At 37.0% G+C, this 112175-nt stretch overlaps 4 protein-coding genes across 7 annotated transcripts; 2 read left to right on the forward strand and 2 right to left on the reverse strand.

Annotated features, from left to right (window-relative positions):
* Positions 1-7413: 7413 nt before the first annotated feature.
* Positions 7414-30191, reverse strand: LOC121387877 (cleavage and polyadenylation specificity factor subunit 6-like). Of its 4 annotated transcripts, XR_005959897.1 has the most exons (9): positions 30078-30191; positions 25556-25780; positions 24300-24447; positions 21986-22128; positions 19551-19589; positions 13393-13611; positions 12117-12257; positions 10234-10391; positions 7414-9550 (listed from the first exon to the last, which is right to left on the reverse strand). XR_005959897.1 is itself a non-coding variant. In XM_041519110.1 (8 exons), exons 1-8 carry the CDS (start codon positions 30130-30132, stop codon positions 10333-10335), a joined length of 1023 nt encoding a protein of 340 aa, XP_041375044.1. In that variant the 5' UTR covers positions 30133-30191; the 3' UTR covers positions 7414-10332. The 4 variants fall into 4 exon arrangements, 3 of the variants coding, with proteins under 3 accessions (XP_041375044.1, XP_041375043.1, XP_041375045.1); XM_041519110.1 differs by having other exon boundaries at positions 7414-10391; positions 21986-22122; XM_041519109.1 differs by having other exon boundaries at positions 7414-10391.
* A 6558-nt stretch (positions 30192-36749) lies between these two features.
* On the forward strand, positions 36750-45713 carry LOC121387458 (NADH dehydrogenase [ubiquinone] 1 beta subcomplex subunit 3-like). Its single transcript, XM_041518576.1, has 2 exons — positions 36750-36947; positions 45285-45713. Exons 1-2 carry the CDS (start codon positions 36826-36828, stop codon positions 45457-45459), a joined length of 297 nt encoding a protein of 98 aa, XP_041374510.1. The 5' UTR covers positions 36750-36825; the 3' UTR covers positions 45460-45713.
* A 6371-nt stretch (positions 45714-52084) lies between these two features.
* LOC121387413 (calcium-dependent protein kinase 22-like) lies at positions 52085-61277 on the reverse strand. Its single transcript, XM_041518521.1, has 3 exons — positions 60759-61277; positions 55117-55211; positions 52085-53203 (listed from the first exon to the last, which is right to left on the reverse strand). The coding sequence occupies exons 1-3, from the start codon at positions 61215-61217 to the stop codon at positions 52771-52773; spliced, it is 987 nt and encodes a 328-aa protein (XP_041374455.1). The 5' UTR covers positions 61218-61277; the 3' UTR covers positions 52085-52770.
* Positions 61278-63860: 2583 nt separating this feature from the next.
* LOC121387468 (MAGUK p55 subfamily member 6-like) lies at positions 63861-94821 on the forward strand. The gene is made up of 16 exons (XM_041518593.1): positions 63861-63921; positions 66218-66280; positions 67758-67876; positions 68795-68944; positions 71615-71773; positions 73954-74032; positions 77887-78026; positions 79149-79226; positions 80602-80733; positions 81629-81740; positions 83141-83200; positions 84462-84623; positions 86182-86384; positions 86737-86865; positions 89261-89296; positions 93903-94821. The coding sequence occupies exons 2-16, from the start codon at positions 66244-66246 to the stop codon at positions 94077-94079; spliced, it is 1773 nt and encodes a 590-aa protein (XP_041374527.1). The 5' UTR covers positions 63861-63921; positions 66218-66243; the 3' UTR covers positions 94080-94821.
* Positions 94822-112175: the final 17354 nt, after the last annotated feature.

Consider the following 112175-nt stretch of genomic DNA (forward strand, 5'->3'; position numbering starts at 1 on the left):
TTCAATTTTAAATGCACTGACACTACTATGTCGTTAAAACAAACATTCCTTTCCTCTAATCTGGGACACAACACAATCACTACAGGTACAAACTTCAGCACTCATTCATAAACTTCAGCACTCATCACAAAGGGCGGGACGTAACCCAGTGGTAAAGCGCGCTTGGTGTTCGGTTGATCTAGGATCGATCGCCGTCGGTTGAGCTATTTTCATTCCAGCCAGTGCATCACAACTGATATATTAAAGGCCGTGGTATGTGCTATCCTCTCTGTGGGATACCTCTGATTGTTCAGTAAAACACACAAACAACAAACAGCCATAGTTTTAAATGCACTGGCACTACTACTGTTTTGTTAAACAAATAGCCCGTTCCTTTATTCTGGGACACAATACAAACTTCAGCACTGATTCACAACGGGCGGATGGTTACCCAGTTGTAAAGCGGCCGCTTGGTGCGCGGTCGGTCTAGGATACAACACTGTACAAACTTCAGCACTGATTCACAACGGGCGGATGGTTACCCAGTTGTAAAGCGGCCGCTTGGTGCGCGGTCGGTCTAGGATACAACACTGTACAAACTTCAGCACTGATTCACAACGGGCGGATGGTTACCCAGTTGTAAAGCGGCCGCTTGGTGCGCGGTCGGTCTAGGATACAACACTGTACAAACTTCAGCACTGATTCACAACGGGCGGATCGTTACCCAGTGGTAAAGCGGCCGCTTGGTGCGCGATCGGTCTAGGATACAACACTGTACAAACTTCAGCACTGATTCACAAAGAGATTTATTCATAAAAAATACACGGCAATAAAATGACGACAGCATAAACATACGTGAAGATGCAACAGTAACAAGTAGTATATTGAGTAGACAGATTTATCAAATACAACTACACGAGTATCCAATGTTATGGATTAACATGGGATCATGCAGATATAGAAGGCCACTGGAGTACATTTGTTACATTTTTGTTCAGTGGGATTTTCACGGAAAATTCTGCATATTCCCCTTCAGTTGTAAACATATTTACAGAAACATATACCGAAAGGCATAAATAAAATTTGACACCACATTGATTTATTAATCATCGGCTATTGGATGTCAAACATTTGGTAATTTTTACATACTAGTAGTCTTAAAAAGGAAACCGGCCACATTTTGTTCATTAGTGGCAAGTGATCTATTATATACATCATCCCCCAGACAGGATAACACATACCACGGCTTTTGACATACCAGTCGTGGTGCACTGGCTGGAACGAGAAATAGCCCAATGGTCCCACCGACAGGGGTCGATTCTAGACCGACCGCGCATCAAGTAAGTACTTTACCTCTGGGCTACGTCCCGACCAAGTATAAATAACGCCATGGCTCTTTTACTGAATATTTTCTTACAGATATCCCATATTTGTCCGCATGTATATTATGTACCGTATGATAGGACATTTCTATATGAAAATATCATTGAAATACCCATTGCGTTATTTATGCCTCTCAGTGTATATAAAAATTAATGTATTATCAACATTTTTGTCCCAGTTTGACAGTCTTATTTTTCGAATTGATTTTATCAGTAAATATAACTAGAGATTATTATACGAGCTGGTGTGTAGTACTGATTTTACGAAACGAGTGTCAGGATTATTGTATTACACGAGCGAGAGAGAGGGTAATACATGAATTCTGACACGAGTTTCGTAAAATTAGTACTATTCACACGCGAGTGTAATAATTTCTTTATTATCCACATTATCTAAACTATTATTTTCATGAATACTAAGCTGGGACTATGTCAAAACGTTTAAAACGTAACTAAAATGACGTCTCTTTCTAGTTACATTTGAAACGTAACTAAAATGACGTCTCTTTCTAGTTACATTTGAAACGTAACTAAAATGACGTCTCTTTCTAGTTACGTTTGAAACGTAACTCAAATGACGTCTCTTTCTAGTTACATTTAAAACGTAACTAAAATGACGTCTCTTTCTAGTTACATTTAAAACGTAACTGAAATGACGTCTCTTTCTAGTTACATTTGAAACGCTTTGACATAGTCTTAGCGTTTTAGTCACAAAAATAATATTTTGGATCATGTGGATAAAAAAGAAAGTATTACACTCGCGTGTGAACAGTCGGAGCCGGTTTATCCTTGTAGCACGTGCTACGGGCCTCTCGCTTCAGGGGGCCCCGTGGTGATGTGTACATTTATTTTTCCCAGGTCATTTTCCACCTCTCCCCGAGGGGGTTGCAAACTATATATCCTGGGAAGGGTTATTTGTGCTACAGGTCCCGCGGATCCTTAAACCGGCTCTGTGAGTCATACTAATTTTACGAAACTTGTGTCAGGATTCATGTAATACAATAATCCTGACACTCGTTTCGTAAAATCAGGCCCCTATAATAATATCTATATATTCGTGTTTCTATTGTGGTCCAGTTTATGTTTTTCGTGTTGTATTGACAGTTCTGTGCAATATAGTAATAGTAATTAAAGATAGGCAGACAGACAGATATGGAGTCAAACACCATCATCTCAATGTTGAATGGTCAATTTACGCCAACAATACAATAATATATACTTTCTATCACAAAAAGTAAAAGCAACTAAGAATATAAAAACAACACAAAATTGCTGGAAAATATTAGCAAACAACAAACATTTTCTAAATATAAACACTCCAAAAACCAACTAGTACATTGTGCAACAAATTTAACAGAAACAAAACTAAAACTATTCAATTTGTTAAATGTGTCATAAATACAAAATGACTGCCAGGTTTTAAAAACATGTACACCAATATGATATAAATAAACATGTTAACTATTTATTAATAATAAACATAGCTTTCATAACAATAATTCAAAAGTCATAATATTAAACTTAATATAACATTACCCATGCACTGTACACAACAAATATATAGTGTAAAATACAATAAATGCAAATAAAAAACTAAAGTACTACAAAAATAAAATGTAAAAATTAAGTTGGTAATATATTGTTGAAGGTACATGGTTTTGTTTTTATTACGTACCTTCAAATTATTTTCTGGCACAAAGTCTGGCTGTCTACAACACATGAGAAACTACACCAGTTAAACCTTGGTAAAGCAGCCACTCATAAGAACAGACTGGCCTCTTAAAGGGGAAGTCATGAATTACAGTACAAATACTGTAGAACCATTGTGTATTGCATCATGAAGGTGTTGTGATATGCCAACACATGCCCAAACTATGTCTGTGTGTGTGTGTGTGTGTATGGGTGAACAGTGAAGTAGTCACAAGTTTAGTCTGTAAAACTGGTGGCTTTCCAATAATACCATTCGGTTCACGGAAATGTGCTTTTCTGCATTTGCGTTTTTGCAAGCGGATTACTATATACAAAATTTGACATTGCTGAAGGGTAGTTATAAGATGAAAGTAAATACATTATGTTACAGCAATACTTTACGTTATGGAGTCACCACACGCACCTGAGTTTATGATCTGAAAACAGTACGGTGGTCTCGTAAAACAAGTGGCTGGTCATTACCCATCAGTCTGTACTATATTAAGATTATTTGAGATAAGAGTAAAGTGGCCTGTAAAGACAGGTGGCTGGTTATTACAGGTCAGTTTGTACTATATTAAGATTATTTGAGAAAAGAGTAAAGTGGCCTTTTAAGACAGGTGGCTGCTTATTACAGGTCAGTTTGTACTATATTAGATTATTTGAGATAAGAGTAAAGTGGCCTATTAAGACAGGTAGATGGTTATTACAGGTCAGTTCGTACTATATTTGATTATTTTGAGATAAGAGTAAAATGTCCTTTTAAGACAGGTGGCTGCTTAACACAAGGTTTTTAACTAGTTTAATGAACAACATGAAACCTTCGTTAAATATAATGTAACAAATGTATAAAAGCAAACAACAAATTTTAAAATAATTATGAATCAAAATATCAACAATTAAGTTACCAACAATGCAAATTAGGTAACTGCATGTGACAAGGTACAAGTTGATTTACATAAATGTAAACAATCATATCAGATGTAAAATTAACATTTTCCAATGAACTCATGATTTACCTTACAACCAGCAGACAAAGTAGCCAATGGGTACAAAATTTAATGTTCAGTTTTGCTTCAACATACTTTGCAAAAATTTGCATGGTTTTTCTAAGTAACACATGCACTAAAACCTTCTGGAAATTCGCTAAAACAAAATGAACCAAGAAACAGTTTGTCCACTTTAGCTACCACAAGCCTTAAACTATCTAATATTTTAAACAGCATGCAATAGGAAAAGATTAATTAAGTTTGTTTTGTTTTTCTTCTGAAAAATGGCTGCATACATATAAATGTAGCTAATGGAAACAGGCTTTTAAAAATAAACAACTTTTAAGTATGTTACAAAGAAAATATTGAAAATATATGCAAATTGATTTTTTAAAAACACTTGTTAATGTTTTAAAGTATAGAATTTTGTAATTTTAATAAAATTTACTTTTAAAAAGATGTTACTAGTACTTTAAAATATTTCAAAAGAAAATACAAAGACTATTAGGCTAATTGGCTTTTAAATGGAAGCCATTTTGTCAATATTTAAATTTTAAAATTTTAAATGCATTAGCAGAAAATTAATTTAGTTAGTTCTTTTTTTTTCTTCTAAAATATGACTGCATATGAAAATAAGCTTTCAAAAATAAGCAACTATTCAGTAGTTTAAAAAACCCATTCAAAATGTAAGCAAATTGATTTTTAAAAAAACCCTATTTGCCAATATTTTAAAATATAGTACTATACACCTTTAGTAAAATTAGGTTTTTAAAATATGTTACTTTTAAATATTTCAAAAAGATGACACTAAAAATATTATGAAAATTGGCTTTTAAAAGAAAGCAATTTTTGTCAATATTTAAAAAAAATTAAAAATACACACAAAATGTATTATTATTGGCTTTAAAGAAAATTTACTTCTGTAAAAAATTTTATATAATAATAAACAATCTGTTTGATTGTCGATTTTCACTGATTGTACAACTATTTGATAATGTTGTAAAAAGCATGCATATCGGAATGTAGACTATTTGGAAGGTTCAGAAACATGAATACACTGCATTAATGAACTAAGGAACTAAAATAAATTACCATAAGACAACACAGGGTGAGTGGAGGGTTTGGGACAGGTGTGTGCAAAATTATGACCACCAAGATGTATTTTAGAGCATTATAAATTTAAAATATAAAAGAATCAGGAACTCAGCCTTGGCTAAATACAAGATGAGATGATCGTACATACATTTTATCTTGAAAAATGTACTGCAATTTTTTTGCAATTTTAGCAGGTGAATTTTAATTTCACCTCTTACATGTAGGCCTGTGTTAAAAAAATTGACTTCTTTTCGCAGACTGCTATTTCGAGCCCTGATATAATATAAGGTTTGTTAATGTTTGGAATTGTTACACCTCAGAAGCTTTAATTATTACATTTTATAGAAGCTACTATTGTCACACTTTTTATACCCTCAACTGCTACACTCAAAAAAACCCACAAAACCCCCACAAACAACCTGAAATTTTAACAGCTTTTGAAATGCAACATTTGTATTTCAATAGTTATCAAAATGTAATATTCAAATTTTAAGGCTTACTCTAAATTTCAAAACTTGTAAATATTGCACTAAAAAGGTACTTTTAATATGTACATATATATCAAAAGCTGTAAACATTTGTATTTCGATAGATATTAAACATTTTAAGGTTTACTCTAAATTTCAAAAGCTGTAAACATTGCACTAGAAAACTAATTTTAATATATCAAAAGCTATCACACTGTAAGTTAATTTCAACACGTCAAAAGCAATAAATCTTACACTTAACAAGTTGAAAAAATTGTTCCTATGAAGTATAAAATGTAATTGGTAGTAAACAAGTTGAAGAAAGAATAAGCTGCACCACATGTTAATTATACAAATGTAATTTCAGATATCACAATCAACACATTTAACAGTGCTGTACCTAGCAAGTGGGGGAGGGGAGGGATGGGGCAGCTGTCCTCCCACCCCCACCCCAAAAGAATCCTTTTAGTTTAAAAGTGCATTTTTTGTCTAGCTGTAGTAGACCCTATATTACGGGAACCGATTCTTGTTTTGTTGCCCCTCCCTACGCACACCAACCCTTATTTGTGACTAGGTACTGCTCTGCTTAAAGCAATGTAGTTTTAAAGCTGCCATCTCATGTATATTTCAACCAGTTTTTTGCACGGTCGGTCTGGGATCGATCCCCGTCGGTGGGTCCAATGGGCTATTTCTCACTCCAGCCAGTTCACCACAACGGGCATATCAAAGGCCGTGGTATGTATTATCCTGTCTGTGGGATGTTGCATATAAAAGATCCCTTGCTGTTAATCGAAAAGAGTAGCCTATGAAGTGGCGACAGCAGATTTCCTCTCTCAATATCTGTGTGGTCCTTAATCATATGTCTGATGCCATATAACCGTAAATAAAATGTGTTGAGTGCATCGTTAAATAAAACATTTCCTTCCTTCCTTCAATTATGTCAGTTGTAATAAATTAATTTAACAGTGTTCAGTGGTCTGAAAAATATATTCCAAGTATGATTTAATTGTGCTATTTTTCCTTAGTATATCCCATCAGATGTGGGACCATGGCAACAAAATACTGTGCCTTTATTTTGTCTAGCTGTAGTAGACCCTAGTAGATATAGGGTCTCCATGTTGAATAGAACTGTAGTTTGTGTTTTTATTTTTCATTAGCAAAGAAAGAAAGAAATGTTTTATTTAACCACACACTCAACACATTTTATGTACGGTTATATGGCGTCAAACATATGGTTAAGGACCACGCAGATATTGAGAGAGGAAACCCACTGTCGCCACTTCATGGGCTACTCTTTACGATTAGCAGCAAGGGTTCTTTTATATGTACCATCCCACAGACAGGATAGTACATACCACAGCCTTTGTTACACCAGTTGTGGAGGACTGGCTGGAGCGAGAAATAGCCGAATGGGTCCACTGACGGGTATCGATCCCACTGGGCTAGGTCCCGCCCCCTTTTCATTAGCAAAACATGTAATAAGATGACAGCTTTAAAGGGACATTCCTGAGTTTGCTGCACTTTTAAAGATGTTATTGATTAACAGACTTTTTAACGATTGTAATTACATATCAAGTATAGTTTTCTGCATAAAATATCAGTGGCTGTATATAGAACATGTTTCTGATCGTTCTAATGTTTGTACTAGGTTAAATTTCATCTTATTTCCTAAAATATTGTTTTTTCGTACGTATGAAATTATTTGAAGGCCAAACCCAGTTTGGGCTTCTTACAAATATTAAGATGACCAGAAATACAATGATATACAGACACTGGTATTCTAAACAAGAAAATATATTTAATATGCAGGTTTAATTGTAGAAATATTTTATTAGTTTGAAACATCTTACAATGTAGCAAAGTCAGGAATGTCCCTTTAAACTGTGTGGCATGGCATCAAAATAACAACACATTGTTAATACATTATATATACCCAATTTGAATACTACAGTGACATAATGATTTCAGTTCAGAACACTTTATATTCACAGATCGAAACTCAAAAAAAAATATGGTGGCCCAAAATATAATAATGGATGTTTGCAAATTATGATAAGCGAACCATGAACCACGAGCAAGATTTTAATGTGGAATAAATATATGCAATACAAACATTGACAGTGGCTCATATGTTATAGCTTTAAAGAAGATCGCCCAAATAATAATATTTGGGCGACTAATGCCATTATGTTTTAATATTTAAGTTGTCCAAACGGAACATTGGTCACATTTGGTGACCTGGCCACAGGCCATTTCGAGCCCTGTTTTATATTCAGCCCTCTAAAATTGCACATCATATTACATAAACTTCTTCTTTTGTTTTGTTTTGTCTAATTTAGGACATCATTTACATGGATGTACATGTAACAGGTTATGCAAAAATGAAATGGGTTACCTGAATTTAATTTTGTGTAACAGTGACCCTATTTTCAATACAAAGCCTAACATTACAGTCATTGGCAATATTAATGGTCAGGGGCAGCGCAGACGGTATGGCCAGTACTGCCATGGCCATACCACTTTTCAAAGAGGTACGGCATGGCTGTACCACTTCTTTTTGTGTATGTGTGTTATATTTGATGTATCTGTAAAAATATCCTTCACAGGTGAATTTGAAAGGAGAGTCTGGCAACCTCGAGATGTACCACTATTTGTTACGCACTGCCACCCCTGATGGTGTTTATGTTTTGTACATTGAGTAAGTTGTTAACCTTTTCGTGTTACGACATATGCATTATATTTGACCATGTCTGCCAAAAAAAGAATACAGATGTGTGTATATATTATTCACAGGAAACATCATTTACAAGCATTCTGAGAGTACTGCTAAAGCAATACATGACCCTCACTGGGTCCAACAAATCTCCTAAGTTCAAGGGCCATAACCCTGTCAAACATTGACAAATTTAAAAAACCCAAACTTGCTCAGTAGCTCTATAAGATAATATTATACGTAGATAACACAAACATTTTGTTGAATATCTTGAGGAACTGGGAATAAAAAGTCCAGAAAACTGTAAAAAAGACGGCTGGACCGACAGAAAGAAGATTGTTTTGTTTAACGATACCATTAGAGTACACTGTCAATTATTAATAAATCAATGTGCTCTAGTTGTGTCATTAAGGAAAACATACAAACATAATTCGCAAAACATGACTTGCTACTTATTGTCATAGAGTTATGGGTATGCACAAAACAAAACAGCTGCAACAGACCCACCAGTTATAGACATACAATAAGAGTAACATATAGATCACTGCAGGGTTTTTAATTCTCGGCAGCACTTTTTTGCTGTAAACTATGCTCAATTTTATACCCCGCTGTTTTGCCATGGACATTTTCTTAATTGCAGGGGTGGGAGATTTTGAAGACTGCCCCTGAGAATCATTGTACTGAGAATCAAAACTACCAAACTTAAATTCTATGAGATGAAAAGACTTTAAAAAAAAATCAATGTTAAATTCTATAATTTAAATGTTTAAAAATTCAATAAAAATTCAAAACTTCCAAAATATCTTACTATTACTTTGTGGAGACTACCACAAAGAATCATAGTACCAAGTTTTAGAATTATCCAATGAAAATGTACTTTAAAAATTTGAATTAAATATTTTTAAACATTTTAATAAGAATTGTAAAATGTTTTAAAAATTGAGTAAGAATTTTTAAATTTAATACAAATTCAAAAATTCATGTATGTGTGTTATATAAAAGACCAAAGACTAGATATTACATGGCCAACCATCTTCACAATCGTTTATCAAGTGTTAAGGGCTGGTCTACAAACAATCACCGGGGAGTGGGTGGTGGTGGTGGTGGTGGGGGGAACACATGACATAATAATCAGAGTGCTATATATTCATTAAAGTCACTAACCCTAATTCTTTAAGTATCCTGGAGTAATGAATAGTCGTACACATAAGGACAACCAGTATTTGAAGTAATCACCTGCAACCGAAAAGCAACAAACTAAATATTATTTGGTCCACTGTTGTATATAACACACTACGTGTTATTAATATCTACTACCGAATTCATCTGCCAAAGTTAAGTTTTTAAATAGAACCCACTTTTGGTGTACTACGTAAAACGTAACGAATAATCTGCACTCCATTCTTGTTACATGTTAGGCAATTTCCATCTCTGGACCCTTGTATTTCATTTTGTATTGAAACAAATTATGTATAAATTAAATCCCATATCTCGTTTCACAAGTCACAAGTTTTGCCTTATTTAAGCATGTTCAGGGAACATTTTGTGATATTTCTAGAAATTTCTAAAAACTGAAAATTGATTTTTTAGCAATTACTGTTAGATCTTTTGAAATTGTGCAGTGATCTCTGAAACTTGTGTTGCGAATCCTTGGATGTTTTGAAATTGTGCATTGATCTCTGAAACTTGTGTTGCGAATCCTTGGATGTTTAACAATGCTAAACATTTTTGTCTTACTATATTTTTACAATGCTTAAATATGTGCACTTAAGAAAAACAAGCTTCATATTTTCAGTCCACAAGGTTTTGTGAAGTTGCCTCCAGGCTGGGTTTTTGTCATGTGGCTACCACATACATGTAAAAAACATTTTACACATTTTCCATAATTTTAATTTTTCCGTGTGAGTGGTGGACATTACCCTCGTGTGAAAATGTCTAAAACAGCACAGAACACTTGAAGTACACTTTCTCCTCTGACTGCCAGCACTTTCTCTGACTGCCAGCACTTTCTCTTCACCTTACTGCGGGTAAGGCGGGGCCGGGTGGGAAGGGTATGGCTGCGATGGATATGGCTGCCCTGGAATAAAAAAAAATATATATATATATAGTTGAATGCTGTTGGCTCGAACCCCGGTGGTGCTCGAGAAAGTGTTCGACCATTTGGTCACCAGTGTGTAAGTGGAACTTGGGACTTTGTTTTTGGTTGGAGTGTTGTAGTGTATTTGACCCTTCCGAGTTCAACACAACGAGATTCTACTGTATATACACACAAAAAAATAGAATGCTGTGAATCATCATCGTTAAAACAAAATAATTAAATTTCTGTTACATTCAATACATCTTAACATCACCCCATTTGTCCACTCGTAGCAATGCAAGTTTGTTAATTTGTTTATGAACATAAAAATTAACTTTGTCAGGGAACTTTTGTATCTGATGACGTCACTTTATATTCAATTTGGTACTTTGTGCTACTAAGCGTTATTGTTATACATTTTGTCTAATGGTAAAATCCAGTTTGAGTTACTGAAAAAAAAGAGGTTTGTTTTCTTTAACAACATCACTAGAGCACATTCATTATTTGGATTACTACTATATTAGGTCAAGAAACACATTGAATATACACACTCTGATATTCTAAACAAAAAAACATATTTAACATGCAATTTTAGTAATTAAAACTTGAGAAAATGTGAAATGTTTTCTCTTTTATGGATACATTACCTGTCCTCAAACAAGTGCTAGTAGTCTGGTCCGAACATCCTAACAGCCAATGGGATGGCCTAAATTCTTCTACTGCATACTCCTCTGTAGTACCGGTCATGTGACTGTAACTTTCTTCTTTTTCTCTTCGCTGTGTGGTTCGGATGTCTTTTATTTGGCTGTTATTCAGTAATTTTTTCGGTTTTTCTTTTCTTTCTCAGATTGTTGTATACTACACTAGCCATAGGGGTGGAGGGAGAAGTGCACTTGTTTGAGGACAGGTAATGTTGAAAAGAAAGGCTTTATTAGTTGGGAACCATTCACAATGGCAAGTAACTCAGGACAATCTTTTTAATAATGTGCCAACATTTGGTTTTAGACCAGGGCCCAATTTCTCAAAACATCGAAAGTCTAGTTTTACACAAAAACAAAAATCTATCCTCTAAGCCACAATTCTTATTATTAAACATTCAATAAATATGGTTTGAAGTACACATAATATTACATTTTCTTTTGTTCTTAAAATGCTCCATCATTCATAATGATGTAATTTCATGAAATAAATGCCAAACACATGTGAACGTAGGACCACAGACAAACCACAGCTACCTCTGGCACTCACCAAATTCACCAACTGCGAATTTCAAAAACAACTGGCAAATTTTATTTTAATTTGGTGAATTAATTTCAAGTAATAATGGATATTCTGTCAGAAAATAAAGTTCTGTGTTTCTGAAATTGTTTAAGTTTAGTAGATAATTTGGTGCAATTTTCTGCTGACCTGGAGCCAGCCCTGCAAACGTACAGGGCCGAGTTTACAAAGCCTGTTTATGTCTTACACGCGTGTAACTACGCACATTTAAAATGCTTAAACACCTGTTTATGTCTTACACATGTGTAACTACGCACATTTAAAATGCTTAAACACCTGTTTATGTCTTACACATGTGTAACTACATACATTTACAATGTTTAAAACATCTGCATTTAAGAAAAACAGGCTTCGTAAATTCGGCCCGTAAAGTTTTGTGTTGTGTTTTGTGCTCTGGTATTCCATAATCTTTTATTTTTAAAAAACTGATGTCATATTTCTACTTACCGGTTGGTGGACCATATCCATAACCATCAGGGGGTGGTGGCTGTCTGTTTGGATCTGCAGGGTAGGGCATCACCCCTGGGTCACTTGGATAAGGGTAGCCGCCAGTGTTGACTTCTCCAGGAGGCAACTGGGGTTTTTCATCTGAAATTATAGAAAGTTTCTAATATCTGGGGTTTTTCATCTGAAATTATAGAAAGTTTCTAATATCTGGGGTTTTCAATGATGCCAAAAAAGCAACCCCCAAGTTAAGGAGTTAAAAACCTCTAGATCTTTAGAAATAAAACATTTGTATTAACTACCTGTACCTCTGTGTATGAGTTAACGTTTGTTTTGTGTAATGACACCAATAGAGCACACTGATTTACTACTCACTGGCTATTGGATGTCAAATGTTTGGTAATTCTGACATACAGTCTTAGAGACAAAATCATTTCAATTTTCCATTAGTAACAAAGATTCTTTTACATGCATCCACATACCATGGCCTTTGATATACCAGTCGTAGAGCACTAGTTTTGATGGGGGGAACCCAATCTGAAAATGGGTCCACTGAGGTGATTTGATCCTTAAACCCATGCACTTAGATGAGTGTTCTACCAACTGGGCTACATGTAGATAATGCCCCACCCCCTAAAATAATAGAAATTTACCGGGGACCACTAGGGCCTTCGCGAGTCCAAAATAATGGACTCGAGTACTCGAGGGTCAAACTCAACCCGGACCCGAGTACCCGACACTTACACTAGATGATAATAAGACAATAAAGTAAAATAACATGATGCATCTTAATTCCAGCACTTAACATGGATGCCAAATCATGATCCAGCCAATGCACCACGACTGGTGTATCAAAGGACGTGGTATGTGCTATCCTGTTTGTGGGATGGTGCATATAAAAGATCTCTTGCTGCTAATCGAAAAGAGTAATGGTGACAGCGAGTTTCCTCTCTCAATATATGTGTGGCCCTTAACCAAATATCCGACGACATATAACCGTAAATAAAATGTGTTGAGTGCGTCATTAAATAAACCATTTCCTTCCTTCCAAATCATGATAATTGTATTGCATTCCACACATTCTCATAGTCGTATATTGTAACCAGCGGCAAGCATATAGCTAAATGACGTAAACAAATATAATTAAATGAGAGTGCTCTTCCTTGTACAAGTACCAAGTCCTGTGAACAGATTCGAGTCTCGCTAGACTCGGCCCGTGTCCGAGTACTCGTGGAGACCCCACAGATCATTGCAGTAGCTTTAATACAAACTAACTTACTAGTTGGTGGATACGGTGCTGGTGCATTAGGGTCATAGCCGGCAGTGTATGCCGGAGGGGGGTACTCTCCAGGTGATGGCTGTGGGTAACTCCCAGGGGGAGGGGGTTGGTTTCCCGGTGGCATGTAGGCTCCCGGTGGCCCAGGTTGTTGGTTTGAAGGGGGTGCATAGGCTCCTGCAGGAGGTCCCGGCTGTTCTGTAGTCATCATCATCACAGGAGCTGTTAAAACAAGAAAATAAAACAAATAATAAATGTTTAAAGATATTTTGTTTTACTAACCGACTGAGAACTCAATTTTGTAGCACAGATATAACAAATAGAGATGGGGAGGTTCAGATGGGGTTTTTTCCGATTCAATTTTATTCACAATACTTTCCACAAGTACTTGAAGTACCGTAGTAAAAGTAGGCTAGCTACATGTATGCCCACTATCATACATACATTTTAATAAACTATTTTAAGAGCAAGACACTTTATTTTTAATGGTTATTTGCCAAATAATTGAAAAAACAAAATTATATGTTGACTAAAAAAAGCACAAAAAAAAGCATTTTGACCATGCCGTAAATTTGTGGGTTCAGTGCAGGATCTGAACGGGACCTATGGTGTCACCATCGCCCATGCAAACATGTCAGGTGTAAGGGAATCGAGCACTGTGATTGGCCGAAATACTTTACGAGTCATTGGGATTACCAGCAAGGTGCTGAAATGTTTATTCAGGTATCATTTAAAAAATAATAATAAAAAAAAAAAAATTAAAATTAAAATCTGAAATAAACTGTAGCGCACTGAACTGTTGATCTAAAATCGCAGTTTTTGTGAACCGCAATTAATTGTCCTAACCCTAATAACAAATAAATTAAGGTGCCATATAGACACAGTGACACTCTATTTGCAGATAGAGCGAGCCCAACACCAATCCAGTGAGTACCATGCATTTGTATTATCTTGTGTTCACTGTCATTTCAAAAAGTGAGGGACACTACAAAATATCTATAATTTGTATTAAAACATTTGGGGGGGGGGGGGGGGGGCATGATTCTAAGGGAATCATAAAATGATTTATCCTATAACTTACGCATAATATCCTTGCCATAAACCCATTTGATACAATGTATTTACCATCATTAACTCAGTTAATGATGTTTTGCTGTCAATGGGTCATTTGTTGACAGGCAACAAGACTTGTGACACCTGAGCGTAACGTTTTAATGAGATTTAGTTAAAATGCATGACATCAAACTACATTTGTGCTAATTGCGATGATGTCATATAAGCAAATTCAGAACTTTGATTTACAAAATATTCAATTAAAATACTATTTTAGAAGTGTTATAGGATAAACAGAATTCGCTACTCATGTTTTTTAATATGTAAAATATCAACCTTGTCTAGTTAATCAGTTCTTATCTCAGTAGAGCGTCGACAAATACCGATTAACATAGACTGAGTCTCTGTTGATATTTTCCATATTAAAAAACACTTGTGATGAATTCTCTATGTAATACAGTTATTTTGTGGTTACATCTCATAATCTTACGCTTTCAACCCAAAATCTGTAATTTGTGGGAGCTTGAACAGAATCCTGCTAAATTTGCAGCCTAATATACATGTACCATTCACTGTAAATCAGAAAATGTTAGAGAGCATAAAAGTTTAGCAAATTTAGCGAAGCCATACAACATGCTAAATTAATATTTCATGACGCCATATTTAAAGAGACTTACAATGTACATGCTATTGTTTACACCAAAATTATTCCAGTTAGTTAGCATGCACATCACTACAATGTTCTACTATATTTATATTGTTACTAAGCTGCATAATATCAAAATTGATCATCAAAAGTATTACTTCAGCTGGCTATCCTGGTGTTTTTATAACCAAGAAATGTATTTTTCTTATTTTAAAAAATGCATACCAGTATACTGCATCATGGTTATGGAGACTAACTCATCTACAGTTTAATGGTTTTATCCTCATTTCAACGTCACAGGGAACATCTTTATTAGCAATATTTCTAGTCAACAGACCTCTTTTGCATTCCACTGTGCATGTGCACGTAGCGGGGAAACTTGTGGACGCTAACCGTGAACTCGTGTAAAAACAGACCTGTTACAAATTGGGGAGCATTGAAAATTGATTAGGATCTACTGTTTAATGCAGGTGCGTGTGTGTGTGTGTGTGTGTGGGGGGGGGGGGGGGGGGGGGGGGGGGTTAAATGACAAATATTTAAGAGTGCTGATGGCACTCCATGTATTACAAGCAGGGTCTAAAACCCTGCTCAGGACACACTCGACACCCCCTCTCGATCCGTGCCTGTAATGTTTTAAAATTGTGCAGCGGTCTTTGAAACTTGAGTAGTGAATCATGATATGATACTTAACAAAATGTTCCCTGCATCACAGACTTATCACCAGCACTATAATCTGTGATATCTCCTGCATATTCACCGTATAGGAGATATCGCTTCTTTTGTTACATCACTGTGTACATTTCAGCGCTAAACCTATCATTAGTGACGTCATGCCACTGTTGTTCTACTAGTTAACGAGTCTACCACTGCCAAATAAAGTGACATTCAACCCACATTACTGACATTGTTTCCAATTGTCACAAAGAATAATAATGGATGATCAAAAGAATACCCCCTTTGTGTCTTGTGATATCATAATTTATCAGCACTCATTCATAAAAGTTTAAAAATCACAGGCTAAAACATTAAATGCAGTTCACCTGCTCCATACAACATAGAACTTGCATGTCTGCTGCCACAAAACAGGGGAATAACGTCCCACAAATGTGATAAAATGGAGACAAATACATTTTTGTCATGCTGATTAGTAACTCCATGAGGATGGATTAACTCAAAACAATTAAATAAAACAAGACTTCTGTGGAATTAAACATCTTGTCTACCATAAAAAAATATTGGTGCACTGTGATGAACATCCATAGGTGCAACTATAAACCAAGTTTCAGCTCACTGTGATGAACGTCCACAGGTGCAACTATAAACCAAGTTTCAGCTCACTGTGATGAACATCCACAGGTGCAACTATAAACCAAGTTTCAGCTCACTGTGATGAACGTCAATAGGTGCAACTATAAACCAAGTTTCAGCTCACTGTGATGAACGTCAATAGGTGCAACTATAAACCAAGTTTCAGCTCACTGTGATGAACGTCAACAGGTGCAACTATAAACCAAGTTTCACTGACCTAAGACTTATAGTTGGTGAGAAACTGATGAAAAGGCGAAACTTCAATGTTAAACTTTAACGCAAATGTCAACGCTGTCGCTGCCTGCATCGGATAAGTGATATGTATATCTCACCTGCATTACTTCAAACAAGTACGAGACAACAAGGTTAGGTAACCATTTCAGATTGGAAATTTGTTAAGGATCTCGAGTAATGTGTTTTTTCTCAACAAGAATTACACGGAATTAAATGTCTCGCCTACCAGAAATGTTTTTGGTGCACCGTGACGAACGTCAATAGGTGCAACTATAAACCAAGTTTCAACTCACCGTGATGAATGTCAATAGGTGCAACTATAAACCAAGTTTCAGCTCACCGTGATGAACGTCAACAGGTGCAACTATAAACCAAGTTTCAGCTCACTGTGACGAACGTCAACAGGTGCAACTATAAACCAAGTTTCAGCTCACTGTGACGAACGTCAACAGGTGCAACTATAAACCAAGTTTCAGCTCACTGTGACGAACGTCAACAGGTGCAACTATAAACCAAGTTTCAGCTCACTGTGACGAACGTCAACAGGTGCAACTATAAACCAAGTTTCAGCTCACTGTGACGAACGTCAACAGGTGCAACTATAAACCAAGTTTCAGCTCACTGTGACGAACGTCAATAGGTGCAACTATAAACCAAGTTTCACTGACCTAAGACTTATAGTTGGTGAGAAACTGATGAAAAGGCGAAACTTCAATGTTAAACTTTAACGCAAATGTCAACGCTGTCGCTGCCTGCGTCGGATAAGTGATATGTATATCTCACCTGCATTACTTCAAACAAGTACGAGACAACAAGGTTAGGTAACCATTTCAGATTGGAAATTTGTTAAGGATCTCGAGTAATGTGTTTTTTCTCAACAAGAATTACACAGAATTAAATGTCTCGCCTACCAGAAATGTTTTTGGTGCACCGTGACGAACGTCAATAGGTGCAACTATAAACCAAGTTTCAGCTCACCGTGATGAATGTCAATAGGTGCAACTATAAACCAAGTTTCAGCTCACCGTGATGAACGTCAACAGGTGCAACTATAAACCAAGTTTCAGCTCACTGTGACGAACGTCAACAGGTGCAACTATAAACCAAGTTTCAGCTCACTGTGACACAATAGGTGCAACTATAAACCAAGTTTCGAACGTCAATAGGTGCAACTATAAACCAAGTTTCTGCTCAGCTCACCTGCATTACTTCAAACAAGTACGAGACAACAAGGAGGTAACCATTTCAGATTCGAGTAATGTGTTTTTTCTCTGTGATGGTGCAACGAACGTCAATAGGTGCAACTATAAACCAAGTTTCAGCTCACCGTGACGAACGTTCAGGATCTCGAGTAATGTGCAACAAGAAACACGGAATTAAATGTCTCGCCTACCAGAAATGTTTTTGGTGCACCGTGACGAACGTCAATAGGTGCAACTATAAACCAAGTTTCAGCTCACCGTGACGAACGTCAATAGGTGCAACTATAAACCAAGTTTCAGCTCACCGTGACGAACGTCAATAGGTGCAACTATAAACCAAGTTTCAGCTCACTGTGATGAACGTCAATAGGTGCAACTATAAACCAAGTTTCAGCTCACCGTGACGAACGTCAATAGGTGCAACTATAAACCAAGTTTCAGCTCACCGTGACGAACGTCAATAGGTGCAACTATAAACCAAGTTTCACTGACCTAAGACTTATAGTTGGTGAGAAACTGATGAAAAGGCGAAACTTCAATGCAAAAGTTAATGCCAATGCCACCAGACAACAATAGAGGCAAAACCAAAATACTCAGTTACAATTTAATGCACTATACTTGTAACATGTTAATCAGCATTTTAGCTGGGCAAAAAAATATATTGTTAGCAGTTTAATGAATAGGTGTAGTGTATAAAAATGTTTAACCAAAGTCAATTTGTGTTAGCCAAACAAAATAAATGTTTGTTAAATATGTTATTTCTGAATTGACAAAAAAAAAAAAACCCTAAAAACCTAAAGAATATGTAACCTGACTTCTCACCAATTGAATGCAGCCATTTGATTGGCTCTTATGATGTTTTTGATCAGCCCAGAGGGTATGGTGGGTAAAATTACATACCCTAAAATATTGGAAATTAATGGATACATTTTTAAAATAATTTTTAGAACCATTATATTAAGAGAACTGCTGTTTAGAATTTGTCGAAGTATACGAAATGTAGAGTCCAGTTTCAAAAGATTTCAAACCCATAACCACCTAGTAGGGACACTTATGTTCTGCTGACTATTTTCTGGCAGAAAGCCATGAGTAGAAAATAAAATGTACTTGGTAATAAGTCAGGTATTAAAAGAAATAGCTTTTGATGATTTTGCAAATCAAACTTCAAACTATGGTATAATAAAAATATATATATTTGGAAACTGGCAGCTTTAAAAGATAGAAAAAAAAGAGACATACAGTGCTCAAACCAACAATAAAGTCAACTAAATATAAGTGGGCAGCTTGGTAATTGTCAATCTGTTTCACGGTTTGTAGGTTTGGATGATGTGACTAGGGTAAAACTATCAATGTTAGACAAACTATTGGCTGGTTTGGTATTACACTGTTTCATGTAACTTGCTTATATCTCGACAGTTTAAATACACTTACTGTGGGCACAGTTTTTGCCTTATAAATTTAACAGAAATAGATACCATAGTCAAACCAGGGATCTTAACTCCAGTGTGATCACAGGGAAGTAATAACCAACTTTAAGAAACCAACTACGGGTGGTTGTTGACTTTACTGTAATTCCAGTGTGTGGGAAGTTGATTGACTTTATTTTAACTCCAGTGTGTTCACCTGGAGGTAATTATAAAACTTAAGAAACCAACTACAGGTGGTTGGTTGACTTTATTGTTGGATTGCACACTGTATTTGAATCACAGCATGCATACCTTCCTGATTCAGCGGAACTGCCTGTTCTTTGTGCAGCCCTTAAACAACAACATAACAAAACATGCACAAACAACATACACATGTACAAAAAAAAAGGGAACAAACAAATAAAAACAAGAAAAAAACTCTAAACAAGCAGAACCTTCCTAAAAAATTAAAGCTACATTTTCTAATGGATCTAAATAAGTGCAGTATTTAAAGTCATTCCCACAGGGTTCATACACTTGAAAAAACATAAAATTCAATGACATTTCCAGGACAGTTTTTAATTTTCATAAAACATGAAATGTTCAATCAATTAGTGTCTTTTATAACAAATTGTTGTCTGATTTACGCAGGTTATGAGGACAACAAAAGTAAATATGTGGGAGAAAAAAAAAACCCACAATATATTTTGCCTAAATTTCCAGGACACAATAAAACTGTAATGGGTTTTTTTTTCAGGACATTCCAGACCTGGATTTTAACAGCACAAAATTCAAGGACATTCCAGGATTTTGAGAATACATAAAAACCCTGATTTACTAGAAGTTATTTATTTCTGAGCCAATTGTTTTCTAAACTGCCAACAAAAATAGTGTTGTTTTTTTGTTATTTCCAAAGCACTTTTACTTTTCTTCTTACGTCAAATCAAACTGCAATTATTTACCAAAAAAAAACAGCGTTCTTGGAGGCTGGGAAGGACTATAGAAGGCTGTTGCCTGCCAAGAACAATGCACGCTATTCTATAACTTTTCACAGGTACATGTAATTGTATCAAAATCGTACTGTAATGATATGGGTTGTACAAAATCTCCTCCAATCAATATGTTACCAAGGTGTAATTTTCATTTACAGATTAACCTATAGAAGTTGGATGTAGCTCAGTGGTAGAGCACTCACTTGAGGTGAGTTAAAGTTTGTTTTGTTTAACGACACCACTAGAGCACATTGATTTATTAATCATCGGCTATTGGATGTCAAATATACAGGGAATGGCCATTTTGATACAGAGAGGAAACCTGCTACATTTTTTTCATTAGTAGCAAGGGATCTTTTATATGTACAGGTTGTGCACTTTACGGTCGGCTGATCACCCATGGAGAGTCAAAATAGCGTCAGGCAAGTCAAAACCTTATCACATGCGAAAATTTCAACATATTGTATTATGTATCAAAACGCTAATAACTTATGTTTGTAAGAGATCAGAATGTTATTTTGTATTTGTTTTCAACTGGTTTCCTATTAGTATCTGCGCAACCAAACCCATATAGGACATACAAGCGACCACTTCCCCTGTCTATCAAACAGTCTAAAACCATTCGGAATGCATAGGCCGGTTTTGGTTATGTCTTCGGAAAAGCTTGACCACGTAAATGTATTTGTAGGTTCAATCGGAACACCTCGGCCATGACCATCTATACTTTCCATTTAGTTACAGTCAGAACAATTCGTCATATTCCACTACGCTATGTTTCACAGAAGATTTTGTTTACGAGTCTAAGGTTTTTCAAAGTTACATTGTGTTGGAATGTTTTCGTTTTTTACAGAATATACTGAATCTACTATACAAACACCCAATCGTCACTGCGAATGATGTCAACATAGATTGCTGTCAGCTTAGTATTTTTTTAATTCCTCGTCATATGGACATAACAGCACCTTATTCATTCCAAGACCGAGCCTTGGTAAAACATTCCAGATGTTTGATTGTGTGGGTCCCGTGACAACATAATAAAGATAATTTAATTACAACAGTTTGTAATAAAACTAAACAAGTTCTGTTTCCTTCTTTTGTGTTGTTCTTATTGTTTGTATGATATAACATGTTTTTAAAGCGCAATTTAAACAAGTTATCTTTTTTTTAATGAAATTTGGTCGGGGGCCATTCAAAAGTTGTACGGGTGAGTCAAAGTGTTGCTGTGAGTGGCCCGATTGGCCAGTCAAAAAACATCCCAAGTGCATACCCTGCAAGTGCCATCCCACAGACAGGATAACACATACCACAGCCTTTGATATACCAGTCATGGTGCACTGGCTGGAATGAAAAATACCCCAATGGGCCGCACCGACTGTGCATCAAGCGAGTGCTTTACCACTGGGCTACGTCCCACCTTTGCCTGAGGTGAGATAGATCCCAGAATAGATCACCCTTGAAAGACTTGTGGTTTCTTCCAGTCCCAGCCAAACTGGAAAATCAAACTTGAAAAGTTGTTGTAGGTACTCACCTGTCTACAGGAAATACATGTATCAGGGCTTGAAATATAGCAGCCTGCGAAAAGTGTCATTAAATAAAACATTTCCTTCCTTCCTTCCTCCAAGGGCTGATTAACTACACACATAACCAGGCCACATTTTACAAAGTGATCATAGTTACCGTATGCACTTAAGGTGATCGTAGTGCTAAGATTGCTTCGTAAAATGTGACTCATCACAATATACATATAGTACATACGGTTGCTGCTTATCCCTGGCACCTTTCCAAACACATGACCCGCTTTCCCCGACTTCTTAACGCAGCAATAGACGGTGACTCCAACGATGACAACGAGTAACAAGACGCCAATAACAATTCCAACCGTCTGTCCAGTGCTGTTACTAGTGATAAAACAAAAACAGGTAGACAAAGAGTAAAACACAGATAACAATTCCAACCATCCGTCCAGTGCTGGAACTAAAACAGGTAGACAAAGAATAAAAACGTAACAATTCCAACCGTCGGTGTGCAATTTTGAGAAGAGTCTGGGAGCCTATGGCTCACAAAAATTACATAGGACTCTTTAGCTTGGCTAGCATACGAACCCGAATGGCATTGTACAAATTACATTGATTCTTCGAAATGACACAGTCAACCTATATCTTCTTGAATAGTGATCTGTTCCATGGTTTCATGCAAAACATTTAGTGTATGTTCTGGAGACGCACGGCAGGGCTCGCTGGGTTGGTGACTCACTTTAAAGATTTGCAAACAGGGAGTCCTTATGACATTTAAAAATTTTAACCAAAATCGCACACTGGCCATATATGTATCGTTCATAATTAAAGCTAAAACAATAGTGCCAAAATGATCAGTTGTAAACAGGTTCAACAAATCCACTAGCCCTCGGTCCTGGCTAGTCAATTTTTGTTCTGGGCTAGTGGAAATTATTAACTGTATTACTGTAATTGTACATTTAAAGGGACAGACCCTAGTTTCAACCCGTGAAAATTAACTCTAAGTTTATTTAATCTACAAACCTGTAACACATTTGGATAAAGTTACAATTGAGTGAAACACCAGTCTGTGACTTTGAAATGGTGAAATATACCCTCTAAAAATAGACTAAAACTCGACTCCATAATTGTTACTTCTCAGACGCATGTGCGTTTTTAAATATATGATAAATACATTTTGTGATATTAAAAACACCAGGAAGACCAAAAACACTTTGAATGCACGAAAATTGATTATCTAAACCATAAAATCTAAATAAAGTATGATTTCAGTTATCAAAAACGGCTATAATAGTCAAAAATATGCCTTAGTCAGTTAGTGTTTAAAAAACTAGGGTATGTCCCTTTAAGCTTCAGTGAGGACTAGTGACTTTCTCAAACATTTGGTGAACAATGATTAAAACTTTGTTTAGTGACATCACAAGAGCACACTGATCTATTTATCATCGGCTACTGGACATGTCAATGTAATTAAAATTAGCTCCACTATTACATGTGGATCTAACAGCAGCCAGTTGGAGCTCATCTATTTATCATCGGCTACTGGACATGTCAATGTAATTAAAATTAGCTCCACTATTACATGTGGATCTAACAGCAGCCAGTTGGAGCTCATGTCCACCAATCAAAACCGTACTTGCAGAATCATGCCAGTGATTTGAAAATAATTTGAAAATATTCGAATTATCCTGAGGGTATACGATATGTTTCATGTGAATTATGAATGCCTTATTTAGACCAGTAGAACTAATTTTAATCAGATTGCTAACAACACTGCGTAGTCTCCAATGTCCAGGTAACATTTCGTCTGTAAATAATAATTTAAATATTGACCAATCACACTTCGCCTTTTATAACATTATTTGGGAGCATACAAATTCTAAAAATATCGGGCAAGTCTATTTTAGTGGCCGCAGTACAGCGAACCATACCAATAAGTACGGGATGGGTTATCAGTCTTCAATTTTACATTAAAAATTATTTATTTATTTATAAAAACAAAACTAAATCAGTCTTCAGTTTTACATTGCAAATTATTTATTTTATAAAATAAAACATGTTTAAAGGCATTCGTAATTCACACGAAACATGTAGTATACCCTCAGGATAATTCGGAATATTTTCTAATTATTTTTAAATCACTGGCATGATTCTGCAAATAAGGTTTTGATTGGTGGACATGAGCTACAACTGGCTGCTGTAGATCCACATGTAATAGTGGAGCTAATTTTAATTAGATTGCTGGACATGTCAAACATTTGGCAATTCTGACATACAGTCCCAGAGAGGAAACCTACTATATTTTTTCTTTAGTAGCAAGGGATCTTTTATATGTGCCATCCCACATACAAGACAGCACATACCATGCACTTTGATGTACCAGTTGTGGTGTACTGGCTTGAACAAAAAATAACCCAATGGCTCCAGATGGGGACTGATCCTAGATCGACAGTGCTTTAAGTGAGGGCTTTACCACGGGCCTACGTTCCGTCCCGATACATTAAAAATTATGGAATATATTTAGCACATTGGTATACTGATAAAAACCGACTTACTTATTATAGTACCGACAGCAGTACTCCCGTCGACTTCTACCACAACAGCGGTCAAAGTCCATCGGCTCCCCATTGCGAGGACACACAAAGTAACCGTACATTGTACCGTTCTGGTCCGTATCGTAGTAGTTAGTGCAGATGTAGGGCACTAAAAATATAAAATATTAATCCTAATAACAGAAAAATAACACCACACTAAACCATTATGTATTACACTGAAAATACAAAATATTGAAACTAATAACAGAAAAATAACGACACACTAAACCATTATGTATTACACTGAAAATACAAAATATTAATCCTAATAACAGAAAAATAACGACACACTGAACCATTATGTATTACACTGAAAATACAAAATATTGAAACTAATAACAGAAAAATAACAGCACACTGAACCATTATGTATTACACTGAAAATACAAAATATTAATCCTAATAACAGAAAAATAACGACACACTGAACCATTATGTATTACACTGAAAATACAAAATATTGAAACTAATAACAGAAATATAACAGCACAATGAACCATTATGTATTACACGGTAAATGCAAAATATTAATAGTAAGAACAGAAAAATAACAGCACACTGAACCATTATGTATTACACGGTAAATGCAAAATATTAATACTAAGAACAGAAAAATAACAGCACACTGAACGATTATGTATTACACGGTAAATGCAAAATATTAAAACTAATAACAGAAAAATAATGGAACACCGCACCATTAGGCCTATGTATAACATTGAAAATACAAAATATTAAAAATAATAACAGAAAAATAACGGAACACTCAACCATTACGTATTAAACTTGGAGATTGAATTAGACGACGGCACTAGCAATTGCCGTCATGCCTCCTACATTTGCCAAAAAGCCCTCCCAATTTCACCCCTACCAACGGCAATGTATTGCCGTGCTCTTCATCCCCTCTTGCCGTCAGTGTCACTCAATAAATCAGACTGAAGTTGGTCTTGAATGTTATTAGAAAAAGTACTCTAATTTCACTGTGAAAATAATAAAATACATCAAAGTTATACTTTCTACTGTGTAATACTGATTAAACAGATTACGAAAATGTAGAACAGTACATTTATAGTATTAGTCTTTTCGATTCTAACAAGGCTTACTTGTTAAATGAAGCTGAAAATTCCCAAAATTTTGTAAAACAACATTAAAATTCCCAAAGTCAAAGCCATGGGTGTCAAGTCAAATTTTAGAAATAAAACCCTGGCCACACATACTTCTGTCTCTGTAACGGTGATAATATGGACTCCTCATGTATCTTGATCCTCCGTAGATCGACCCGGCTAGAAACGCCACCTGCCATGTGGAACGTGTAAACGGACTGGAGCCGTGACGAAGGTACGATATCCTGCTGCCATAGCGGACGCGCTGGCGGATCCGGGTTCTCACGCGGGTTCGAACACTCCCATAACGAGAGCGCCTCGTTTCTACAATGTCAAGAACTGAAAGAAAAAAAAAAATCGTCATTATGAGAGAACTTAATATAGGTATAGCCTTTTGGTCAATCCCAAACATTGATTAATATAAATGTTAATAAATTTTGTTTTGTATGTTTTATATCTCATATGCCTCATTTCAACAATGTCAAGGACTGAAAAAATAAAATAATTGCCATTATGAGATACCTTAATATAGAGGCATAGCCTGATGGTCAGTCCACAACGTTAATTAATTATATCTAGTATGCCTCGTTTTGAACAACAATGTCAAGAACTGAAAAAAAAAAAAAAATAGCCATTATCAGGGCTAGCTCGATCTGGCACTTGCCAAATTCGCCAATTCCGAAATTTATTTTAATTTTGTGAAAAAAATGTGTGTAATACTTAATATTTTGTTGGAAAATTGCTATAGATTTGGTATTTTTAAGATGATTTGGCAAAATTGTCTAATTACCCAGAGCTGGCCCTGCATTATGCAGTCATAATCTAAGGAGAGACCTCAATATATGTATAGCCTGTATAGCCAATGTTAATACATGTACAAAGGTTAATAAATATTGTTTTAAACAGATAATAATATATATGTAATCTTGTATGCCTCATTTCAACAATGTCAACAACTAAAAACAAAATTGCCATTATGCATTCATAATCTAAGGAAAGACCTTGATTTAGGTATTGCCTGTTGGTCAATCCCCAACGATAATAGTAATACACATGTCAATAATATTGTTTAAAAATAATAATAATGCATATATGTAAGCTAAACCACACAAATTTCATGGTTCCAATTAAAATAACAGTCCTTAGTTTTAAAACATTACTGTATATTTTTCACTATTAGAGCCGTTTCTAATAACTGAATCGGAGATTACTTAGATTTTAATGTTTAGATTACCTATTTTCGTACTTTTTATTCAAAGTGTTTCAAATCATGCTGTTGTTTCAAAATACCATAAAATAAAAATAAAAAATATTTTCACTGGTCAAAATGAGGATCTGCCACTTTAAATGTCTATATATATAGATCATACAGCCAAGTGTTATTATCTCTACTTCTGTCATCACCAGGGTTTGAATTTTACCAGGGTCTGACTATTTACCCTAAGGTACCCCAAGACACCATAAATATTGCTTATTCTTCTCACAAATGAATTAAATGTACTATTTTATAAAATATTTAGTGGAAATTGATGTAAAAATTTATTTTATGCCTACATATGTTAATGACAGCCGATTGCTAAGGGAGATAATCCAAAGAGTTAGAGAAACGCAGAAGTACAGCATCTCAATTCCAATGAAATTTCCCCTGCATTTATCGCTATGTTTTCCAGTATTTATCCTTTAAAATATTATACTGGATTAAAGATCAACTCTTCTTCAATATGAATTATGATGTTTGTTGTGTGTTTATTGTTCAAGTTTATATATATGTTGTTGTTTTTTGTTTGACAAAACACTCATTTCAAAAGAAATTAACACTGTGGAACATGCCTCCAGCAGCAATCTGTGCAGACACAAAATGTAAAATCCAAATACAGTAATACTTGTCACTGTGCTTGGAAAATTGGACCTTGTTGATGGCAAAACAAATTTAAATGTTGTTGTTGCTATTTTTGTAAATAGGATTACATCAAAGTAAAGAATAGACTTCACAATTTTAATTATATGAATTTAATATATAACAAGCAAAGAATAAATAATGAATGGACATCAGTCAACATACAAGTACTGCCCCTTAAAGGGACATACCCTAGTTTTTAAACACTGAGGCATATTTTTTACTATTGGACCCGTTTTTGGTAACTGAAATCATACTTTACTTAGATTTTATTGTTTAGAATATCCATTTTATACATTCGAAGTGTTTTTGGCAGACATGTCAACCCTCCCAGATTCCGCGGGAGTCTCCCGGTATTTGATCAAATCTCTTTCGCCTGTGCGGGAGACAGTTTCTCCTGTTAAATGACATTTTTGTAAGCATAAAAAAACAAAATCGATCCTCTTTTGTCAAAATAACAGAAGGGAAGTAACTCTGCCTTTCGGTTTCCTAGAATGTAACAGGCCGAATTGTCCCGGCTGTTTAACCTTTGCCGAAGTGAGAATTGTGGGATAGCCTATTTAGATTGTTAAAAAAGCACATGGAGTTTATAAAATGACGTGTTAATATAATATTTGTTGTCATCGTAATGGCTACAAAGCGTGTTGCCGCTAATTCAACAGGCTGTGTATTGACATTTAGTGTTGCCATATAAAAAAAAAAAACTATCCAATTTAGTTCTAATAACACCTCTGAATTGTAAAATGTCTTCCCACTGGAATACATAATGCAACTATGACGAATCTGAACTGCCAGATCCCGAGTTGACAGTGATACACATGCATGTTAAAATCACATGTCACAGCAAGACAACGAAAAGACCAATTAGCTGTATAAACATACTTGTGTCAGTTAATTTTGTATGTTTGTGCGGTAAAATGTTGGTTATAAGGGTACACTTCAAGAAATTATTTTTGTACAATTAAAAAATGTTGTGTTTGACATTGACATAAAGTTACTCACGGAAATGGGTATAATTCCAGTATATTTCACACGATGTCCATAATGAGGTTTTACTTATGATTAATGAAAATACAATGTTTATTGCATCATTATAATGATTTTAAATAAGTACCACGCCACCGTTCCTCATTATAGTAAAAACTTAATATCAATTTATAAGATTTATATAAATTTGTCTTTGGTACTTAGGTACACTAACCACAAATGATAATGTAACGCAACCTGTAAGGCTGTAAGTGTAATACCGTAAATGTACTAATTAAATTTTTTATTTCTTGTTCATGTTCTTAACATTTTTGGATAAAATATTTTTTTTTTTTTTAAATATGTATTAAATCATATTTAAACTTAAAAAAACAACAAAAAAAACATTAATATTTTTTTTTTTTTTAATGCCAAGATCTAAGGTTAAGAAGTATATATGACATCATAAAGTATTCATATAACTTATTGTAATAATGTTTTTTTTAAATCTTGCGATTTTGGGTTAAATTGTGTGAATTTAAAAAATCTCCTGCTTTTTGACAAAATCTCCTGCTTTTTCAACACACACCTCCTGCTTTCTCTTGACTAAAGGTTGACAGGTCTGGTTTTTGATCATCCTGGTGTTTTTAATATCACAAAATGCATTTCTCATATTTTTAAAAACGCACGTGCGTCTGAGAAGTAAGAGTTATGGAGTCAAGTTTTAGTCTATTTTAAGAGGGTATTTCACCATTTCAAAGTCACAGACTCATGTTTCACTCAATTGTAACTTCATTATATGTTACAGGTTTGTAGATTAACTAAACTTAAAGTCCGAACCAAATTGTTAACAACTACGATAAATTACTCTCCTACCTTTAATTTCCGTTACATTTCCCCCAAATTTGTCTAGACACAAGTTGTGAAAAAATCATCACGGTAACACAGATTGCACATACGAGACTGTAATGATGTCGCCAGTATCGACTTCACTGAGATAGTATAGGGCAAAATACATGCAGTTTTCTGCTGTCTGCCATTTTGCTTTTTTTCTATGGAATACTCTTCAAGAGGTGTGAAAGCCTCCAAAGTATGTGACATAATTAATATAAAATCAATGATCTCTAATGGTATCTTTAAACAAATAAATAATAATAATAAAAAAATTAATATGATGTCATCACATTTGATTTTATATCATAACATGTTATGACATTGTTAGATTAAGTCATATCCTTTCACCCCTCTTGGAGAATATTCCATAAAAAGTCAAAATGGCAGCCAGCACAAAATTACATGTTTTTTGCCCTATGCGATCTCAGCGAAGTCGATATAGGTGACATGATTATCATCTAGTAGCCTATGTGGAATCTGTGTCACTGTAATGGGTTTTTTCATGATTTCTGTCTGGACAAAACGTGAGTAAAATCTAACAAAAAATAAAGGCAGGAGAGCAATTTATCGTTGTTGTTAACATTTTGGTTTTGACTTGTTTTAATTTTCATGGGTTGAAACTATAGTATAGGGTCTGTCCCTTTAACTTCAAATAATAATTTTAGTCAATCAACTCTAACCTTTCACTAAACAGTTAACATACGAGGACAAATAACAGTGGCTTTCAAACAACATTTACGATCCGTATCTCAAAAATGATTGATAATGGATTATCATTTTATTAATTATTTACATATTTTGTTAAACAGCCCCACCCCTCCCGATCAGTCTCCTTCGATTTCCCCGTCTTTAGTATTCCATTTCATGATTAATACGTACTCAATAATGATACGATTAGAAAACAGCAAACACTTTTAAAGATCCAACCAGCCATAATAAACGAAAAACAAAATTTGTTTATGATGTCAGTGTCAGAACTTGGAATTTCCTCAATCTTTATATTAACTGGACTCTGCGTCGTCAGCTCCGCCTTCCTAGTATAGCAGTTGTAAGCAAAATTATTTGTTGCGTGAATATCAGTCGAAGTTCTATTTTACTGGTGTTCAATCTTTATTACGATAAATGCTGCTAGACAACCAGTCAAATATATTCCCATTCCATAACATTATTTCATAAGTTATGTAGAGCGTTCGTTTGGCAAAATAACCCGTGAACACAACTTGTGAACTTGGGTACGATGTTCTGCCTCATTCTTCACAACTCGTAAAAAAAATGTCAGAACAAACACAAATCATTCGTGTAATTATGAGTTGGTGGTGTGCAATGTTGACCTATAAATCGCCTGAACGCTCTCCACTTGGTGAAATGTTCACAATTTGGAACTTGTGAGAAAGTTTGTTTTGTTTAACGACACCACTAGAGAACATTGATTTATAAATCATCGGCTATTGGATGTCAAACATTTGGAAATGTAACAGAAAAATCGACCTCTACTTTGGGGATTCGAACCACGTGCAGACTCAGTACGAAAGTCCAGTGCTCAACCAACTCAACTGAGCTAATAGGGAAATTCCCACTAGCTACTGCCAGTAGGAGCAATTTATACCAACACTATGTCAAGCATTTAGTAATTCTGACATATTATACTCTTAGAGACGAAGAAGTTTGTTTTGTTTAACGATACCACTAGAGCATATTGATTTATTAATCATCGGCTATTGGATGTCAAACATATGGTCATAGAGGAAACCCGTTACATTTTTTACATTAGTAGCAAGGGATATTTTATATGCACCATCCCACAGACAAGATAGCACATACCATGGCCTTTGATATACCAGTCGTGGTGCACTGACTGGAACGAGATATAGCCCAAACCAACCACGCATTAAGCGAGCGCTTTACCACTGGGCTACGTCCCGCCCCGTCTTAGAGAGAAAACCCGCTACATTTTTCCATTTGTAGCAAGGGATATTTTAATACTAGTATATGAACCATCCCACAGACAAGATAACACATGTATTCCACGGCCTGTGGTATACCAGTAGTGATGCACTGGCAGGAACGAGACATAGCCTAATGGGCCTACTGACGGGAATCGATCCTAGACCGATCGCGCATCAGGCAAACGCTTTACCACTGGAATACGCAAAACCAAAATAAAGTTCCGTGTAAAGTTGCACCAGATAGCTGAGGTGTGTGTCCAAGACAGCGTACTTGAACCATAATTGGATATAAAAATAAGCTGAAACGAATTAATTTATCGGCAATAGGAACTGATTTGTATATTGGAACTATACGGGGCATATAAAGTACACACTTACTGATGCAGTGTAGACAAAATGCCATGTATGAACATGTATCTTAAAGTTGTAGATTTGGACACTTAAATTTAGTTATCTACAAACCTTTAACACATCTGGATAAAGTTACAATGACATGAAACGAGAATCTGTCGACTTGGAAACGAGGAAATACCCTCTAAAACTATAATCCGACCTACAGTGATCGCTCTCTTTTTTTTCTTTCTTTTCTTTTTTAAAATTTTATTGCCAGCCCCTTGTTTACAATTAGAACATCTAATGCCAAGGGTAAACCATGGATTGTGTACATAAAACATAATAAAACAACATAATATAATACTTTAGTTGTACTGGCTTCCAAACACCACCCCACCCCACCCCAACCCCTCTCCATCCCCGCCTCTTCTCTCTCTCTCTCTCTCTCTCTCTCTCTCTCTCTCTCTCTCTCTCTCTCTCTCTCTCTCTCTCTCTCTCTCTCTGTCTGTCTGTCTGCTGTCTCTCTGTCTCTGTCTCTCTCTGTCTCTCTCTCTCTGTCTCTCTCTCTCTCTCTCTCTCTCTCTCTCTCTATTTCTCTCTCTCTCTAATCAATGTAGCTATCCATTTATCTCTCTCACGCAAAAAACACAACACACACTTTCATCCTTTTCCATTCTATGAACGACGTACATAAATATTTAAAATACGCGCATGATATATATGTATATATATATATATATATATATGTGTGTGTATATATATACTGAACAAAAAAAAGAAACTTCCGATTTGTACATATAGTATTTGTTGTGTTAAAGAATTCATTGTGTAATGAAATTATATAGGTAGTATTAGCCTTGAGCTGTATTATCAGGATTTATGAATTATATCGATTATTTTTGCACTGTTAATCGTCGACAACGTGAAATTCAATTTGCACATGCATGCATGGTTCGACATGTCCCGTGTAGTATTCGGTCAATTTTTTTTTACTTGTTTTACTGACATTGTTGTCAAGTGAACGAAAACGCTTCAAAATTTGTAAAAACAATTAACGTTTTTTACATTGTAGCATTTTTAGTATGCCAAGAATACCGTATAATTTACGCGAACGGGCGATTGGCATGCTTGGTGCTGGCATGTCGACAGAAGACATTGCAAGGCATGTTGGGAGTTCTAGTCGAGCGATACGAAATCTTCACGTAAGATTTCGAACGACAGGAAGCACCAACGACTTGCCACCTCGTGGACGTCCGCGTGTTACAACACGTGGTCAAGACCGCTATATCATGAACACGCATTTGCGCAATCGATTCCAAACTGCCACTGCTACTGCTGCTAACACACCTGGACTTCACAATAACCGAATCAGTGGGCAAACTGTTCGTAATCGTCTGCGGGAGAACGGTTTACACGCACGACGTCCTTACGTCGGATGCGTTTTAACGCAACGTCATCGTCTAAATCGTCTTAATTGGGCACGTGTACACACTCGTTGGATACGGCAACGCTGGAATACCGTTCTTTTTTCGGATGAATCCCGATTTTCTTTACAACGTGGTGATGGCAGGGTGCGCGTCTACCTTTGGAGAAATGAACGCTATGCTGACTTGTGTTCTTGAACGAGATCGTTTCGGGGATGGGGGGTTCTGTCATGGTCTGGGCAGCCATTGCCCATGGTTATCGTTCACCACTAGTCGTCATTGATGGCAATTTAAGTGCTCAACGTTACCGCGATGACATTCTCGCTCATCACGTCATTCGTCTGTTCCATAACAACGCCAACATCTCGATTTTTCAGCATGATAATGCCACCTCTCATACAGCTAGAGACACTGTAAATTTTCTTAGGACAAATAACATTGATTTCATTGATGACTGGCCCACTAAAAGTCCTGATCTCAACTCCATCGAGCATGCCTGGGATAGTCTGGACAGACGATTGAGGCGTCGTCCCAACCCACCCGCAAACGTCAACGAACTTCGTCAAGCGCTCAATCAGGAATGGAACAATATTCCACAGGCAGAAATCAACACTTTAGTCAATTCTATGCACCTGCGATGCACTGCAGTGGTCAATTCAAGAGGTGGTCATACCAGTTATTAAGTGGGTGTTTTTATTTTTAACCCCTACCACACTTGGTCAAAATTTCTCCCAGTTTCTGTTAACCTATGGCCATGATTTTGCACCAAACGATGCATCATGGAACACTCTTTAAACGCATATATAACAATTATTCCCCCGGTTTGCACACACACACACACACACACATATATATATATATATATATATATATATATATATATATATATATATATATAGATAGATAGATAGATAGATAGACATACACATACACATACACATACACATACACATACACATATATACATATATACATATATACATATATACATATATATATATATATATATATATATTATTATTATTATTAATGCGATGCACAAGGAAAGTTACAAAAATTAGGTCTGTTCACAGAGAGAACAATACACTGACCACTTGGTGAAGAATTTATTAAGATTCTTCTTACTCCGATAAAAACATTTTTCTACTTTATATCTTTGTTTAGCTTCGTTTTAGAAATGTATAATATTTAATGGACCCTTTGCACTTTACATTTATATATAAAATATTTAGCTAATAATAGTAGCAGGTCAAAAACATTATCTGTTTTAATATTATCTTTACATCTAAATATCACTGGCTCAAGAGAAAGCTTTAAATTACATATATGCTTACATGAGTTTGATAACCAATTTAAATATCACTAGCTGAAGAGAAAGCTTTAAATTACATATATGCTTACATGAGTTTGATAACCAATTTAAATAATCATTCCAAAAGCTCTGAACAATTTTACATTCACAAAATAAATGCACTATAGATTCTTTTCCGTCATGACAAAACGTACACGTTTCACTGTCAATTAATTTTAATTTATATGCGAAACTATTAGTAGTTAATATTCTATGAAGTATTCTATATTGGAACCATCTAAGTTTTATTTCTTGCGTGGTTACAAATGGTTTTAAATAAATAGTGTGCCAATCTAGTTAAAATTAGCTCCACTATTACATGTGGATCTAACACCAGCCAGTTGGAGGTCATGTCCACCAATCAAAACCTTACTTGCAGAATCCTGCCAGTGATTTAAAAATAATTTGAAAACATTCCGAATTATCCTGAGGGTATACGACACGCTAATTATGTAATTTTCTCTAGCTGCAAACGCTAGTATATAATAATACAAGTTTGTAAGTTATAAGGAATCACGACGGGCAACTTTCGAAAAAATCTAGGCGTCACGAGAACGGTATACATATATACTTATATAGATATCTTTAAAAATGTTTCAAGTGGAAACACCCCTGCAGCACCATCTGCAAGAGGAGGACCCCCGCCCACACCCACCGTCTCCTCCGCACCAATGTCAAATTCCTTCCGACGCCCTTGATAACCGTTACTTCTCAAAGGTGCACGCGTTTTTAGAATTATACTTTAAAAAAAATGCATTTCGTGGTATTACAAACGCCAGGGTGGCTAGAAATACTTCGGATGTACGAAAATAGATAATCTAAACAATAAGATACAATTAATGTGGCATTTTAATTATCATTTCATTTCAGCTTATTTTCGTGCTTATATCCAATTAAGGTTCAAGCACGCTGTCCTGGGCACACAGCTATCTGGGCTGTCTGTCCAGGACGGTGGGTTAGTTGTTAGTTCATTTCATTTCAACTTATTTTGGTGCTTTCATCCAATTAAGGTTAAAGCACGTTGTCCTGGGCACACACGTCAGCTATCTGGGCTGTCTGTCCAGGACAGTGGGTTAGTTATTAGTTGTCAGTGGTTAGTGAGAGAAAAAAGAAGGTGTAGTGGTCTTACACCTACCCACTGATTCGTTAAAACTTACTCTGGGTGGGAGCCAGTACCGGGCTGCGAACCCTGTACATACCAGCCTTAAAACCGATGGCTTAACCACGACATCACCGAGGTGAATGATCAAACCGATTCGAATAGGCCTACTGAAAAACACGTCATATAGTGTTTAAAAACTATAGGGTCTTACTTTACACCCTTCCTTTGTCTTAGTATTGTACATCATCTTGCTTCCCACTTTCTGCCATCGGACTACAGGCTGGCAGGTACAGGGTTCGCAGCCCGGTACCGGCTCCAACCCAGAGCGAGTTCTCAAGGGCTCAATGGGTAGGTGTAAGGCCACTACAACCTCTTCTTTCGTACTAACAAACTAACAACTAACCCACTGTCCTGGATAGACAGCCCAGATAGCTGAGGTGTGTGCCCAGGGTAGCGTGCATAAACCGTAACTGGATATAAGCACGAAAATAAGTTGAAATCAAATCAATCCCACCTTCTGACCCTCTTTCAGTTTAATTTCATTTATTCCAAACTTTAACTTAATTTGACAATAGTATGTCATTTAACTATTTAACTATAAATATATATAGGTACAACTGCATTTTAACAGGGCGTTGGTATACACCTTCACTTAGAGTAATCATTGTGTACATTTACAAACTTCATTACCTTATTTTTATATAAAGTACTAAAGGTAAAGTTTATTTGGTGTAACGACACCACTACAGGGCCGTAGCTACGATTTTTTGTCGGGGGGGGGGGGGGGGGGGCAACTGAGTAGTTAATAGTTTAAAACTTAAACAGTTAAGAAGAGAATTTTCTTTAAGTTTCTATAATGCTTTCCGGATCCCCCCCCCCCTCCCCCCTGCTAGCTATAGCCCTGCACTAGAGCACATTGATTTATTAATCATCGGCTATTAGATGTCAAGCATTTTATCATTGTTGTTATGTCGTGTTATAAACGCGCTACATTGTTTTTCCATTAGTAGCAAGGGATCTTTTATATGCCATGGCCTTTAATACATATGCAGTCATGGTGCACTGGCGGAAACTAAAATAGCCCAATGGGCCCACCGATGGGGATGGATCCTTACATATCAATAGTACACTAATTGTTAACATCAGTACGTGTTTATTTTTAATTTGCTTAATGGTCTTTAAAGTATGTAAATTAACACACTTTTATTGGTTACTCGACCTCAACCACACGTATTCTTAAGAATACGAGACGGGAATGTGTGTGTGTGTGTGTGTGTGTGTGTGTGTGTGTGTGTGTGTGTGTGTGTGTGTGCGTGTGTGAGTGTGGGTAGTCACATGCGCATCGCATTGGTAGAAATTACAGTTTGTTGGTACATCCGGTAGATAACATCCTCAAATAACTTCCGGTTTGTGTGAAGGTTGGAAAAGGTGAATTTTGTTTTTGTATAAGTTCCAATTACTTTGTGACATCATGGGGCATGGCAACAATATTGTCATTCCTGACTGGCGGGAGTATAAAATTGATGGAATAAAGGAGCTGGAGAATTTACAGAAAGCGTTACAATCGCAAGGTTTAAAGGATCCATGGATCAGGTAGGCAAGCTAGCCCGAGTACTCTGACTGTAAGACAGCTAGACGGACATTTGGACATAAACACGCTCTCATTACAGTCAGAGACCAACCTATGTCTTTTTTTGGCAATTCCTGACTACCAAACGGTAGGCAACGAGTCCCGCTCTAATACCACAACAATCCTATGTTTGACGTCAAATACCTGTGATACAAAAAAATCCACATATTAATCACTAATACACTTACTACAGAAAGAAACCCGACAGCACCCACATTCAGCTACGCTTCGTGTACCCCCAAACAGAAAGCCCTAATACAAATACTATAGGACAACGGGACCAGTATTTGACCACTTAAGAAAGAAAGGATTATTATAACATGTTCATTTTATTGGCATTTGCTATTATTTGGTTTTCTTCATAAATACTTACTGGCAATGCTATAAAGTATACATTGAATAGACCCAAGTTTTGTTCATGCTGTATATGCCGACTAGAGTAGGTTTGAGGTGCCACAAGGAACAGTATGCAGTATTCGACCAGCTGACCCAGTATTCGACCAGCTGACCCAGTATTCGACCACTTTCTAATTAACTAATAAAACTAAACTTTGAAGTTTATTTTATAGTAAATACAGCATGAGCATTAGCATATATATATTAAACAACTAAATCCAAAAAGTGTTAATTTTAACAACTGTGTAACACATATTCATACATTTACGCACGCACATGCTTATATACACATTCACACCAGGGGTGGAAAATTATTTTATAAATGTACTTGTCCTAGGGCAAGTAAAAACTATATACAATACTTGCCCAGATTGTTTATGTGATGAATGTTGAATTTTTAAGTGAATAACAAGAAACTTTTCTGATTTTTATTTGTTTACTTTAATCCACTGGTTTTGTTGAAGTTTCTGGTCCACCTTCAGCCGTATCAGATTCTAAAGATAGGATATGGCATGTACCCTGGGCACTTTGAATCCGAATAGGCCATTCCCGTATAGCAACTCTAGGGCAGAAATCTCTCAGTGTCTTGGGTCCATGTGTCATTACTGTCAGAGTGTTTTCAAGTGTCTCTTGGTTTAAAAAAGTCCTGTGGTTTGTCTTGACTAAGTTCATATTGGAGAACGTTCTCTCGCATATAGCCGTGCACAGACTCATTACGAACATCAGCTCAACTAATTTGCAGATTTTTTGCATTAATGCTCGGGAATTTACAGCATACAGAACATGTCATGACATTAGCTTCGCGATCGTAAATGACCCACGGAAACTGTTCCTTCCAACTCGGTACGAATTTAAGTTTCCGATTTTTGTCATAATTTTTTTTATTCTTTGCTAATATCGTCTCATTTACCAAGGTCCCTTTTCCTTTTACAATCGATTTGGGTTTCTGCGTCATGATAAAAATAAATGTTTACAAGGGAGACTACTCTAACACTATTGATAGGCGGTTGCACATAACTAATTAAAACATGTTATCGATCGTTCGTTGTTTTGTTGAGTAAGTTATTCACTTTACTAGTTAACAGTATTTTAAGACATAAATATAGGTGAGCCACAGAACTTGTCTTAGCTTAAGGTAAGTACATGTATTTATAAAATAAAAAAACAAATAAAAACAACAACAATTCCTTACTTGCCCACGGGCAAGCTGGCGTACCAATATTTGTTGCCCGACCATGAAATATTATTGTACACGGGAGTCGGGCAATGGTATTTTTCCACCACTGTACACACGCACAATTACTTTCTGATGACAGTCTTTTTGGTTCTATCTCAATTTACAAATAATGATATTAGACTGAAAATAAAAGAACACATAATTGTGTAAGTCCTGACAAACAGCACTGAAAGACAAAAGACGTAAATTTGTGGTTCTTGGGAGTTTATTTTGGGAATGTATCTGTGTGGTCCGTAACCATATGTCTGATGCCATATAACTGTAAATAAAATGTGTTGAGTCCGTTGTTAAATAAAACATTTCTTTCTTTGATGTAAAATTAATTTAATTTTCATAAATTAAACCAATGAATTGTACTTACCGGTACCATCTAAAATTAAGTAGAGTTTGAGTTAAAGTTTGTTTTTTATCCTGATGGATGCGTAGCGTACTATAGAAATGGAGGGTGCGTAACTCTTTCAGCATTATTCTTGTGTATTTCACACCTTCCTCACGAGCACAAACGTAAGTTTATTTCAATAACAATAATATTTATTGAAATAACTTAAAATGTTAACTTGCATGTTTGTCCCAGACGTTTCTGCCCCTGTCAATTTCGGACACGAAATGAGCATTTGTACAATTTGCATTTATTAGCATTCGTTCATGATGATGAGGAAAATACACGAAAATAATGAAAAAGAGTTGTCGGCCTTGTGAAAACAAAAAAAATAATTTCATACACATTGCATCTAGGAATTGTAATCAACTTTAAACTTATGTTGAACAAATACATGTAAGTTTATTATTTACGATTTCAGTATTGTATAACTTTTCGTTGTTAAATATGTTATAATTTATTTTTGGAGAAGATTTAAAAAATCTGTTCAGTTGGAAGTGTCCTACCTTTACTCTTTATGATATAACGTTAAAGTCAATGGTTGCAAAGCAAGGCGTTGCATGCAACGTTTACTACCCTCATTTCCGACGTCTATTTTCGCCACAGTTGCTCAGACTCCAGTTCATATATTCTTGGTTCTTGTCTGAATGTATAGCTCGGCTTCTATGGGTTAATTTCTTCAGGAAAACTTTGAGTTTCCCACGAATACAGCGTCCATTACTGCTCATTGCCTTTGTTTTTAAAATATATTTTGTTTTGATTCATGAGCACAGTAGACCCAGTGATTTTCTGCGATCGTGAAAAACGGACGGAATTCCCATTGTGAAAAGGAATTTACATTTGGAAACGGAATTATGATTTTCCACAAAGTTAAAAAAATTAATACTATTTTACTATTACCACACTTTGTAAACTGACAATTGACCCGTGCACAGTACTATTGGAAAACGCTAGACTGGATTATGCACTTCACGGTAAACCAAATGGTGACATTGGGAACCAATCAAATACTTCACAAACGTTAGCGAAACATTTGCTGGCTGAACTTGGGGCTGGTTTACTGCTTAGTCTGTTGCACCTGCGCAGATGGGACTGGGTTTTTTCCAGGAGTAAGTTTAGCCAGCGGTTTGTTGCGAACGCTTGTCTTGGAAGACAGCTTTTTACGCTACACATTAAACCGAATGACCATTTCTGGAACCACCCGTCAAAATGTGTTTGCAAACGTTTAGCAAAAAACGGCTGGCTGAACGTTGCAGTGTTACTTTATTTCCGATGTGTCATGTGCATACTTCAATTTGCAGACGACGTTAGACTGTCACAGAGATGAAAAAATAAATGTTTACGTTTTGTGAACCCTAACTGCAGTGCACTTAATTGTTAGACAGTACATGTAGTTATTATAATTGTAGCCTTTGCTTTGATTTTTCGCTACTAATATGTAGGGTTACTTTGATTTAATGACAAATAGCGACATCATATTAATTTTATTATTATTATTATTATTTTTAATGATACCACTAGAGACCATTGATTTTATATTAGTTATGACACATACTTTGGAGGCTTTCACCCCTCTTGAAGAGTATTCCATAAAGAAACAAAATGGCAGACGGCAGAAAACTGCATGCATTTTGCCCTATGCTATCTCAGCGAAGTCGACACTGGCAACATCGTTACAGTCTCATATGTGGAATCTGTGTCACTGTAATTGTTTTTTCACAACTTGTGTCTAAACAAAATTTGGGGGAAATGTATCGGAAATTAAAGGTAGGAGAGTAATTTATTGTAGTTGTTAACAATTTGGTTCAGACTTTAATTTGTCACAACTTGTGTTAGTTCAACTGTTAATTGCATATTGTAGTCTGAAATGGAAATGAAACAGAATTTACAAAAACATGAAATGGAAAATAGCTTGTTTTTAAAACGGAAAACCACTCAGTCATACTTGTTCTATTCTTGGGCCAACAATTTCACCAACTATATGCATTACAAGTGGACTACATTGCACACTTCTGTAGTAACAGACTCCAGCCCATATAAACACACCCCCCCCCCCCCCCCCCCCCCCCCTTCGTGTACCCCCATTACTGAGTGTCTGTAGCTCTCGATAAACCCCCAACTCCTACTCTGTCAGTTTCAACGCCTACTAGTACTTCGTTTTGCAACCGCTGTAAAGTACTATAACATAATCTAACTTTATTGTTTGGGGATACCTGGGAGTCAGACTGACAGTTTGACCCCCTCCTATTTTGACCAGTTCACTCCCAGCAAATTGTCAGTCTGCCCCAACTGTTTGCCAGTTCGCCCCCTGTTTGTTAGTTATGTATGTTTTAAAATTATTATTAACATATCGTCTGTAGCTCGATTGACCTCCAGCCCTACCCCTTATTGATATTGATATGTGGGGTAAGACTAGAGGAAAGGCTATCATATGTAAGCTAATGCTTCAAATGCAATTGTTGACAACCAAATGGTTGCAAGCTACTGTGTCAGAAAGTTCCACCTGTACCTCTCTATATCAAAGACTCTAAAGACTAACCCTAACCCTATGTACCTAAAACTACCCTAACCATTGGTACGGGTCGAACTCATGCCACTGTGTCTAACATACTAATTTTTCCTGAATCTGATGCCACAGAGCTTTAGTTTGAGTATTCTCGAGTCCAGTCATGACATTAATGATTAAACTTAACATGTTGTTAACCTGTCTGGATGCTACATGAAGAAACCTGATGCATGCTCCTATGCAAACGAACCTGTGCTGTACTTTCTTGTGGTGACATATAGCATAGTTCACCCATGATATTATTTTTTTGTTGTTGTTGTTGTTAATGAACTAATGTGTGTTTGTATGTATTTATAAGGTATAATGTGTATTTATAAGTTATTAACATGTATTTAGCAGACCAGTGTCTTTATCCTTAGTGTTCAAACACGCTTACTCGGAAGTTAATGTGGACACAACCTCTAATCAGGAAGTGTTTTTATACTAAAAGGGGAAGAGGGAAATAGGTGTGTTTATTGTTTGTATGGTGGGTATAAAAATCAGTTCAATGCTTTGATGATAAAAATTTTAATACTGATAATATGTGGCACAAAGCCTAATTCAGGGCTTGTAGAATTTTTATAAAATCCACTAGCCATGGGATCAGTGATTTTTACTATTTACTAGCCATGATTAAAAATTCACTGGCCCTACTTAAGTTAATAACATTGGGGAGTTGTGGTGGGGACAGGGTATTCATATTTACAAAACAGACTTAACTGCAACATTGACTAAAAATGATTCACTAGCTGTCGGGCATGGCAATAGTAGTTATTTACTAGCCCAACACTGATTATCACTAGCCCAACACTGATTATCACTAGTCATGGGAGTGGGGCTACCATAATTTAGAAGCCCTGCTGATTGCAGTCATAATGCAGGTTTGTGTGTCTTGCCTATGATGTGGAATTTTAAAACTCCTTGATGGCGTACATGTACTATTAATGCTGCAGTACTCAGTTTCGAAGAAAAATCCATAAAAAGACATCTCCAACTACATGTGTATTTACAATACACATGGTCCTGCTTGATTCATGTCCTTTCATATCATTTAGATTTTGTTTTCAAGGTTTTAACTAACATGTTATTACTATAGTAGAAGTGGATAACCACTTTGGTGTCTGTAGTGGAGCCAAGACTACAATTTACATGTAATCTGAGTTATCTGTCTACCCGAGAGAATGTAATTTAAAATTAACCATGCAGGGCTTCTAGATTATGGTAGCCCCACTCCCATGGCTAGTGATATTCAATGTTGGGCTAGGAAATATACTAAAACGCAAAAGAAACGCAGGTTCTCATTAAATTGGATATAAAATATTAAAAAAACAAAACGAAATGAAGATTTCAACATTTATTTTGGAGCTACACCAATTCGGCACACATTGGTGTTGGAAATTTTTGATTGAATTCCTTTTTGGCTATTGTTTCATGTCATAAAGTAGGGTGGGGGTCCATGTTAAAAATGTGAAAGAGACGACCTGTAGCATTGTCAAAGTCAGTATCGCGTGTGACCACCCTGGGCATTCAAACAGGCAGTGCAACGTCTCCTCATTGAGTTGACAAGCCGTTGAAAGAATGCCTGAGGGAGTGAGTTCCATTCATGGACCAATGCTGCCTCCAGCGCCTGCATATTCTGAGGTTGTCCGCGAGCCTGAAGGCGACGTCCGATTTCATCCCAGACGTGTTCGATAGGCGCCATGTCCGATAGGCGCCATGTCCGGTGATAAGGCTGGCCACGGCAACGTTGGGATGTTGTGCTGAGCCAGCAACGCCTGTGTTGCCCTGGCAGTGTGCGGCCTGGCATTGTCTTGCTGCAGCAAGCGCACACGTGGGTGAGCGGCAAAGAAGGGAACGACGTGATTGTTGATGACGTCATTTTGGTACACGGCGGCATTAACGCGTTGTCTGAACACATGAAGTTGTGTTCTGTGGTTGAATGAGAACCCACCCCACACCATCACACTACCCCCGCCCCATCGGTCGGCCTGCAGAACGCAGCAGTCGGAGTAACGTTCATGTCGACGTCGCCATACTCGGATTCGGCCATCAGCGTTGGAAAGATTGTAACGGCTCTCATCAGTAAACAGAACTTGTTGCCACTGGCCACGTCGCCATCTTTGATGTTGTTGCGCCCACTGTTGACGTTGTTGGCGGTGCCGAGGGGTCAATATTGGTCCCACATAAGGACGGCGGTTACGGAGTCCTGCTGCCCTCAGACGGCGTCGGACGGTATCGGCGGACACTGGACCACGTGGACCACGCACCTGGTGAGCGGTGTTAGCTGCTGGCAGCATCCGATTCCTAAGGTGGGTCACCCGGATGTACCGGTCTAGGGCTGCGGTTGTCACCCTCGGGCGGCCGGTGCGTGGTCGATCGTTCACAGATCCAGTGATTTGGTGACGTTGAGAAAGGCGTGCGATTGTCGAAACATGACATCCCAATTGTCTGGCTACAGCAGTACGGGTCTGTCCGGCTTGCAACATCCCGATGGCCATCCCTCGCTGGAGTTGCGTCAGTCGCGGCATTTTTAAAATGTGATTCTGTTGTCTGTCACTACTCAAATTGAATTTATGCGATTAAATCCAGGTGTGTAGGCTTTATACGCATTTCAATGAGTGTGTTTGCACTGGATTCATGATACGGATGATCCAGCACGTGCAAACAACGTGTTTTGAGAATTCGTGACGTCACACAGGTAATGAAATTGACACGCAGGTGGGACTGCGGTGTGGGTGTGTGCCATGTCCTTTAACACAGTTGGAGGTTCAATTCCACCAAAGATACTGCTTTACAAAGTGCAATTCTTTCGCATTTTCAGAACCTGCGTTTCTTTTGCGTTTTAGTATAACTACTATTGCCATGCCTGACGGCTAGTGAAAAAAACAATTGTCAAATGTTGCAGTTAAGTCTATTTTGTAAATATGAATATCCAGACCCCACCTCAACCCCTGATGTTAGTATTTTTAAGACCTATTGCCCTCTTTAGGTGACATATCTGATTATTACTATTATTTAGTAAAATTGTATTAACTTAAAGTAAAGTAGGGCTAGTGAATGTTTAATTGTGGCTAGTAAATTGTTTAAATCACTGATCCCATGGCTAGTGGATTTTTTTTCTTTTTTCTAGAAGCCCTGATTAACCCTGTTACCCAGACCGGCCTCGGTGGCGTCATGGTTAGGCCATCGGTCTACAGGCTGGTAGGTACTGGGTTCGGATCCCAGTTGAAGCATGGGATTTTTAATTCAGATACCGACTCCAAACCCTGAGTGAGTGCTCCGCAAGGCTCAATGGGTAGGTGTAAACCACTTCCACCGACCAGTGATCCATAACTGGTTCAACAAAGGCAATTATTTGTGCTATCCTGCCTGTGGGAAGCACAAATAAAAGATCCATTGCTGCTAATCGGAAAGAGTAGCCCATGTAGTGGCGACAGCAGGTTTCCTCTCAAAATCTGTGTGGTCCTTAACCATATGTCTGACGCCATATAACCGTTAATAAAATGTGTTGAGTACGTCGTTAAATAAAAATTTTTTTTTTTTTTTTTCCCCTGTTACCCAGATAAAAAAAAGGATTTAATCTAGATATATACAATTCAGTTATGGACTCGAAATAACCCAGGTTAATTTTAAGCTCTGCAATTTATCTCCACCTTTTTCTGCATGTAGGCTCTTAACCCAGGTTAAAAAAACCTTGTGTACCTATAAACATGCCTATAGATAATATTTCATTATATTTTTAGGAATGAAGTTTGGCGCTACCATCCACAGACGTACATCGGTCCAGGCCGAGCCGGACTTTACAGCATCTTCAAAGGCTTCAAGTGGGCAGTCGCAGCCATGGTGTTGACAGTTGGGGCAGAGAAACTTCTATTTAACAAACAGTCGGACACTCACCATACAACTGAGGAGGAATGATAAGAAATTTGTGACATTATTACGTACTCATAGGCTGTTGTTTTTCTTTAGAAGGATTCCGTGAAACCTGTCGATTCGTGTCATTTTGAAACATTCTGATGATCAATGTGTGTGGAAAGAGTTTTTACTGTAATGTTTACTTCAAGAAGAGCTCGTGTCCTTCGACTGAATATTTCATCGGGACGAAAACATCTTAATGTCAAATGACACGATTAATGTTTGTAACTTTGAAAAAGTAATTTACGTGACTTGCATATTATGAGTTCTGTTGTTTGTTTTATACAGTTGGCAACACAAAATAAAGCCAGTGTCGGTTCCAGAAAATCCATTTAAGGGGGCCTCCAGTGACATGACGTGGAATGCCAAGGGAACTTTGGGTGAGGTTAAGATGGGGATCGTAAAAAATCCAAAATTAATATATAATAAAATTGTGACTATCGCAAAATTTAGGTGGGGGGCACTGGGTCCCCCCCCCCCCCCCCCCCCCCCCCCCCCCCCAGATCGGCCTCTGAAAGCCAACTAGCTTATTTCTTACTGTCGTAAATTTAAAGTGTGTTTTGTTAAACAACATCACTAGAGCACATTGATTTATTAGTCTCCTACTGGTCCAACTGGAGGGGACATTACATGTAGGTTTTGTATCTGTCTGTCCCACATACAGTTTTCCAGACATTTTTTTTCTCAATGCCTCAAGATATTAGCTGAAATTTTGTGTATACATCAGGGCTTCCAAATTATGGTAGCCCCACTTCCATGGCTAGTGACATTCAGTGTTGAGCTAGTAAATAACTACTATTGCCATGCCTGATGGCTAGTGAAAACCAAAAAAGTGTCAAATGTTGCAGTTAAGTCTATTTTGTAAATATGAATATTCTGTCCCCACCCCAACCTCCAATGTTAGTGTTTTTAAGCTCTATTTTCCTCTTTAGGTGACATATCTGATTACAGGGCTTGAACTTGACAATGGCATCGATGGCAATTGCTGTCATTGAGATCACCGACAACATTTTTGTGCCATTGGTAAAGCTACTGAACAATGGCAAAATGTATACACCTGGTGTACATTACTTGCCAATATTTAATGTTTGAAATGTTTACATATAACAAAATAACCCTTCAGTCATGTTTATTTGCTGCAAATGTCACTATAAAAAAATAATGCCATAGGCAGGCTCAAAATTGCCGTCGGTAGGCCGTTTCACCCAAGGCAATTGTTTAAAAAATTGCTGTGTGACAAATTATTAAATTCGAGCCCTGTGATTATTACTATTATTTAGTAAAATTGTATTAACTTAAAGTACGGCTAGTGAATTTTTAATTGTGGCTAGTAAAAGTATTTTAATTACTGATCCCATGGCTAGTGGATTTTTATGAAAATTCTAGAAGCACTGATACATTGTAGCTTTGTTATGTACTCGGTACTGTTACAGATTAAGTTTAACTTTCATGTGGATGTACCCACTTTTGACAGAGTTATGGCCCTTAAACTTTGGAGACATGAACATTGTTTTCTATAATTATTTTTGCAGTGCCTTGAGATTTTGTGTATAGCTTTATTATGTACTGTTTCAGATCTTCTCTGACTTTCATGGCAATTTACCCATCTTTCTCATAATTATATGTATGGCCCTTGAATGTAGAAGATGCGAACATATTTTTTGTTGGGCTCGGTAGGGGACATGTATTGCTTCACCAGTACTGAGTAACTGAATGCTTGTTAAACATTAGCTACTGGAAAGGAAAGGAAATGTTTTATTTAACTATGCACTCGACACATTTTATTTACGGTTATATGGCGTCAGACCTATGATGAAGGACCACACAGATATTGAGAGGAAACCCACTGTCACCACTACATGGGCTACTCTTTCCGATTAACAGCAAGGGATCTTTTATTTGCGCTTCTCACAGGCAGGATAACAAACCATCACCTTTGTTGAACCAGTTATGGATCACTGGTTGGTGCAAGTGGTTTACACCTACCCATTGAGCCATGCGGAGCACTCACTCAGGGTTTGGAGTCCGTATCTGGATTAAAAATCCCATGCCTCGACTGGGATCCGAACCCAGTACCTACCAGCCTGTAAACCGATGGTCTAACCGCGACGCCACCGAGGCCGGTTTTTGCAAAGGTTAAGGACCACACAGATTTTGAGAGGAAACCGCTGTCGCCACTTCATGGGCTACTCTTTTTCGATTAGCAGCAAGGGATCTGTTATATGCACCATCCCACAGACAGATAGCACATACCACAGCCTTTGATATACCAGTTGTGGTGCACTGGCTGGAACGAGAAATAGCCCAATGGGTCCACCGACGGGGATTGATCCCAGACTAGCTGCGTAGCAAGCGAGCACTGTACCACTGAGCTACGTCCCACCCACTAGCTACTGGATGTCAGGCATTTGATAATTCTGACACTTGGAGAAAACCTGCTACATTTTCCCATGTTATTTCAGTCCCTAAAAATAAGTAACATTTATTGATACATTTTTCAACTGCTAATAACTTAACGACTTGAAGAAGCTTAAGTTTGCAAGCTAGATTAGGATCTGTGAATCTTTTATATACACACTTCACCATAGACAGGACAGCAAGAGCACCATTTAACAGACCTGTATGTTGTTCTTTTTTGTCCTGCTCCATAATAATAATAATAATAATAATAAATCTGGGTTGTGTCCCCCCACTAGATACTGTATATGTATCTCCCCATTGGAGATTTATTTCCAAATTCCAATGGGCTTGTTGGGCCATAAAATATATATTGCTGGTCTCTGGTCCGTGTGCACGCCAATATTTTTTTCTTCAAATTTTCCCATCATAGTTACAACCATAAGCGTACAAGACGAGGGCAGGGTAACTGCCGCCCCCCCCCCCCCCCCCCCCAGTGCTGGAGCAAAACCTCAAATCCTGGCGAAAATGATAGATACTCGGGGGGGGGGGGGGGGGGGGAAATGGGCTAGGGGGGGGGGAAATGGGCTAACCTGATACCTTTTAACCATGCATTCCCATCATTTTAAACCTCAGAATTAGTTGTAATCCATGTAAAAGGGCGTAGTGATAGGGGGAGGGGTTAATATGAAAAAATATACTTTTTATAGCCTGTACCATCTCAAAATATGGGGTTACCTTTTATAATTGTGAAACAACTTAAAATTATCCATATTTTATATGCTAACCCCCCTGTACATGGGGTCCAAAGATATCAAGTGGCTCCTGGTGTCCAAAGATTCAGAATTTGCTAAACGTTAATATTATCAGCCTGTTTCAAAGATAATTTCATGTTGATTTATTCTGTATTAAGAAATGTAGGATAAAAGCCTTTTTTAAAAACCATAATTGGAGATAGGTGTTTATGGAAATACAATCCCACCCCCCACCACCACCACCACCAAATTAAACTATTCAAAGTAGAATCGATTGTTATAATATATTTAGCATAATAAACCTTTATTATGATGGTAGCTTTTTTTATTTTTAAAGCAGTTTTATTTTATTGAATATATTTTTAAAGGCTGCAATATCCTTGGGTTTTGGTTAATGACAATCAACATTGATTGACTGTGTACATTGCATGTTTTGACACAAGTCACAACAATACAGCCAGACAGTTGTTTATATCATATGCACCGCAAACCAATCGGACAATTCTTTTAAACATAGTGTTACTTCTACTAAAAATAAAAATATTAGGGTTTTTTTCTGTCAAACTCTTAAAGGAAACAGTTGGCACTGAATTAAACATTTTTATAAATGGCTTCAAAAAGGTTGACTTCAAGTAGTGGCCCCAGCCCAAACAGAGATATGAGATCAAAGTCACGGAAGATTGTTGATGAAGAAATATATATTGAAAAAGCTTCATTGCCGGTGGGGAAACTTCCTGTTCAAAAAACAATCATCGAAGCCATGATGTATCTGCTAAGGGCAGAAAGAGCAGGTCAAGCTCAGCGATCAGTCACTGATGCTGCAAGAATTTTAGCTTACATATTAATAGAGTACTGGATGTTTTGCAATATTTATACTCAAACAGTGAAGGCTGTTACTCAAAGTATTGAAAAACTGTATAAAGAATTCATCAGAAATGTACAAACTAGAGTTGAGCGTCGGAATGAGCAATGGAAGGATAAAATGAAGATATACAATCAACGGGTAAAGGTTACCTTGTTTGACATTTTTACTAAGGATGAAAGAAGAAGAAAGATCTTAGAAAGGGAAACTGGTATCAAAATGCTTGAAATAGAAGAAAAGTTTTTGAATGATCAAAGAGGGCCAAGAATTGGCTATAGTGATGATTTTGTAGACAGACAGTGGTCAAAAACAATGAAAAGAAAGAAATTTGAAATGAAAAGCCAGGATCGACTGAAACAAAGATAAATGTGACCAAGAAACGGTTCAGAAAAGAATAAATAAAAGGATAAATTAGTCGAACAAAACTGTTCAGCAAAAGAGTGTGAAAACCTCAAAATCGATATAAGACGAAACGTGGATTTAGAAAAGCTGAAATCCCTTGGGGGACCTTTCACCTATTCCAGTGATGTTAAAACTTACATTGCGGACAGATCAATATCACATGATGACCAAGTCAGGAGACTCTATCTTGAAGTTCGATACTGTCGTGATAGCTGCTTGTCTCTGCCAAAGACAAGTGATCTGTTTCGACTGAAGAAAAACTACAAGACATTGTCCATACAAAACTATGTATCAAATCTGTGTGTCTATCTTAATACGGTGCAAGCAAATGCAAGTGCTAGAATGGAAGATTTTCATATTGCCCTCGACATGTTAGCTTCTGGGATTACAGCAAACAAATGATAAAACCTGCCAAAACAAATATTCAGCAATTTCTGATTGTGTAATGATTTAAACTATTTTAGTGCAGAAGTGACCATACCGTAAAACCTCAAAATAAAAATTAAAAAGGAACCACTGTTCAACTCTCTATAGGGGTTTCAAATGATAAAATTACAACTAGAGATGATGAAAGTGTTTTTCTTTTTATTGGTGAGTGAATTGTAACTTTCAAAATAAAGACGAAAAATAGAGCTTTATTTTGAAACTTTATGGTATTAAATAGAAATAATTAAAAACAGACTATTGTTTTAATATATTCTTCCTATATAATTAATCATCTTAATAATATCTTCATAATGAAGTATTTAGTAAAAAAAAAAATGTACAGGGGGGTTATACTTACCAAAATCATCAAAATAGGCATGCATTATGTTTATAATATATAACCTCACATTTCTAAAAGGTACAGGCATATAAAGTTACATAACACCGCCCCCTAGATGTAGGGTTACAAATGAATCACTACTAGTGATTCATTTGTAACTCTATATTCGCTTGCACTGTATACGTCATAGTAGTCAAATTTCATTAGTGTCCATTTCACTAGTCTGTGTGTCTTCGTTGTTTAGCCATGGAGTAGCCAATCGGATATCTTTAAGAACATATAATATATCAAGGTGTTACACAAAACATGTAACAATGCTTTCGCTAGTTATATGTATTTTGGGATCTATTGGTTGTAGCCCGAGTACTCCGACTGTTGCGGGCTAGACGGACATTTGGACAGATATATTCAGCCCTACAACAGGGCTGAATATCTGTCCAAATGTCCGTCTAGCTCTCTACAGTCACAGTACTCTGGCTATATTGGTTGTACCTCATGTAATCTTATATCTGTCTTGATAGCTAGGGTAGTTCAAAAGTAGTCCAGGGGTCACTAGGATACCAATTATGCAAATGAGATCACCGACACATTCCCCGCTATTGGTCCTGTGACCTCATTTGCATAATTAATACCTATGACCTCGCTATCATTTTCAAAAATGAAATCTTCGAATCTTAAGACCCAGTCACAGATTTTGTTTTTATCCCAAGTAATGTAGAATCAAAGGTATAAAATTTGTTTTGTTTAACGACACCACTAGAGCACATTGATTAATTAATCATCGGATATTGGATGTCAAACATTTAATAACTGACACGTATCCAACAGGAAACTCTACATTTGTCCTAATGCAGCAACGGATCTTTTATATGCACTTTTCCACATACAGAAAAGTACATACCACGGCCTTTGACCAGTTTTGGTGTACTGGTTGGAACGAGAAGAAACAGTCAGTTGAATGGATCCACTGAGGTGGTGCGATGCAAGCACTTCCAGCAAGCACTCATCCGACTGAGCTACCTCCCACCCCCATCCATGATATTTTTATTGTTCAAGGGTACAAAGTTTGCACCACAGTTTGAATTCTCAGTATGCTTTGAGGATGCAAAAATATCGCACATGACACGCACACATACATACACCCTGGCGTAGCCGGGGTGGGGGTATAACCTTTTATATTTGACTGTTGTCCCATAACACGTGTACAGACAGTGTGTGTGTGCTCATCCAATATAAGATATCGGCTTCGCCTAGATGCACGCACACAAACACACTAAAATGTGTGTGTACAGACAGAAATGCAAGCTTTTGATCCCTACGTCTCTAGGAAAACGACAGATGATATTGAAATCTGGTAATATAAAACTGGTGTACAAATGTATTAGAAGACGTATGCGATTAAAAAAACAAAACAAAAAATAACAACAAACAATTGAACACAAAAAATAAAAAACCAGCAGTTTATTTCTGTATAGATTTTGTCAACAGGCCTAATTAATCGGCGCTCTTCAGATTAAAGGTACCAGGCCTATTGGTGTGTAATGCTTACGGAAATTATGAAGCTGATATTGCTATTTGGAATTGCATATCCAAGTTTATATCTCTACAGAGGTGGCATGTATTTATCCTAAAAAGAATAACGCTAATTCATGCAAGTAAACCGTCGACTTGGGTTACATTCGTGGTTGGATTTGGAAGAAATAACATAGTTCAGGAACGTACGTGTGTGTGTGTTGGGAACCCTGAGCAAGAGACTACTTCTAGTAGTGGTTACAAAATAACAATAAATTACCATAAATAATGACGTCAATTTCCCATCAACCAATAAGAATGTGTTTTAATAGGTCATCATAATCTGCCAATAGAAAAAGTGGTTACAAGATAAATTACTTTAAATGACGTCAATTTCGAATCGACCAATACAAATTTATTTTAATCGGTGATTATAATCTGCCAATAGAAACCGTGGTTACAAGATAAATTACTTTAAATAATGACATCGATTTCCGATCAACCAGTAAAAATCGGTCGTCATAATCTGCCAATGGAAACAGTGCTTAGAAGATAAATTCCTTTAAATAATAACGTCAGTTTCCAATCCACCATAACAAAAACATTAATTATCACAGTGTTTACTTCTTCTTGGGTTTCTGCGCCATCCAGACCTTGACGAACTCTTTGTATGTGATCTTCTTGTCGTCATCTTTACACCACGCGTTCAACAGAGCGGAGATCTTTTCCGCTTGGATGCCCAGCTCCTCGTCTGCTCTGACGGCGTTGATGAGTTCCTCCTTGGTGAGAAACCCGCTTCCGTCCGTGTCGATCAGCTTGAAGGCCACCTCCATGGCGTGGCCCACCTGCTGGATGCCAAACACGGCCAAGAACTCTTCGTAGTCCAACTTCTGATTATCGTCCTTGGCTAGAGCGGCGAGAAGGTCGGAGATTTTCTCGGCCTTCATGTCAAGGCCGCAGTCTTTCGACGTCGCCCCGGCGATCTCCGCGCGAGTCAAGGTGCCACTTTTGTCCTTGTCCAACATATTGAATGCTCTTCGTAGCGCCATCTCTCTGTAAATGATAAACAGAAAACCCCCCACTTAAATAGTACATTTATTGACCTGTTGCACGTATTTTATTAATATCAGTAGGCCCATGGATTTTTTGTATGCACCTTTGCCTGCCTGAGGGCAAATATACCCTGAAAAGGACAACCCCTATCAATAAACATTGAAAATAGATGTTCTGAAATGCAATTTCCTGCCTTCTACAAGTAAACCTCATCATGACAAATGCGGGTAATTGCAAAATTTTTATGATGCACAATTTCTGTATATATGTAGGCCTATACATACTGAATATATAACCACCACACTAAATGTGACTTGTAGGAGGGGGCCGGGGGGGGGGGGGGGTGTGCACCTGCCTCTCTGAGAATCTCACCTCTTTTTTTTTCACTCCAGAAAATGGCATACACATCTCAGGGTTTAATTTGTATAGTGTTTCATTTGTTTATAAAAAGTAGTGCCCCCCCCCCCTCCCCCCAGGATGTTGACCAGGGTATGGTCCTGTAGGCCTATACAATCGAGAACCTTGAAAAGTAGGGGCCGAATGTACAAAGCCTGTTTATGTCTTACACGTGTTTAACTACATACATTTACAATGCTTAAAGACCCGCGTTTAAGAAAAGACATTTCAGGGGCGTGCGCAGTAAATTTTGCAGGTGGGGGGGGGGGGGGGGGGGGTCGAGGTGTCTGGCGTCAGGATATGACAATGTTTTTCGCCTTGAACAGGGTGTGTGTTCGACCTCCCCCCCCCCCCCCCCCCCCTGCGCACGTGCCTGCATTTGCAATGCTGGTTACGAGCTTGGACATTGTAAAAAATGTTTTATTATGACGAGTGAGATTATAAACATTCTAAGTTGTTTTATAAATACAATCGTGTGTGTGTGTGTGTCTATATTTTATACTTTATATATACTACTCAAAACAAGTTAAAGGTGAGTAACTGTATTTTTATATGGTACATTTGAAATTGTATCATCATACTATTATACTGAATGCAACATAATTTTCACTATTGTGACGTTCATGTCTAATATTAGTAATAACCGAATGCAAAAAACATAATTAAAGTTAACAAAAAAGTTTGTTTTGTTTAACAACACGACTATAGCACGTTGATTTATTAATCATCGGCTATTGGATGTCAAACATTTGGTAATTTTGAAATATAGTCTTAAAGAGGAAACCCGCTACATCTTTTCCCATTAGTAGCAATGGATCTTTTATATGCACCATATAAAGTAGCAGGTTTTCTTTGTAAGACGATGTTAATATTATCAAATGTTTGACATTCAATAGCCGATAATTAATAAATCAATGTGCGCTAGTGGTTTCGTTATACAAAACAAAGTTCAACTTTCTTGTGATAAGAACACATCAAGTCCCTACGTCGCCTTAAATAGTGTAAAATAAAACCCCAAACAACAACAACAACAAAAAAACAAAAAACAGAAAAAACGGATTCGAACCACGGACTCTCTACATGATATGTGTGAGAAACCAGTGCTCTACCAACTGAGCTATTAGGAAAATTCTCAAAAGCTACTGGGTCAAGTCAGGTCAGGTCACAGGGCTTAACGTGCACATTCAGAGCAAGCTCTTGTAGTGCACGCCTGTCATGGGCGCAGGTTTCGACTTACACCGACTCCTTGTGCCGGGACAGAAAAGTGTTTGGGTGAGGGCAAAAGCTGCTGCCAGTAGGAGTACTTTATACCAACACCAATATTAGGCGTTTGTGTAGGAGGGTTTTGGGGGTTAATCACCTCTGCTCGGTGTTTAGGTTTTTTTCAAGCTATTTTCCAGGAGAGCATGACTCGACCCTCACCCCCTCCTGCTTTTACTTCAGTCATACAGTCTACCCACAATCCTCACCCTGCTACAATGTCTGCACATATCGTTTAACTAGCAATGCAAACGTACTTCATCGCTACTTTGGGGATTTTCTTAACAGCAGCAACATATTCCACTTTTGTGACTTTCCCGTCTTTTGTCATGTCCAAACCAGCGAAAATTTTCTGAAAAAGATAAATAATTAAATCTTTTTTATAGGTTCTGCATTTATATGTTATCGCTATTACTAAAACTGTTCACATACACAAACATACAGCAGGTGCGTGTGCAGGAAATTATGCAAGGGTGTGTGTGTGTGTGTGTGTGTGTCAAGACTGACGGCGAGCGATGTTTCTAACGGGTGTCGAATCATGCTTCCCTGGCAAATACATTAATTAATTCGCTTTGAACAAGCGGGGTCGATCCAGACACACACCCCCCCCCCCCCACACACACACACACACCCCGTTCCCCTGTACAGGCGTGTGTAAATATATACATGTAACGTGCACCTCGACAATCTCTGAGGGGAGGGGGGAGAGGGGGGTCCCAACCAGTGCACCACGACTGGTATATCAAAGACAGTAGTATTTGCTGTCATGTTTGTGGGAAAGTGAATATAAAAGATTCCATGCTATTAATATAAAACATGTAACGGGTTTCCTCTCTAACATTATATGTCGGAATTACCAAATGTTTGACATCCAATATTCGATTATTAATAAATCAATGCGTTCTAGTGGAGTCATTAAACAAAACAAAGTTTAACTTTTGTACTGTAGTATTCCATATTTATTGTATGTAGTATATTATGTATCAGAAACCGCGTGCATTTGGGAATACTAGGAGCGGGTCGTAGGTCAGTGGTAAAGCGCTCGCTTGCTGAGCGGTCGGTCTGAGATCGATCCCCGTCGGTTGGCCATTGTGCTATTTTTCGTTCCAAGCCAGTACCCCACCACTGATATATCAAATACCGTGGTATGTGCTATCCTTTCTGTAGGATGGTGCATATAAAATATCCCTATCTACTAATGGAAAAATGTAGCGGGTGCCCTCTCTAAGACGAAAGACTAAATGTTTGACATCCGATAGCCGATGATTAATAAATCAATGTGCTGTAGTGTTGTCTTTAAACAAAACAAACTGTACTGGAAATACCAGGGGCGTAGGATGGGGCCGGGGAATTCATTCATTTCAACCTATTTTCACGCTTTTGTCAAGGTTTTATTAAGGTTCAAGGACGCTATCCTGGGCACATACCTCAGCTATCTGGGCTGTCTGTCCATTACAGTGGGTTAGTGGTTAGTGAGAAAGAAGCGTTAAAACCTACCCATTGAGTAGTTAAAACTCAACCGGTATCGGGCTGCGATCCCAGTACCTACCAGCCTTATATCCGATGACTTAACCACGACACCACGGGGGCCGGTCGGGGAATTCAGGCTAAAACACTACTTTACAGTGCAATATTAGGCTATTGTTATAGGTGTCCTGTAAAAAGCTGAACAAAAGCGTCCGCTTGGTTCATATTCGAGTTCCCCTATCCCCAGGTTCAGACTACGCCACGCTTGTAATGTTTGTTTATCGAAACAGCCTGAAGATCAAACCAATTGCAAAACAAGGCTACTCATTAAATCCATGATTTTCCTGCTAAAGTAAATTTGAATGTAAGGACATCGATCTGTTGTTTTCCTTACTGATCATATGTAACAAGAAGAAGTTTGTTTTGTTTAATGACACCACTAGAGCACACTAACATTTGGTATTTTTTACTCGTAGTCAACAGAGGAAACCCGCTACATTTTCCAAATGCAGTAAGTAATCTTTTATATTCACTTTCACACAGACAGGAAAACACATACCACAGCCTTTGACCAGTTGTGGTGCACTGGTTGGAACAAGAAAAAACTCAATCAGTTGAACAGATTCACTGAGGCATAGGCAGAGTTGTCTAAGTTTGGAGGTATGGATGGAGAGAGAGAGAGAGAGAGAGAGAGAGAGAGAGAGAGAGAGAGAGAGAGAGAGAGAGAGAGAGAGAGTGTAAGACAGACATACAGACAGAGAGACAGACATATAGAGAAAGAGACAAACAGACAGACAGAGAAAAAGACAGAAAGACAGACAGACAGAGAAAAAGACAGAAAGACAGACAGACAGACAGACAGACAGACACACACACACACACACAGAGAGAGAGAGAGAGAGAGAGAGAGAGAGAGAGAGAGAGAGAGAGTGGACGAGAATTGGGTGGGAGATAAAAATGGCAGTAAGAGTGAGAGAAAATTTATTGGCATTAGGTCGGGGTGCATTTATTCGGGCATGAGTAGCAATCTGACTGAAATCTGCTCCACTGGTCTATAACTTCTGATTTCAATATGAGTAGCTGCCTGTTACACAAATTAGTTCGACACGGGCCAGTTCATTACAACGGTACTATACCCAACGTTGGAGAGGTTCATTACAACGGTACTATACCAAAGTTTGAAGAGGTTCATTATAACGGTATACTATACCAAACGTTGGAGAGAAATTTGATATTCGCGTGTTGTAGTACACGTGTGTTTTCTAGGAAGCTAATAAAACCTAAGCAATTCCTGCTAACTCGTCGACAACCAACGAAGCGTGCGTATATCGGAATCTGGCTAGCTTTCTCTTAACGGTCTATAAAGCGCGTGCATCTTCATACGCGCGCTTCCTACTATTCAAGGACAAACGACTCCAGATGCGCATCGAAGAAACTGATTTTTTTGTTTTAAAGAAACTGGCGCGGATCCAAGAGGGGTGTTGGTAGTGGTGATGGTAGTGGTGATGGTGGTGGTGGCTCTAGAGGTACGTGATATCCTCTCCCCGCTACGAATTTCAAAGCGACAAGAAAAAGCCAGTGTTTAGCACATGGATATAATTCATTTATTAAAAAAATGAAGTTTTAGTGGGATAAATGTAATATCTTGGTCAGTTTCAGGGCCCACGGAATAGTATTCGAAAGTAGGGGACCACTGTCAATGCGATGGGCCGGGGAAAGAAACTTTGAGGATCTGGAAGGCCTGGACCTGTTACGAAGGGTTCGAGGAGCATACTTCCCCCGAGAAAAAACACTACTAGAGCACATTAATGTATTAGTAAACACCGGCTATTTGTTGTCAAATATTTTAATAATTTTGACATACAGTCAAACGCTAAATTTTGTCATTAGTAGCAATGAATCTTTTATATGCACCATTACATAGGCAGGGTAGCACATACTAGGGAATTTTATATACCAGTCGTGATGCACTAGCTGGAACGAGAAATAGCGCAATGGGCCGAGCGACAGGAATCGATCCTAGACCGACCACACGTCAAGCGAGCACTTTACCACTGGACTACGTCCCGCCCTTCTGGGAAAAATTACCATAATATATTCATGTGCATAATGCATGTTAGGGTAGACCTACGTTTCAACGCTATATGTGTCCGTTTTTAAATGCTGCATCCCCTCCCTAAATCAATTCTCCATCAGCCCCTGCCGGAGTATCTTACATAATTCACGGAAAAGCAACGCATAGCACCTGGTTAAAGATGCAGAAAACAACAACAAAAAACCCCGTTAAGACCTAGTTTGTTTTGATGTAAGGACATCCAAAATGACGTCATTCGAGTTTGCCGTCATTTCCATTCAAAAATACACCGCGCCACATATTCTTACGTCATTTGAATATCTAGTAATGGCGGACTGGAATTAAAGCTGCGTGTACAGTTTACAAAAACACGTTGTATTAAGCTTGAGATTATATGATAAGGAGATTATTACCCTCGTGTATTTCGGTATCGTCAATAATACAATTTTTATTCCTAATATATGATATTGACGATACCGAAAAACACTGGTAATAACCTCTCTGTATTTTTAATCAATCTATATTTAAAGCAATCTAATTAAAATTAGCTCCACTATTACATGTGGATCTAACAGCAGCCAGTTGTAGCTCATGTCCACCAATCAAAACCTTACTTGCAGAATCATGCCAGTGATTTGAAAATAATTTGAAAATATTCCGACTTATTCTGAGGGTATACGATATGTTTCATGTGAATTACGAAAACCTTATTTAGACCAGTAGAACTAATTTTAATCAGACTGCTAGCAACACTGCGTAGTCTCCAATCTAATTAAAATTAGCTCCACTATTACATGTGGATCTAAAGACAGCCAGTTGGAGCTTATGTCCACCAATCAAAACCTTACTTGCAGAATCCTGCCAGTGATTTAAAACTAACACTGCGTAGTCCCCAATGTCCAGGTAACATTTCGTCTGTAAATAATAAATAAAATATTGACCAATCACACTTCGCCTTTTATAACGTTATTTGGGAGCATACAAATTATAAAAATATCGGGCGAGTCTATTATAGTGGCCGCAGTACAGCGAACCATACCAATACGTACGGGGTGGGTTATCAGTCTTCAATTTTAAATTAAAAATTATTTATTTATTTATATAAAAAAACAACAACACCTAAATCAGTCTTCAGTTTTACATTACAAATTATTTATTTTATAAAATAAAACATGTTTTAAGGCATTCGTAATTCATACGAAACATGTCGTATACCCTCAGGATAATTCGGAATGTTTTCAAATTATTTTTAAATCACTGGCAGGATTCTGCAAGTAAGGTTTTGATTGGTGGACATGAGCTCCAACTGGCTGTCTTTATATCCACATGTAATAGTGGAGCTAATTTTAATTAGATTGCGTAGTCTCCAATGTCCAGGTAACATTTCGTCTGTAAATAATAATTTAAATATTGACCAATCACACTTCGCCTTTTATAACGTTATTTGGGAGCATACAAATTATAAAAATATCGGGCGAGTCTATTTTAGTGGCCGCAGTACAGCGAACCATACTGATATGTACGGGATGGGTTATCAGTCTTCAATTTTACATTAAAAATTATTTATTTATTTATTTAAAAAAAACCCAACTAAATCAGTCGCAGTTTTACATTACAAATTATTTATTTTATAAAATAAAACATGTTTTAAGGCATTCGTAATTCACACGAAATACGTCGTATACCCTCAGGATAATTCGGAATGTTTTCAAATTATTTTTCAATCACTGGCATGATTCTGCAAGTAAGGTTTTGATTGGTGGACATGAGCTACAACTGGCTGCTGTTAGATCCACATGCATTTAAAGATATGTATTCTATTGAATGAAATGAATGAATGAATGTTTAACGACACCCCAGCACGAAAAATACATCGGCCATTGGGTGTCAAACTATGGTAATGCAAACAAATAAGGTGAAGATCAACATCAATATAAAAATTCAAGATTTAAATAAAAACAGTGTAAAGAACTGTGCAAAAATACAAATATCACAGATAGATTATATACTGACTTTCACGGATTTTACTTCAAAATAACCATATAATTATGTTAGACACCCAATATCTGTGGCATCATTAAACAAGCATAATTTTATTTTCCTTTTAGTAGTTTAATTTTTTTTATTTTTTAAATAAAAATCCAGTATAGACTACAATAACAATATATAACTGTATTTTTAATCAATCCATATTTAAAGATACGTATTCTATTGATTTTACTTCGAAAGATGATGTTCATTTCCGATGTGTCAGACAGTGTACACCTTTGGCAACGTACCAACAACGGTACCGCTCTGTGAGCGAGAAAGAAATGTACAACACCTGCATGCAAAATGCATTCAATCTACGTGAAATACCTTTGCCTCATCTTCGGTTCCTTTCCACCCACGCTTCTCCAAGATCGCTTTCACTTCTGAATACGATAAATTTCCACTTTTATCAGTGTCAGCCTCATCAAAGTCGAAAGAAAACTTCTCGAACTGACTTTGAGCCCACGCTTCGGTCATCTTCGTCGGTACTGCTAACTTCGGCTTCGTCGGAACTGCGGCTGGAGTTTTCGCGGGCTTGGAAACTGCGACGGGCACGGCAGACGACTTCGCAATACTGGTAACTTTCACTGGCACCGGGGCTCTCTCAATCGGTTTCTCGGTAGCGGCGGCGGCGGCGGATGTGGCTGTGATGGGTTTTGCTGCCACTGGTGGCGGAGGACTCTTGGACGGTTTGGCGGCTGTCGGCGCTGCATCATCACGGCTTAGTTGCAGGTATGGCTGTAACAATTTACCGACGAAGAAAGTGGCGGACAGCAAACCTAGCATGTTGAAGGAAGCCTCGATTCCGCTGGAAAGTCACTCACGTTTTAGATGATGCCTCCGACGTGTAGAAGATCTATACACGTGTTCATATGATACCTCTGTACTTTGCCAATCGGTCAGGATAATAATAGATTTCTGATCTTAAACAGGCGGTATTTCTGCACCCAAAACGTGATAGATGCTACGAAATTCACTTCAGGCGATGCGGAAAGGATATTTATATTCCCGTCCTGTCCGTGGGATGGTGCATATAAAAGATTCTTTGGGATGGGAAAATGTAGCGGCTTTCCTCTCTAAGACTATATTTCAGAAGTACCAAATGTTTGATATTCAATTTAGCCGATTATTAATAAATCAATGTGCTCTAGTTGTGTCGTGAAACAAAACAAACTTTTACTTTATATGCACGTGTCATATTGGAAAAGAAAGGAATATTTTACTGACTTCATCCCACAACTAGTACACCAAAGGCCGTGGTATGTACTGTCCTGTGTATAGGAAAGTGCATATCAAATATTCCTTGCTGTTTTGTTGATAAAAGCTATATATGGAGGTAGCGGGTATCCTCTCTTTTCTATAACCTAAATGTCGAAATAACCACATTAGACAACAAAATGTAATAATATTATATCTTCGTAATTTGTCTTTGAGTTAAAAGTTAAAATTTGTTTTGTTTAATGACACCACTAGAGCACACTGATTTATTAGCCATCAGCTATTGGATGTCAAGCATTTAGTAATTTTCACAATTAGTGTTAGAGAAATACCGCTACATTTTTCTATTAGTAACAATTATGGATCTTTTATATACACCATCCCACAGATAGGATAACACATGCCACAACCTTTGATATACCAGTTGTGATGCCTTGGCTAAAACGACAAATAGCCCAATGGGTACACTGACGGGGATCGATCCCAGACCGATCTCGCATCAGGGGAGCGCTTTACCACTGGACTACGTTCCGCCGATAATTAAAAAAGAAGAAGAAGCAGAATGCTACCATCACATTGGCTAATCTATTATACTTACCATGGGCGTCATTTGCAAGGAAAAAGTGGGGGGGGGGGGGGACAATTGGGTTCTAACAATATTTTGTGCGACTAATCGCGAGCGCCCTAGACGTGAAGCGACTTTTTGGGGGGGGTTTAAGGGCATGCCCCCCCCCCCCGAAAATTTTGAAAAATGAAGGTCATTGTGACTGTGAGAACATTATTTAGAGTAAAGTGGGGGGGGGGGGGACATCAGATATTCTGTCTCTCCCACTGCTAAAAGTGGGGGGGGGGACATATCCCCCCTGTCCCCCACCAAATGACGCCCATGATACTTACTGACATTAAATGTCAAAACATTATGGTCACGTTGGATCCAATGAAATAATTAATTACAACGACCAGCTGTACGATCCAATCAAATAATTCCATACAAATACAGTCGCATATACATGTATTATCTATATTAATAATAATATTTATATTTTTAAAGTAGGTGTTCTGAAATGCAATGTCCTGCATTCTGTAAGTAAAATTCACCACTAGAGCACATTGATGTATTTATCATCGGCTACTGTATTTCAAACATTCTGGTAAACCCACCGACAAGAATTGATCCAAGACCGACCGCGTATCAGGCGAACGGCTTACCACTCAGGCTACACCCTGCTCCTCGCAATCACAAATGCAGCTATATGCATTAAACGAATCGCTATCATCTTCATCACCGACCCCCACCCCACCCCACCCCAACACACTCACCCAGTGTGTCTTGGTGTATTGGTATCATTCTGACTGAAATCTATCGTATGGTCTGGAGTCCAGGTCTGTCGTTCTAATTGTATTACGTCTTATCTGCGTCTCTGTCTGTCTGTCTCTCTGTGTCTCTGTCTCTCTCTCTCTCTCTCTCTCTCTCTCTCTCTCTCTCTCTCTCTCTCTCTCTCTGCATCTCTCTCTATCTCTGTCTGTCTCTCCCCCCCCCTCCCTCTCTCTCTCTCTCGTAACATTTGAGAGCTTGAAGGGCCTGAATATACATATATATGTTATGGGGCGTTTGGGGCGTATGCTCAGCCGAGAAAATTGTGAATTTCAGGTGTTCAAATAAATTTTATTTCCAGCCTTCTGAGCACAGTGACCCCCGCTTCCTCTCTCTCCCTCCCCCTACCCCCTCTCTGCCTGTCTCTAACTCTGTCTCAGATATAACACACTCACAGGCGCTGATCCAGGATTTTCTGCTCGGGGTTTAAATACTACTTAAATTATGTACAGGGGAGTTCAGGGGTTGAAACCCCTCTGTGCTCGAGGAATCCTTCTTTTTTTTAAGTTTTGAAAACAAAAAATTTACTCAAGTAGAAGGGGTTCGACTGTCGAAACCCTCCCCCTGCACACGCACCTGTAAACAAGTTCATCTGAACTTATAATGCTGCTTTACTCCATTTTGTATTATTCATATATAAAATAAATGATTTTGAATTTTCAACTAATCCAGTCATGAATACAATGAATTATTGACAATTCGCAAGCAGATGATAATTAATCTCACACATTCACACCTCTGGGTCACAAATGCTGATATCGACATCACCCTGACCTCTGTTGGAAAAAAAGCATACGTCAACTAACCAATCAGCATGTCCGTTACAAAAATGGGTCATATGTCTTCAGGTAAATGCTTAGCGTGTTGTGGTGAAAAGTTTTGATTGAATTTACACAGGTAAGCAATGATCATTCGAATTTGGTGACTGTCGTTTAAACATAATTATGTTAAATAGCCGATGTACGTTTCTTTCCATTACTTTACTATGTGCATCTATTTATTTGTTTATTCTTAGTCTTATAAACATGGAAAGAAATTAAAAGTTTAGCGTCGGCTTAGGACACGGCCTTGGACCAAAGCCAAAATGGCTACCAAGAAGCAATACATCGTAAATGGGCTGTAGATTTTCCGTAAACGTATCTATACATTTTAGCATTTGAAATAAAATTCTATTAAAAATCAATTTCGTTAACAATACACAGTAATGATTTGTAAAGATCGGCGAATGACAATAGAATAAAACTCGACAAACAAGTGAAAATATCTGTGCTACCCCGGAAGTACAGTTACGTTCCAAAAATTGTGGAATGTTGATAAGTTTTAGTGTCCTTGGTGATGTGAATGTTAAAACAGTTTGTAAGATGGAATGAGTACAATAACCTGCTCTCATTAACCTGACCTGTCCTTTCTTATTGTTAATAAACTAGTAAAGGTTGGGAGGTGGGTGGGGTGAAGGGGACCTCCTTCTGAAGTCCTTGATCTTTGGACCAGGCAGGCATTCTCAGAGTGTGTGTTTACAGGTGTTTACCTGCCCCAACTAATGCTCTACAACTGGTTTATCAAAATGTGATAAACCAGTAGTGGATTATTGGTTGGGACAGGTAAAAACAAGGCTGGTAGGTGCTTGGTTTTAAGGATTGAACCTCTGTTACCCCCCCCCCCCCCCTTTTGTGTGTGTCCACAACTGATATTGGTATACCAATTATGTGGTATGAGGTGCCCTGCCCGTGGGAAGTGCATACAAAATATCTGCTGCTATTAGATAAATGTAGTGTGTTTCCTTGCTGAGACTATATGTCAGAATTACAAAATGTATGACATCCAATATCCGATGATTAAATAAGTCCAGTGCTCTAGTGGTGTCATTAAACAAAACAAACTTTATCTTTAGCTGTTTATCACCCCTTAATATAAAATAGCTCTTGCTTTGACTTTACATTTAACTTTTAACTAGTAAATGTATGAAAATAGAAAATAGTTTTTCAATATTTTGCCTGTTAATCTGCAGGGGTGAAAAAGTCGTTGGTTATACTATGTATGCTTCTCTCTATCTTTTATAAGAAAGTATGAGTAAATATATATTTTTTAAATCAAGAACCCCCCCCCCCCCAAAAAAAAAAAACCCCCACCCCAACCAAAATACACACACACCCTTGTATATAAAAAAATAAACCCAGAACCCCCAAAACACATGTAAGTTACCCGGTATCATGAATTTGTGATCATCATATTTGATGTAGGCCTACAACAGGGTTTCTACCAGAGGGTGCCAGAGGCCAGGGCTTCTAGAATTTTATAAATATCCACTAGTCATGGGATCAGTGATTTTAAACATTTACTAGTCATGATTAAAAATTCACTAACCCTACTTTAAATAAATACAATTTTACTAATAGTAGTAATCAGATAGGTCACCTAAAAAGGGAGATAGAGCTTAAAACCTCTTAGATTGGGGGTGGCAAGAGGGGACAGGATATTCATATTTACAAAATAAGACTTAAATGCAGCATTTAACAAGGTTTTTTTTCCACTAGCCATCGGGCTAGTTATAGTAGTTATTTACTAGCCCAACACTGAATATCACTAGCCATGGGAATGGGGCTACCATAATCTAGAAGCCCTGCAGAGGCAGATCTAAGGGGGGGGGGCTAAATTTTGCGACAGTTATAATTTTATTACATATCACCCCCTCCAAACCTCCCCCAAAGTTCCATTGGCATTCCGCCTCATGTCATTGGGGCCCCCTTAAATGGCTTTTCTGGATTTGCCACTGGGTATGAAGGGTACAGTTACATACCCTAAAATATGGATATATTTTATAACCACCTATAGAGGAACATTTTGTTCAGTTACCACATTGCGATTCGCTACAGAAGTTTCAGAGATCGCTACACAATTTTAAAACATTAAACAGTAATTGCTGATAAATTTTTCAATTGACTAGAAAATATCGCTAATCAATTTTCAATTGCTTTTAATTGTTTATTAGCATTGAGCTATACAGCTCATCTCTTATGAACGTTACAAATACATGTGCAGAAGAAACAAAGCACAAACAAACAATCTTTCAATAAATATTTCAAAATAAAATGTTCCCTTTTCAAAGAGGGGAGGTGATGCATGTGAAAATGTTGATAATCATGAATGGTCCATAAAAATGTTGATAATCATGTTCACTATTTTCCTGTTCCAGTTGTTGCTGCTGTCCTGCATGTAGAGATGCCTGCAGCCACGACAGACTTCAAGTCAGCACTAGGTGAGGGCGCTTGTTACTAGCAGACAAGTCAATTTCAGGTTATCTTGCAGGGCTAGCTCTGGGTCAGGAAAAAGGTTCACCAAATTATCTGTTAAACTTTCAAAAATTGCAAAAACCCAGTTATTTTGTTTCAAAATATCAATTATTACATAAAATTATTTCGCCTAATTAAAATAAAATTCACCAATTGTTTTTGAAATTTGCAATTGGCGAATTTGGAGAGTGCCAGGGCTAGCCCTGTCTTGTACGTCACAGAGTGATCGATTCAACTGTTCTTTTTTTTTTTTCATTGGGTGGTATGGCATTGGTGACCTGGTCATCACCTAGGAGCAGCCAGTCGTATGTGTTTAAAATGTTAATGCACCAACATGTATGTGTTAACAAGTACATGTATGTGAACATTATAAAAAATAATGAGCAATGTTCTAATCAACGGGTGTGTAAGAAATTCATGCTATTATGTAGAAATTGACTATTAAACACTGCTGGAAGCTATTTTTTCTACTGGTCTGAATCTGGCATCCCTAACGACCTGAGCGAATAAATTAGCCAACATGTAGCTCTCAGTCTGTGGGCAGATATTTAATGACACACCCATCAGCTTCATTGTAATTCGGAATAAAAACTTATAGATATTTATTAAACCTAAAACTGACCAAATGATAGTGTCAAATATTTTTAATGTCTTTCTTTTCTTTTTGGCATGAACATTAAAAGGGCTACGCAAAACATGACTTGCGCGAATGATGTGTGAGCAAAATGATCGCCCGTGCCATTTTCAGAGGACTGTTATTAAAATCCTATTCAATCTTATTATACTGTGTCTAGTGATAAATGTATCTTGTATCACACACAGTACTGTGGAACAAGGAAGGATACACATACACAAACTGGAATGTATGGGAAGGACACAGTGGCAAACCATGTATGGCACCATAGCATGTTTTTTGTCGTCCATGCTGTAAAAAATTTGGGGCGGGACGTAGCCCAGTTGTAAAGCATTCGCTTGATGCACGGTCAGTCTAAGATCGATCCCCATCAGTGGACCAATTGGGCTAGTTCTCGTTCTAGCCAGTGCTCCACAATTGGTGTAACAAAGGCCATGGTATGTACTATCCTGTTTGTGGGATGGTGCATATAAAGGATCCCTTGCTGCTAATTGAAAAGAGTAGCCCATGAAGTGGTGACGACAAGTTTCCTCTTTCAATATATGTGTGGTTCTTAACCATATGTCTGATGCCATATAACCGTAAATAAAATGTGTTGAGTGCATCGTTAAATAAAACATTTCCTTCATTTAAAATATTTGGGGCATAATGGCAAGTAAAGAGTCACCTACGGCAACCAAATCCGTCGCAATATAGAGGTCTGTGCCATCTAGACGCAATTATCATTGGTTCATGTATTTGATACTTATTCACAATTTAATAATTTTCTGTGTTGTTGAGAAAAATATTGTTATCTCCTTTTTTTGAAGATGCATTTAAGTATTTGGGCGACAATGTGGACGGTTTGGGAGAGGTCGGCGCCCGTGAAGAGGAAATAGATTTCCTCAGAGATGTCCTTAATGATTTCAAGTTGATTTCGCTAGTCAAGGTGAGGTTTTCACGTCAGTTTAATATCCAGATTAGCCAGTTAATAATGTTTATACAGAATTTTTTAATTGCCTATCGGGGAACATTTTGTTTTCAAAATCTTGATTAAGTTCACAACATATTGTAAGCTTTCAGCCAATGAAATCACATTAAAGTTCAACTGTTCAGTTTTGTCACCTCTGTTTTTTTTGGTTTGCTTATAAACATGCCAAATTAATGTCTGGATTTCATAGGTTGATAAAACCAATTATTATCCAGATGTGGTAAATAATTGTTTTGTTACATAATACAATCAGTAAATTGTCTACATTCATGTTTTCTTTATTTCGGTGGAACTTTGTATGCACTTACATTTTTCGCAAAACTGACAAGTTTTGTTTGGCATCATGGAATTTTATGACATAACGTCTGCCAACACACACGAATTGCATGCAACAAGTTGGTTTGACAAAATCGCATAAAGAGAATGCTGCTTTACTGATATTTCTAGTCAGTTTAAAATTGATTAGCAATTACTGTTTAATGTTTAAAAGGACATTCCTGAGTTTGCTGCAATTTTTAAGATGTTATCGACTAATAAAACGTTTCTATGATTAAACTTAAATATTAAATATATTTTCTTGTTTAGAATATTAGTGGCGATATAGTAAACGTGTTTCTGATCGTTCTAATATTTGTACTAGGTAAATTTTCATTTTATTTCCTAAAACAAAATAGTTGCGATATGAATTGCCATCAGTCATGGGATTGACCGATGTAAATTTTTTGTCGATGGATAAATATTATTGTCGCCAGTTAAAAGGAATTGTCTCTTGATTTACATTTGTTGCCAAAGTTACTGGGTTAAACTTGCCGTAGCTGACCTAAAAATTCCTAAGTTGGAGCCCTGTGACATGCTTTTATATGGAAATCTTTGCAGGCACATGAAGCAATAGATACCGGACACCGGCCGGGTGAACTGTCGGCAGTTCTCGTCACCCAGGACGTGCTGGATTCCGTGGCCGATGACGCCCACACAAACACCCATGTCGCCGAACTCCAGGACATCTTCGATAATCCACACGTTCAGGTATAATATGATAATCCACACATTCAGGTATCACATGATAATCCATGTGTTCACTTATCACACAATAATCCACACAATCAGGTAACACACGATAATCCACACATTCAAGTATCACATGATAATCCACGTGTTCAGTTATCACATAATAATCCAAACAATCAGGTATCACACCATAATCGACATGTTCAGATATCACATGATAATCCACATGTTCAGTTATTACTCAATAATCCACATGTTCAGGTATCACACGATAATCCACATTTGGGTATCACATAATAATCCACTTGTTCAGGTATCACACGATAATCCATGTTTTCAGGTATCGCACGATAACAGGTTCAGGTATCACATAATAATATACATGTTGAGGTATCACACGATAATCCACATGTTGAGGTATGAACACAATAATCCACATGTTCAGGTATCACGGTAATCCACATGTTCAGGTATCACACTATAATCCACTTGTTCAGGTATCACACAATAATCAACATGTTCAGGTATCACACTATAATCCACATGTTCAGGTATCACACTATAATCCACATGTTCAGGTATTACACTATAATCCACACATTCAGGTATCACACTATAATCCACATGTTCAGGTATCACACTATAATCCACATGTTCAGGTATCACACTATAATGCACACATTCAGGTATCACACTATAATCCACATGTTCAGGTATCACACAATAATCAACAGGTTCAGGTATCATGATAATCCACATGTTCAGGTATCACACTATAATCCACATGTTCAGGTATCACACTATAATCCACATGTTCAGGTATCACACTATAATCCACATGTTCAGGTATCACACTATAATCCACATGTTCAGGTATCACACTATAATCCACATGTTCAGGTATCACACTATAATCCACACATTCAGGTATCACACTATAATCCACATGTTCAGGTATCACACAATAATCAACAGGTTCAGGTATCACATGATAATCAACAGGTTCATTAATTCACACGAAATTAATTCATTAATGCTTATTTTCATGCTTATATCCAAATAAGGTTCAAGCAAGCTCTCCTGGTCACACACCTCAGCTATCTGGGTTGTCTGTCCAGGACAATGGGTTAGTGTTTAGTTCTTACTGGTTAGTGAGAGAGAAATCGGTGTAGTGGTCTTACACCTACACATCGAGTCATTAAACTCACTCTGGATGGGAGCCGGTACGGGGATATGCGAACCCTGTATCTACCAGACTTATGTCCAATTGCCTAACCATTATTCCACCGAGGGGTGAGCCGTAGCCCAGTGGTAAAATGCTCGCTCGAAGTGTGGTCGGTTTGGGATCGATCCCTGTCAGTGGGCCCATTGGGCTATTTCTCATTCCAGCCAGTGCACCACGACTGGTATATCAAAGGCCGTGGTATGTACTATCCAGTCTGTGGGATGGTGCATATAAAAGATCCCTTGCCACTAATCGAAAAGAGTAGCCCATGAAGTGGCGACAGCGGGTTTCCTCTTTCAATATCTGTGTGGTCCTTAACCATATGTCTGACGCAAGATAACCGTAAATAAAATGTGTTGAGTGTGTCGTTAAATAAAACATTTCTTTCTTTCTTTTTATTACTCCACCGAGGCTGTTTCTTTGTATAACTTCATGTTACTTATTTTGGGCACACTCTTCATCAGCTTTAGTGCAGTCGAAAACCCTGGCACCAGCCTCAGTGGTATCGTGGTTAGGCCATCGTTCTACAGGCTGGTAGGTACTGGGTTCGGATCCCAGTCGAGGCATGGGATTTTTAATCCAGACACCGACTCCAAAGCCTGAGTAAGTGCTCCGCAAGGCTCAATGGGTAGGTGTAAACCATTTGCACCGACCAGTGATCCATAACTGGTTCAACAAAGACCATGGTTTGTGTTATCCTGCCTGTGGGAAGCGCAAATAAAAGATCCCTTGCTGCCTGTCGTAAAAGAGTAGCCTATGTGGCGACAGCGGGTTTCCTCTAAAAAACAGTGTCAGAATGACCATATGTTTGACGTCCAATAACCAATGATAAGATAAAAAAATCAATGTGCTCTAGTGGCGTCGTTAAATAAAACAAACTTTACTTTCTAAAGCCCTGGCAAGGGATGTTTGAAACTGTCTTAGCACTAGAAAATCATGAAACCATCATAGGCTGTGACGTCGCTATAGCACAAGCCTTAGTGATGTTATAGCCCACAATGGTTTTACTATTTCGTAGCGCTAAGTAGGCTCTCCACAAATCCAAAATATTTTATTAAGAGTACTCAAGGGTCAGACTCGTCCCAGTCCCAAGTACCCGACACTTACACTAGGTGATAATGAAACTAAGGAATGAAGTAAACTAGTATTATGTATCTTCATTTGAGCTCTGAACATGGATGCCAACTCATGCCATTGTATTGCATTCCACACATTCAACTTTTGTTTTACCTCCATATTTCATAGCTCTATAATGTAACTGCCGACAAGCATATATGGCAAAATGACATTAAAAAATATAATTAAATGAGAGTGCTCTTCCTTGCATGGGTACTAGAGCCCTGTGAACAGACTCGAGTCTTGCTACACTCAGCCCATACCTGCGTACTCGTGGAGACCCTAGCACTAAAATAGCTTCAAAAATAATGGGCCAGTAAATATACTTTCCTTTGTGTTTGCGACAGGCGCTGCTGGTTTCCCATGACGATATCAAGGACAAGAAGTACCTGGAGGAGGATGAAGTGTTCAACCAGCAGATCGACGAGCCGCCCGCCCAGGACTTCAACATCGTCAAGGAGCAGAACCGCTTCGTGAGGATCCGCAAGTCTCACACGGAGCCACTGGTGAGCACAGTTACAGAGTTTGCAATTGCCTAAGATAGGGTGTTGGTGTTAATTCTCGATCACCTACAATAGAGAGTTAGTGTTAATTCTCAATTGTCTATGATAGGGAGTTAGTGTTAATTCTCGATCCACCTACAATAGGGAGTTAGTGTTAATTCTCAATTGCCTACGATGGGGAGTTAGTGTTAATTCTCAATTGCCTATGATAGGGAGTTAGTGTTAATTCTCGATCCACCTACAATAGGGAGTTAGTGTTAATTCTCAATTGCCTACGATAGGGAGTTAGTGTTAATTCTCGATCCACCTACACTAGGGAGTTAGTGTTAATTCTCAGTTACCTACGATAGGGAGTTAGTGTTAATTCTCAATTGCCTACGATAGGGAGTTAGTGTTAATTCTTAATTGCCTACAATGTGGAGTTAGTGTTAATTCTCAATTGCCTACGATAGGGAGTTAGTGTTAATTCTCAATTGCCTACGATGGGGAGTTAGTGTTAATTCTCAATTGCCTACGATAGGGAGTTAGTGTTAATTCTCGATCCACCTACAATAGGGAGTTAGTGTTAATTCTCAATCACCTACAATAGGGTGCTGGTGTTAATTCTCGATCACCTACAATAGGGTGTTGGTGTTAATTCTCGATCATCTATGATAGGGTGTTAGTGTTACTTCTCGATCACCTACAATAGGGTGTTAGTGTTAATTCTCGATGACCTACGATAGTGTGTTGGTGTTAATTCTCAATGACCTACGATAGGGTGTCGGTGTTAATTCTCTGACCTACGATAGGGTGTCAGTGTTAATTCTCGATGACCTACGATAGGGAGTCCGTGTTAATTCTCGATGACCTACGATAGGGGGTCGGTGTTAATTTCAATGACCTACGATAGGGAGTTGGTGTTAATTCTCGATGACCTACGATAGGGAGTCGGTGTTAATTCTCGATGACCTACGATACGGTGTCGGTGTTAATTCTCGATGACCTACGATAGGGTGTCGGTGTTAATTCTCTGACCTACGATAGGGTGTCAGTGTTAATTCTCGATGACCTACGATAGGGAGTCGATGTTAATTCTCGATGACCTACGATAGGGTGTCAGTGTTAATTCTCGATGACCTACGATAGGGTGTCGGTGTTAATTCTCGATGACCTACGATAGGGTGTCGGTGTTAATTCTCGATGACCTACGATACGGTGTCGGTGTTAATTCTCGATGACCTACGATAGGGTGTCGATGTTAATTCTCGATGACCTACGCTAGGAAGTCGGTGTTAATTCTCGATCACCTACGATAGGGTGTTGGTTTTAATTCTCGATCACCTACGATAGGGAGTTAGTGTTAATTCTCGATCACCTATGATAGGGCCTGGTGTTAGAGGTGTTCTCAATCACCTATGATAGGGTCTGGTGTTAGAGGTGTTCTCGATCACCTATGATAGGGCCTGGTGTTAGTGGTGTTCTCAATCACCTACGATAGGGCCTGGTCTTAGTGCTAATTCTTGATCACCTATGATAGGGCCTGGTGTTATAGGTGTTCTCAATCACCTATGATAGGGCCTAGTGTTAATTCTCGATCACCTATGATAGGGCCTGGTGTTAGAGGTGTTCTCAATCACCTATGATAAGGCCTAGTGTTAATTCTCGATCACCTATGATAGGGCCTGGTGTTAGAGGTGTTCTCGATCACCTATGATAGGGCCTGGTGTTAGAGGTGTTCTCAATCACCTATGATAGGGTCTGGTGTTAGTGGTGTTCTCAATCACCTATGCTAGGGCCTAGTGTTAATTCTCGATCACCTATGATAGGGCCTAGTGTTAATTCTCAATCACCTATGATAGGGCCTAGTGTTAATTCTTGATCACCTATGATACGGCCTAGTGTTAATTCTTGATCACCTATGATACGGCCTGGTGTTAGAGGTGTTCCTGATCACCTGCGATAGGGCCTAGTGTTAATTCTCAATCACCTATGATAGGGCCTGGTGTTAGAGGTGTTCCCGATCACCTGCGATAGGGTCTGCTATTAGTGGTGTTCTCAATCACCTACAATAGTGTTAACTCTAATAAGGAGCAGAATCATTTTGTAAGGATAGGCAAGTCTCACAATGATCCGAGTACTTAAAGAATTCTCGATATGTATTGTAACCTATATTTGAATTATGATAAATTGGATGTTTACAGGGAATCACCGTGAAGCTGGATGAAGCTGGAGATTTAGTTGTGGCTCGAATACTTGCCGGAAGTCTTATTGACAAACAAGGTACGATATAGTTCCAGCTGATACTTCGAATACATTGTAAATGGAGATTACCATATTAGATCATTGTACAGCCCTAACCTTGGGCTAATCTCAGTACCAGACCATCAGTATTAAAGGGATATACCCTAGTTTTTAAACACTAAGGCATATTTTTTACTATTAGAGCCGTTTTTGATAACTGAAATCATACTTTACTTAGATTTTATTGTTTAGATTATCCATTCCTGTACATTCGAAGTGTTTTTGTTCATCCTGGTGTTTTTAATATCTCCAAATGCATTTCTCATATTTAAAAAAATTAAGTTAAGGAGTCGAGTTTTAGTCTATTTTTAGAGGGTATTTCACCATTTCAAAGTCACAGACTCATGTTTCACTCAATTGTAACTTTATCCAAATGTATGTACCGGCCTCGGTGGCGTCGTGATAGGCCATCGGTCTACAGGCTGGTAGGTACTGGGTTCGGATCCCATTCGAGGCATGGGATTTTTAATCCAGATACCGACTCCAAACCCTGAGTGAGTGCTCCGCAAGGCTCAATGGGTAGGTGTAAACCACTTGCACCGACCAGTGATCCATAACTGGTTCAACAAAGGCTATGGTTTGTGCTATCCTGCCTGTGGGAAGCGCAAATAAAAGATCCCTTGCTGCTAATCGGAAGAGTAGCCCATGTAGTGGCGACAGTGGGTTTCCTCTCAAAATCTGTGTGGTCCTTAACCATATGTCTGATGCCATATAACCGTAAATAAAATGTGTTGAGTGCATCGTTAAATAAAACATTTCTTTCTTTTATCCAAATGTATTACAGGTTTATAGATGAACTAAACTTAGTGTGCATTTTCATGGGCTGAAACTAGGGTCTGTCTCTTTAAAATTTCAAGATTTATTCTTTTTTTGCAACCTGCATTCAAGGCCACTTGTTATACTTCCTTTTGGTGATGCATAACACAGGTTTGACAAGATATAACCAGGGCTTGAACTTAATATTGGTACTGATGGCAATTGCTGTAGCAAGATATAATTTACTGTAAGCCAGGATCATTACCGATGGCTGTTCTTTGCTGCTGGATAAACATCATTGCTGTCCGTTGAAGAGATAATTTTAGTTTTTTTAATTTTGTGTGTATTTGTTATAAAAGTTATTGGTTTGAAATTACTGTGAGCGTTTTTCATATGGCAAAAAATCGTACTCGGCTGAAGTATTCTGAATAGGAAAGATTCCAGTGCATTCGATTGGAACATAGCTGACGTGTCACCAAATGACAATGTGCTGTGTTTTATCAGACTCCATTTTGGATTCATCCACCTCTTATCTCTACTTTTTTTAAATTTGCATTTGGACTTAAAAAAACAAAAGAACTGAAGTGTGTATCAATTTTGTTTTGAATTTTATTCTGGTCTTTATCATTCCCAAAAAATTTGGCGTTTCCAAATTTAAAATTTCTAATACAAAACCTTTTAAAATATTAAAAAATGATATATTTTATTGTCAGACAGTACATATTACATTTTACAGTGACAACATATTAATTCCAAACCCGTTGATTGCTGTTTTATTGAAATATAAATATAACTCTATTTTCAAAACATGGATGAAATCAGGGCAACCAAATATTTGGAGGGGCAACTTCAATGTGAACCCATACTTGCCCACCGAGCAAGCAACCAAAATCCTTTAAATTGAGTTCTGGTCTTGGTATATGTTGTCATGTGTAGAAAGAGTGCTTATAAGGAATCCATTGCAGGTTTTTTTTTTGTCCAGCCCAGTGGTGGTGGGTTCTCAATCAGTAACTCGCTCATTCACTGACTATTTGAATTAATAGTATTTCAGTATTTGCGATTTTGAGGAGAGTCTGGGAGCCTGAGGCTCGCAAAAATCATATAGGACTCTCTAGCTTGGCTAGCATACAAGCCCACATTGATTCTTTACAATGACACGGTCAACATACAGGGGTCGAATTTTACGCTATTCCGCAAATAGTAAATTTCGAAACGGAATAGTAAAACAATTCTTCCAATATTCCGTCATGAAAGTGTAAATAAAGCACGGAATACCGAAAATCACCTGCGACTATTCTGCTTACACTTTTTCTTCAGCTACATTTGTCTGCAGAACAAATCCTCGCGCTACTAAGACCTTTCTCATGCACTTACCGGTACAAAATAAATGTCTTTTTGATCGAGACTAACGTTTGGAGTGAGTTTGTTTGTAATTCCAGCTAGTATGCAGTAATGCATTGACTGGTATATAAACAATTGTTCGTTATACAATGTTGTACACGGTGATGTAGCATAGTCAGGAAACTAGTGGTACATTAATAATTGAAGGGATAGTACATTTTTAGATGGAATAGTGGTTTTTTTAATTCACTATTCCTTTGGGATAGTGGTAAACAAATTAAATTTCAACCCCTGACATATATCTCAAAATCATGTGAAACAAGTCTTGAATAGCTATCTTTTCCATGGTTTCATACAAAACATTTAGTGTATCTTCTGTTCTACTGGAGGCGCACACAGCAGGGCTCTCTGGGTTAATGGCGGGCTCTAAAGATTTGCAAACATGGAGTCCTTATTGACACTCAAATGTTTTAAACCAAAATCGCACACTGCACCCACCAACCCACCCATTCACTCAAGAAATTAAACAAATATTGCTTTTTGTATTATGTTGCCTTGCCTATATATACATGTAGAATACTAAATGAGATTGCCTGTCATACCATTTTTATGAAATGACTGAACAGGTTTGGTATGTGACGAGCAAAAGCGAGTCAGATACCAACACTGTTCACAAGTTTCATAAAAATGGTAGGAGAGGCAAGCTAGTTTAGTATTTTATTTATTACAAACCAACTGAAAACAAGCCGCAACACAGAAGTAAGCAGATGTCGGGACCTACTACACGTTATTTTTCTACGAATTGGGTCAGCAAGTGATCTACGTCACGCTCACGTCACGCCAATATTACACTAGTTACGTGTAGATATTGAGTGATTGTTATGACATGAGCAATATCTTACACGGGTGTGTAATAAAGACAAGTATTATATTACATGATACACATTGATTTAGGGTTCGTTGTGTTGTATATTGGGTTGTGTATTTAGGGTTCGTTGTGTTGTATATTGGGTTGTGTATTTCTATCAGTTGAGAGAGTGCTCACTTGAGGGACGTAGGTCATAGGAACAAACTCATTGATGACCCTTAGGAAATCAGTGTGGCGTTTTTCGTCTTCTGTTAAATATTTCTTCCTTCTCGTTTTTTTCTCCTTCCCAGTTCCTTCCTAATCAAAAGAATACTTTTCAGCTTCTTTTGCTATCCACGTTCACATCCCAGTCCTTGTCCTCCCAGGCATGATGGACGAGATGTAGCTTTGTGATAAAGCGATCGCTTGATTTACAGTCTGTTTAGGATCGATCCCCATCGGTGAGCCCATTGAGCTATTTCTCGCTCAGCCAATGCACCACGACTGGTACATTGAAGGCTGTGGTATGTGCTATCCTGTCTATGGGATGGTGCATATAAAAGATACCTTGCAGCTAGTCGAAAAGAGTAGCCCATGAAGTGGCAACAGCAGGTTTCCTCTCTCAGTATCTGTGTGGTCCTTAGCCATATGTCTGATGCAATATAACCGTAAATAAAATGTGTTGAGTGTGTCATTAAATGAAACATTTTCTTCCTTCCTGTCTTTCAACTTGTTTGCTATCCACATTCACATCCCAGTCCTTGTCTTCCCAGGCATGACGGGTTCAGTCATGCATCTGATGTACATGTATTTACTCTGACAATAAATAATGTTTTACTACATTATTTTTTCTGTATTATTATAACATATTTTCTTTGGTTTGATTTAGGCTTACTTCGAATTAACGACATAATTCGAGAAGTGAACGGCATTTCTGTCATGACCCCCGAAGAGCTGATGATAAGAATAGATCAGTCGGATCCTGAAATCACTCTTAAGATAGTTCCGTCACACACAGATTTTAGAAGTGTGAGTGTGAACAGTTTTCAATATCTCTTAAAGGGATATTCCTGAGTTTGCTGCAATTTTTAAGATGTTATCGACTAACAGAGAATTTTTAACGATTGTAGTTTCTGCATAAAATATAAGTGGCTGTATATTAAATGTGTTTCTGGTCGTTCTTATATTTGTACTAGGTTAAATTTCATTTTATTTCCTAAAATTAGTTTTTTTTCGTACGTACATAATTATTTGAAGACAAAATCCAGTTTGGACTTCTTACAAATATTAAGACGACCAGAAACACATTGAATATACAGCCTCTGATATTCTAAACAAGAAACTATATTTAATATGTAAGTTTAATCGTACAAATATTTTATTAGTCGGAAACATCTTATAATGCAGCAAACTCAGGAATGTCCCTTTAATTTACAGTATTTAAAAATTGTGTAACTAAAATATTTTGTTGTTGTCTACTCTTGACAAGATATATGGTCTGGGCTAATGGACATTATCAGCATTACTAAATATTACAGGTGGGAGGGGGTATGAAAAAGCCTAATTATACAATCATTACTTAATTGTTGAACGGCTCCCAATGTTAAATGTTCTTGTTTAGTTCCATTCTCACAAAGTATGAGTCCTAGATCAATAAAACTTGGTTTAGAGTTGCATCTGTGAATGTTCAAGGAGCGGGACATTTGCTTAATGTGTGGGTTTTCACTCCAGCCAGTGCATCACGACTCATATATCAAAGGCCATGGTATGTGCTATCCTATCTAGGATAGTGCATATAAAAGATGCCTTGCTATTAATGAAAAATGTAGCAGGTTTCCTCTCTAAAGACAATATGTCAAAGTTACCAAATGTTTGACGCCCAATAGCCGATGATTAATAAAATCAATGCGCTCTAGTGGCACTGTTAACAAAACCTGAATGTTCATCTTGTTGCTTGTAAAAAAATAAATCCAAAACAAATCATTAAATTATTTTATTTCATAAAATTTTATTTAATATTTTGGTGTTTTTTTAATAATGTTCTAAATTAATCATGAATGTTAGATGACAAATTATTTCTTTATTCACCAAATCAGTTTATGATAGGTGGGACTTTTTATTTCCGTAAAATTTGTGTTTTTTTTATTTCAGACTGGTGCATTTTGTGAATGTGCCTACCCCCACGATCCTTCCCAGCCCTGCACACCATCGACCATGCAAAAAGAAAAGGTACAGAAAGGAAATGTTTTCTTTCTTAATCCATGGCTGTCGAATTTCTAACATTCATAATAAACTGTGGGATGTTTTACTCAAAGAGTATTTTATTTACTAGATGTAGCCCTTTCTAACATTCATAATAAACTTACACTGGTCTGCCCCCATCCCTCCAAAAAAAACTCCCAACACCAACAAAAATATCACCACCATGAGGGCTAGCTCTGGGCAAGCAAAACCATTCACAAAATTATCTTTAAATGTGCAAAATCCACCATTATTTTGCAACAAAATATCTCATTATTACAGGAAATGTTTTCGCCAAATAAAAATAAAATTCGCCAATTGTTCCTGAAATTCGCAATTGGCAAATTTGGCGAGTGACAGAGCTAGCACTGACCGTGTAGATAGCTTGCCCTCATTAGCTGAGGAAAGTTTTTTTTATATTAAGATAATGAAAATGGTAGGCAGAGGTTGATGGATGAGAAAGATGAATGAATGACTGCTGGTATGTTTATAGTCACGTCTATGTTAAGTGACAAAGGTGGCAACATCCATTGTGGTTGTATTTCTAGAATTCATCATTGTATGGTAGTCAACTGTATCCGAGTGCAAACAGATCCTTGCAAAGCGACATACAGTCAGGGTTTCTAGATTATGGTAGCCCCACTCCCATGGTTAGTGATATTCAATGTTGGGCTAGTTAATAACTACTATTACCATGCCCGACGGCTACTGATTGTTTTTGGTCAAATGTTGCTGTTAAGTCTATATGTGAATATCCTGCCCCTGCCCCAACCTCTAGTGTTAGTGTTTTTAAGCTCTGTCTCATATTAGGTGACATATCCGATTATTACTATTAGTTAGTAAAATTGTATAAACTGGTTGGAATGAAAAGTAGGGCTAGTGAATTTTTAATAGTGGCTAGTAAATTTTTTAAATCACTGATCCATGTCTAGTGGATTTTATAAGAATTCTAGAGCCCTGTGTATAGTGTAAGTACAAAGCAGTGGTTGACAGTGCAGATCAAAAGAGAACTAGTAATTGGAACGATCAGAAACTTGTTGAAACAGCCTTGCATATTATATTATAGATGTATGTATTCTTAACCTAGTCTATTAAATAGTTTTTCTCATTGCAACCAGTGAACACAACTGGACAAAGGCCGTGGTGTGTGCTTTCCTGTCTGGGAGAGTGCATATAAAAGATCTCTTGCTGCATTAGAAATGTTTGTGTGGATTTCTTCTGATGACTGCATGTCAGAATTACCAAATGTTTGACATCCAATAGCCTATAATTAATGAATCAACATGCTCTAGTGGTGTCATTAAACATAACTATTAAATAGTATTTTTTTGTGCTGCTTTTCCTATTGTCCAAATATTTTCAGTTGTATATGAAAGCTCATTTCAACTACGACCCAATGAAAGACCGAATCATTCCCTGCAAAGACGCGGGTCTTCCATTCCAAGATGGCGACATTCTGGAAATCATTTCAACAAAAGATCCCAGTTTCTGGCAGGTGAGTACAAAAATTAGGAATAACCTTCCTGGGTCCTTTTCATTTGGTGATGTATGCCAGTTGTCTCGACTGTTTCAGAAACCAAGTTAGCTGAACAGAAGGATTTGTAAGCACTGCATCAATGTGCTCTAGTGGTGTTGTTAAACAAAACACACTTTTTTTTATATGAACGTCAATTTCATATCATGTTTATGTCCCGAGTGAAATAATTTTCAACTGTCAAGAGCTTTAGTTGAAAAACATAAACCTGATAAGAAATGTTAGCGACGTTATTCTATTTAATACCTGTAATCGATTTTAATTTTTATCACTGAAGTCGTTTGACTGACCTTTCTGGTAATGATGTTGTGCACCAATCATGTGATGTCATCATAATCATATGACATCGGGGGCAGGACGTAGCCCAGTGGTAAAGGTTTCGCTTGATGCTCGGTCGGTCTAGGATCGATCCCTGTAGGTGGACCCATTGGGCTATTTCTCATTCCAGCCAGTGCTCCACAACTAGTGTAACCAAGGCTTTGGTATGTATTATCCTGTCTGTGGGATGGTACATATAAAAGATCCCTTGCTGCTAATCGAAAAGAGTAGCCCATGAAGTGGCAACAGCGGGTTTCCTCTCTTAGTATCTGTGTGGTCCATAACCATATGTCTGATGCCATATAACCATAAATAAAATATGTTGGGTGCGTCGTTAAATGATATGAACCAAGATATTTTTAACCCCCCAAAAAGAAGAAGATATTTTTAACCATATGGATAATAATATAGCGTTATCTCAACTTGTTTTTACAAATATTTAATTCTAAAAGATCTGCATTATGATACTAATTACCATACTAAAAATAATGCTGTACAATCTTAACAAAAGTGTTTAAATGTGTGTCTTATATTTTAGGCCAGGCATGCTGATACTAACGGCCCGACAGGCCTCGTTCCATCCAAGGCACTGGAGGAGAAACGACGATCCTTTGTCCAGCCAGACTGTGACTACTCTAAAGGAAGTTTGTGTAAGTCGGTAGCTCATACATGTAGCTAGGAATAGGCCATGATAAAATACAACAACTTGATCATAAAATTAAAGTTGAAAATGTACGTCAAGTGTAAGAATTGTGCCATCATTAAGGAGCTGTATGATGCTCCTGACCTATTAATTAATATCTCAATGATGGAAATTGCCGTCGGTGCTGTTGTTAAGTTCGAATCGTGAAAAAAATATAACAACGACCATAAAATTAAAAGTTGAAAATGTGTACCAAGTCTAAACATTTTGCCATCATTAAGGAGCTGTATGATGCTCCCGACCTACAGCAATTAATATCTCAACGATGGCAATTGCCATTGGTGCTGTCGTTAAGTTCGAATCCTGAAAAAAATATAACAACTTGATCATACAGTTTTAAAGTTGAAAATGTACACTAAGTGTAAACATTTTGCCATCATTAAGAAGCTGTACCGATGGCACAAAAGTACTGTTGGTGATGCTCCCGACCTATGGCAATGAATATCTCGACAGCATTTGCCGTTTGTGCTATCGTTAAGTTCGAATCCTGTAAAAAATATAACAGCTCGATCATAAAATTGAAGTTGAAAATGTTAATTTGTTAAAATATTTTTAAAGCAATAATTCAGCATGAGGTGGCAACTTGGTGAATAAGTACTTAAACAGAATTCTGAAAAACATGAGTTATGACGTCAGGCACATTTAGAAATTGTCTATCACTTGAATCAGACACATTTTTCTTGCCCACTGGACTGAATTAGCTGGTTTTTACACAGTGTTAGATAATTGTCTTGCCCACCGGTGCCAGATGATTTATAAATATGCCTGATGTCATAACTCATATTTTACTACGATTACAATTATAACTACTCAAGAATTCTACTGAATTAGGTATTCCACAGGTTGCCATTTCACATTGGATCATTGTTTTAAAAACATTTAAACAAATCAGTATTTTCAACTTCATATTTATTGCTAAGTTGTTACATTTTTAAGTCGTTGCATAATGTGGACTATACTTTTTTCACGTATAATTAAATGAGTTTGTAGGTGCAATCTTTATGAATTATTTTAGAATAAACAAACCATACATGTAGCTTAAAAAAGTAATGTTTTGTTTCTGTAATTAAATGAACAAGAAAAAGAATCAATCAATGTTGTGAGATGTAGATACGGCAATTTTAACTCTCAGGACATGATGTTTTTGTAAGGGCCTGAGTGAACCTCAACCTCCGCCCTCACAAAAACATTTTGTCCTGAGGGTGGGCATTGCCTTATCTATACCTTACAACGGTAATAGATTCTTTTATTCTAGTACTGTGTAAAAAGTTGTCTAATTCAGTCCATTGGGAAAGAAATCCTTCCCTTTCATAACATATGTCGATTGGTTTTTATCTTTATTTCCAGTTTGTGGCTTGAAGAGGAGGAAGAAGAAGAAGATTAAATACAGTAGTAATGAGAGTCAAGGTTTGTAGCACAAGAGTTGTCTCCACTTGAGAGTAAACTTTTGTTTGTTTATTCAAAACTCTGGTGCAGGGGGCAGGATTTAGCTCAATCAGTTGAGTATTTGACAACTATTTTACACAGAAAATTACATCATTACAAAAGATGGATGTTTTTTAAGGAAAAAAAGAAAATGAAATATATGTACTTCAAACTATAATAGTTGTACTGTTAGAAATAATAAGAATTGTGAAATTTGGTGCATGTCTGTACTACATTGATGTTCCAAATGTATTTTTAACAAACCAATTCTGCAATGAGATAATAATTGTCAATTTGTGCTGCACATCAAGAGTCCACAAATCAGTCAAGAACATGTTTTTAATACATTGTAACCTTGATTTAACACACCACAACTGGTATATCAAAGGCCGTGATATGTGTTATCCTGTCTGTGGGATGGTGCATATAAAAGATCCCTTGCTACTAATGTAAAAAATTTGCGGGTTTCCTCTCGAAGACTATATGTCAAAATTACCAAATGTTTGATATCCAATAGCTGATTAATAAATCAATGTGCTCTAGAGGTGTCGTTAAACAAAACAAACTTTAACTTTGATTTAACACACCTCCCACCCCCCACCCTCAGATTTAATTATTTTTTTCTCTGAGCAATACACCTTGGCGATGTGTAAATTTCACGAACATCTGTTAGTATCTGCATTTGACGATGTGTACATACAACACAAAATTTATGCATACATTTTAACAGTTTACTTTAAACCGAAATGACAATTTTACAGATTTTGCTGAAATTCTGGTTTTCCTAACGACTATTCATGACTTTGTTCTATGTTAAAAACTTCACAGGAAGTCCATGCTTTTGAAGATCCATCAGTATTTGTCTGTATTTATTTCATACTAAATCAATATAATTTTCAGGACTAGCTCTGAGTGATAAAATATATTTTGCCAAATTATCTCTTAAAACGTTAAAAAATAAATTGTGTTGAAACCCAGTTATTTTCCAACAGAATATCAGTCATTACCTGAAATTGTTCCATATAATTAAAATCAAATTTGCAATATATTTATAAAAGTATGCAATTGTGCTAGAACTAGCCCTGATTTTCATCTCTGAATTAAAATTTAATGAACATTTTTCAATTTTGTAATTGTGCCAGAGCTAGCCTTCATTTTCACCTCTATGTTTATAATTTAATGAAAAATGAAATACAATTTTCTATTTTCCAAGTTGTACCAATGTTGTTGCTTTTAAATACAGATTTTGACAACTGTGACATCATGGTGTACGAGGAGGTGAAGAGAATGATTCCGTTTCCGAGGAAAATCCTGGTACTGGTCGGTGCCCAGGGGGTTGGCCGACGCTCGCTCAAGGAAAAGCTGATACGTGACGAGCCAACCAAATATGCTGCAGCCATGCCACGTATGTATTAGTCGTCTTAGGTGGTGATTTTATCGGCCGTGACTGATGTTACAGATATAATAATGTTCAGTCGCAGGAGGTATCTATGGTGTGGGATGCATCTTCCAATTTTTTTTATTTAACTCTTGAATTTTTATATTGATGTTGCTCATCACTTCATTTGTTTGCATTTACCATAGTTTGACACCCAGTAGCCGATGTATTTTTCATGCTGGGGTGTCGTTAAACATTCATTCATTCATTCTTCCAAAAAGCGCACCTACTGTATTCCAAAGTACACTCACATGCATTACATAGAAGATTTCCATGATACTTTAAAGTTCGAGGTAGGTGGTGCACACATCCCCTCCCCCGCCCCACAGTCTCCTCCTGAATTCATACCTGTTACGATATCTAGGTGTAAGTTTCAAGTAAGTAACAAAATTGTGCACAGTTCAGTCGAGGTGGGAAGAAGGAAATGTTATTTTTAACGACGCACTCAACACATTTTATTTACGGTTATAAGGCATCAGAAATATGGTTAAGGACCACACAGATATTGAGAGAGGAAACCTGCTGTCGCCACTTCATGGGCTACTCTTTTCGATTGGCAGCAAAGAATCTTTGATATGCACCATCCCACAGACAGGATAGCACATACCATGGCCTTTGATATACCAGTCACGTTGAGGTGGGATGTACATTTGTAAAGTGCTTGATTGATGCATGGACAGTCTGGGATCTATCCCTGTGGGTGGGCCCTTTGGGCTATTTCTCGTTCCAGCTAGTGCACCATAACTGGTATATCAAAGGCTGTGGTATGTGCTATCCTGTCTGGGATAGTGCATATAAAAGATTTCTTGCTACTAATAGGAAACTAGCAGGTTTCCTCTCTAAGACTATATATCAGATTACCAAATGTTTGACATCCAATAGGCGATGATTAATTAATCAGTGTGCTCCAGTGGTCTTGTTCAGTGGTAAAGAGCTCGTTTGATGCATGGTCGGTCTGGGATCGATCCCCGTCGGTGGGCCCATTGGGTTATTTCTCGCTCCAACCAGTGTACCACGACTGGTATATCAAAGGCAGTGGTATGTGTTATCCTGTCTGTGGGATGGTGCATATAAAAGATCCTTGCTGCTAATCTAAAAGAATAGCCCATGATGTGGTGACAGCGGGTTTTCTCTCTCGATATCTGTGTGGTCCTTAACCATATTTCCGACGCCATATATAACCGTAAATAAAATGTGTTGAGTGTGTCATTAAATAAAACATTTCCTTCCTTCCAGTGGTCTTGTTAAACAAAACAAACTTCTCTAGTTAATTGCCAGGGTGTGTTTATATATACTTCTCAAACACCAAGTTTAGGGTGTGTTTATATATACTTCTCAAACACCAAGTTTAGGGTGTGTTTATATATACTTCTCAAACACCAAGTTTAGGGTGTGTTTATATATACTTCTCAAACACCAAGTTTAGAGTGTGTTTATATATACTTCTCAAACACCAAGTTTAGGGTGTGTTTATATATACTTCTCAAACACCAAGTTTATGAAATCTTAATCGTTTTGTTTCTAGATACTTCACGACCACCGAGAGAAGGGGAAAGGGACGGACAGGGATACTACTTCGTTGACAGAGAGACTATGGAACACGATCAGGAGTTGAACAAATTTATCGAGTTTGGCGAGTTTAACGGCAATTTGTACGGCACCAAGATAGACACAGTTTACGAGGTCGTTAAGTCAGGCAAGATGTGTGTGCTTGACGTTAACCCTACAGTAAGTCTTGTTTATTACTTAGACACGGTTTATGAGGTTGTTACAGTTTATGAGGTTGTTACATTAGTCAAGATGTGTTTGCTTGATGTTAACCCTATAATAAGTCTTGTTTATTATTTAGACATGGTTTATGAGGCTGTAAATTTAGGCAAGGTGTTAACTCTACAATACCATGCTCCAGGTTTAAGTGTTTTTTATCAATAGTTTCAGTTTTGACATGACATTTAAAAAAAAGAAAAAAGATTTTTCTCCTATTTTGGACTTAGTTTTTATTAAAATGCTCTTGAATTAAAAATATTAAAGAATATATTCATATTATGGTGATGTGTAATCCTTTTATTTTGTTTTCTAGTCTCTAAAACTGTTGAAAACGACCGAGTTTATGCCCTATATCGTGTTCATCGCTGCCCCAAGTGTTGAAGCGCTCAAGGTCATGTATGAAGAAGGGAAAAAGGCCAGAATGATGGGCCGCGGAAACAGGGTACGTTTTAATCAAACTATTATACTGCTTTGTGTAACGATGTAGGAAACATTCGTTTAATTTTACTTTTTCATTTTTAAATTATTATTGTTTTATTTGGCAGGATGTATATAATTCTTATGTAGTTATAGTCCATCCCATGCTTCTACAAAAATGTTTTTTTGGAAAATAATTTCATTTTGGTTTGATGTAAGAAGAAAAGTGTGTTTTGGAAATAACAAAAAAACCCTAAAATTTGTTTGTGCAATTGGATATAAGCATGGAAATAAGTTGAAATGGAATGAATGAAAGTGTGCAATTTAGAAAACGATTGGCACAGAAATAAATAACGTGTAGTAATTTCCATAGTATGAAAAAAAAGGAGTTCCGTGTAGGAAGAAAATATTTTATTCAGGGCTTCTAGAATTTTATATAAATCCACTAGCTATGGGATCAGTGATTTTTTAAATTTAACAGCCATAATTAAAAATACAATTTTGCTAATAGTAATAATCAGATATGTCACCTAAAGAGGGAGATAGAGCTTAAAACCCCTTAGATTGGGGTGGGAAGAGGGGACAGGATATTCATATTTACAAAATAAGACTTAAATGCAGCATTTGACCACTTTGTTTTTCACTAGCCGTCGGGCTAGTTATGGTAGGTATTTACTAGCCCAACACTGAATATCACTAGCCATGGGAGTGGGGCTACCATAATCTAGAAGCCCTGTCAGACATGTTGATAGTAGTTATTTACTAGCCCAACACTGAATATCCCTAGCCATAATCTAGAAGCCCTGTTTTATTTAACGATGCACTCAAGACATTTTATTTACGTCAGACGTATGGTTAAGAACCACACATATATTGAGAGAGAAAACCCGCTGTGGGCCCTTCATGGGCTACTCTTTTTTTGATTAGCAGCAAGGGATCTTTTATATGCACTATTCCACAGACAGGATAGTACATACCACAGCCTTTGTTACACCAATTGGTGTAGCACTGGCTGGAACGAGAAATAGCAAAGTGCGGCCACCAGTAGGAATCGATCAGGATCAATCACACATCAAGCGAGTGCTCTACCACTGAGCCACGTCCAGCCCTTCCATGTGGGAAGTACTATAGTTGAATAAAATACTTTTCAGATAAAACAAATTAAGCAATATTTTGTTGTGTTATATGTGCCGAACAAGAAAAGTAACGTGAATACTAAGTTAGTTTTCTTTAAGATATTTTAAATTGTTCAGTTTGAGTCTCATTAGTTTTTGTGTCTGTTAAAAGTGTCAATGTGTTATGAACATTTTAGGACCAATTTCACAATCCATTTACCAAATTAATTTTCTCCTGAAAAACATTATCTTACATACCTATTTAATCTTACTATAGTGATAAAGACATTTTGAAACTGTGTGATAAATTTATCTTATATCGCACATATGTGCGATCTGGACCTTAACTTTTAAATGGGGAATTCCTTTTTTATTTTTACCGCAGTTAGCGCTGTTTATTTACTGATGTCATATATGATTTACAAATGACATCACATCATATTTAAAACATAACACAAGTCTGCCACAAAGTAAGGTTATTTACGTTCATGAAAAGAGTTTTGATCATAGATTTAACAAAGTGTTGTTATGGCATTAAATTAAAAACCGTTTTTGTCAAACATAAAAGAAGGTATGTAATAAATACAGAACTTCACATATGTTATTTTCGCTCCCTATTTATTGCACTTGTTTGAATTGCAAAAGAACATACCATTCAACCACTATGCGGTCTCATGGTATATATTCTCGCTCAAACTAAACTCATGCAATAAATAGGAAAAGAAAGAAATGTTTTATTTAACGACGCACTCAACACATTTTATTTACGATTATATGGCGTCAGACATATGGTTAAGGACCACACAGATTTTTGAGAGGAAACCCACTGTTGCCACTACATGGGCTACTCTTTTATTTGCGCTTCCCACAGGCAGGATAGCACAAACCATGGCCTTTGTTAAACCAGTTATGGATCACTGGTCGGTGCAAGTGGTTTACACCTACCCATTGAGCCTTGTGGAGCACTCACTCAGGGTTTGGAGTCGGTATCTGGATTAAAAATGCCATGTCTCGACTGGGATCCGAACCCAGTACCTACCAGCCTGTAGACCGATGGCCTAAACACGATGCCACCGAGGCCGGTAAAATAAATAGGAAGCCAAAACAACGTCTGTGAAGTTTGTATATATAAAATATTTGTGTTTTGTTTGTTAAGTATACATGTATATGCTGTGTGACAATGCCTTTAAAGAAACTTCGAAATCAAAGTTGTTGTTGTTATTATTATTATTATTGTTTTAGCCTTATTCGTTCTATATTGCACTGTATAACAAGTCTTTAATTTTGATTTGTTTTTATTTCTAGGAGCGGCTTGGTGTTAATGCAATTGAAGAGAAATGCGTAAGTAGCCAGGATCCTTCTAGTGCTGTAGTAGTTCTCTTCAACCAAACAGTTATGGGTTGCTCACCAGCATTCAGTTTTGCGTGCATGTTATGAAGCAGAATACTTCTGTGAAAAATACATGTAGCCTACCACACGTCAGATCCAGGGGCAGGGAGGGTACCATAGCCGCTTGTTTTTTTTCTTTTTGTAGCTTAACCTTCAGACTACTGATTTAATTTTTGACAAAAAACACATTGAGTGGGCACGTGTTTATAACTTTTACACACACATATATTCAAGTAAATTTGTTTTATAAATGGATAAAATAAAGTTCATATTTGAATCGGTAAGTACATTATTTTTGTGGGGTTTTTTCTAATTTATATATTTTAGATCAATTAATGTTGATTAAAATGAGGTAAAAAATCTAATAAGTTGCATTTAGTTATGGGCATTTGTGGCCAATATTTATGTCCATTATTCCCAATAAGTGTGTTTTTCTGACCAGAATTTTAAAAAAACCCCCAAAAACAACTACGATTCATATCCCAATATTTGGTGATTTTTGTTGTTGGTAAAATGATCAAATGTATTATCAAATTATCTGTGACAATCAGCTATCAATTCCTCAAAATGCCCACAAGGCGCTGCTATTGTTGCCAAGTGAAAATATTTTCCGAAAACCACTTTTTCAACTCAAAATTCCTATGTATTTTCCATTGAAAAACAAAAAACTAAAGCTGTTGTACTGTCAAGTAATCTGTTTCCTGTACTGTATTATTATTTCCGGTTAGTGTCATGTGCAAATCGGCAGAAAATATGAAGTGTGGAGTGCACTGTGTACAGTATGTCGACTTGTGTGATGTTGGGCGAGATATCTCACCTGCAGTAGTCAGAAGGTTAAAAAGAAAAATCCATTAGGTTGTGCATTTTAAGTTTAAACACATGCCCTTTTTTCCTTAGTCCTCCTCCTCCCATATATTTCCTGGAACCACAACTGCTATTTTAAAGAACCACATAACTGCAATTTGTATGTTGACTATCGTCATTAACTGGTGCAAAAATATCAGTATAGCTTGACCTAAAAATTGGGAGTTATCTACCCTTAAACCAGAGCACCACTTAATTTTGCTATTACCACATGCACAGATAACATAACAAGTAACTTCAAACCACTGGATTATTTAAAAGCTAAAGGTCAAACTACTTGTAATTATCAAAGAAAGATTTGAAAAGGTGTGAAATGTATTTTCTGTTATTTTTGTATTATTAATCTTTTTGTTAATATAAAATATCCCTTGCTACTAACGGAAAAATGTAGCAGGTTTCATCTCAAAGACTATATGTCAAAATTATCAGATGTCAATGTGCTCAAGTGGTGTCATTAAACAAAACCGACTTTAACTTTAAGTTTTAACAGTTAGTTTCATCAGTTTATATTGATATTAATCTCATCGCATGTAATTTTTTTAATTATTAAATTAAAAACAAAACAATAATGGTCTCTTCGTGTGTCGGTTATGCAAAATTAAATTTACGCAAATCAGTTTCGTCGTGACCTGTAGATATTCAGAAATTAAAACTTGCAAACTTAATGATTACAGGAAGTTTATTATACAGTTTAATATTGTAATTTCGAGACTAACATTTGTCTAGTATTCTGACAAATGTTTTAGACTGATTTTTAAATACTTAATGCACAGCAAACCAGTAGACAATGTTATATTGCAACAGTTGTAACTTGTGACCAGTCTAAAACTAAATGCTCAGTATAGAGTTGAGCCAAAAGTTTTAAAGAAATGTGCACGAACCACTGGGGGTGGCTAAATTATCTACCGTATGTGCAAAAATTTTCGCGAATAAAATATACCGCGAAAATCGTGAACACGTTGACAGCACCCGCTAATTTAAGTACGCGCAAAGTTATTTCCGATTTGATATAATTTTGATGGATACAAAAAAAACAAGAAATCAGAGGTACCTGTTAAATTTATACCGAATTTCGTATGCACTTTGTCTTTATCACCAAATTAACCACACGGTCATGTGGTTCTGTAAACCTGCATGGTCACGTGGATTTGATCGAAGTGACACACAGTTGGGTGTAAGTCTGTTGTTACGTAATCTCAGTTTTGTTTGTTTTCTTTGTAACCTTGAATGGAAGTTTGTGGGTACCATCAATAATTAAAAGTTATTTCTTCTGATATTTATGTTTTTCAATTTTCTGTCTACATACATACAACCAGGGGTGGGGAAAAATAAAATTGTCAATCGGTCCCGCTTGATGTCTTTATTAACGGGGAGGGGGGGGGGAGGTGGTGAGAGGGGGAAAAAGAAAGGAATAAAAAAAATAACATTTTTTTTATCACATCAGTGGGAAAAAAACACCCCACAAATTGTATATATTTTACATAATGGAATAAATAATATAAAAAAGGAATAAAAGTTATGAATTTAAATCCCATATATGTATAAAAAGTACGAGTATTCAGTACTGTGTCCTGAAAATTCATAAAAGATAGCACCGTTGAAGCGTTTGACAGCCTGAGCTAGCACATGTTTAGACAAAGAGATTAATAACGTCATCACTGATTGGATGAAATCTGACCTCTACTGGCTCTTGAGATAACCAGTACATGTAGCTGTTCTGCTTACACCCACTTGTTAACAAGAAAGTGGAAACCTTTTGTTAATTTTAAAATCCTTTATAATTATTGGATAGACTACATTGAACAGTCAACAATAAATACATTTATAGATTATTTCAGTATATTTTATGCTATTTCAAGCAGTTTGTATTGCACAAAAGTCTCTTGCTTCCGACAGGGACACTCGACCCGACAAAGCTCCGTACATAGGTGTTGACAGGTGTTGATTGTAACCAGTTGCAAACTCTGGGTCCTTTGTTTTAATTGGAGTGTAATACCTTGATGGCTCTCTCACCAAGAATGATGTTATTGTTAACGTCTGTTTTATCTCTTGACTGGCTCAGCAACTTTGACAAAATTAATGTTTAGCCTAGTGGCTGTGGATTGACACTACTGTAGGTCCGACTTCAGTGACTGACGATATATACTTAGGCAGACTTTAAAATCACAGACGTCTGAAACACAAGCTATACTGACCACTATTTATTATTTTAAATCATGCATGAGATACCGATGTCTGGGCAGGCCGGTCCACTTGACGGATAAGAATTTGTTCCAATAATAGAAATGGACAGGTGGTTCGGACCGACAAGAATGACAAAAGTGGGACCGGCAAACACACGTTTTTAAAAAATAATTTCGGTCTCAAGAGATCGAGAATCGGTCCCAGACTGGCAGAAAAGGGCTTTTCCCCACCCCTGCATACAACACTGATGTCTCGCTGACAGCATGGTAATATGTCCAAGTGTGTGCGTGAAATCGTCATTGAAAAGAGTTTGGCAAATGAAATAGGCTTTTGGCCATTATGGGTAATTTTGATTTTATTATCGGGGGACACAGTCGCAAAAATAATTCCTCATGAAAATGTAAAATGAGAGCCCGATCACGAATTATTTTAGCCGCGAAAATATTTGCGTATACGGTAAGTACTGCTATTTTATCTCTAAAGGATTATATATTAGACACAATATATCACACGTTGAAAACGGTTTTAATGTAAACAGGAATCCAAAAGTGTCACAAAAGTTGAAAAAAACTAACATCGCATAATGAGCTTTAAAAAAGAAACATTTAAAACATCACTGTAGTATAGAAGTACCATCGATAAAGTGATTTAAAGTAACTTGGTCACCGAAAATGAGAAAAGGAATCTGGAAGAGTATCTATTTTGTTTCAGTACTGGGCCTGATATTTAGTCCTTTTACAATATTCTTAACTTTAGCAAGCATTATAGAATCTGTTTTATAAAAAAATTTATTTTGTATTTTGTTTTAACTTTATGTTTGAGCTAAAAATTATGTATTTAAAATATAATTTCAAAGTAACTGTGAGGTAACCGATCAGTTAACCCACAGGTTATGCACATATAATTCACGTAACCGAACAATTGCTTACCTACATATAGGTAAAAACACATGAACTGACTTCTGGTTACCTCCGATTTCGAAATATTGTCCCCTGTAGTCGAGACATTTAATCTTTTTAATTTTAAAAATATTTTTTGTTATTATTTTATTAAGTTTTTAAAAACTATATCAATCCTGAATGTGATATCGCAAATTATTTCTTTGTTCACCGAATCGATTTACGTTTTCAGGAAGAAGACTTTATTGAGACCAATCCTAAATGTTATATCACAAATTATTATTATTTTTTTTTTATCCCACTGCCCCCTTTCCTTTCTCTCCTTTGAATTCCATCTCATTTCTTCCCGATTTGGCAACTCTTCCTATCTTTCAACTTCTTTCGCTGTCCACCTCCACATCCCAGTCCTTGTCTCTCCAACTATTGTCTCAAATTATTTCTTTGTTCACCGAATCGATTTACGTTTTCAGGAAGAAGATGTTATTCAGACCAATTATGAATGTTATATATTTCTTTGTTCAACGAATCGGTTTACGTTTTCAGGAAGAAGACTTTATTCAGACCAATCCTAAATATTATATCACAAATTATTTCTTGATTTACGTTTTCAGGAAGAAGACTTTATTCAGACGGTACAGGAGAGTGCGGAGATCGAGACTGTATACAAAGGCTACTTTGACGAGACGATCGTAAACGACTCGTTTATCGAGACCTACCACCTACTGCGGAAAGCCGTGAGAGAACTGACGTCCCAGGAGAAGTGGGTGCCGGTCAGCATGGTGTACTAGACTGGTGCTCTTACTGTGTCATTCATTCGGACTGGCACTCCCTACTACTAAAGTCTTAAGTAAATCTGAGTAAAGCATTGTATACTAGACTGATATTCTTACTGTGTCATTCAGTCGGACTGGCACTCCCTACTACTAAAGTCTTAAATAAATCTGAGTAAAGCATTGTATACTAGACTGATATTCTTACTGTGTCATTCAGTCGGACTGGCACTCCCTACTACTAAAGTCTTAAATAAATCTGAGTAAAGCATTGTATACTAGACTGGTGCTCTTACTGTGTCATTCAGTCAGACTGGCACTCCCTACTACTAAAGTCTTAAATAAATCTGAGTAAAGCATTGTATACTAGACTGATATTCCTACTGATATCCTATGCTGTAAGTAAAAATGAATACAAGTATGCCTTCAGTTAAAATGAAAAAGAAATTAAAATAAAGTTTATCCCCAACTGTTAATGTTTATGAAACACAACTACTTTACAGAGCTGTAATGCTGTTATAAATGATAGAATTGTTGTCATTTAGGAAGTTTGTTGCATTGGTTCGTTCCATCCAGTTTGTTAGCATTTTATTGCTGTTATGTCTGGCTGAATATACAAATGGTGAAAAACCTGACCAAAATTAATATACATATATTGTTTTCAAAATAGTTACTTCTGGCATGTACAGATACTTCAGCCGTTTAAATATAAATACATTTGGTGCCTCTTCATTAGTGATAATATGTTAAAAAATATATTTTTTGCATGAAGGAAGGAAATGTTTTATTTAACGACGCACTCAACACATTTTATTTATGATTATATGGCATCAGACATATGGTTAAGGACCACACAGATATTGAGAGAGGAAACCTGCTGTCACCACTTCATGGGCTACTCTTTTTCGATTAGCAGCAAGGGATCTTTTATATGCACCATCCCACAGACAGGGTAGTACATACCATGGCCTATACCAGTCGTGATACACTGGCTGAAATGAGAAATAGCCCATGGGCCCACTGACGGGGATCGATCCCAGACCGACCGTTTTTGCATGAATAGATACATGTACTCTAAAAATATTGTTTTTCTCTAACACCAACAAATGTTATTATTACCAACATTTTATATGCACTTTGGTGTATTTGTGAACATTGCCTGTAACCGACTCCTTTGATCTAAAACGAGGAAGTTGTTGCTTAGTAATTAGGTTAATTTTAGGGGTGGTTGTTGGGGATGGGGTTTAAAAAAAAAAAAAAATTCTCAATTTCCATTGTATATTTATGCAAAATTACTGTTGTAACATTTACCGTTAATATAAATATTAACATGGATATTGGAATGGATAGTATGGACGTGTGTGTGTGTGTGTGTGTGTAAGTGTGTGTGTGTGTGTGCGTACGCGTGCGTGTGTGTGTAAGCGTGTGTGTGTGCGTACGCGTGTGTGTGTGTGTGTGTGTGCGTGCATGTGTTGCTGTCTGTTTACTATATATAATGACATTTTGAAACTTGTGTACATTCATGAATTGTATTTTTGTTTTTGTGCAGGGACCAATAAAAACTATAATTATGCAATATCCAGCCTGTGAAACAAACTATTTTTAATATCTTGAGTTTGGAGCAATATGGTGTGATACCAACAGTTTTAAGATAATAGAACTTTGTTAAGTTTATCCGTCTTTAAAAATATTATATATATATTTGTATAATTTTGTATAAAATAATGAAAAATTGATTTCAATGTATTAATTTTTTAAATTATATATAAATAGATTTTGATTTAAAAAAAACCCCAAAAACTTGAAAACTGTTACATCCTTCGAACAAGGGCGAAAACATACAGGCATTTGACTCATATGGAGCGTTCATCATTTGCTTGTGATGTGATTGTTATAAATGTCACATATTATGAAATCCTGTTAATTATTCTAAAAATATTGTGATCTACCAAATACTTTGTGTATATTAGAATTTGTTGTTCGCCTAATATATGTTGTATGTTTAAGTTTTATTTTCTGGCTTTTTCGAAGTAAAAAGGCAAGATATAGTTATTACTTTTTCTAACAGTGATAGCAGCAGTGACATAAAATTTTAATCTTAGAGAGGAAACCCACTACATTTTTTCATTAGTAGCAAGGGATCTTTTATATGCACTATCCCACAGACAGGATAGCACATACCACAGCCTTTGATATACCAGTCATGGTGCACTGGCTGGAACGAGAAATAGCCCATAGGGCTCGCCGACGGGGATCGATCCCACACCAACTGCACATCAAGTGAGCTCTTTACCACTGGGCTATGAACTGCCCCATACAATTTTGCATTAAAGTTTTCATGTTAAAGTTAAGCATTAAAGGTCTATTTTTAGTTCAGTCTCTCACAAACTGTAAGTCCTAGGTTAATGAAACTTGGTTTATAGTTGCACCTGATGTTTATGGTAGACGAGTCATTTAATTCCGTAGAATTCTTGTGTGCCCAGTTGCTGCTATTTTATTGACCATGCTGCAATTATTTCTTAATGCTGCTACAATTTATGGCCCACTTGCAGTTAATTTCATTAATAAATGTCCACATTACAGTGATTTCCAATCAACTATCTTCAGTTTATGTGTCGAAATACCTTTATATTCATTAATAGATTTTGACATTATAGTGATTTCCTATCAACTATCTTTAATTTATGTGTCTATATACTGTTATTTTTATCTTTGGATGTTCATATAACAATAATTTTCTATTAACCAACTTTAATCTATGTGTCCACATACTGTTATTTTTATTTTTGGATGTTCATATAACAATAATTTTCTATTAACCAACTTTAATCTATGTGTCCACATACTGTTATTTTCATCTCTGAATGTCCATATTTTAGGAATTTCCTAGTTACTATATTTAATTTATGTGTCTTAATACTTGTTATTTTCATCTTCAGATATTCACATTACAGTGATTTCCTATCAACTAACTTTAATTTATGTGTCCACATACTGTTATATTCATTAATAGATGTTGACATTATAGTAATTTCCTATCAACTAACTTTAATCTTTGTCCACATACTGTTATTTTCATCTTTGGATGTTCAGATTACAGCAATTTCCTATTATCTAACTTTAATTTATGTGTCCACATACTTTTATTTTCATTGATATATACTGAGAGAAAGAAATAAGGGAACACTTGGTATTTTAGACCAAATATCAGTCACCAATAACGTCGTAATGTGTGAATAAAGTATAAAGATGTAATATGGGATTCATTGTCATTAAGGTGAGATTCAATGTCGGTAACGAGGTTAACTTCCAGACTGTATAAATGAGGCTTCTGGTTGCAGTCATTCTGTCCTGTTTGTGTTGGTGCGATCCCTTATTTATTTCCATCAGTATATGTTCAAATAACAGCAATTTGCTTTTAGCTAACTTTAATTTATGTGTCCACATACTGTTATTTTCATCTTTGGATGTTCAGATTACAGCAATTTTCTAGTAACTATCTTTAATTTGTGTATCCTTACTGTTATTTTCTAACACTATATAATTTATATACCCAGTTACTGTTATTTTGTCACTAAGTGTCTATATTATAGTGATTTCTCACTAAAGGCGTATTTATATATCCGCATTGGTATTTCATCACAGGATGTCCACATTACTGTGATTTCCTAATGCCTATGTAAATTAGGTTCACTTTCCATGTGTTATTTCATCATCAGATGTTAGCAGTGATTTCATTTCCATACAACTTGCAAAAAGGATGTATACTAAACCAGGATCATATATTATTTGGAGAAATCATTGTGGTGAAGCCAAATGAATATTTTAAGAAATGTTTTTTGCTGTGTAAACTTTAATTTTAACTTGATGTTTTCTACTTTCAAGGGTGTCATCGGGAACTTTTGAAAGATAACAAGTTTTGTTTCTTTTTGTTTCTTTCTTTTTTGGTAATGAACTATTAATGTTGATAGCTAATATTATATTTTTGAAGGAAGGAATGAAATGTTTTATTTAACGATGCACTCGACACATTTTATTTACGGTTATATGGCGTCAGACATTTTTGAAAGTAAAGGACTGCAAAACTACAACAACAACAACCCAACATTGTTGAAAGGGGCGTTCACTCACATCACCAGATTCCTTCAGGCCACATATCACAGTTATCTTCCCCTTCAATTGATCAAAATCCAGAAATATATCTGCACAAGTAGTCTGCCGTTTGACTGTGATTATTTTATGGCAGACAGCTTTGAAGTGGCAACTATTAGACTGAAGTTGACAGGGGAGAGCATGTAGTTTGCAAAATTATGTAACTTCTGAATGATTTTTTTTGGGTGATAATTCCAGCCATACAAATGTGCTTTTTGTGTAAAATGGGTGTACTCCGGCCAAGTTTAGTGGGGGTGTTTGTTTAAAGCATTATACTGGGAGAAAGAGCTGGACAACAAAGGTTGTCCTTTTAAGGATATGGTGCCCCCAGGCAGGCCAAGATTTATATAAAAAAATCTATGGGCCTACTGATACTGATATTAACAAAAGTTAACACATATATAGAACATATAGCGTAAATAATTGTGGTCTGTGGCCTTCTGGTGGATGTGTAATGTGAAGCTTGTCTGTTGCCCCGTTATCTAACCCTCTCAAAATAACCACAATATCAAAAAGTAATAACCTGATATTCCATTTTTTTTTACATATTGATCACCAATAGTGTGCATGTTAGTGCTTAATAATATGTGAACTATTTGGTATCGGTGAAATCAAAAATGATCAATGTAGGCTAAAGGTATTTGTATTAGAGCAGGAATCTGTCCCTACTCGGTGGTAGGCAACAATCCCGTGTTTTCGTCATAGACGTGTGTCTGTCTGAGTGAGAGAGAGCGATAATAACTGTCAAAATGTCCATCTAGCTCTTGAACGACAGAGTATAACTCTGGTTACATCCAATAGCCGATGATTTTTAGCGTTATTCGTCAGGGTGGCACTGTTTTCCTCGTGTTAATCCAATGGGGTGCACCAGAACTCTCTTTTCTACCACTACTTACGCCGAAAACACATCCAGTCCGAGTCTGAGTCTGGGTTTGGATTTTAGTGAGTGTGGCAAAGACACGATGTCTGGTGTATTTTGACGTCTGCGTCTGTAACAGGTGCGCGTTGTCAGTATATCAATATAATTCAGCGCGTTCATATCTTTGGATATATTTTCTTCTATAAACATCAACAATAATTATGATAATTCCACATTGCTTAATTTAGTATATCTTTCCTGTTATTTATTAAGAAAAATGAAACAAATAAGGCTCAGACATTGCGCAGCTGCCAGTCTGGCAGTGTGAAAATACAATTATAGCGCATGTTCTATGATGTCTGTTGCCAGATCTGTAGTTGACGCCAGCACATTCGATTCAATGCATTTCATGTTCGACTGGTACCATACTTGCCAGACCCAGACTCCGACCCAGATCCAGTCTGTTTTGGGCCTTACAATTTTTTTTTCATGAACATCAGAAATTATCACGTGCAATTTATAAAAACTGGGATGTGTTCTGAAAAAATATTGGTTTATAAGCTTAATTCGTAATTAGACATATGAATGCTATTAATAGATAGGAGGTTGCTGAAAGTGGTGTTTATATCGGGTATAACGTGTTTAGTATGTGGGTAGTACGGAAGCAAAAGTAAATTATTATATTTGATTTTTTTTTATGTCGGCCATGTTGATAGTGGTACTATACTAACACAGTGGTCCATTAACGTTCTTAGTCATAAGTGGCTTGATCGAAATTCACATGGCTTAAGAAAGAAAGAAAGAAAGAAAAAGAAAGAAGAAGAAAAACACCATTACGAAGCATACAATGACATAGTAATAAATATAGATTCTTATGTTTCATTTAGAAAGTTTTAAGGAAAATATTTTATTTCTAATTTATCTAGTTGTACATTGTAGGCTGGTTAGAGAACGTTGAAAATAGAGATTTAGAAAGTAGTATTATGCAATAACAATAGAACATGAATGATACTAATTTGTCAACTACAATACAACCTGTCTGTGAAGACCACATAAGTGCCTCACAAAACGTCCTTTATGAACAGGGGCCGTATTCAGCTAACGTTTCCACAAAATTTGATTGGCTTGCATATGTTGTCATTCGGTTTCACGTGAAGTGTAAAAATCAAGTCTAGCGAACATTTGCTTACATTTATTGACTGAAATCATCAGAGTTAGCTCTTTCTTATTCCAGCCATTGCACCACGACTGGTATATATCTGTGGGATGGTGCATATAAAACAGCCATTGCTACTAATGCAAACAATAGAGCGGGTTTCCACTCTTAAGACTATATGTCAAAATTACCAAATGTTTGACATCCAGTACTCGATGATTAATAAATCAATGTACTCTAGTGGTGTCGTTAAACACATTTTAAAAATTTATATCCGAGTTAACCCAGAGCAGGAAAAAGGTTCGCTAGACTGATTTTTGCATTTAAGTTAAATAAAATGACCAGTCAACGTTAACGCTGCTAGCTCGCAATGGACGCACGTTATGGGTCTTAAAATTAAACAAACGGGTTATCTGTTGAGATAAAACGTGGATTTGTGTGTGAAGTGATATACCTCAAGTGCTCTTTATAGACAGGTTAATATTTTATAAGGTGGCCTTTGTAGACGGTTTGACATCGTATATTATATGTTTATAAATATCTGTATCCCTCCATATTTCTAAACATTCCAAGATGAAATAAAGATTTGTATTTTACAACCGTGTTGTCATAATATATTCCATATTCCATTCTATTCTTTATTGTATGTGAAGTTACAAGCCTGTATACAGGGACAAATATATTGACATTGTGGGACCATTTGCAGGACCATAGGAACTATATCTGGTGTGTGTGTCGGGGGGGGGGGGGGGGGGGGGGGGGGGGGGGGGGGGGGGGGGGGGGCAAGAGTGGGAAAAAGGACGTACAGTTTTGTTTGTAGTTGGCAGTTGCCACTTCCTGTACCCCCCTTTCGTACGCTTATCCCAATGCTCAATAACCGGTGTACATAGTGCCAATGATTATCAAATGACTGACATCCAGTGCTTATGATTAACAAGTGGTTTACATCCAGTGTCGATGATTAACAAGTGGTTTACATCCAGTGTCGATGATTAACAAGTGATTTACATCCAGTGTCAATGATTAACAAGTGATTTACATCCAGTGTCAATGATTAACAAGTGATTTACATCCAGTGTCAATGATTAACAAGTGATTTACATCCAGTGTCAATGATCAACAAGTGGTTTACATCCAGTGTCAATGATTAACAAGTGGTTTACATCCAGTGTCAATGATTAACAAGTGGTTTACATCCAGTGTCAATGATCAACAAGTGGTTTACATCCAGTGTCAATGATCAACAAGTGGTTTACATCCAGTGTCAATGATCAACAAGTGGTTTACATCCAGTGTCAATGATCAACAAGTGGTTTACATCCAGTGTCAATGATTAACAAGTGGTTTACATCCAGTGTCAATGATTAACAAGTGGTTTACATCCAGTGTCAATGATTAACAAGTGGTTTACATCCAGTGTCAATGATTAACAAGTGGTTTACATCCAGTGTCAATGATCAACAAGTGGTTTACATCCAGTGTCAATGATTAACAAGTGGTTTACATCCAGTGTCAATGATCAACAAGTGGTTTACATCCAGTGTCAATGTCAATGATTAACAAGTGGTTTACATCCAGTGTCAATGATTAACAAGTGGTTTACATCCAGTGTCAATGATTAACAAGTGGTTTACATCCAGTGTCAATGATTAACAAGTGGTTTACATCCAGTGTCAATGATTAACAAGTGGTTTTCCAGTGTCATGATCAACAAGTGGTTTACATCCAGTGTCAATGATTAACAAGTGGTTTACATCCAGTGTCAATGATTAACAAGTTTACATCCAGTGTCAATGATTAACAAGTGGTTTACATCCAGTGTCAATGATACATCCAGTGTCAATGATTAACAAGTGGTTTACATCCAGTGTCAATGATCAACAAGTGGTTTACATCCAGTGTCAATGATTAACAAGTGGTTTACATCCAGTGTCAATGATTAACAAGTGGTTTACATCCAGTGTCAATGATTAACAAGTGATTTACATCCAGTGTCAATTTGTTTACATCCAGTGTCAATGATTAACAAGTGGTTTACATCCAATGTCAATGATTAACAAGTGATTTACATCCAGTGTCAATGATCAACAAGTGGTTTACATCCAGTGTCAATGATTAACAAGTGGTTTACATCCAGTGTCAATGATTAACAAGTGTCAATTAACAAGTGGTTTACATCCAGTGTCAATGATTAACAAGTGGTTTACATCCAGTGTCAATGATTAACAAGTGGTTTACATCCAGTGTCAATGATCAACAAGTGGTTTACATCCAGTGTCAATGATCAACAAGTGGTTTACATCCAGTGTCAATGATCAACAAGTGGTTTACATCCAGTGTCAATGATTAACAAGTGGTTTACATCCAATGTCAATGATTAACAAGTGGTTTACATCCAGTGTCAATGATTAACAAGTGGTTTACATCCAATGTCAATGATTAACAAGTGATTTACATCCAGTGTCAATGATCAACAAGTGGTTTACATCCAGTGTCAATGATCAACAAGTGGTTTACATCCAGTGTCAATGATTAACAAGTGGTTTACATTCAGTGCTTATGATCAAGTGATTTACATCCAGTGTCAATGATTAACAAGTGGTTTACATCCACATCCAGTGTTTACATCCAATGTCAATGATAACAAGTGGTTTACATCCAGTGTCAATGATTAACAAACAAGTGATCAACAAGTGGTTTTACATCCAGTGTCAATGATAACAAGTGGTTTAACAAGTCAAGTGATTTACATCCAGTGTCAATGATTAACAAGTGGTTTACATCCAGTGTCAATGATTAACAAGTGGTTTACATCCAGTGTCAATGATTAACAAGTGGTTTACATCCAGTGTCAATGATGTCAAGTGGTTTACATCCAGTGTCAATGATTAACAAGTGGTTTACATCCAGTGTCAATGATTAACAAGTGGTTTACATCCAGTGTCAATGATTAACAAGTGGTTTACATCCAGTGTCAATGATTAACAAGTGATTTACATCCAGTGTCAGTGATTAACAAGTGGTTTACATCCAATGTCAATGATCAACAAGTGGTTTACATCCAGTGTCAATGATTAACAAGTGGTTTACATCCAGTGTCAATGATTAACAAGTGGTTTACATCCAGTGTCAATGATTAACAAGTGATTTATCCAGTGTCCAAGTGTCAGTGTGAATGATTAACAAGTGGTTTACATCCAGTGTCAATGATTAACAAGTGGTTTACATCCAATGTCAATGATTAACAAGTGATTTACATCCAGTGTCAATTTGTTTACATCCAGTGTCAATGATTAACAAGTGGTTTACATCCAATGTCAATGATTAACAAGTGATTTACATCCAGTGTCAATGATCAACAAGTGGTTTACATCCAGTGTCAATGATTAACAAGTGGTGTACATTCAGTGGTTATGATCAAGTGATTTACATCCAGTGTCAATGATTAACAAGTGGTTTACATCCAGTGTCAATGATCAACAAGTGGTTTACATCCAATGTCAATGATCAACAAGTGGTTTACATCCAGTGTCAATGATTAACAAGTGGTTTACATCCAGTGTCAATGATTAACAAGTGATTTACATCCAGTGTCAATTTGTTTACATCCAGTGTCAATGATTAACAAGTGGTTTACATCCAATGTCAATGATTAACAAGTGATTTACATCCAGCGTCAATGATCAACAAGTGGTTTACATCCAGTGTCAATGATTAACAAGTGGTTTACATCCAATGTCAATGATGAACAAGTGATTTACATCCAGTGTCAATTTGTTTACATCCAGTGTCAATGATTAACAAGTGGTTTACATTCAGTGCTTATGATCAAGTGATTTACATCCAGTGTCAATGATTAACAAGTGGTTTACATCCAGTGTCAATGATCAACAAGTGGTTTACATCCAGTGTCAATGATCAACAAGTGGTTTACATCCAGTGTCAATGATTAACAAGTGGTTTACATCCAGTGTCAATGATTAACAAGTGGTTTACATCCAATGTCAATGATTAACAAGTGATTTACATCCAGTGTCAATTTGTTTACATCCAGTGTCAATGATTAACAAGTGGTTTACATCCAATGTCAATGATTAACAAGTGATTTACATCCAGTGTCAATGATCAACAAGTGGTTTACATCCAGTGTCAATGATTAACAAGTGGTTTACATTCAGTGGTTATGATCAAGTGATTTACATCCAGTGTCAATGATTAACAAGTGGTTTACATCCAGTGTCAATGATCAACAAGTGGTTTACATCCAATGTCAATGATCAACAAGTGGTTTACATCCAGTGTCAATGATTAACAAGTGGTTTACATCCAGTGTCAATGATCAACAAGTGGTTTACATCCAATGTCAATGATCAACAAGTGGTTTACATCCAGTGTCAATGATTAACAAGTGGTTTACATCCAGTGTCAATGATCAACAAGTGGTTTACATCCAATGTCAATGATCAACAAGTGGTTTACATCCAGTGTCAATGATTAACAAGTGGTTTACATTCAGTGCTTATGATCAAGTGATTTACATCCAGTGTCAATGATTAACAAGTGGTTTACATCCAATGTCAATGATCAACAAGTGGTTTACATCCAGTGTCAATGATTAACAAGTGGTTTACATCCAGTGTCAATGATTAACAAGTGGTTTACATCCAGTGTCAATGATTAACAAGTGGTTTACATTCAGTGTCAATGATTAACAAGTGATTTACATCCAGTGTCAGTGATTAACAAGTGGTTTACATCCAGTGTCAATGATTAATAAGTGGTTTACATCCAGTGTCAATGATTAACAAGTGATTTACATCCAGTGTCAGTGATTAACAAGTGGTTTACATCCAATGTCAATGATCAACAAGTGGTTTACATCCAGTGTCAATGATTAACGAGTGGTTTACATCCAGTGTCAATGATTAACAAGTGATTTACATCCAGTGTCAATGATTAACAAGTGATTTACATCCAGTGTCAGTGATTAACAAGTGGTTTACATCCAGTGTGAATGATTAACAAGTGGTTTACATCCAGTGTCAATGATTAACAAGTGGTTTACATCCAATGTCAATGATTAACAAGTGATTTACATCCAGTGTCAATTTGTTTACATCCAGTGTCAATGATTAACAAGTGGTTTACATCCAATGTCAATGATTAACAAGTGATTTACATCCAGTGTCAATGATCAACAAGTGGTTTACATCCAGTGTCAATGATTAACAAGTGGTGTACATTCAGTGGTTATGATCAAGTGATTTACATCCAGTGTCAATGATTAACAAGTGGTTTACATCCAGTGTCAATGATCAACAAGTGGTTTACATCCAATGTCAATGATCAACAAGTGGTTTACATCCAGTGTCAATGATTAACAAGTGGTTTACATCCAGTGTCAATGATTAACAAGTGATTTACATCCAGTGTCAATTTGTTTACATCCAGTGTCAATGATTAACAAGTGGTTTACATCCAATGTCAATGATTAACAAGTGATTTACATCCAGCGTCAATGATCAACAAGTGGTTTACATCCAGTGTCAATGATTAACAAGTGGTTTACATCCAATGTCAATGATTAACAAGTGATTTACATCCAGTGTCAATTTGTTTACATCCAGTGTCAATGATTAACAAGTGGTTTACATTCAGTGCTTATGATCAAGTGATTTACATCCAGTGTCAATGATTAACAAGTGGTTTACATCCAGTGTCAATGATCAACAAGTGGTTTACATCCAGTGTCAATGATCAACAAGTGGTTTACATCCAGTGTCAATGATTAACAAGTGGTTTACATCCAGTGTCAATGATTAACAAGTGGTTTACATCCAATGTCAATGATTAACAAGTGATTTACATCCAGTGTCAATTTGTTTACATCCAGTGTCAATGATTAACAAGTGGTTTACATCCAATGTCAATGATTAACAAGTGATTTACATCCAGTGTCAATGATCAACAAGTGGTTTACATCCAGTGTCAATGATTAACAAGTGGTTTACATTCAGTGGTTATGATCAAGTGATTTACATCCAGTGTCAATGATTAACAAGTGGTTTACATCCAGTGTCAATGATCAACAAGTGGTTTACATCCAATGTCAATGATCAACAAGTGGTTTACATCCAGTGTCAATGATTAACAAGTGGTTTACATCCAGTGTCAATGATCAACAAGTGGTTTACATCCAATGTCAATGATCAACAAGTGGTTTACATCCAATGTCAATGATCAACAAGTGGTTTACATCCAGTGTCAATGATCAACAAGTGGTTTACATCCAATGTCAATTATCAACAAGTGGTTTACATCCAGTGTCAATGATTAACAAGTGATTTACATCCAGTGTCAATGATTAACAAGTGGTTTACATCCAGTGTCAATGATTAATAAGTGATTTACATCCAGTGTCAATGATTAACAAGTGATTTACATCCAGTGCTTATGATCAACAAGTGGTTTACATCCAGTGTCAATGATTAACAAGTGATTTACATCCAGTGTCAATGATTAACAAGTGATTTACATCCAGTTTCAATGATTAACAAGTGATTTACATCCAGTGTCAATGATTAACAAGTGATTTACATCCAGTGTCAATGATTAACAAGTGGTTTACATCCAGTGCCAATGATAACAAATGAATTTGCGCTAGTGGTATCGTTAATCAAACCAAAGTTTTAGGGGTCAGTCTAATGGACTCGACAGCATAGCATACTAATAAATATTGTTGAATTAGCACCCTTCCACCCAGTCGCGTAATGGAGGGGGGGGGGGGGTGTCACGGGGTCTATGATCCCCAATTAAACTTAAATTGTAGAAAAATATACATAGTGTGGATTGCCCCTCCCACCCTCAATATAAAATCCTGGCTACGCCAGTGCTCCCCCACCCTGCAACCCCTCCCCTCCCAACCACAAAAACACAAACTATGAAATGTTTAACATCCTATAGCCAGTGATTAAGAAATCAATGTTATAGCTGTGTCGGTTTCAGGTAACCTAAAAAAAACCGATGTCTTTTACTTATGAAACATACGTATAATTATGACAATACCTTTTTCTGTATATCCTGTCTATTCCGGCCCCTGCGAATTTATAGTACAGTAGTTACCTTGTGCATCATGAAGCACTTTAAAAAAAGTTTGTTTTCTTTAACGACACCGCTAGAGCAAATTGATTTATTAATCATTGGCTATTGGTTAAACATTTGGTCATTTTGACATATAGTCTCAGAGAGGAATACCAAATGGTTGTTTTCCGTTAGTTGCAAGGGATCTTTTATATGCACCATCACACAGACAGGATAGCACATACCGCGGCCTTTGGTATACCAGTCGTGGTGCATTGGCTGGAACGAGAAATGGCCAAATGGTCCCACCGACGGGAAATCGATCCCACACCGACTACTACGTCCCGCTTGCATGAAGCACTTCACTACATATTCCAAGAACCTCAGGGAAGAGTGAATATGTAAACAATATTGAAACACAAACGAAGGCAAAACAACACTGTCAACATTTAACACATACCACGTCCTTTGATGCACTAGTCGTAGTGCACTGGCTGGAACGAGAAATAGCCCTATGGGCCCACCAAACCCTAGGCTGGTCTGCGATCTACATGCTTCCCCAGGCATGTCCACTCGAAATGTCATTAATGTTTCGATGCTGACAGATGGATATTTTGCTGTAGTATTTCGATGACCCGGTATTTGCATTATTTCTGTCTGTGGAATGTTTTCGACAGAGGTTTTGCATAAATTATTTCCTGGCAGCATTAATAGTAAACTGCATTTTGTGACACTCTATTCAAAATACTTGTCAACGTGTTAGTGCCATCTAGCTGGTGTTTAAACCATATATATGTTGACTGCTGTCACGGGGATCCTATAATACCCGTAACTGAATGAAACACACGATTATCCAAATATCTCTCCTAACTGTATATCTATTAGATCTCTCTGTAACGGGCAGTTATACCCGCGTGGCTCGTCTCTAGGTATGATCAGAGATACGATCTTATATAAAGTATGTATAATATAGCACGTTTAGTTCACTAGAAAACACAATAAAAACACAATACACTTTGGAATCTGTATTAATCTACGCTGACAAATGTACTGCCGCAGTAGTTAATTAACAACAACAAATAATAACAACCCAGAACTGATCACTTAATTAGTTAATCTCTAGGTGTCTAGTTTACACAATATTGTAATCACTTCACCGTGACACAACACCCACACGTGTTATAATTGAGAAACGCTTCCAGGAGAACTTAATTAATAAAGGAATTACAACTCTATGCCTAACTGGTTAATTTTTAATTAACCCTTAACTACTCATTCAGTAACGTGAGTTAATTTAGAAACGCTGCCAGGGGAACTTAATTAATAAAGGAATTACAGCTCTATTCCTAACTGGTTAATTTTTAATTAACCCTTAACTACTCATTCAGTAACGTGTGATAATTGAGAAACGCTGCCAGGGGAACTTAATTAATAAAGGAATTACAGCTCTATTCCTAACTGGTTAATTTTTAATTAACCCTTAACTACTCATTCAGTAACGTGTGATATTTGAGAAACGCTGCCAGGGGAACTTAATTAATAAAGGAATTACAGCTCTATTCCTAACTGGTTAATTTTTAATTAACCCTTAACTACTCATTCAGTAACCTTGTAACACAGACTTAATACTGGTACCTATCACAATAAAGACAATAACCTACAGTTTACCTAGGTCCTCTAGGATGACTGGCTAAGCCTTAATAATTATTTAGAAAAGTGAGCCTACAGATTACTGCGTCAGATGACCGGCAGCACCGTCTAAATAATATTGGTATAATACAGTATTAAAATATTTAAAGTCACATCAATCACATCAAGGTTATACAACAGAGCAGAAATAATATATAATTACCACGTCCGGGCTGAACTTATATATTTCGTTCAGTGGACGACGTCCGTTTCCCCTGCAGCCTTCCTATGTTTCTTTTCGATAAATCTAAAACCCTAGCTATTTATCATAAAAACCGAATATTGCCTGGGGATACAACGCGGTCCCCACCCTATCAAGTGATATTTCCACAGCGACCAAGCCGGCATATTTTTCTTAGATCGCCAGACTTGCTGACGCCTAGTCCGCCAGCAATCCCCCAATCGTACCGAACTAGCGGAGGTATTACGTAACTACTGGCCACATGGCCTCCACACCTGGACTGGGTGTGTATTAGAGAGAGCTCGACGACCGCCGCGCAAAGGTATTACGTAACAAAGTGCCCACCTGGGTTTAAGTGCATATTGGAACTGCACACGGCCCTCTAAAACAATTAATATCGCCACAGCCGAAAACAAAATTAAGAGCATGTACCGTCACAACTGCCGAACCGGTTTAAAGATTCGCGGGACCTGTAGCACAAACAGTGGGTCCCCCTTCCTAGGATATATATTTTTGCAATAACCCTCGTGGAGTGGGGAACAATTACCTGGTGAAAATAAATGTACACATCCCATAAGCGCGGGGCCCGTAACGTGTTGCATGTGCTACTAGCCTACTAGCATGGGCGTCAATCCGGCTTTAAAAGTGGGGGGTTACGTGTTAGTGTGTGTGTGTATATGTGTGTGTGGGTGCGCGCGCGCTAAACGAAAAAGTGGTGGTGGTGGGGGGGGGGGGGAGACATTTATATAGATTGTCTCCCGGCGTTCAAAAGTGAGGGGGATACGCCCCCCCCCCCCCCCCGTCCCCCACCGATCGACGTCCATGCCTACTAGGATAAACCGGCTCTGCCTCGCAGCATTAATAGTAAACTACATTTTGTGACACTCTTTACATAATACTTGTCAACGTGTTAGTGCCTACTGACTGGCGTTTAAACCATAAATGTTGACTGATGACAAATTTAGTGTTTGTAGCTATATAAAAAGGATTCCCTTTTAAGCGGAGTAACCTGACCAAGCTTTTGGATGTACGTCATAAATCAAGGGATATTTTCTTTCCAAAATCGTGATTAACGATATTTCTAGTCAATTGAAAATTGATTAGCGATTACTGTTTAATGTTTTAAAATTGTGTAGTGATCTCTGAAACTTGAGTAGCAAATCACGACGCCATACTGAACAACATGTGATTAAATTATCCCTCCCCCTACCCGGCACGCTTTTGGTTGGCTGTTTCTGAAAGGTTCCACACCACCATTAATTATTCCACACAGTTCAAAACAATTTCTATGCCAGAATATATTCAGTGTAAAATACAACACTATCGAGAGGGTCATGTGACTACTAGTTTTAGGGAATGCTTTCAACTGACAAGTACCGTGTAAAAAAAAAAAAACCCCAGGTCATCGACGAAAGCTTTCAGTTAGCCACCCTCATACAAGAGCACCGCCTCGTGTTCCTGTTATACAAGTGGCACTATATATCACTTGCACAGTTGCTAATACTACATACAACAAGTAACTTCAAACTTCATACTGTAGAAGTTAACCTACTTGTAATCATCAAAGTAAGATTTCAAAAGGGATATCAGAAGTTTGTAATATTGTTTTTTTAAAAATAAGGAACTATTTCCTAAACCATTCTATATTAAGCTGCTACGAGTAGTAACTACACGACACATGGCGGTGTGTTGTCTGAAAGTTTGTTTTGTTTAACGGAACACTGTTAACAGGTATACTTGTGGTCACTTTCACGATTCATTATTTCTGTGTTTTCTGGTATCACGGCTTTGTGACTTTCAAAAAGAAACCGGCCTCGTTGGCGTCGTGGCAGGCCATCGGTCTACAGGCTGGTAGGTACTGGGTTCGGATCCCAGTCGAGGCATGGAATTTTTAATCCAGATACCGACTCCAAACCCTGAGTGAGTGCTCCGCAAGGCTCAATGGGTAGGTGTAAACCACTTGCACCGACCAGTGATCCATAACTGGTTCAACAAAGGCCATGGTTTGTGCTATCCTGCCTGTGGGAAGTGCAAATAAAAGATCCCTTGCTGCCTGTCGTAAAAGAGTAGCCTATGTGGCGACAGCGGGTTTCCTCTAAAAAAATCTGTGTGGTCCTTAACCATATGTCTGACGCCATATAACCGTAAATAAAATGTGTTGGGTGCGTCGTTAAATAAAACACTTCTTTCTTTTTTTCTTTTCAAAAAGAACGGATAATTTTCAGAGGTGACAAGATTTTATTGACGTTATATGCACAACAATTTTATTTCATTATTTTCTATTGTTTATAAAATGTACAAATCTTTAAGATTTAAAATGACATGTATTAGAAAATGTAAGAATGGGCTGCATGTGTGAAATCTCTACTTTATGAACTTGGATTTATAGAGGATATATCATAATTATTTCCCCAAATAATCAAACAACGCAATACGTTAGCAAGATTATCTACATTCTCACGTCTATCAATGTACTGTCATTATAAACAAGATTATATTTTTGAAAATTACTTGGATAATATTTATATATTGAAGTTTCATACTTCACTGCTTAATGTTAGATGTGGTGTGTTAAATATTAATATCGAAAATGGGAGATTTGAAAATATTCCAAGTGAATAAAGAATCTGTCCAGTTTGTAATATGAATACTATAGATAATGAATATCACTTTTTGCTTGTATGTCCATGTTATAGAGACCTAACGACTAAATATTTAACGAAATATTATTGTACAGAACCTTCGATTAATAAACATATCAATTTGTTATCATTAAAATTCAAAATATGACACTACATTTCACGAAGCGATCTTAGCACTAAAATCATCTTAAGTGCAGAACTACCTTATACACTTAAGGTAATCTTAGCCCTAAGATCGTTTTATGGTACGTGGCCCATGCTGACAGTTGGTAGGTAAACTGCTCGTATTTGTAAAATTAAAGTTTGTGTTCTTTAACGACATCACTAAAACACATGATTTAATAATCATCGGCTA

This window comes from Gigantopelta aegis, chromosome 13 (assembly GCF_016097555.1).
Source record: "Gigantopelta aegis isolate Gae_Host chromosome 13, Gae_host_genome, whole genome shotgun sequence".
NCBI classification, from domain to species: domain Eukaryota; kingdom Metazoa; phylum Mollusca; class Gastropoda; order Neomphalida; family Peltospiridae; genus Gigantopelta; species Gigantopelta aegis.

Bases quoted from the DNA above. Each gene is read 5' to 3' on its own strand.
- LOC121387877 (XM_041519109.1), bottom strand. From the start codon at position 30,132: ATGGCTGGTTGGATCTTTAAAAGTGTTTGCTGTTTTCTAATCGTATCA. The intron at 24,448-25,555 runs GTATGTGTGGCC...TTATATTTTTAG, and splicing joins TCACCGTTACAGAGACAGAA to TGCCCTACATCTGCACTAAC. The intron at 22,129-24,299 runs GTAAGTCGGTTT...TTTTATCACTAG, and splicing joins TGCTGTCGGTACTATAATAA to TAACAGCACTGGACAGACGG.
- LOC121387458 (XM_041518576.1), top strand. From the start codon at position 36,826: ATGGGGCATGGCAACAATATTGTCATTCCTGACTGGCGGGAGTATAAA. The intron at 36,948-45,284 runs GTAGGCAAGCTA...TTATATTTTTAG, and splicing joins TTAAAGGATCCATGGATCAG to GAATGAAGTTTGGCGCTACC.
- LOC121387413 (XM_041518521.1), bottom strand. From the start codon at position 61,217: ATGCTAGGTTTGCTGTCCGCCACTTTCTTCGTCGGTAAATTGTTACAG. The intron at 55,212-60,758 runs GTATTTCACGTA...TATCTTTTTCAG, and splicing joins GAACCGAAGATGAGGCAAAG to AAAATTTTCGCTGGTTTGGA. The intron at 53,204-55,116 runs GTACGTTTGCAT...TATCATTTACAG, and splicing joins ATCCCCAAAGTAGCGATGAA to AGAGATGGCGCTACGAAGAG.
- LOC121387468 (XM_041518593.1), top strand. From the start codon at position 66,244: ATGCCTGCAGCCACGACAGACTTCAAGTCAGCACTAG. The intron at 67,877-68,794 runs GTGAGGTTTTCA...AAATCTTTGCAG, and splicing joins AGTTGATTTCGCTAGTCAAG to GCACATGAAGCAATAGATAC. The intron at 79,227-80,601 runs GTACAGAAAGGA...AAATATTTTCAG, and splicing joins CGACCATGCAAAAAGAAAAG to TTGTATATGAAAGCTCATTT.